A 127,583-nucleotide genomic window follows, 5' to 3' on the forward strand; every position below is an offset into this window, starting at 1 on the left:
AGTGGTTCTATGATGCCAGGATGTGCAATATGGAAGGATAAAGATGGATAAACGTACTGTGTGTTATGCTGTTGGAGGCTTTTATTGATCACACTGTTGAGAATGCATGTATATATGTGGGCTACAGGGTTCTTTGTTGATTGCATTAATTGATATGCCACTTCATATATTTATATGTATGATGTAGAGGCGGATTGGGCTGCATATTTTTGTCCGAACCTGATCCGAGCTTGAGAGCATGGTAAGCGAGCCAGACCCAAACCCGACAGCCATTCTTGTTTTTGTGTCCGAACCCCACCTGAGCCTGAGATTTTGCTTGTCCTCCATCACTAGGTTAAATTTACCACCTGAAAGAGAGTGTCATCATGTAAACGCCACTACTACATAGGACGTCGCCCAGAACAGACAGCAGGTCCACCATTCTTTGCAGATATAACAATGATGTGACTGAACCCAAGAGTATACCCTATTTTATCATCCAAAACAATTTCAAAACACAGTTCGATATATCAGTGCTTCATACTGGTTAGTCAGTTCTGCTAGTTCACAAGTCTCATGAATGCACATTCATTTACGAACAGGGTTCAGTGTTCATCATATTCACATACGTCATTTAGGAAAGTTTCTAAAGTTACAAGTGTTTGCTGAATCTGACGTGGCAGACTTGAACAAGCCCACCTCATGAAAAAAGACAAAGATGTTCTTACACAAATCCCTTTGTCTCACTTTGTTGTGTAATATGTTGCTCCTGTGCTCACTGCGTGCTGTGTAACTTCACATTGTTCTGCATAAAAGGAGGGGTAAAACCGCATGAAAAAAAACACTGTCATTGAAAACTGACAGTGTGAAATGAATGTTAAATGCTGATAGTACAGAAAAAAAGTATTTGTCATTTGTTTTCTTCTTTTCTCATCACTCTGTTGGCTCATGTCAATTGAAGACAGAGCTGAAACAAAAAGAAATGGAAACATCCTGTGCACACGGGTAATGAATGCAATCACAGAGGAAGGTGCCCTTAAAACTTTGTCAGATATGAGGTGAAGTGCTGTTTGGTTTGAGAAGAGACAGATAGAAAATGAATTGTGTCTTAACTCTGCTCTACATCAATCAGCAGTAAAGCTGAAGTGGGATTTTGCCAATGCACTTTTTATATTCAAAGAGCCTTTACACTGCATGTTTGTGCAATGAGGTTTGTTGAACTTGAGTGTAAGTGTACAAAGGCAATGAATATCCTATCCCTTTTGCATTTGAAACAGAGGTTTTCATTTTGGCAACAAACATGGTTGTATGATCGTATGAGCAACAACAGGCTGCTCAGATCTCTGATTTGACCTCTGATTCTGTGCACAGAAAGTAACTGGATCTGGGGCAGAAAAATTTATGCTCAAGCAATGCTGGCACTTTGGGCGATTTACTGCCTAGTTGATCAATAACATGGCTGGATGGCTGCAGGAACTAAAAGAAATGATTGTACCAGCGACATTTACCATATTTATAGTTTTAAGTGCTGATAATTGGTGATAACTGTGAAGTGAAAGTAGCTGCAAAAAGAAACTTTTAGAAATCACAAGCATAATCGTTAGCCTCCATGTGGCATACCATGTTGGAGCAAAATACACAGAGCTACCTAGGGCAATAGCCATCTAGTGGAAAAGTCACACCATGCCACTGGTGGCTATTATGAACAAGCAGCGGTTGTATTAGTGGAATTCTTTTGCAAGCTAGCTGCAATAATACAAAGTGTCATTGTTTTGTTACACAATTCACTGCCACAGTATTTTCACTCACTTCATTCACCTAACTAGGGTAAAGGATGAATGTCAGTTTGTGTATGTCACACTGGAGAACAGCTGGGATGAAATAATCTGGTTCAGACCCCAAGACCACCAAGAACAACAACAACAACAACAACAACAAAAAGCAGAAGCAAATACAATAATTCTCATGATAGCCTTCTCATACCACAGGAAGAGGCATCACCTGTATGCAAGGTGATTGTTGAACTGAGGCAAACGGTCAACTGTTGTCAACTCAAGGTGGGTGAGAATGGCAACCAGTCAAAGCTAGGCTAATGGAGTCTTTGTGCAATTCAAGCAGGCAAATCTACATATATTAATGGAAGTATGTATTCTCTTCTTTGGAGGTCTAAAATGGCCCAGTTATGAAAAGATATCACAATGATCGTCTGCATTGCTACATGAGCTGGTGACCATGGCGTCTCTCCTCACAGTGTAAAGACGATCAAATCAGGTTAAAATATCTCCAAGTGTGTTCTAGATCACTAAAACTAGATTAAATATATTACTAAATGTATAATTTTTTCATTATTAATGTCCAGTAAAACAAGGTCATCCCGTCATTAAACTATTTGGATACAGGTTTCAATGTGCTGCCCTTCTTCACCAAGCTTTTTTTTTTGTTTGTTTGTTTATTGTTAATGTGACAAAATTGCTTTTTTATTTGATATGCAATCCTACTGCAGGTCTAATCAGCACACGTCTGTGTGTGGCTGAGGGAGAGAGGTGTGTGCAGGTTGTTGACTATTGACTTGGCTGGTGGAAGCATAAACTGACAGCTGTGATATTCAGTAATATGCATGGCAACCTACGCCTCAATTTAGAAAAGCAGCACTTATGTAATCCAAGGCCTTGGCTTATTTGTTTCAAGCAATTGTGGTTTGTGCTTAATTTTTTTGTGCATGGTATTGCGGTACATTATGTTCTGCCTATAAACATAATTGACATAAGGCCCCTACCTCACCTTTTCAGAAACCAACCAAATATGAATAAAGTAGCACAACCACAGAGACATGATCCAGGAATGACCAGTGAAATTATTTAGTGAAATTCAAAGTAATTCAGTCACTTTTTACACTTGCATGAAACTGAAATACATCTGAAACTCTTGTTTCACACCGTTTGATAAGGTGGTCTCAAATTTTCACACCATATAGTTCATTCAAATCGTAACACATGTGCTCCTAATATACAGTCTAGTCTTATCACAGTGCCCAGACGAAGACGAGCATTAAGAGAACAACATGGTCGACGCAGTTGACATTAAGAGCTGAAAATGTCGTCATTCAGCCCTATTTCATTCATGTTTACTCTTGTCTAATCCAATGCATACTGGATTAGTTGCGGATTACTTGGTATAAGGAAAGTACAAAACATACGGTCCATACTCTGAAATATGTGAGAGACCAAAGTCCCTGAGCCTGGAACTGATGCATTTGCATTTGACACACTTCACTGCTCTGCATCCTTTCAGTACAAACAAGACATTTCTAACCTTGCAATTAAACTGACCTGCTGATGGACATTTTATGGCTACTGATAGCTATAGTTTCTGGCTTGTGTGTGGTGTCACCCAATAGTAAAAGGTGCAATAATTTTAACATGCTCCTTACAGTGATTACATGGCACTGCATATGACCATACAAAATGTACTATATGAATCAAGTTTGCTTTGCTTTGGTAAAGAGAGGTGCTTTATAAGAAATGCGTCCCACATGTGCCGCCTAGTCGCTATTCAACTAATGTGGTTTTGCTTAACTTTTGCTTTGGCTCCCTGTTGTCATTAGCCTTCACAAAGCTCCCCTATTTCCTTGGACTTTGTTGGATAAGTCCACACCAGGGGTTCCCAGCGAGGCCAACTATACAAAGAATAGCTTTATAGATTAAAATATTCCAGTGAGTAATCATGCACATGAAAAAGGAGTGCTATAACTCTAGCATACCATAACACACAACAATCATCACACTGTGCAGGAGCATTAATATATAAATGATCTCTGTAGTCAAGTAGAGACTGAAATGTAGCTGCCTCTTTCTCTGAAACAAAATTTAACTTGATTTCATTAAAATGCCTAAGTACTTGCAGCAGGATATGACTGCTGTATCTTTTACTAGACTGTGAGAAGCTTGGGGGAGTTGTAGGTCAGCAGCTCTTTTTTGAGTTAATGAGAAAAACAGTCTTTGATTGTGTGACTGCAGAAATCACAAATTTGTCTTGTAAGACCACAAGGTTGTAGCTACCAATCAAGTTCAGTGTATCTATTTAAGCGAAAGGCAGACACAGTCACAAAGTAAAACTTCCAATTTAAATCAAGCAAAGCAACACGAGTTGTGCTTGTGTTGCCTCGCTGTGGTTTGTCCCTCATAAATGATTCCACTCCCTTGTCACAGAAAGTCAAAAGTCCAGAGATAACAGTGTCAGTCAAAGTCATTGTGTGTTGTTATGTTCCAAGATCAAAGTTCAGAGTGCCAGACCTGTGGTGTTGGGAGACAGGGCATATGTGTGTGAGGGAAGATGGTGATGTGTGTGTATTCAGGGGTTTTGGGGAGTGAAAAACTGGCAGGAGAGGCGAGGGAAGTGGGAGCAGCAGGCAGGCAGAGAGGAGATCCACCAGGCTCAAACAAACACAGAGCAGGGCCGGAAAATAAATACCATAGCCACAGCAGTGATTCTGCAGACTGATGGACTCATAGACCTCTCAAGGCCCGCAGTACGAATAACAAATTCAAATAAAACACTTGCCACAGATAAAACAGAAATGGCTGCCATCATTATAGATTGAGGCATGTGTAGTAATAGATGAGAATATAAGCTTTATCATTCTGGGCAAGTTCTACAACACAAAGATAGAACATTTCAATAATGTCCCGCAACTGCAGGTTAAATAGTGCCTGAATTTGCCTTTTCAATTTCCTCTCTCTAACCCTAACCCTCTTCTACCTTTTAATTATGGCCTGATTATTCCTAGTAATGGAGTAAAATAATAATCTATTTAATTTCTCTATTTTAATTTTCTTTTTGAACTTTTACTTTTAATTATCACCAAATAAATCTTCCATAGACTTATTGCCCTTGGGGAAAAAAAATGCTAATTTTAGTTTTCTGGTAAAGCAACAGAGCACAATCAAATGTGTTCAAGTCCAGTTTTGAGTACATACAAACATTTGTATGACGTTTGGTTGCTGAAATGTTTAAGTGTAAATAAATTCATCTCTTCCCTTTTTGCCTGTCTTTGCTTTCCCGCTTCTTCGCTGCGTACTGGCCAAACAGGGTAGAGGTTAATTCCAGCTGAGGCTGAGACTGATAAAATGGTGAGATGTTGCATTTCAACATATTTTTTTCTCTGAATTGCCAATAATCCTACAAACTCAAACCAAAACTATAGAAGCCTAAATAATGCAAACACACATCTAGCTTGAATAAACCAACCATGCAACTGACTTTCTCCAAAATGTCATGATTTTTGTCAGTAATCATTGGTGAATATTAAAACTCACATTTTTCACAAATGCAGCATTTAATGTGTCAGCTCAAGAAAATGGACACTCTTTTCTATTGTATTTCCCATGGAGGAAACTGACATTGCTTTCTCCTGATGTTACATTGTGAACGACATGTTATCACCGTGGTTATAAATTTGCAAGAGGGATATCGTGCCGTTGGACGCCCCATGAAAGCAGCTTACCGTCACACAGTCGCCGCTATCGGTGTGAGGGAAAACCGGACACCTGCAACACCTTGACAAGCTCCAGTTAATTTTCCACCTTATTTTAGTGTTTTTTATCTATTTTATCCTACTTACAACAGCCAGGCTGTTGTTGTTAATGACATATTGAAACCAACTTGGTACTGAATGACACTTCCTTTGTCCGATAATAAGTAGTAGCAAGGCATGTAAGGTGCCATAAGGCAACAAATTTTGATATCCAGCTCCAATAAAAACATGTTTGAGACTGTGTGTGCCTGGGCAAACGAAAGCGCTGGTCACATGGCGACGGTGACCACAAATGGGGGGCAGGGGTGATGTGAAACTAATGTTGCTAATGGGAAACCATGAATGGGTCGATACTTGGGTGGCTGTTAATGTACCTGGGCGGTGTGGAAAACACTGAACTAATTACTCATCAGAGGCTGCTGCTGCTGCTCTCTTGGTTGTAGTGGTGAGAGAATGCTGTAGGCTGTGTGGAGGGGTATGCAAATGTCATTTCATCACGCTGCTGTATTGTTTATCTGTCATGATGAGTTTTTTTGTGTTTTTGGACTTTGGAACACTTTGTCTTTTGAGACAAAGTGTTTTCAGACTCTGTTCATGGATTTTGTTTCAGTTCTATTGCTCCCAGTGTTTTTCATGTGAGGTTTCCTTTGTCCTGCTGTGTCACTCATTAGTGTTTCCACCTGTGTCTTGTTTGCCCCTCCCAGTTCCACACCTGTCCTGAGTTGTGGATCAGCCCTGATTGGTCTGTTCCCTCTGGAGTGTTTCCCTCAGCCGATCGTCTGTCTTCTCCAGTCTTGTGTTCCAGTCCTTTCCCCAGGTGTGTATTGTTTCCCCAATTAGATCTGAGTTTATTTAAGTCCTGCTTCAGTTCTGGCCCTTGTCCGGTTATTGTCTTTGCTGTGTGCTATGTTGTTGTTCCCTAGTTTTCTTGAGTTGTTCAAATCTTTCTGTATTCTTCAAGCATGTTGCCTGCCTGCTGCTGCATTTAGGTCCTACCTACTTTGCCACATGACATGATATGACACCTTTTTTGTGTTCAAATGTATACCCATATTATCATGAATGATATGGTATGGCACAGCCCTGCAGAGCATTTTTGGTGAACAATACAAAATGAAGGAAAGCACAGTCAACAAAAAAGTTACACTATTTGTGATCTGGTCCTCATGTATGCTGTTGTCTGGGTTGAAGGCAGATTCCCAATGTAGCCCTGCATTACCCATGGTGATTCTTTTACAAATGTCATGCAATGACAATACACCACAATAAGACTATCTAAGCCAGCGGACCAGTGAATGAACCAGAAAATGGTATTCAATTTCATTTCTCTTGTGCCACTCCTTCAGAGGGGTAGCAGTGTTGCATATGCACGAAGTTGATTATTTAGTAGATGGGTCATGAAATAATTAACCAAAGATAATAACAGGTTGAAAATAATAATCATTCAACTGAAAGAAATTCATTTTCAGCAAAGGAAAACCGGCATGTTAACCAAATTGTTCACATTATCTGAGAGAATTAACGTCTTTTTGTGAAGAAGAAAAATGACATGACCTCCTTGGGTACAACATGAAACAATGTATTTACATGTTTTAATAATTACAGCAGCAAACAAATTGTATGAAATTTGGTTTATAATGGCTCAGATTTAGATTTCATAACTATATATTTGCTTACAAAGATTTATTTATTTATTTATATATTTTTTTTTTATTATTTATTTATTTTTTTCCCCTTGTGTCATGAGCAGGGGAACCTCCTGAGACTCAAACTTGATGCTCCTGGGCACAAAAAGGCCAAACAGATTAAAAACCATTGTGTGCTATGGATTTCTGCCATAGAGCCTCAGTGAAGAAAAAAAAAAAAATCTACTTTAGGGTTTAATATTGACCAAAATGTAAGTTGCACATCATAACCCGATTTTTGCCTCAGTGAGGGAAATTTGCAGCCTACTTAATGTATTTAATCGGTCGAAGCATCAATGCTTCCTCTCATAGCTTTTTATGAGTGCATCAGTGGCATACAGTTATGAGTATCGCAAATCTTTGAAGGATGCATAATGCCACGAGGGAATTACGCATCCCGACCTGTATGTGTGCCTTTAGTGCGAACTTCTTTTGTGTCACGGCTGTTAGAAATATCAAAATTCTGCGATACAAAGATACTGTACACAGATGGAGACTGATTCAGTGTTGAGGTAGAAATAAACAAACCAACCAAACAAATTAAATTGCCATAACCTGCTAATCTGTAGAAGTGACTGTGAAAGTTAATCTGTGGAACGTGAAAAGGCTTGCTTAATTGCGGTCGGCTAAACAGAGCAGAAAGAGCTTTGCTTTAGCCGTTTAGCACCAAAGATGGCCTGTTTAGTCACTGAAATGTTGAGTGTGATGTCTTTTCATTTTGAGTTTTCAAGTCTTTCTGGGTTTATTTCCTCCATTTTTGGTGTTTTTGTGCTGCTAGTCTTAGGCTAATGATAATCATTGTTGCCGGATGGATATGGATAGAACCTTCTGTCCATACTCTGCATTCATTTCATTCATATTTCTGCACGTTTTCATGAAGTGTACGGATATGGATGAAATGGAGCAGAACTGCCACATATCCCAGGGTCAGTGGAGCTAAGAGTTTAAGTGAGATGCGAAGACGTCAATCTCTCATTGTTAATATCAGGAAAAAAATCTCCGTCCTCCTGTCGCAATATGTTCAGTGACCTCACAGACAACCACCGTCTATAACGCCACCTCCATTTCTGCCTCTTACCGCAATGTTTTTGTTGTCAAACCTTTGACTCTCAGCTGCCCTCTTGTGGATTTGTTGCTTAACATCCATGCCAGGGTAAAGAACGCATGGAAGCATGTGGGCAGAGACGTTTACAACGTTTCAAATGGGTGTATTTATATTTTTGTATGTACAGGGAGTATAAACTAGCCTTTTTTTTTTTTTATAGATGTTGGGGACGTCTGTGCATTATGTCACTCTGGCAGAGGTTAAATTACGTATTTTAAAGTATTCTAAACAGGACACATTTATGACATTGAATTTTATTGTAACCAGACTGTCTTTTATCTTGGACAGTTATTAATGACCTAACATCTTGGCAACAATCACTTTTAAATGTCATTTCAAATGATCATAAATCTTCAACCACTTAGTCAAGATCTTGAGGCTGCTGCATCATTCAGATGACACCTCTCACCAGGACGACAAAGTCTGTGACTTTTCTCTTTATTTTTTGTTTTCTTTTAGGTGAAAATGTGCCATCACATCTCTAATACCATGTAACACAGATTTTTCTTGCAGCAAAAACATAGACAAACATGAGCACCAAATAGTAGTATGCAGCTTTGACTGCAATGGCTGAACGGTGGATGGATTGGTGATACGGTGGACTGTGAGGGTCACAATAGTCTCAGCTGATACACATTAAAAAAAAAAAAAAAAAAAAAGTGATGTAAGCCTGGCCCTACACTGTAAACTAAATTAACACCATTATTTACCGGCCACCTGACTGGTGACCCCAATTTATTTTTCTGCCAAACCTCAAATTTAAATGGTTTAAATTTTGAACCCTGTCACCTAATTGATGACTGACATTGAAATTATTATTCGCTCACATGCCCATATTTAGTTTTATTAGACATCACCAAAATTACAGTGCAGAGGATACAGTGCTGCTGATGGTCTCTTCATGACACATGCTAAACTCATTTATCATTTTGGATGGGACTGTATCTCTGTCCATCCATCAAATATGTTGTTGCACATTATATCTCAATCTAAGCTCGTCTGATTTTAACAATATTTGAATACTAATTTTACCAGTAGTTTGACTGACATGAAGTTGAACAGATAATGGCTTTTTTTTTTTTTTTTAAATTTTGGGATGGACTGTTCCTTTTTTAAGAATTAGTCCACCTGAAATTTTTTTTTCCCTATGTTGGATTGAATGACACCATAGGGAAGGTGAAAGAAGGAAAAGTCCTGGTACCGTTGGGCTGAGGCGAAAATCTTGAGTAATTGATAGTCTTGCAGTGTAAATGGGTCATTGCTTGAAATGGATGATCAATGAATTGAAATAAAGGCCATCTGTTTCTGTCAGGTGGATATTAAACATACTGAGGAAAAACGAAATCAGTTTAATAAATATTTGAAATTTCTGGCTCCTCAGCATGACCTTGAGGGTATAGCATTACATTTGCAGATCCGACACTAATGAATACTGGATAGTTCAGCGAGGGCACTCATTTGAAGAAGGCACCGCTGAGAGTAAATTGCTGTTGGGACGATGAGTATCTCACTGCTCTCCATTGTCAACAACGTGCATACCTAGCTAAGGAACATTTTGATTAAAATCATTTTTGTATAGCTTTTCTCGCTCTCAAAATACAAATAAGCATGCATAAAAGCCAGCCAAACAAACATTGTGTGTGTGTGTGTGTGTGTGTGTGTGTGTGTGTGTGTGTGTGTGTGTGTGTGTGTGTGTGTGTGTGTGTGTGTGTGTGTGTGTGTGTGTGTGTGTGTGTGTGTGTGTGTGTGTGTGTGTGTGTGTGTAAGAGAGAATCGTGGGGTGGGGCTCTAGAGGTTGGGGTGGGGAGGGGGGAGAGGGGGTGTTTTTAACATGTAAAGCACTTTGTGCTACATTTCATGTATGAAAAGTGCTCTACAAATAAAGTTTGATTTGATAAAAGACAAAACATAATTTCAAGTATAAGAGGCTTCAGCACAGTGCATAAAGTACATTTTATATCTTATCATACAATATGGAAAACATACACTCAGGGATGGACAAGGGCTCATTTTCAGCCTTAGAGTTTCATGCTGCAGATCAGCTCATTAACCTTAATAATGCAGACTAAGACAGTGTTCCATTATCTCAAACTTACCATCTCAAACGAAAATGCACATGAAAATGAAATGCATACGAAAATGTAAAATGCATAAATAAAAATATGCATTTTATTCTCTCATCCCCTTATCTGCTTATTCCCTCTGTGAGTCATAGGGGGCTGGGACCGTCCTGGCAAGCACTGGACAGAGGGCAGAGGTTGCCCATCCATCACAGTGAAATATAATAAATATATAGGCCTGCTTAGTGTTAAAAATTTGTAATGCCAATGCACTGTTGCATGCCACTGGGTAGCAACGTTACAGCTGTTTTGGACTTTAAAATGATATGATTCTATGCACCAATCTAACACTACAACACTAATAACACATGCATAAGATTTGGCCCAATCCCTCTCTGCTGCTTGCAAGCTTGCGCAGGTACCATGTAGGTCAGTTCAGCTCGATTTGCTGCATCCTTTTGCAATGCTTCTTTTTTGCTTTACTTTTTTTCTCTTTATATCTTCCACTTTAGTTAGAATTTCACCTGAGGCTGCTTAATTCGAGAACATGTCATTATGACATGACCAATCCCAATCTAAAACGAGCCTGAGCTTGACTAATTCTGGAGAGGGATGTGCTAATCTCCCCTACGATCAGCCTTAAGGTGGATTTCTTGTATTTTTGGACGGGGCGTGTCAGTAGCAGTGTGCATATGTGGAGGAGCATGTTAGAAGCTGTGTGTACATGCGCTAATACCACTGTGACACACAGAGAAGGAGAGAGAAAGCTGGCGAAACCTGCCGCACAGAGTGTCACCAATCAGTTCACACAGCAAGTCAAGATGGTCAATTTCACACATCCAAACAGCATACATGCCAATCCTGATTCTTCTGACTTTCCCCAATGAATAGGGATTATAAGACATGTGGATGAGAATGTACTGTGTTTTTCAGTACAGTGCATTCTTATTTATCTAGTGACCTCTGTACCAGATTGTAATGAAATTTAAATGTCTTAATGACTTCTGCCCCCTGTCTAGAGTGCCTAATTTTTTGAGCAGAGTGCCTAATTTTATGTCCCACTTACTTGATAGAAGAGACAAATATGGCTCCATGTAAGTCTTTTGAGTAATGTAGACTGTGTAGTGTAATGAACTGAACTTCAATATATATAAGGCTACATAATACTCTTAATATGCATGCATAAGGACACACAATTAGTTGGATTAGTTGGAGCATACAGCCAGTGCAAAACTAAGGTGGAAACACACCTGAAGAATTTGGTTTTATGACCCATGATGACCAACAAATTAGATGCTTCAATTTACAAGAGACATACTGAATTGGCTTCGCTGATGAAACATAAGGTGCAGAGGAATCATGCAGTCCCTCTCTGTCTACGGGTACTCGCACATCTCGGTTTTCTGGCAACGGGTGTATTCAAAAGTGTGCTTTCTGACAGGCTATTCCAGTCCACCCTGAGCCATGTCTTGCTCATGGTGCAAAATGTCAGAATTCATTTAAGTTGAAGATGCATCAGGTTGCCCTTCACTGCTGTGGAATAGGCCATCAAAATGCAATTTGCAGCATGTCCGGTTTCCTAAATGTAATCGGCACAATCGACTGCGCTCATACTGCGATAGAGGCACCCCAGGAGAATGAATTTGTTTATGTTAATCAAAAACATTTTCACTCTGTCAGTGTCCATATCATTTGTGATGTGCACACGGCTCTGAGATATGTTGTTGCCAGTTGGCCTGGTTCAAGCCATGATTCTTTCATTCATCTGTTTCAAAGCCATATGGGGAAGCGACTTCAAGCTGAAGATGGACAAGATGAGCCACGGGAACCCAGGTGCCAGATACAGTTAGTAAATGAAGACATTTTGAAAAATATCAGTCGTCATGATGGCACTATGGTTGAAAATAACCAGACTTTTACTAAACCCCAGTTCAGTTAAAAAAAAAAAAAAAAAAGCCCTAACATGGCCACCAGCTAGTTGTCAGTGCAGCCCAGTGTACACAAAGGACAGAGGACTGAAAAAAACTGATTGATTTAAATTTTTTTTTAATAATCAAAATATATAAAATACTCATCCTTCCCATTGCTAATTATCCTTTTTTTCATGAAGAGGGAGTTTTATTTTTTGGGGAAAAAATCCCATGTGACCAGGCTGACCAATGAAACATGGCTGAAGGGGCAGGGCTAAGCGCATTGCACAACCTTCATGTGTTTACCATATATTGCCCACCAACCAGCTTGCATCCAAGCCCACATGAATTCTCTCTGAACCACATTTAGAGAAGACTTGAGTCTCAGAAAAAAAGAAGCATCCCACACCACATTATTTCACATTAAAATGAGGGTTCGGTGTTCAGTGACTGTAATAAAATTAATTGAATGTGCATTTGTTTTTAACAAGGTTATGACTTTTGGATTTGTTTTACAATAGTTATTACTTTATCCTCTTGTTTTCCTGGTTGTTTGATAATTTTCAAGCCCTGGTTTAGTTAGAGCGCTTAATTACTGTTATAGTCTCCAAAAAGCTTTACAGGCTCTCATTTTTAGGGAAAGCAAAAAATCAACACCCCTTAATCGAAACATCCATAGCGGGCAAGGAATCAAGGAAATCAGCAAATCATCCAGCAGATAACTCTAAATGTATTCCATTGTACAAATGGTAAAATGTCCTATGATACAATTTGAGTTAATGACACATTGATAAATCTGATGGTATTTGTAACAAAGTAAAAATGCTATTTACAGCCTCATTCATGCCGCTTGCTAAATGACACAATATAATGCATTATTATGAATGCATAATAGTTCACTTGTTCAAAAGTATGGACAGGTATGTCACTTTTAATTATTGACTGTGTTTTAATATAGGCACAGCTCATGTAATGGCAATGAGGCCTCTTATGAAATCTCCAAATTGTCTCATGCAGTCCAGCGCTACAAGTCGGGCATGCTCTCCAGTTATCTTTTACTTTTGGGTGTTAACCCTGCTCTTATTTCTCCAAAGCAGCTCCACACAGCACAGCACAGGGCTGTCTGGCTGCTTCCTGGCCAACCACAAATGTTAGCTATCTTGGGAAACTCTAATTACAGGATAAAGAGACACACAATAACACTGTTACACTCCATATATCTAGTCTATCATTATCTGAATAGACTGAATGGAAGAAGAAAGAACGATGGTAACTTTTAAATGTTGGCTCTCTGTTCAGTTTGAATAGGAACAAACTCTGACTGACTGGCTGATACAATGCATTTCCTTTGGCTCAACTAATTATGATCACTGTATTTCACTTACATGCTTCAGTGGCTGAAAACATTAAATCTTTGTATTTTTTAATAAACTGCACTGACCACAAGTGCCAGGTTTTAGGACCAGCACAACAGTCCTGACAACAAATCTACAGTCCACGATTGTAACTGACCATGACATTACCTGCATTTTGAAGCATTATTATGGAGCTATGTGTCAACCAATCATCTCACTATAGAAAATGAAATGATACAATACAATTGAATTCTGTATTTCTAAATCTAATCACTGGCCATGGCAGTTTTGGTAACATTGCTATGAAATGTGACATGGTTAGTAGTTTCGCCAAGCTCTGCAAGTGTCATATCAACAAGCATGATAGCTTCACAGTTGCAATACTAGACATCTGGGATGTTTATCTTTATTAAAATACAAATTAATATGCAAAATGACTGGCAACAAAATCACAGCTGAAAAATAATGGCTTAAGTAAGGTTTTTACTGTAAGCTGCAAACCAAGTTGCCGTCAGCAGTCAGAAGCTACAGTAACAATAACAAAACAACAGAAAATGAAACTTGTTAGCTTACTAATGTTACAGCTTCTCATAACCAAAAACTTTGATGCTAATATTCAGCCCCGGGGTTGCATTCACGTGTGTCCTGCTTCAACTTGAAAGACCGACAGACTGTTCAAGACTGAAGCTCGTTCATTCAAATGGAGGAAAATGGTGATACCGGTGAGACAACAACCAGACTTAATGTTTCACAATTTTTCAGCGAACTATTTTTTTTTTTTTTTTAAACTTTGTCACAACAAACAGATTAAAACATAGCACTGTGTTATCACTACATCCTGTCACTGCAGTGGTGCAGGCAGCATAGCAACAAACATGGCAGGACTGTTACTTCTATTTACAGCACAGAAATGAGATGTTAAATACGAGTTAGTTAGTCTTGTCAGATGGTAGTCTTACAGAAATTGATATGCAAATTGCATTTAGCTGTCTAGGAGAAGATTGGAATGGTGGCTCAGCACTTTGGTGTCACAACAAGACGTTCCTGGGTTTGAATTTAAGTCTTTTTTATTTTTAAGTGGAAACTAAATTGGCCATAGATGTGAATGGAAAATGTGAAAAACCTGTGTTTATATCGCTATGCAGTGCCGTCGTATAAGGGGGAAAGGTGATGACAATTCTAAGGGCCCACAGCCCACTAGGGCCCACACACAGTTAAAAAAGTGGCAATGAATGGGGTAGAGGGGCCCACACCGATATTCTTTCAGGGGGCCCAGAATTCCTAGGAACTGCCCTGTCGCCATGATTTGTTTTGATTGTCAGATTGTATGTAAGGAAAAAAAAAAGGCAGTTTGTAGTGATTTGGTTGTTATGGGAAAAGTTTGATGCCCATATGCACAACAGACACGGCAACCCATGTCAATTAAATTAAGGTAATGGATAATATATAGAGTTGGAGCACTCTGTGCAAAACAGGTAGAGTGTCACAGCAATGTGACGCAGATGGCAACAAAAAACGCTCTGATGCTTCTCTGTTAAAGTGCCTAAGAGACTGCATGTGTTGTTTGGCAGCGTGTAGCAATTATCACTTTGTACCTGCTGCCTTTGAGGAAGCAGTGGTGAAATGCAGTCTGGCAGGGCAATGAAATATCCTCGAGCCATTAATAATTTAGGAGTTACAAAATATCACTAAAGTGTGCATGCTCAAACACTAAATGGACAAATGTGTTGCGACACACCTCTTAATCACTGGATTCAGATGTTTGATTCAGTTCCATTGCCACAGCTGTATAAGCTCCAGCAGCTAGCCATGCAGTCTGCCTTTACAAACATTTGTGAAAGAATGGGTCGTTCTAAAGAGCTCACTGAATTCCAGCATGGCACTGTAATAGTAATGTAATAGGATGCCACCGCTGCAACAAGTCAGTTGAAATACAATGAAATAGATTCAACTATCAACTGCAAGTGGTATTATTGCAAAGTGGAGGTGTTCAGGAACCACAGCAACTCAGCCGCCAAGTGGCAAATCACGTAAAGTTACAGAGCGGGGTCACCGAGCGCTGAGGCACATAGTGTGTAAAAGTGGCCGACGCTCTGCTGACTCAATAACTGCAGAGCTCCAAAACTCCCCTGGCATTAACATCAGCACAAAAACTGTGCGCAGGGAGCTTCATGGCATGGGTTTCCATGGCCGAGCAGCTGCATGCAAGCCGTACATCACCGAGCACAATGCCAAGCATTAGATGGAGCGATGTAAAGCACGCCGCCGCCGGACTCTGGAGCAATGGAAACGTGTCCTGTGGAGCGACCAGTCACGCTTCTCTATTTGGCAGTCTGATGTAGGGGTCTGGGTTTGGTGAATGCCAGGAGAACGTTCCCTGCCTGACCGCATTGTGCCAACTGTAAAGTTTGGTGGAGGGAAGGGTAATGCTATGGGCTTGTTTTTCTGGGGTCGGTCTCAGCCTCTTAGTTCCAGTGAAGGGAAATCTTAATGCTTCAGCTCACCAAGACATTTTGAATAATTCTGTTTCCAACTTTGTGGGAACAGTTTGGGGAATGCCCTTTTCTGTCCCAGCATGACTGAGCCCCAGTGCACAAAGCAAGCTCCATACAGGCATGGCTGGGTGAGTTTGGTGTGGAAGAACTTGACTGGCTTGCACAGACCCCTGACCTCAACCCCATCCAACACCCTTGGGATGATCTAGAACAGATTGCGAGCCAGCCCCTCTCATCCAACATCAGTGTCTGACCTCACAAATACTCTTCTGGATGGATGGGCAAAAATTCCCACAAACACTCACTTGTAGAAAGCTTTCCCATAAGAGTGGGAGCTGTTATAGCTGATAAGGGGGACAAATGTTAATGCCGATTGATTTAGAATGGGATGTCATAATAGCCCCTGCAGGTGTAATGTGGCCCAATACTTTTGTCCATATAGTGTATACTCAAAAATAGAATAATAACTCCTTTTTAAAAGGAAATCCACTTGGGTTTCTAACTCTATGGATTCATTAAAAGTAAAATTTGTGGCTTAAACACAACAAGTTTCAAACTTTTGGTATGTGCAAGTTATATTTTAGTACAGAACTGACGTGATGTGATTGTGCTTTTGCTCCACTTGTTCAGCTCAATGGCAAATATATACAAATTTCAAAAAGATTTATGACATGAGAGCAATCCTATGAAAATGTACAAAAAATATATAATATAATAAAATAAAATAAACACCATAAAGTGCCATAATATTACATTTAACACAAAGCTATTCAACTTTATATTATAAGCGGACTACAAAATATTTATTACATTTTATAACTATGTGTGATGTTAATGCCTATTGATTTAGAATGAAGCTACAAGCTTCATACAAAAGTGAGAATTCAAACTGTATACTTAAATTCACTCACTTGATGCACCAGTTTCCCTGTTAGTAGTCTGCTAATGAACACGTAAATTACATTTTATTTAGCGCTATAACAAAACTTGACAGGAACTCTTACATTCCACACCATCTTATAAAACGGTGAGCCAACTGCAACTGGCAGGCGCACATTTGAAGGTCAAGTCTTAAGAGGCAAAATCCTCCTAACTGTGCCAATTCATTAATCTAAGGCTCAATGCAGGAACAAAATGTATTGGGATGATGAATGTCCAGATCAAAGGCTTGGGCACCCCTAAAGGCATGAAATTAAATTGAAGGAACCTCCCGGTCTCGTGAATGTAATGCATGCTACAGTATTGGAATGTGACTTTTAAGTTTTCAAATCATTATGGCCACTGTTCTAAAAATGTCTTGAAACCAACAGGAGTTTGTGGCAACCTTGGTTAAAATTGCTTAAACTGTATGTAGAATGTCTCCAAGAGATATGCCAGTGATAAATAGTGTTAAGTAAGAGCATGATGCAACCTGCTGCCAGGATAAAATAGTCACCCTGTCTGCAAAATATACACACACTGACCAGTTTTTAAGGGACAAAACTCGTCTTATTTTTAGTACCATAACCATAACATAGACCTGAAATCTTTGAGCTATGTGTTCAACAATAGCATCAAACAGTTTCTGTGGCTATTTAGTGCTCTTGCCTCCTTCAGTACCCATACCTGAAGTAGAGTACCCCTGAGCAAGGCACCTAACCTCCATTCCATGGTCAGCGGAGTCAGATTATGGTTGTACTGGGCAACTGGAAAACAAGCAATCCTACCTTTTTCACAGCAAACCTACCTTTTTTATTTAAGGTTTGATGCTGAGATGCCTTTGTGCATGCCACTGTTGGTGTGTTTTTTACCTATGTGTGGCCTGATTATTTGCGTGAGTCCTGTCATTCTCCTCTGTCCTCGTGAACTTGTAGGACTGCTGCTGAATTGATCTTTTTTTTTTTTTTTTTTTTTTTTTTTTTTTACTTTACTCTTCCTCAGTAAAATATAATGTGTTGAGTGACTGTCAGCTTTGTGATGGACTGAACTGGTTGTGGTGACACTCAGGAACACACTCTGGTGCCATCCAGAGTGTGTTTGGCCCAGTGTATGCTTGGATAGGCTTGGATAGCCCAGGATAAAGAGGGTAGTGCAAATGAATCATTTTGTGTCTATAATTTGTCCTCATGAATGTGCAGTCACTTAACACTGTTTGTTTCCTTATTTAGCTCCAGACTTTACTCATTTGAGCCCTGCAATCTTCCCTTTCCATTTTAGTCCTCTGTTGAGGGACTGCCTTTCATCCCTCACCCTCCTGCTAAGACCACGAATGCCCCTCCACATTTCCCCTGGAGGGGCATTCACAGACTGATACCAGTCTGCTTTTCCCTCTGCTTAACTTTTCACAAGAGTGCTGGATGTCTGAGTCTTTAAGGCTCTGTCTCTAAGCTTTATTCTGCTTTTAATCCTACCTGAGCAAGTGGCAAGGTATTCACACAGGCCACATTGTCACATTGTCAGCCTTTGTGACAAGTATAAAATCTAGCCTCTAATCTTAAAACCCAACTAGTCTGATCTTTCTTGTCATCGAATACATGGAATATATAGGTTTCAGGGAATACAGTAATATCTCCTTTATTAATTTGAAATGCAAGACTTCATTAGGCAAATGCAGCCTGCATTGCGTCTGCCCTTTTTGCTTCAGCACAAATCATTATATATTCATAGCATTAAATTATCCTTTGTTGGCTCTGACCACATACTACAACTTCTAACATGGGAAATTGTCCTGATTTTGATTTGCAATATACATTACACACACACACACACACACACATACACAGGCGCGCACACACACACACTTTTTTCCAGTGAAAAGTGCATGAATCAGTTATGAACCTCTGCACTGCTTGTAAGCCTAAACCCATTAAAGCAATGTTTGCCTCCCACACAAACAAGAGAACAAACCTACATTATTTTAATGTATTTCCATTTGTACTTGCATAATATTCAACATGAGAGGGTCCTTAACTCTAACGCTGTCTGCTTTCACAAAATGCACATTGAATATATCACAAAATGTATCACACTAAGTACTGATAATAAAAACAAAATAAAAAGTGCCTTCACACAATGAATCACTGCACAGCAAACACTAATCAACAGCTCCTTGCGTTCATTAATGCCTCTTTTCAGGTTTGTAGGAATTCATTCTGGCTCAAGATTTTGATTGGTGCTGAAACAGTCGGGCCGGGCTTGATTAAAAAGCCTGTCTCTGTTCACATGCTTCATGACAACATGGATAATTATTCACATTGTGTGGAAGTGAATTCAGTGATTGATGGGATACATCTATTACGATATTATTAATCGCTGAGGATGGGTTGCAGTTTTGAAAACATGTCACATTCTGTTTACCCACAGAACTCATTACTTTACTCACTGTTAACCAGAACTTTCCAACTTCACAGAATGAAGTGTCAAATCAGACAACTCATGAAGAGGTTGCAGCATTGCAAGTATGCACAGACATGCAGACATAAAATACAGTCTGTTATTTGAAAATATTATTTTAATTTGATCAAAGCAGTAATCCAATTAAGACGGAGTCTGTACTGGGTTAGATTACAGGCTGATTCTCAGCAGTATTTGCCTTCCACAACTGCTTGTAGGAAGTATGACAACCTTCAATTACATTTGATTAAATTCCTATCTAGCCACTGAAGGGCAGCAGGACAGATATTCTGGTGGTTTTTTTACTGTGGTAGAGAGAGGCTCATGGCTGCAACAAAAAATATGGTTCGATAGAGTGTAAGAGTGTGTGTTTTAGACAACTCGACTTTCCAAAGTTCTCTCTCTGGAAATCAGGATAAACAGTTTACTTCAGTCAGGATTTTTTCTGGGAAGCCGCCAGTTTATACAATAGTGTAAGTGGCTAGTGTAAGTACTACCTCTGAATGCAGTCTTTTTTTATTCACTTAAAAGGTACACTATGCAAAATTGCAGATGATTTATCTAAATGAGGCTGTTTAGAGTAAACTGACCAAAAAAAGCATGGGGAAATCACATAAACTGAAGGCTAGGTATGTATGGTTCTCACCATCCCATCATTATAACTAGGCACTTACTCAATATTTTTGTGAGATGAGTCTAAAGAGTCCTTACTTGAAGTATCCCTTTGCAGTTTTACACTGTTAAAGAAAACGATAAATGAATACATTATGTTCTATTACTTGTGCAGGTTACTGTTGTATATCCGAGAAGAGGCTTGGGAATCAGCCAGCTATCTTCCAAAAATGACCCAGGCCAGATGTACTACAGGTGCTACCGACAGGAAGGCTAATGAAATACTACACTATGCACGTGTCAGTGGCATGTGACGGAAAGACTTTCAGTAATGCTGATAACATTAATAATTAGAACCATGAATGCAGGTGCTAAATGCAGATACTTTCTCATGGGCTGGGAAATCTGTGCCTTGTGTCTATGTGTGTACAAAAGCAGAGGTAGTCTCATGCTGAGAGCTTAGACTCCATGGTATTGTCCAAGGAAAACTAATTAGCTGATGCATTCCATTCCATCAGGATCTGGGGAACCATCCATCACATTGAGGGGAACAAACAAAATACAGTACTCATGTAAATTAAAGTCCTGGAGTGCCTCTGGCTCAGGATATATCATTTTCATTCATTTATTAATATATTTTCTCACAACTCTTTATTGGTGCGCCCCATTCATCTGACAGCTCAACTACAATAAGCTGAAGGGGAAACGCTGAGGCAGTGTCTCTGATTGAAAAAGCAGAATGGGGCTTCTTTTTAAATTCCCCTGGAAACAATACTGTGATGCAAACTTTGTAGTATATAGCTCTGTGGAGATACATGGATTCATTCATGGACGGTCATTATCATTAATTAGCTGTTGCAAGGACTGTGTTGTGCTGAAACTTTATCTGATTGGGAGGGACTATTGCATGCACATATATAACTCATTTACCTCAATCCAACACAGAGTCTGTATTCCACTGGAGATGGCAGCCAGTAGTTCTGTACTCCTTAGAAATTAGAAACTTAATCCGTCCATGTTTACAAGATACACACATCACCCTGGTTGTTTCTTCAAACAGTCAAAAACAGGATTTGCATGTTTTAGGGAGCAGAGAGGAAAATCTGGATTAAATCAAGCTAAGCTTATTAATGTTGGAAGCTATAGATGTGTAATAAGATTGATGGGCTAAGCCTTAGCTTCGGCCTGTTTCTGTATGGGCTCCAACCCAGAGATTTGAAAGGCAATCTAAACAAGATACCTCAGGTGATTAGGATCATAATGTGTGTATCTATTCACACAAAACATCTTGAAACCATATACAATCCTACAGTACTTGACTGTGGTTAAAGGAAAATATGATGCCAGTTATTGTGACATCTCAGTGGGCATTTTCATTTTGGTTCTGGACATTTGTATTGTTAGGCCCCTCTTCTCATTGCTGTTCATAATCATAATGTTATAGTATGTAAAACATCTGATGTCAGTCTTTTCCACAATACTTTTGACGTTCAGTTGGACTGAAGACTTTTCAAGATTGTTTTGTGACAAAGCTGCTGATACAAGGTCAGTCTGTGACAGTTAAACATTAGTGTTTAGTAAAAAAAAAAAAATATGATTATGATTGAAAAATTATTTGTCTTGATTTGTGGTGTTGTATGGTATCAAAAAGGCTTGCAGGTTTATCTTTTAATTTACTACAGAGTTTCACACTGAAAAATAGTTGCTAACAACAATACACTCACCAGCAATACAACTAAGCTGATTGGCTGTCCCTCAAGTGCCCACCTGCTGGAGAAATAAACTTCTGCAAGGTTGTACAGTAAAGTGCATCGGGAGTATTGAGGCAAAAAGGTCTTGCCTCAATACACACAATGCAAATGCCGGCAGGCTTGGTTCCAGAAAAAAATGACTTGGGATGCACAGGGGTTAATTAGCAGGGGTGCACCGGAAGGGGTTACATGTCCCGAGTGTGGTTCCCAAAGAACAGATTATTTAGGAAAAAGTTGGAAACAGTAGTAAGTGAATACACTGTGACATTCCTTTTCAGCAGGAGTTTCCTTTGAGTCAAGATGTGTGAAGTAAGTCCATGCAGCCACTCACACACAGGCTTCATGACAAATAGGTCTTAGTAAGCCTAAAACATATTCTTCTAATGTAACTAACACACATCTAATCTCACTTCAGCAGTCACTGCATTTATTAAATGGTTTGATTTGCTTATTGCTCAATTTTCTTTAAATCAAACACTGACTGTGGAGAAAAAAAAAAAAAAAAGATTAGTCCCTTGCATGGTAAAAAGAGAGAATATATGGGAGTATGAAGAGATGCACTGGGCTGGGACAACTTAAAAGATTTTATTTGCAACTCAGTTTCTTTATGACGAATATAAATCAGTTGTAATAACTATTAAAAAAGGTACACTGGCCCATTTACCTAATTGATAACTTAACCTTAAAATATGTGCAATACAAACCAATGAGATAACTTCAAATGTGCCAACAACAGGTGGCCAAAAATTAAAATTAATGTCAACTAAATGGATACCTTATCCGCCCCACAAAGCTGCCAAGCACTCCAAAAATGGCAGACATTTGGATCAGATTTATTATGCATATTTCAGATATTTCCATGTGTTAAGTAACATAGGATTGCCATTCAAGGAACATGTAGGACCGCTAAGCATCAAGCCAGACAGAATAAAAAATATCACTTCTCCGGTTCCAGTTCTGTTTTTTGAAATAAATGCGGTTAGATACCTTTTGATATGATTAAGGGATTTTATCAATTTCAACTGTAATATCAGTCTGTTCAGTGATTCCAGTCGACATTTTGACAGATTACTGTGTACAGCTTGACTTTAGATTATTGGTGTTCTCAAGTGACACATTTTTAATTTACTTTGAGAGGCATGTCCTCAAATTTTTGGTCTTGTTCTGGCTAATGTTGTGAGAGACAGTAGTAGTGATAGAGAGCAAAACTAACATTTTATATGAAAAGGTTGAGCATTAAAATCTGTTCACTACTTCCTCAACTAGTACAATTACATCCCCTCCTTCAAGGCATCACTGAAAATCCACCTTTTCCAAACAGCTTTCAACATCTGACTCTCCCTCCATGCTTTTAACTGCCTGTCGTTTTGCCAAATTGTAATATTCTCAGCTTTGCTTTAGTACAACTATTGTTTTAATGGTCTTTTATTGTGAAGTGTCCCTGAGGACCATGAGAAGCACTACAAATAAAATGTATACTTCATCTTTTTTTCTTCCCCTACTCATTATGATAATACAAGCTTGCAGAATGGACCTACCATAACCAATGTCCACTTTCACACTTTTGAAGACAGAGCAGTTCTTTTTTTGGTTATTTTTATTTGCTTATTTATTTAGTTGGCTTTATCTGACAAAGCACAACTGGATCAGCAGCTGTTCAGGTTGCAGTAAATTGCTCAAGCAGATTGTGCTGGATTTGGATATTCACAGAAAAACACTCTTTCCTTCAGGTAAGCCCCACCCATTAATCAGATGACAAAAAGTATGCTATGTGGCATGCTTACTGTTGTCCAGAATGCCATAATATAGATTTTTTTCTGAAACTGTGAAAGTTCACAAATCATTACATCCTATCCCTTTTTATAATGGACTTGTATTACAATTAAAATCAATCATTATACCACTGTAGTGATGCAATGCTTACACCCATATCTGGTTTATCTATTTAACACTCTATTTTCAAATAGTTTTAAGCTTAATTTTCATTCATTTAAAGTTTTGGAAGGTAAACATGCACCAAAGACAACAATTCTGATTTCAGTGCATTGTCTTTGTTAAAGTAAGCAGGGTGTTTGTCTGCTTTGATCAAGTCCCTTGATGCCTTTTATGTACTTTGCGTCCTCCTCTCTTTGAAAGCACTAGTTTGGTCCACAGAGACAGAGGGAAAGAGATTGAGATTGAGAGAGAGAGAGTGTAATATCCTTCTCTTATTCCCTGGGAGGACAAAGTAAACAACAGACGCTTGAGATTCATTGTAATTAATGAGGTGTATTTGTAAACAACCCTTAGCTAAAATAAAATACTGAGGTGAGATTGCACCTCAAGAGATAATATTGCCCCTTTTCATGATATGTATGTATGTAAATATGTAAAATACAACATCAATGTGAGGTATAGCTGCCAGTACAGAATTATGCAGCATCACAACACATGCAGCAACACATACAAAAGTATCAGTACCAGGGGTGTGTGGTGCATTAAGGGTGCTCGTTGCCCCTCCTGCAATTCCACTTGTGAAATACATGTTTAATGCAAAAACGTCTTTGCTACTGTTACATAAATCATACATTATTATAGAAATATGCACTAATTAATGAAAAAGTGCTACCTACAGTCTTTGTCTGTGTGCTGAAGGGCATACTTTTATCTGCCTGACGGTGGTATGTGTGTAATATGTTTATGTGCTTTTTCTGGTGGCCCCTGATTGCTTGACACTGCTTGATGAAAATAACTGGATGTGGGGCTTCACTTATGAAACTGTGCGTGTATTCTACCCGAAAACAGTACGTATCCACAGAACAGGAAAGGTACGTACACTGAAAAATATTCAGATTTATAAAACCATGCATATGCACACCTGTATGCAATTCCCTTTCATAAGTCACAAATCTACCTGAAGTGTTGTGCATGTGCACGAGCCTCAACATCCACACTGTGAATGCCCACAATTAGCCCTACTACATTTGCAAACTAAAGAGTTTGTCCATTCATCTCATTTTGAGGAGAAAATGGCACTATTAGAGCACAAGGCAAGACAAGGCAGCTTTATTTATATAGGCAATATAAATGAATACAGGCAATTCAAACTGCATTACCTAATAATAAAAATACAGTAAAACGAACAAATCTGAAAGAAAAATGGAACTAAATTATAATTTCTAATATTTACAAAAGTCTTTTTTTGAAAAGAGGAACTTACTTCAGTAAAATTTCTTCAAACATAGTACTGCACCTAACTCAAGCAAAATTAGTCTAAGTTACTGCCGTAAGCTCACATGAGAAAAAGATGCCACCAAGTAAAGCTTTATTGGGCATGGTCAGAGTGTGGGTGCCAGTGTGGGGCTGGGGACGGACACGAGTGTCTGGCTACAATAATTACTGTCCACATTGTTGGAGCCATGCCAGATAAAGGAGATGTTTGGCTGGTAACACTGCTACAGGTGAAGCAGGTCAGCTGCAGGTCGACTGCTGATGCTCTGTCCTGCATGTCTTTAAAACTATAAAAGCTGCTGACTGAGTTACTTGCAATAGGGTTGTCACTGGGTGGTTCCTTGGTGATAATTACTGCTTCCAAGGGTGGTGGAAGTAGGTGGAAGGGTTTTGCTAAGAATGCTTTGCTACTTGCTAATAGCTAATTGCGAAGAGGTTGTGTGGAAATCAGAGCATTTAGTTCTGCCTCAATTTGCTCGTGAGGACAGCCTCAGGCCATGTTCAGAGTTTGTTTGTTTTTTTCCTCAGGTGCCACCATTTTTTTTTTGTCATCCTTCTTCTCATGCATTTGTCACATCTCAGCTTGAGAGTTACAATGTTCTGTACTCTGGTCAGCCTGCATCTACAAGCATACAGCTTGTCCTGAATGCTACAGAATTGTGTCCAAAACAAGGAAATGTGATCCTGTCACGTCTGCTCTGTCCTGCCTTCACTGGCTTCTTCTGTGCCAGGGCAGATTTTTAAGATGCTTTCATTCTATTAATGTGCATTATGAGATTTTGCAAGATTTTACATTCTACAGATGAGCTTACTTACTAGATGTTTTTGTACTGTAACAGGCTCTGTACGACGTCTGTTCCATAGAGTCAAGAAGTCCGCTGGTTGCCTTTTTCTTATTGTACCTCCTGATTCTGGAACTGTCTACAGACATCAGGGAGACAAATTCCCCTTTGAGACTGGAACAGGGATTAAAGGATTTATCTCTGTCTCTAAACAGCAACAGTCACATTTTCAATGCACAGGTGATGTTACAAATGGTGTTACCATATGGTCAAACTTTTCCTCATTTTTCAGTTTGATTTATGCAACATTGTTATGGCAGCTTTCGCTATAACACCATAAATTATGACAGTGAGACATTTCATGTATTTATTTGTTTTTATTTTGAGAGCGGGTGGGGGAGGAGGGGGTAAAACTAAGTTTAGTTTGCATTACATTTGACTTGCATGACTCACACCTTTATGAAGGCGTAACATCCTGTTGGAGAATTAGAATTGTGGGGGTGCTAATGTTAGATCCATGGATGGAAGAAAACCAGGAGAGGAAAAGAAAGCAGCATTTCATGAAAAAGTAGTGAGTGAAATGCCCCACCTAAAAGAAATTCAGTTTCTCTACAGATCTGGATGACTCCCCTCACTCCAGAGAGCCCTCAATGGAGCAATGGAGTGTGCAACCTGTAGCATAACCTTCTTTTTGAGATTTTAAAAGACATACACACACACCCACCCCAGAAAGCAAAAATCCATTGAATCAACATTGATATGGTCATTGCTTAAGATTGAATCAATGTTGATGTCAGACGTTGAAAATAACATTGAAAGCGCTCATTATGATCAACATTGAAATAATGTTGAATTTTCAATCAGTCTCAACATTGATTCAATATTTATTCAACTACATTATGTTCAACATTGAAATAATGTAGAATTGTCAATCAATCTGAACATTGAATCAATATTGATTCACCTATAAATGCATTGAAATTACATTGATTCTACATTGCAACAATGTTATTATTTAAGGACCATTACATCACTTTTCAACCTTCATCTGTAGGTTTTAAATATGTCTCATTCAAGCCCAAAATAATCACTTTACTCTTTTGGGTGTTATATAGTTCTGCAGGGGTTGCTCAAAACTTGTGTACCATTGACATCACTACGGTTCAAACATATGGCAGTTATTAGAATTAGTGAGCTTGATTTCACTGGTCGACAAGTTTGGAGCAACCCCTACAGAACTAACAACAACCAAAAAAATAAAGTGATTGTTTTTGGCTTGGATGAGGCATATTAAAAACATACAGATGAAGGTTGAAATGTGCTGAAATGGGCCTTTAAGTATGATTTACTGCAGTGGTTCTCAACCTTTTTATACCAGGACCCCAAGACCATTTTCTGGGGGGCCCCACATTTGCAACTGGCACCTCTCTGTGACCACATTTGGTTTGCTGAACATCAGGTTGAGAACCGCTGCTTTACTGCATTCTCGATGAATGAAAAGAAGAGACCATTCTTTTTATTACTATTTATTTAGTACTTTAATTTGAAAGTCATTTTTGCTGCCTCACCAAACAGCTACAAATACTGGGCTCTCTGCAATTTCTCAACAAGAAATGTTACGAAATGTTCCAAATTTACCAAACAAAAAACAGTTCTAAAGCAATAGTCCAGTGCCTAAATGAAAACTGACATGGGCTGAACAAGCCAAATATCTTTCAAGGTAACAGTTTTTATAGTCCCTCTTTTTGTTACTATACTTCCACTGCAGCTCAACAGGTAATCCTTAGGAACTATATGACCCAGTTCAACATGAACAAAACAGATAGGAAAACAACTAATTATTTTCTTTCCTTGGTACTCCACCACTCCTCTCTGGTGGATAATGTAGCCACGTCTTCACAGTCTCGCTGTATGGGAATTCCAGCAACTTTTGGTCAAATTGGCGAACAGCTGCTAAAAAAAAAGAGAGATTTGTTATAAAGGTGTGTGTGTCTATCTATCTAGAGAGAGAGAGCGAGAGAGAGGGAGGCAGTGTAGTTTTTTACTGTACTAGATTTTCACTCGGCCTTAAGAATGGATGCATCTCCCTCACCATGGAATGACTCTTATCTATGTAGATTATGTTTAATTTCATGGTGAGGAAAACACATCCAATCTTGTTTAATTGTGATAATCAAATTTAAAATACACATAAATTAACTTCAATAGTTTTTTGAGATGCAGGCTCACCAAACATGCAGTCCTGCATTAGCGTGCCTTTGAAGGCCCTCTTCTGTCCCTTTCCCGCCCAGTTGAAGATGCTGGCTAGACTGTTTGTCACGGTAGAGGATAGCATTCGCTGGATCATCATGTCCGAGTTGGACCCTCCGACTAATGCCAGGCAGGTAATCTGAATAGATAATGGAGAAAGTGGTTAGTGTGCTAAAGTGTAAAGTGTACCATGTCAAATGGACAAGGTATCAGCTCATTTTTAATTACAAATTTAATGAAGTTTAAGACCTTTTTATTTCATCTAAATAAATGAAATGAATGAGTTAGAGGCTAATCACATTACAAAGTTTGTACCGCACCCAAGCGTTCATGCTCGAGCACATGCACGGTCACTTACTCAGCGCGAACGTGGATACGGTGTAAATCATGCAACTTTCCTCTTGCCTCCGCAAAATCGTTTAATGCACGCAGTGCGATTACCTGCGAATCGCCACATTGCGCAATTAATAATCAACCATATTGTCTGTGTTGTCAGCTGTCCTGCTGCAACCGTGTATAAACAAAAGTCGGTTTATAATGAAAGTAGCCTAAGGCAGTCTGTGTGCGCGGCGCACCTGTCAGATTCAGCAGACCTGATGCCGGCCGGCACCGGCTGGCACCGCACAGTGCACGGCCACACGGTCAGGTGCCGCTCCGGCTGTCAGTTGGACCTTTCTGAAGGAGGAAGTTACCTCCGAAACTTAAGGTAAATAAACATCCCATGTCTGATTACAAGGTAGCCTACAAAAACGTCTTTTAGTTAAAAGGAAGACATGATGAATGTATTTGAACTAGGCCTATATTGATTAATGATGACATCGGGCCATGCATGTGTCGTATTTCAACGTGATGACACACATACCGGGGGCAATCGCGCTTGAGCGCGTTGTAATGTGTAATGTGAGCCCCGCACTCCGAACCTGGACGAATTATGAAGATTAAGAACACGCTGTCGTCTGCTCGCCTCAAACACACTACATCGTGGGATTTCCAGATCGCTATCTTGTCAAAACGACCGACGAAGTTGAGCGAGCTGCCGTACACATACACATTAGCTAGCATGTTCGCGTTAGCTAGCATGCTAGCGCTAGCTAACGCTAACAAGATACAACCTCACGGTAATAATTCACAAAGTTAACAACAGTCACACGATGACATGCTGGAAACTCCAGGGGAAATACATTATGTTTTCATAAGGACTTACCAGTTTGTCTTCTTTTTCTCACTCAGAGGTAATATAAGCCTCCGACCGCCTTCAACCGTTAACCGTTTGGTTTGAACTGAAGTCTCAGGAGAGAGCAGGTCTCGCGAGCTTCCCACGCCTACCCCTGCGGGGGTGGGGGGGGTGGGGTGCATAGACGCACAGCATACCATACATTGAAACCATGTCTTTTTAATGTTGACATTTCAACACTGAAAAACCAGCATCTATACAATGCTGATTCAACAACATTTTTTCAAATGTTGAAATGGTTGCTGTAATTAAACATTGAATCAACATAGATTCATCAACCTCAACCAAAAATAACCAATTTGACCAAAATTCAACGTTGAATCACTGTATTTTGCTATCTGGGACACACAAAACCCCCTTCTAAACAGGACAGGACATCTCACACATGAAAATATCCTCAATCATCCAGTGCTAGCAAGACTTTTTTTCTTTTCTTTTAAGCACCCATGGAAGCTCACAAAGGACAGACTGAGGCGTTCATGGTGGTGCCGAAGCCACCTTGATACCCTGAATGTGCAGAGCCGCAGCCCCCCTTCATCTGATTGCAAACCCAAGCAGCATAGCCTTAGGCCTTCAAAATAAAATGCAAATATATCAATAAAATGTAATAAGTGACATTATAATTTATGGCCCTGTCTTATTTGTAGCTTTGATCTATCAGGTCTATTGATCTAAATAGTGTAGTAGAAAACCACTTAGCAGGGATAAAAGTGGGTCATTAAAGCACATCTTAAAAACAGACAGGTCCTTAGACATTGCCTATCTACGGGCCTGCACATATGGGTAAGGTTGTTTTGACAGAAGAACCAGTTATCTTCTCCCTCAGCACCCTCCTCAATTGGCATGCCACTTTTCAATGCCAGATTGTGTAGCATGCAACAGTGACCACACGTTTGAAGGTGAGAACAGCAAGCATCCCCCAGTCTTATCCATGCAGCGGGATACTGAAGAAAGATCTCGAATGAGCGCTCTTATCACACACAGGCACAGCATGTGCTCGGCTGGGGTTAAGCACCAGTGTCAGCAGCTAGAGGCGCAGAAAATACACACTGCCAACTAATGAAATTCAAATGTGCTACATGTTAGCATTCAATTTATCATATCTGAGGTTATTCTCTCACAGAACTAGTGTAATATCGCCTATAATGCACCTGTCCTTGGATGCCTAGTTTAGTGAATTGCTCAGTGTTGTAAGTTTGAATGGTCACCTCCCCTATTTTAGCACCTTCACAGCTCAGTGCCTCAAAATGCATATTAATAATCCCAGATGCACTAAAATATGCCCATGTGTTCCATCCGTGTGTATAAAGAGGAGGATGCTGAGGTACAGCTCAGAGCCCACGACACAATGACTGTAGTTGTGCGTAAAACAGGAGGAAAAAAACGCTTCAGAACATGCAAGTGCCTGTGAGAGACAGCTGAGATGCGAGCCTGCACAGAGCCGGTGCAGACGGCTACATAAATTAAAGTAAGAGCGTAGCTGTTGCGTGTGATGTACAAGTAAAAAACGAATTTGATACGTTTTTGGTCAAGACAAGGGATCAGTTTGCGCAAGTAAACAGGCTTTTGCAGACAGGTTGATAGATAAGCTGCAGCCAGATGTATTATTACTACCACAAATGTTTCTCAGATACTGCTGAGAGATCAGAGTGATTTTGAAATGCATGTGAAACATGAAAATGAACATGTACTCTACAAAGAAGCATCACATGCATGTAAACACAACAGATGGAGACAGCACTGATTATCGGCATTTTGGGTGTAAGAAATGTGGCTGAAATGCATCCGGTGGAGACAAGGGTTATTCTTTGTGGCGGCTTCCCAGGTTTCAAGTCCTTTGCATGTCATTTCATCTGTGTCGTGTCTCCTGTCTTCTTCTACCGTTCCTGTCAAATACAGCAAAAAAAAAAAAAAAAAATGTTGACACACCATAACAGTAAAGGAGTTGTGTATCTGTATCTGATGTACCACCAAAATGCAGACAGGAACACTTTTTTTGTCCATCTTCTTCAGAGTGGCCATGTACTTGGTTTTTAAATGTCACTTTTCATAGGGTTCCACATAAATACAGACTGTGACAGCTGAGAAAAAATACTAGGAGTGAGTCAAATAGTCAGTGGTGACAAAACAAACCAGATTATTGGATAAGATAGTGTTTTTTTGCAATACTGACTCTTGGCCGATTAGTATGGACTCATTATCCATGGTCAGAAAAAAGAACAGTTTCTTTGGATGATAGTAATGATCGATTTGTGTGTGTGTGTGAGCCTTTATGACCTCCTGGCTGCTCTGCACATGGAGACTACAAACAGCAGACTGCTGGCAGCTCTAACTAGGATATCAAGCAGACGGAATGAGTTTCAATTCAAATAAGAAACCGGATCATTTATTATGTCCCAAAGTCCTTCCAGTCCGTAGTTCCTTTTACCGATGATCTTCCAATCTTTTCCTCCCAGTATTTTTGATTGTGGCAGACTACTGGATATTAAAGCAGGACAAGTATGATAATATCCTCGGTTTCAGTTGTACTTTTCCTATCCTAGTAGTAAGAAAACTGTAATGTACTGTGCATGGAGAGCAGCTTTGGAGAGTGAGGATAAAGGTTAAGGAGGGCTTCGGTTCAATCTAACCTAAATACTTGTATTTGTATTGACTCAAATGACAGCAGCATTGACAAATCATTGTAATGTGTTATTTCCAATCACAGTATCCTGTCCTGAAGCCCTTCTCCATTCTTCTCCACCTGCTGGAATAAATCAGGGTAATGTAATGGAGATCAAATCTACCTGCACTGTTGACCCCTTCCAATACTGTCAGTGACACTGAGCATATGCAGCTTGGGCTCTTTAACATTTGATCAATCCCTAATAATAAAGTATTGCTGATTACTGACCTAATATTGGAACGTTATATTGACATGATGGGGCTGTGTGAAACCCAGATAAAGCAAAATGACCCACTACCACCAGAGCATCTCCTTTCAGTTATACCAGTTTGCATTTGCTAACCCTATCCTGGACTCAGATTTCAGTCTAACCTTTATACAGAGTTTGAATATTAAGTTCTCATCATGTAAGGTCCTCATTACCTGCCCCCCTTCACCAGCTAGAGGGAGCTTACCTATTTACCAGGGCATTTTTTGACTTTTTTTTTTCTCCATTTCAGATCTCTGATCAAGTAACTTGTTAAGATATTTAAATTATTAGTTGAATGAACATTGAATTCACTAACACCACCCATCCATATTCAAAGAAAAAGAAAATAAGGCTGGACAAGTTTGGATTCACTCTGGTTTACAAATCGAATCCTCCATTTAGTAGCTTTGACTTATCAGTCTTTAATTAGTACAAGTTTGGATTCACTCTGGTTTACAAATCGAATCCTCCATTTAGTAGCTTTGACTTATCAGTCTTTAATTAGTACTGTATTTTCATTTTTCCTTCTACATCACTTGTGGTAAATTTGAGTGCTATGTTCTGGGTAGTGGTGTTAAGTGGTTTAAAAATAGCTTTTTCCATTTTTTTCCCCCCCAGTTTTATAACTTTGATTGTACTTTGATTGAGTTTTATATTTTTTTGATAACTCCCTGGCTGTCCTGACTGGACTACTGTTGGCTAGTTTTAAGCCACTTTTCAGCCAAAGACTGTAAGCATGTCTATAATCACCTCTCCATCTATATGTGAGGAAATGACAGAATTGCAAGAAAGGATATCTTCTCTATATCATCTGAGGGAGAAGTACATGGACTCACTGGTGTCTTTTGGCCCAGTGCCTGCTGCCTCACCGGGTGAGTTGGACCGAGTTGGACCGAGTTGGACCCTGGCTTAGTCTGGGGGCTAGACCCAAGGTCCCTGTCAGCTCAACCACACAACGACTGGACTGTGAACATTGAAAGATTGCTGGCAGGTCTGGCAAGCTCGCCAAAATCCACCTCCCTCTCCTCCTGAGCCTTGGCTAGCAGGTCAGCAGTTATATCATAATCCCAACCAGGGTCTGAATCTCCTAATTAATTTTTGTTTTCATCCTGAAAGTAACTGCTGTAGTCTGCTTCAATGTCACTCCCTTGCTCAGGTCTTCAGCCATTGTCACTGTATGAAGCACAATTTTAAGAAATCTTCTTGCACTCAGTCTAGCGACTAACAGGCCAACAGCAATCGAGGAAAAAAAAAAATCAAGGAAAAAATGTATTCCATAATTTCACCTTGAGCATCTTAAATGATTACATCATCTAAAATACTGTCTCCCCAGGGAGAGGAAAACAGAAAATCAGATCTACATATGTCCCGTGTACCCCCTGAAACCGACACATGCCTCTGCTTATTAGACTAACACCAGTGATTGTCCAACCAATCAGAATTTCAGTCACACAAGTGTGTATTGACCAACCAATATACCAACCAACCTGAGGACTACTGCCCTACAGTCCAATGAGTTACACAATTGTCATCCAATTTTAAAAATGATCGTGTCTGGCTAATGTATCAGAAAAACTCAAATACTCAAGTATGAACCTACTTATCGGAGCACACCATCCCAAATCCTATTCAATCTAGGCCAATTTAGGCCTGGCCATAGCACTGTGACAGTAACAACTAGAGACATCAGTGATATTAATACCTTGAATTGCATTCAGGCTTGCCTTGCACTTGTTAATTGATCTGTCAAAGGCATTTCATTCTGTGGATAACCAAACTCTTCTTAAACAGCTAGAATATTATGTATTATTATGAAAAGTCTTTGGTGACTGAAATGATTCACACATTATATCTGAGTGAACTCAAGCAGCTGTAGCAGATGGCCACTGTTCATGTTTTTTGAGTGTGAATAAAGGAGTGCTTCAAGGTTCCTTTCTGTGGCCCCTTTTTTTATTCACTTTTTTTTCTATAAAGAGACAAGATAAAAAAAAAAAGTTGAATACATTTGTATGTGGATGACACCATTACACACACATACAGATGGATCCTAATTTCTTTTGCACTAAAGCAACTTCATAAATCTCTCTCTTAAACTGAGTGACATAGCTGAATTTCCAAACTTGCACCCATTCAATTTTACAAGTCACAACAAAGGCTGTTTTAAACTTTGCAAATACTTTTTTTTTTCTTTCAAAGAGAGTTGGAGAGAATGAAGGTGACAGGTGAAACACAATGACACAATATGTTGTGGGATAATAAGCGAAACATCAGATCCTACCACTGACTCACATTTCCTGGCACAGTGTAAGGTAGCAAGCTGCACAGGCAGAGGTTCGCTGAGAGAGGTATGGTATGTACTTTATTAGAGTATTATTAATAGTATTACCATTATTGTAATTTTTAGGCATTCTGCAAGAGAAATGGATTGTCACAATTTTTAGTGTATTAATGATCAAACTGCTTAGAGCCATACACCTAAATTCATGGTACTTTTTTCCCCTAAATGCCACTGAGTTACTATAGAAATATTACAGAAATGTTACAGGTCTGAAAGTGTGCACTGCCCACACTGAAGTGAAGGTTTCTGCTATTAATAAAACTGTAGTTGAGAGTTTATATACAAGTACCATGGATTTTGACTCGGTGATAAACTTTTAAAAACATGATGTTGAGTTGACTAAGTCACAAAGTACAAAATTGTCATTTTTCTACAGAAATAAAGCTTCTTTTTCCAGGAATTTAAGGAAAAAAAATGTTCAGGCTGCTTTTCTGTCTATTTTGGATTATTGAGCCATTCTATATGCACACATCTACATCCATGTTAAAACCTCTGGATAAGGTATATCAGTCCATCCTTAGATTTCGGATTGGGTTTGGCTACCTAACCCATCACTGCATTTTTATGTGAAAAAGTTGGGAGGCCTTCTCTGAACAGCACTGCATTTTGTGTATTTGTAAAGCTCTGCTGTACAGACTTTCTGCTCCCTGACCTGTCTTCTAGAGTTGAGCTCAACTGTGCACCCTAATAGGTCCCAAAATTACCTTGTAATTGAAGGTCACCATATAAACACTGAGGTCAGAGAGCTAGCCTTCAATTATTGTGCCCCACACAAGTGCAATAGTCTGCTGAGAAACACTGTACAAACCCGTTTGTACAGACAGGTATTATAAATCTTGCTATTTATTTGAGCTTGTTATATATATTCTTCTTGTTAGGGCATTGTTGAAAAAGAGAGCTTGTTTATATGGTAGCAAAAATGGCTTCCCCCTGTTCTCAGCTCTCTATTTACTGTGAATTATTATTTTACATTCTTTTAATCACAAAAATGCCTCTGTTAGTTTTCATCATCATGTTCATTACCTAATAATAAGGGTTCTGATTCCTTTTTTGATCAAGTATCTGGTGCCTAAGGAACAAGAGTGTTCTCCCATAGCCTGGAACAGTCAACCTACCTGATAACGCTGCCAAAGATATTAACAAACTCCTTCCAGTTGTAGCACCCCCCTTTACTCAATATATCCTTCCTCTGCCCAGGTATTGTTCTATCTACCTCAATCTGCCTGCCTTCTTCTGTAAGCTTGAAAACCCTTACCTGCATGTTGATGTTCTTAATACTTACAGACTTCCCATTATCTCTAAAGTCTTTCTTTCTAAAGTATTTGAAAAGATAGTACCTACCCCATTAACTGACTGGCTCTCCAGTGTTTTTGAACTGTTTTCTCAATCTGGCTTGAGATGTCATCGTCATCGTCGCTCTGGCAACCCTCAAGGTCCAGTGTTAGGCTCACTGCTATTGTCTGCTTACTTCACACTGTTTCCTTCGCCATGGTTGAAACTTATTTGCCAAGCTGACCAAACTTGCAAATTTAGAATTAAGTCTTTTCCACAGTTTAAAATCTTTCAACTCAGCTCTGGCATTCCACCCACACACTGAGGATTTCAGAGACAGCAACAAAAAACATCCTTTAATAAATAAGGCGGACTGCAATTTCTACACACACTTTTGTTTAATCAGGGCTCAGTAACTGTGCTGTCCTGTTTTTTGGCACCTATTACTCACTCAGCTGTCTTGGGGCATCCCTCTTTGATTATGCCCGCCCATTCCATTGCTTTCCTAATAAGGTTCTCCAGAGAGTTTTCCTTTGCCTTGCAGTGCCTTGCTATGTCCTGCTAGAATTTGCTACTGAATTTCTTGAGCTTTGTTTTGTTTTATTGCACTTGTGTTTCTGTGTGTTTGTGTTTGACCTTGTGTTTGCAGCTGAGAATCCAAGAGTTGTCTATTTTCATACTTGGTCAGCCATTAGGGCCTTCAGGTGGCTGACAACCAAGTCAATGTGTTTAGTCCCAAACTGAACTATTAAGTACAATGAATGCATGTCAGTGAGGGTCACTTTAAACTGATACTTTTCAAATAGCACAAATGGAATTACCTATGTGAAGTTATCTTCCTCCTCCACTTTTCTTTCAAAGAAAATGGTGAGATTTCATTAATGCAATTATCTACACTTTGCATTTCTAATCTAATCAGTGTTGTTAAAACTGAGCCAGCTCAGTGACATTTACATGGAAATAGCTGACAACCAACTCAAACCATACAAAACTGATTAATTGTTTTCAACTTAGTTCATAAGAGACTGACTTTTCTTCCTGCTTCGTAATTCTAAGTGTCTTCTGCTTTGTGAGCACAGAACAATTGAACTGATCTTCCAGGGGGCGTCCAATCTGGCTGGAAAAAAAAAAAAAAAGCACAGTGAAGAGGAGAGTGGGCCAATGCAAAGATAAGAGTTATCACTGGATGAAAAATTAGGACAAAACCCTTTTTTCAGTCACTGTCCCATTTGTGCCAGTTCAAGTTAAATATCTTTGTTTGTCTGCTCATCCAGAAGTACATTTGACAGCAAACTGAAATGTTGTGCATCTAGTTCCCAAAGCATTCAAAACATTCTTCCATGTTGGTCTTCATTGTGTGTGGCAGAGGTAGATCTCTGTCCTGACTGGCCCTTATCAGCCAGTTGGCACAGGCTGCTCCCCACCTAGAAGAGGAGGGAAAGCCGAGCTATGAGTCTTTTCTGTCACCTTTTTAACAATCTCTTGAACCTCACAACTGCATGAACTTTGTCCAGCCATTGTCATTGACAACACCTCTTGAACAGTTACTCTGATGTATGTCCCTCAGTTTCAGAACTGCAGCGACAAAACTGCCTCAGTTTTCACTTATCACTCTTAAGATGTCTGTGTATTGCGATCTTAAATTTACAAACAATAGCCTGTCCATAATAATGATAGATTCCTGTGAAAGGCAAATTTGCTGTAGAAACAGAAGTTCATGCCGTGACTCATTTTCCTCAGGACAGCAGAAACAGGCAGTAATGACATGAAAAGAAGACGTCACCTCCTTCTTATTACAAACGGTTAATCCAATCAAAACCTTTTCAGGAATAAGGCCAGACATCAGTGAATTTCTGCGCTCCCACAGCAATTAATTTGCCAAAGAGGTTACTTTTTCCTCCTATTTGGCATGTGAAATCTTTTGTCAAAGACCTGTATCAAAGCCTGCTTGCCCCAAGATGATCATTTCCATGATGTCTAGTTTGCTACAGTGCACAGCCTTTTGATTCATGTTTGTGTTTATGCACTGAGGAGAGGGACTCCAGTAATGTTGTTTGTTTTGTTTTATCCTCTTAGAAAGGGGCTTTTACTGATGAGGGGATCTGAAGCAGAAAACAAACATGAGTAAGTTGACCACATAACATATTTCCGCATAATCAGTCTAGCCACTCCTGCAAGAGAACAACTAAACAGTTTCATCTGAGAATGATAAAATGACAAAATGAGTTCTAGCTGTGGACAACTAGAACTAGATTTCTTCAGCACAGTTGTTAAAGAGGGCATCTGTGCTCGCCATTTTTGAATAAAGGAATGATAAAGATGAGGATAAACTCACAATAGCATAGTTGCATGTGTTATCACAATTATTGGCTATTTTGATACTTTCAATCTACTAAACTATCAAATTTTGATAGTTTTAGCGGGATGGTAAACCCAGTTACAAATGTGAATTCTCATATTTACCATAACTCTTGAGGACCGTCTTCATTGTTCATTTCAATTTCAATATTTTTTTTTTCCCCAGTAATACTTTCCCGGAGGGCTGACTAAGTGTACCTATTTCACTTCCAACAAGTGGAAAATAGCCTGCGTGTTGAAAATGAAATAAAGCTCTCCTAAAGTGGAGTTCATCATCTAAAGCTGCACCTGAAATACATTTTGAAATGCAGCTCAGCACTGTGTCATGTTCTTCTAGTCATAACTCTGTAAAAGACTTTATTTGTAGCCCCTTTTTTCAAAATGTTTAAGTTTACAGTGTATATGGGTTTAGGACATTATGATGAAGCATACATGCATGTCTGCACAGGGGACATCAGTGGATACCCAAAGAACCCACTTTCATTCAGATATCTTGAGGCGAGAGGTCAAGGGGTTCCTTTTGAAAATGGATATGCCAATTGTGGAGCAATATTTTTCCACCTTGCGGACCTAGCGTGACAGCTTGGTACCAGTGGAATCCTTAATTTTGTCTGGTTTCATATGACACCAGTAGCATCACTCCAGTTGTAAAACTGAGTCCACTACAGCGTCTGAAATACGGTATATCATATGAGAACACCAGCATAACCTTGTAGGAACAACACCAAATCTGCGTGTGATGCTGGTGCACTACTGTTAGTTACTATGGTTCAATGAGCCTAGCGGATGGATAGCAGGTGCAGATGAAGGCTGCCAAACAAGGGCACACAAGTTAGGAAGAATAAAAAATAGGACTGGATTCTCATAGGATTTCCTTGAATGTGAAAGTAACTTTTATTCCCTCCGTAGCAAATAAAGGTTACTCTCCCGCACACCATCTGCACTACAACATGTTGTTTATTTATTTATTGCAAAGTTTCGGTGCATTGACCTTCCTCCTCCGCAAAACTCTCTCTATCCAGAGCGCACCTCAGATTCTTAATTTCATTGTTTTTTACACCAAATGGTGACAATGAAAACAGTTTAAATGAGAACTTACATTTTTTTTTCTGTCGGTTTTTAGTTGCACATTTGCCACAATGTATAATATACAATAATGTCATTGCTACTAGGCATGACAAGGGTTGTTGACACTGAAATGCCAAACTGCGTTGTCAATACCCAACTTACCAATCTTTAACTGGCCTACATTTTGCAACCCTTTCCTCTGCTGTGCTGGCATCCCACTGGCTCTGTGGCTGCTTGCACTGAGATCAAAATCCTGGTGCTGGCACTGAGAGCTTGTAAGAGACCGACTCATCAGTAACTCCTGCTCAGGGTCAAGTCCTACATGCCAGCCCAGGCTCTGCACTCTATTACCAGCTGCTGCAGTATCTCTTCTTTTAACAACCTCATCGGTGCTCCATTTGGCTTTGTTCTATGTTTTGGCTCCCCAGTGGTGGACTGATCTTCCTATGAGGATAGCAGAGTCACTCCCTGTCTTACATCCTGAAATTTTTTCTTAAAAGAAAAAAAAAAAAGTTTGCCATCTGCCATTTGTCATTGACTTGCTTTGTGATTTTTTTTTTTTTCATTTTCCATCCCTTAACCACTTAATTTCTTTTTCCATAAATTTTCCCTTACATAACTTTCATTTTCTCCGTATTGTATAACAATGCCACATTCATTTCCTTTATCTGTGGGTTGCAACACTTCATTGAATATGTATCACACTTAATATACATTGTGCCACATGTTCCAACAAAAGCCACCATTGTCTTATGGATGCACCATTATATCAAGTAGAAAATATCTACGTGTCGTGAATCATTTTCAGACACGTTTCCATTTAATTCAGCAGGACACATTTGGTATTTTGAAGACCTTGGGATTTTTACCAGAAATTAGTTCTAGTTTTGCAGGTTTGAACAGAGCTTGGCCACACAGCAATTACAAACCCACCAAGGGGATCGAAGTGAGTCATATTAATTGTGACAATTTTAACACTCACAAACCATAATTAAAGATATTTCCTGTTAGAGAATGGGCCAAAGAGGTATGACAGACCTGTCAGTTGCAAATAGCACAGACAAAAATACAGGCTTTTACTTTGTGGTCAGTAATGCATCACTTTGAATGTGACCATCAATTGCTCTTTGCAAAGTTGCATCAGAGCATATTCAGGTGATGGAGAGGGTGAGGTTATTGAGGGCTTTGTATGTAAAAAGAGGAACCTTATAGCCAATGCAGAATTTTAAAAGTGACCCAGTGTAGTGCTAAAAAAGTGGGGGTGATGTGGTCAGTGAAGGGGGTCCAGGTTATCTCTTTTGCAGCAGCAAGAATCATAAGCTGGGTGGTTTGGAGTCTGTTGATGAGTTTTTTTGGACTAGCAGTGAGAACAGTAGTTTCAGTAAGGAATACTTGTCAAAGTTACTGCTTCTCTTCTTAATGTGTCTTAACCTTGGAGTAAAAGTGATGATAAATTACGTCACTCACACTTAATCAATGAGGATAAGCAATATTCATCGCAAGTGAAGCCATGGTGGAGAATCAGGGAGGGACAGCTACTTGTATTTTATACAAGCAGAATATATTGATAATTTTATTTATTTATTTATTTATTTATTTATTGCTTTTTGCATCTTAATCACAAAATCATATGTCCTTCAAGCATGAATGGTGGGGCTATAGATCTATTGCCATCCCTCCACTGATGCATTTATCAGTCATGTGTAGTATTTTAGAAACTGTTGGGTTGGTTCTGATGAAACTTGGGTCAAAGATGTATTTAGCCTTTGAGATACAACTTGTATAAAATCACAGGGTGCCCTGAGGGGTTGAACCTAAGCAATTTCCCTCCAGTGATGCTCTCTGGCCTTGGAAGTAGAAACAGTGTTAGCTTTCACTGTTGCAATGTTTTGCACTGCTCATATTTATTCATTATAATAGTTTTATGCTTTTGTGGGAAAAAAAAAAAAAAAATACAAGTATTTGTAATCCATATCTTTTATACACCTACTTTTTGCATTAATATTCCATAGATGTTTATAATTTATGGGTTTTATCTTTATGTTATATATTCTTCTTGTGTTTTTATATTCTGTCCCATTTTACTTTAACCAGGGCAGTTTTGAGAGCAGTTATCCAGGATCATTAGTGTTAGACTTTAGGTCGCTTATCTGAAAGTGACTGCAGAGCTTGCTTCATGGGGCAGGCCACCGGTGTTGTTTCTCCGATTTGCAGACAAGAGCAATGTGGCATCAACAATGCATTCTTTTTGTTGCATCAGAATACAGTCCTCCTGTCATTAGGCTGACAAACCGAGGCTTTCCACATGGCATTGTGTCCATGAGTATTAATTTTCTTTCTTGGATGTCTGGAGTCTCCTTTGCACTCTGCTGTGGTCCAGATGTATAACTACTGTTGAACAAACAGAGGACCTTAGTGGTTCACAGGAAGAGATTGCAAGCAGCCTTATCTGTCTTGGACCAGGTGGCAGGAAACCGCAGGAAGACAGATGCTGCTGATGGGAAGGGAGGTGGAGGGAAGCGTGTGAGAGAGAGAAAAAAAAAGTGACAGAAAGAGACCAGAAAACAGAGGGTTCAATTTCATTTTACAAATGCTAAAGACATTTAGGCAGGCAGTATCAGGGTCCTCCTCTGAAAGTTTTTTATGTTCACTATAAGCAATTTTGTGCATTTTTACACTGTTTGGTGTGGTGTGACACCTCTGTTATTGATGAGCTTGTAAACAGCTGGAACCCAATTTCATCCAAAACCAATTTGGCTTGCATTCATATGTTACATGATTGATTGCTGTCTACAGACAATATTCAGGTTTGCTCATGGACAATATATAACACAGAACTCAAGCACATTTAGTCAAACTTCTTTATTGAGTATTTGATTACCATGTAATTCTTGTGGACAGCTGCAGCATAATGAAATGTTTACATGGTGCGTAGAGGTTTCCGTGGTAACCACAGCTGTTGCCCCTGCATTTGTCAAGTTGTGTTTTTTGAATCCCGGTTTCAATCTGGCTTTTTAAATTTTACTTTACTGCTGGAAAATTAATATCTAGGAATAAGGAAACAGCTGGAGAAAGTAATGGGATACATCTACACTTTGGTCGGCGAGCCCCAAAAAACTGTTGGTGAGTGGAAAATCAGGGCGACAGTCATGTAATGTGAACTCGGCATTACCACACCTGCACACTTTGACATTCAGACCCACAGCTCTGATACACTCTTCTCCCCTAATGAGCAGTCAGGCCTTTGGATGCTGGTGGCCACTGACAGGTGTGTTTGGAGGTGCTTTTAGTTTTTGCCTTTTGTATATTGTAATTTTTACTTATGTCTTGAACTACTGACTGTTTGTAGGCCTTACTGATTTTAAAGAGTTGCTATTTATGTGCAGATTTTAATCAACTATTTTTACCTTATTTGTATTTTTGTTTAGGGTGTCGTTTACTCGTGTTTTTCTGTGATTGTGTGAATTTGTAGGTGTTGGAACACAAGTGTGTATTTGGTGAGGTCCCGGTCCCCATCTCTTTTTGGCACTGGCGTAAGCAGAGACTTGCCTCTGGTCTGTTAGTTTTTCCTTTCTTCCCCCAGGATTCCTTGCGGCAGTCAGTAGGTGGATTTTAGATTTATGTTGAATAAAGTTGTTTTAAAGAAATTACTCAAACATTTTGAGCAAAATACCGTTATTTCCGACTTACCCAGACTAGATGTTCGATGCTATTGTCACCTCTGTATGTCTAGTGGTTCAGTGTCAGTGGGTAGGATTTCATGTTAGCTTAGCATAAAGACTTGCAGTCTATTGGAGTCATTAACCTAGCTTCATCAAAATGAAAGAAATATCCTTAGAAGGAAGGATAAATGTGTTCAGTGGTTATAATCCTGTAATCAATTTTCTCTGTAAGACACACAAAGAACATTCAACACAGGATAAATACCAATGGAGCAGAAATGACAGATAAAGGTTGTTCTATATTACACTAGTTTATACTGGTGAATCTGTCTGCCTTTTCCTAAGTTAACTAAGCTCAGTCAACTTTGCTCAGTTTTAACCACACTTAATCTCATTCCAAACAGGATTTTCGCAAATCAAGCCAAAGTTATGTGGAGCAAGACCCAGCAACTGGATTAGCTGTTCTCAAATAAATGATAGGGTATTTTTACCTTGATCAGTCTATTTCTTGAAGAGCAACTTCTCTGCCTCCCAGCAGAGCTCCTAAGTTAACGCGCAGCAGTTGCAGGAGCCAGAGCAGGCTGCACTCATGAATGCACTGTCACCATGAATGATTTTGTGACTAGGCTGGCTCGTGTGGGCCAGGTGGAGTGGGCAGGGCCAACAAAACTACAACTGTGCATATCCATTGAGTGCCACAAGCAGCCGCCTTAGAAAAAAGCTCACTCAGCGTATACACTGACTTCTGATGCTCAAATTCACTCAAGGGATACATGAAAGAGTGAAATTATCACAGGAATTTATGACAAAATATGCACCATCGTGATTAGAGTATTTCATTGCTTTTTATTACACAAACTGTAATACAATGTACTATACTGCGATGGAATGAATTGCCATCATACTTCAGCAACTGAACACCACAGCCAGCAATCACAGTGGTTGTCTAGGCTGAGAGATACATCCAAGTCAAAGTATTAATCTAGCAGCAGGTTTCTACAGCTGGCAGCCTGTCTGAGATGACTAAATGTCCTTGTATTTCTCCCTGCAGGGTGAGCAGGCATGCAAATACACAAACACATACACACAGAAGGTTCGAGGGACACGTGTCCCTTAAACTCTGAAATTACTTCTTTAAGGGAGAATCAAAGTTACAAAAGACATTTTTTCCCCATATTGTATGACAGTGTCACATACATTCTGTATCTGCTTGTTGCAACACTGTAGCTACATCAAACTTGCCTTGAATGAAATATTCAAACGCAAGACACCACTGTTTAGCGGCTGCAACATTACATCAAAAATAAATATCTAAACGTCTTCTGTATCATTTTATACATATTTCCCTGTGATTCAATGCGTTATATTTGGTGTCTCTAGAAACCTTGGGCTCTTCACTACAATTTTACAATACAGTTTTGTGGGTTTGAACGAAGCTCGGCTGTGCAGCAGTGACAAACCTACCCGTAGTTACAGCAGAGTTGCAGAGGTTAAAGGTTGTCACATTCACATTCATTCACACCTTACACGTAGAAAACACACACAAGGTCAGTGGAGATATTGATGTGCCATGATAACCTTGAGAAACAAAAGGAAAATGAAAGGCTTTTTACAGTCATCTACTGTGAGGCATTTCACCTCATAAAAAAAAAAAAAAAAACTCTTGCCATCCTCTTATTTCTCATCCCTTCAGATTTTTTTTTTATTGTTCAAGAAAACCAGAGTTCAGGTAAGTGAATGCAGCTGTCATGACCCGGCTCATGAGCCATGACAAAACCGGGAGACATGCAGCTGTTAAACTGAAAGGTATACACATTTATTACTAAATATACAATAACTTAAAAACACTTTAAAGTTATCAGGCGTGTAAATCAATGTGTCAGCAGATGGATGAGTGGTTAGGTGGTGAATAGAGGGTATTGTATAATATAAAATCTAGACAGAACATGGCTAAAACCAACCTAACCAGAGCATGGTGCATGGTGCTGTCTCAGAGAACATGCTCTGAGACAGCCAGGCCTTGAATACCACTGGGAGACTAGCCAGCAGAGATGGAAGACAGTAAATTACATTTACTTTTGTTACTGTAACTGTGTTTTGTATAAGTGTACTTTTTAAAGTAGTTTTTTAAAATGAGTAAACTTTAATGATCAATCACAGATTGTGGAACCTTTCCAAATGAGGAGGAATCTGCTTCTACTTTGTTGGTTCTACTTTGTCATTTCCAATTTCCAATAAAAGCTGCACAATGAAAAACTGCACATGATCAGGGGAAGTGAGTGCCATTTAGACTCAGCTGGCAGAACTGAACCATGGATAAAAGGGGAATAACGTCAGTGAGCTGGCCTGATGAGAACCATGTAGACTCTACCACCATTATGTGCCTTTTCCACATTTGTCAGTTGAGTCTACAGGGTCCTCACTTTGTGGCAGTTTTGCACAATGCACCTTTTAACAAAATGTAGTTTGAAGCGTGTTTTTTCATCCCTTTATATCTTCATGGAAAACATCACACTTAACACAGTTACAGGTTTGAAAAAGTAACACCATAATTTTTATTCCAGGTACATTTTAAAAGAGCTAATTTTTACTTTTACTTCAGGAGGTATATGTTGAAGAACTGCTGTAAAAATCTAAGTAAAATATCGACAAAGTAACGGTACTTCTACTTGAGTTGCAATTTGTAGTTCTCTTTCCACTGCTGCTAGCCAGGTGTTCCCAGCTGCAGTGACTGACTGACAGACGAGAGGAAACAGACAGGAGATTGTATCAGAAACTAGGGGGATTGGCAGCAAAGTGTGGTACCGGCAGTAAACAACCCAGCCAGGTCCTGCACTGGAACCACAAAGTGTTTTAAGGCGATTTTAATAGAGAGGCCACAGTTAGTGTGACAACATCAGCTTCCATGAACCTCTCTGTTCATGCCCAGCCAGTGATGTTAAGTAGCCAACACCACATCCCAGTAGAAGACCAGGCCCAACCATCTCATCAACACACTCCCAAGACAGCATCTGGGTACACACTCACACACACACACACACACACACACACACACACACACACACACACACGCACGCACGCGCGAGCTGAGCTTGGACTGGAGCATGGCCTCCTCACCATCACAGCTGTGGATAACATAACTTTAGTGGAGCCAATAAATCCACTGGTGAGTTGTATATTTTCTAAGGTTAAGTGGAGTGGGTTTGTGTGTGTGTACATATGTATGTGAGATATACAGACAGGAAAAAGTACAACATATACAGTATACTTACATATACAAAGAAAAATAATTATGAGTAAACACATTTTATTCTATGAAAATGCATAAGTAAGAGGTGAAAAAAGCATCAATGATATAAAAAAATACAAAATGGAGAATAATCAGATAATTTCAATCAGTAATTCTAAACACCTTTAAAATCATGAAAATATGGTGTGAAAGCGATGATGGACTATCGTTTTTCCATGAAAAAACAATTAAACATAATTCTATGCATTATCTGTAAATATACATATCTTAATATCTGATGTCAAACCAGTACATGTCAGTAATGATATTCTCTTTTTCACCCTTCAAAAACAATTCTCTAAAAATTATAAGCCGGTTCAGCACCAACAGGGAGAAGCCGTCTCCTTTCTAAACTGTCTTTGCCCTTGATTTAATGTGTTTCCTGTGTTCCAAATCGCATACTTATACTTTTTACTTTTAGTATGTACTGCAGCTGCCCTTTCAAAGTATGTAGTTTAGTATGCAATATGCATGCTAATTCTTTTTTTCCCCTACTAAATAGTATGGTAGTATGAGTATTGGAACGCAGGGCAAGAGTCCATGGTGCACACCTGAGCTATGGCAGCTGCTTTGGCCCAGAATGCACGGTGCTTCCTGTAATTGGGTCGGCTCGAGGTCGGTTCACATTCACACTGCAGGCAAACCGCTCCAGAGTTCATTTGTAACTTTAACAAGACCACCTCCTCAACGGGGTCTCATTCAAGTTGTTTTTGACCAGATACGAGTGTGACTGCTTGTTACACACCTGCCCAAACAAACCGCATCAAGGGGGTAAACACACCAGAAATCGATTCGGTCTGACTAAACAAGGCAGGCGTGAAAACGCTCTTAATTAATGCCATCCATAATGCCTGTGTTTACCCTGCTGTTGGTGTCAGAATAGGTGCTCTGAAACTATTCTCATATCTACGCCATGTAGAAGTAAGGGCTGCTAGTCAAAGCCAAGGACGCATTCTTGATAGCATTGCATGACAAAAGCTATGAAGGCTTCACTTTTCAAACAGTTGACCGAGACTGGATGTTTGCATCACCAGAAAAGTATGTTGCCAGAAAGGTCTATATTTACATCTCACTATACTACTATATAATACTATGTATTTGTGCATGCCTTAGGGTCAGGGTTTCATCCTTGTACAGACGTCTCTGGCATCGTGCATATAGAAATACGTATCTGGGGTGCTATTTTACATTTTACACTAATGCTTCTCAGCCGTACTTGAAGGGTCCACCCAACTGGAGCAGTCTACCATGACGTAGCAGCCACGAAATACCGCCTATCTCGGCTGCAGCCTTGGCTTTGAGACGCAGTTGAGGTTCAGGAGGTTAGCAGGTTAAAGCAAATCCACGCTTGACTGATGAAATAATTTTTTCTTTCTATCATGTCACATTTTTCAAACTTCTACCACATTCACTGAAAATGGCAATCAAAAATCTTATCACTTTACTTGGTTTGTGAGCCCAGTGGTGACTTCTCACTGCTCTCCTGGCCCGTCTCTCTCCTGGCTGTGTGTCAAACAAACCAGCACACAGTATACACACTGCTACCGACAGCCTGCATGCACCGCTACTGACAGCCTGCACACACAGCTACTGACAGTGCCTGATAGGGGGAGAAGAGTCACTCCTCCCCTCCCCCCTTTTGGTCATGCCAAGTACGCAGATGAGCTCAGCTATAAGCCAAGTTGAGAATAAAACGAGGGAGGTTACCTGCCTTTTAGAAAGCGGTTATAGAATTTTTCAGTTTAGAACGGTGACCAGAAAACTCTCTTAATCACTGTTCAAGGTTTATTATAACCTCTGTGTGCATTTCTCATTTACCTTGACTTTGTATGTTTTCAATTGAGTTTGTATCCGCAATGCTCAGTTTCATTATGCCCTCTTCATTTGGATGTTTTGCTTAAATTGTACTTCAATGTCATTGGAAATTAGGGCAACCTCACTGATTTTTTAGCATGAATAAAAGTTGAATGAAAAAGTGAAAATAAATGAATGAATATGGAGGGCAACCAGTTGTATAACAAATACTAAACACTACACTACTCCACTGTTACACAAGATTGCATGGTTATGGTGTTTCACTGCCTCTCTCATCATCATCATCATCATCATCATCATCATCATCATCATCATCACCGCAACCATCATTATCTTCATTATTATTACTATACATCACTATTATCATTATTATACATTAGTATCTTCTGGTCCTTGTGCCGCCAGCTGACAGCTCGTTTGAACGTATCAGTAAGTTTGCCACACTTGGCCGCATCTAATGCCCTCTTTATTGTAAAACCATGTATGTCTTTCTTTTTCTTCTTTTTTTTCTTTCAATTTTGTTTATATGTGATTTCTATCTGTGTATTAAGGCCTGTCTTTAGCTGTGGACACACTTTCCGGGTGTATTTTGTCGTGGTATTGGGAAGAGGGGTGCTGTCAGCAGCAGTGTGTCCATCTATTTGCCACACAGGAAGAAGACAATGGACCTGGACAGGACATCGGGACAGATCTTTTGCCTTTTGGTGCAGATCTGAAAAACTAAAGCGCATAATTTCACACCGGGTCCAGTGTGTATAGTTTCTCATGAGTAAAAATTTGTGTGTGGATACTCTGCAGTCCGTGCTAGAGTTTTGCGCTGCCCTGGTGAAAGCGCTTTAAGTCAGGATCTGGAATAATTTATTGACTGCTGATCATGCTGAAATCTTACAGTGGGTACGGCAGATTAATCATATGACTATTTTTCTTTCACCACCCGACACCCCAGCTTAAAAGCCTCTTGCTAGTTACATCAGCAGGTGAGAGGAGAAATAGGGAAGGCAATCTGGTGCAACATTCAATCACTTTATTGTCAAATGTTTACATAGACCTTAACCATACTAATTGGCTCTAGAATAGTGATGTAGGAACAACCGTTTGAATGTATTGACCTTTTTTTTTTTTTTTTTTTTCCAGAGACTGGTATTAGCCTTCCAAGCACAAACATCTATCATAGTGTGTTGCTGTGTGTGTGTGCATTTCCCTCCCTCAAAAGTAAAAACACAAATTTTGTTTCAGGCTGGCTGCCTTTGGTCATTATTATCTTTCATGCTGTTCATAGCTTTCATCATTTATTTAGCCCCATATGATTGTGGACAGAGTTTTTGATGTTTATATTAATTGTTTAAGAAATACACTTACTAGCACACTGTATATTCAGTTTCTGTGATTTCAACATGCGACTGTACCATTTTGAATTTTGTCTGGGCGTAATTACAGCTTTTAAAGGAATGCTGCAAAATTAGTTTTCCAGGCGTTCTGAATGCAGGGTTTGACTGCACCAACACCAGTGGCCTTTATCTCTACACTTTTCACAGATCTGTGCATTTAAAAGGATTTTGTCTAGGGCAGTTATTACTGGTAGGAGCAAATGCTCGGGAGGGAGATGAAGTGGAACGGAAACCTTCGACAACATGGCCCAGAAGGAGTAAGCTGGAGGGAGAGATTTGGCTGCAGAGAAAGGCGGAGGGGGAGAGAGAGAGAGGGAGAGAGAGAGAGAGAGAGAGAGAGTTTTTTAATCACTTTATCAGCAATGCAAAGGACATTCAACAGGCACAAGCAGCAAAAAGCAGAGTTGATGTCACTGAACTGGCGTACAGTGGTAATCATTTATAGTTTTACAGAAAGAAATGCTTTTCATGTTCTGCTCAAAAGCATTCCTCGTTTCATAACCTATGTCATCTTAGAATTATTTATTTCCAACCACTCAGGGCTTAATCATTGTCACTTCTATAGACGCTGTCTGCTATCAAAGGTCACCACTAGAACTGTGTCAATCCAAAGCCTCGATAATGGAAGTTATTCATTTTAGTAATTTGAATTCAGATGGCCAAACCCATATACATGGTATTTTTTTTTTCCTCACTGCTTTGTACGTATTACACTCAGCTTTCAAATGTAATGACCATGGTCCACATATTTTCATCATTTTTTAGTTTGAAAGGGTGACATTTTTCTAGCAGGTTAAATCACTGGACGGAATATGGAAGACAAATGTGTATTGCACCAGCGATGCCTTTCCTTTGTGTCACCAGTATTTTATTGTTATTACATCAGAATCATGTTTCACAGCAGAGGGGTTTGTTTCCTCACACTATTTTCAGGGAGTCCCAAGTGTTTTCTAAGCTCCAGTCACATCCCGAGCTAACTGGTTTGAACAGATTGTGTCTTTTCTTTTCTTTCGTTTTCTTCTCTTCTTTTCTTTTTGTTGAATTTTCCAGCAAGGAGTTGCAGGTATCCCAGATACAGTATGGATGGACTGCAACCTAAACCTGCAGAGTATACTGTGTAAGCATTCTGAGGATGCAGACTGGACAGTATGCAATGCAATATATACACATCAGCTTTGTACATGTCTCTGAGGTGCAGGGTCCTCCATAGAAGTAGAGAGTACTCACCTGGGTGGGAATATAGCCATCTGAGGAGATCCAGGGCCATGCCCCCCTACAAGCTTTTAGTGCTCTCTCTAGGTTTCAAAGAAGGAAGATCAAACAATGGAATTGCCTTTAAATAGCACAGTTATTTTACTTGGTAGCAAACATCAAAACATCAGCATTATTATTCTGGTCTCAGAACTCCTTTCTCTATTTGAAGACTTCGTACATTTTACATAGCAGTAGGACTGAATGTAAAATGAACAAAATGGGGGGGAAAAAGGCTCCTTTATTTTCCGCCTTTACGGTAGAAACACATGTCTGTTTTGTTTAACATCATAATAATCACACAGTGTTAAAGCAATTCAACATGAGCAGGGGAAAATAAAGTGTTTCTGGACTCATCAAAAGCTGACTGGCACTGCACTCACATTGTGCTTTGTGCTGTAGCCGAATTGTGTGGAGATGAAATTCTATCTTATAGCACGCCACTGACAATGTGGACAAGCGACTTGGCAGGACATGCTCACACACACACGCACACGCACACGCACACACACACACACACACACACACACACACACACACACACACACACACACACACACACACACAGTGTGGGATGCAATCTGTTTAGAATGAAAGCTTAACTTTTGTGTTTGTGAAGTGGCCAGTTGCATTTCATCGGATTGGATGAAATGCAATTGAAAATACAGCAGACTGAAAAAAAAAGTAACTGGCTGGAAACACACTTGGATTCAGCTTTGTGTCCCACAGCTGCTCATCACCCGGTGATGAGCAACTCACTTGCAATAACACGATGTACTTTTAATCTTAATACCAACAATTCCCTTTTGAGTCATCTATTTATTTATATAATTCAATCTGCAGAGGGTTGCCATGGTTCGTGTCAGCTTCCTCTCGACCCTGCTTGTTCCCCTTCATGTTAAATGACAAATTGTCCAAAAAAAGTTGAAGAAGGAGGGTAAATTTGGGGGTCAGAAGGCAGAGAGCGAGACAGGACCTGATTTAGGGAGATACAATCGATTGTTGTTGATTGCCTGATTGATTAATTGATAAACATAGATGACAAGGAGGATTTATGCGCACAGTGAAGGACAACGGCTATTGATTTTGTGATGTAATTGTAATACAAATCAGCACCATGAGTGACTAAGCATCTTACCCAGTGACTGACAGAAATTAATCATGAAAGACTGTCTTTACTACTGCATCATACCCCTTTTTGATAAGTTATCTTGCCTGGGACCTGACTACCGTATTTTAAGCATTTTCTGTGTATGCAATATTTACATGCAGAATGTGATTCAGAAATACTTTAGCCAGTGATGTGAGACGACAGGAAATAATCACCTAAATTAAGTACTTCTAGACTTTTTTTTCCCCTTTTTTTCCCCCTGAAAATGTCTAACTAAAATATTACACACACACAAAGAGAACATGAGCATGCCAAACAATGTGCTGGCATTAAGCACTCGTTAATTTATCTCAGGAGCAGAAAAAGGGAGAAAATGAGGAGTTTAATGGTGCATTAGTGAGGAGCCAGTGGAACGGGCCCTGGGCTGTGTGTTTTGCAACTATTATGAAAACCAGCCTGTCACACACTTTAGCCTGAAAAAGCAGACCAGTTGGCATCCTGCACTGTAATGTGATGCTCCCTCAAGACATGGTCTTTGTGCCTTGGCTGTTTTTGAGGCAGAGACAGAGACAGAGTTGTGTAACAGAGATGATGAGGTTGGATAAACTCTCTTTTAGTAATAGTTATCTTTGGTGGCTCAAGCACATAGCTTTAAAGTATTTTAAAATAACACTAAAATGTATTGATTATTGAACAGCTCATGGCAGGATTTGTGCTGTGAAGTAGACCCTACCAAATTATGTACTTAAAAACCCACCACATGCATTATCTTATCACTACCCAGCTAAAACTTGATGAAATCTGACTACGAAATAATAACTATAGTAAACACTTATGGCTGATCTGAAATGGGCATAATGACTAGGCCAACCCCAGAAAAAAACATTCCATTGATGGTGGAATATCTAGGAGGGAAGAAATTTCACAAACTGACTTGTTACAACGGTGACATCCTATTACATTACTATTACAGCACCACAAATCATTCTTTCACAAATGTCTGTAAAGGCAGACTGCATGGCTAGCTGCTTGAATTTATACACAGGGGCGCCGTAAATGGGGGAAAAGTTAGGACAATTCCAAGGGCCCTTGCCTGACAGGGGCCCCAAAAAATAGGTAAAAACTAATATAAAATTATTAAACCATCATCGAGTAAATATATATATATATATATATATATATATATATATATATATATATATATTTTTTTTTTTTTTTTTTTTTTTTTTTTTTTCATGGGGCCCAAAATTCCTGGTGGCGCCCCTGTTTATACACCTGTAGCAACGGGACTGAATGGAATACCTGAATTCAGTGATTAAGAGGTGTGTCCTAATACTTTTGTCCACATAGTGTAAATATGTTTTATTAAAATATTGATATTTTGATAAATAAATCTAACTAACTAATTACCTCAGGTAAGAAAAAGCTGCCAGACTCCACTTTGGATGAAGTCTATTTTACGTTGAAGTTGGCTACTTTGTCTGTCATCTGGCCTCTGGGCCATCTATAATGTTGCTAGCTTACACAGCCCGAGCTGCCCAGTGAAAAGCTCAAGCTATGCAACTCTCTAAGCAGTCACTGACATGTGAAGTTACAGAAAGGGTTCATCTCTGCGCCGACACGGCCCAAACCCAAACCCAAACAAAACATCCAGAGTTGGATACAGCGTTTGGATGTGGAAATGACATGCACAATCGTCAGTTTGAGGGGACTGAGAGAAAAACAGAGGCAAGTTGAGGTAAAAGCTAGGTCTCATTTTAAAACACACAGATATAGCATGGCAAACCTATACCTATGGCAAAACCTACCTACACTTTGAATAAAAACAGCAACAGATCAAATGAGTAAGACCTTGGGCTCTAGTTTCGCAGACCAGGCGAGGCGGGGGCGTAGCGCAGATGCGCTTCGCCAACTGGGTGTGGCCAGGCGGATTTTCCAAGTTTGGCACGCCGTTCTCGGTGGCGCAAGTACTCCGCCGTCCCTCCTACCGGCGCAAGGGAGGAGAGAAGGCGTGGAGTGGGTTTGACACAGCCGATTCACATTTAACCAATCAAATGAGCCCCTGTCCTTGCCTTTAAAATGCGCTGCGTGAAGGCGTAATGAAAGTTTACACAGCTGACATGGAGGTCTACTGCCGCAGGCGGAGCGGAGCTCAGGAGACAGGCGCGGAGCAGAGACCGGCGAGCAGTGCGGACACGTCACCAAAACCTCACAGGCAGGCTTCCGGAATGTAAGGCACATGAACGATGCAATAAATACCGAAAAAACACTATTCAATGCTACGATCACAATCAGCACATACATATATCTCCATATCAACTGTCCCGTCACAGCTGATGTCAGATCAAAGAAGATTGGCACCGTTTGTGCTGATCGTGAGGTTTTGGTGATGTGTGCCAGGCAGCCAAACTTCCACTGCGCCGGCTCCGCTCCGCCTTGCGCTGAAAGTAGATGTGGTTTCAGATGGCGAGCTTTTGGCGCACCTCGGCGAAGCCTTTTGGCACGAAACTGTCACTGCGCCAAGCCGAATCTGTCGGCACCTCCCCCCGCTGCGCCGGCACTCCCATCTCGGCGAACCTCCGCCTGCGAAACTTGGAGACTGTCCGCCTCTGCCGTTTCGCCGGTCGAAACTAGCTCTGCGCGGGGTTCGCCTCACTGCGCCACCCCGCGCTGCGCCGGGAAACTAGAGCCCCAATTGTCATGGAATTGTGTGTTTATTTTGTGCTTCGATACACTGTTGATAACCTAAACAAACAGCTAGTTGTAGCATTAAGAACTAGGTAAGTAGCCAGCAGGCTGATTGCAGTAACTAGTAGTTGTATGTTAATGCATTATTTGCTTTGCTCAAACTGGCATCTGCTTAAAACACAGTGTAGCAGTTCTCCTCTAGGGAAAGTAGGCCTAGTTACTGGCAGCAGAAGAAGTCACCTACATATACTGAAAACATGTTTCTGTTCAGGTGACCTGATTGGTCGAGAGCCATGTGTTATTTACAGTAACATCACTTCATCTGTGTACTTCTGCTGCAATAGGTGTCAAACTAAAAGCTGCAGGTAACTCCACTTCTGTTAAACTAGAGCTAACTGAAACAACATCATCTGTGTGGCTATAAACTGATCTGTTTCGAAATATAACTTTTGATTTGGAGGAAGAAAATGAAAACAAGGCAAACGTTACCACTCATAAAGTTTCCAGTTGGGCTGGGCTTTCTTACTTTTTTGCTGAGTATAATTAAAAAAAAAATCAATCACCACTTTGTGTACCTTTGCCTGCTCTGCACTACACTCAAGGCCCGCATGTGTGTTATGTACCTGCAAGCAAATCACAGCCGTTACGTTATTCACTATAAAACACAATATCGTCTCTTTGCTTAATTATAGTGTTTGCACAAAGGTACTTGACTGCAGGTTGGTATTTTCTTTCTTTCTTTCTTTATTTATTTATTTTTTAGCATGCAACACATTAGCCATCATTTTAAGTGAAAGAATTGTTTACCATTTTCACTCATTTTACTGCTATTGTAGAGATATTTTTACTATTTTAACAGTAGCCCAAAAACTAAATAAGTTGCAGGGTTTTTGCTTTTGTTGAATCTATTCTTCTGTTGAATTATCATGCAAGCTACCTTCAGAAACCTCCAAGATAACATTAATACCTCTTGTTTTATGTTGCAAATAATAGGATAACTGATCCTGTAATCTGTGAAAAATAAACCAAACAATTTCATCTGTAAATGTAGGTAAGTAGGGTTTCAGTTTTCATCTGTGCTTCAACCCTAATCCTTATTTAAAGTTGACAAAGAAGTGAAAATAGCTCGCTTTGTAGAGTTAAAGAATAAATTAGTAACAATTGATTGTTTTGAGAAGTGTTGGTTAAGTGGGTGCCTTCATGAAACTGAAGAATGTGCAAGTTTCATGGCTTTTGCTCGGGAAATGTTGTGATATAATTACTGCTCATAATCAGTGCTTTTACCTGAAACTGCTAACTGCAGTGCTGTGTATCCTTAATGCACGATGGCTGAAGTGGAATTACAAGTAGATGTACTAAGCGCTCTTAATGCTGTTGCTCCTATTACTGCCTCCTAATCTAGCTCAACATGGCTGCTTTTTTTTTTTTTTTTTTTTTTTTTTTTTTTTTTTAATTGGAGGTCAGGTTTGACTGAAAACCATAAATGTTCTCAGTAACCTCGTTCATTTGAGGCAGTTCAGCTCTTCTCGAGTGTTAATTATTTTCTATTTTATTGTGCAAATACACATTTGGTGTTGACTAATAAAATTATGATTGGTACCCTTAATGATGACCAGAAAAAATCCTAAGTATTCTCTCTTTCTCTAGCTCTCACCTTTTCCATGATTTTTCATTTTCACACCACAGTAGATTCACACCAAATAAATCAAGCCTATCTTTAACGTAAAAAATGGCTTTCTTTCGTCTGTGATGTGTGTTAACACTTTGTGAAATGACACGTTTACATGACAGTCACAACCTCAGTTTACGCGGCAAGTGACTGAGCAGGATGACGGGTCAGTGGAGGTTGACAGTGGAGGAATATCACACCAGAAATATTGTAATCAGCTTGTTTGTCTTGTGCGGAAATTTGCGGCGTGACATTTTACTGATAGACATGGTTTTTAAACGGAGTAGGATAATGACTGGATGTGTGCGGATAATGAGCCCAGCACAGAAGTGTGCAACATGCTGTCCCCAAAATGTAAATGAATGATGAAAGGTGGAATACAAACTGATAATGAACCTTCAGCATGCCTTCAGGATGATTGTAAACTGATTTTAAATTGAAACGGCATCACGTTTCGGAGCAAAATGACTATTGACATTATTCAATATCATTATGTATCTGTGTAGTGACTGATTGATTGACTGGTTGGCTGGTAGATTGTTTGATTGACCTCTTATTCTTGTAGATTAGTGGCATCCAAACAAATTGCTTTTGCACATTTTCTTCTTCTGCTGCTTCTTCTGGTTCTTATGCTTCTTCATCCTCCTCTTCTCCTTCTAAAGATAAAGCTATGTGTACAGAAACAGACACTTTAAAACCTCTGCATGCTGTGTTCTTAACCTGAGGCAAATGGCTTAGTAAGGCACCTAGCACCACAATGTGCTGCGTGGACATTCCTCCCGAGCTCAAACAGCAACATTTCCATGATGAAGGTTGTAGCTTATTTTAAGAATTTCTCTGTTTAAATCTTTATTTATGGCCATAAGCAAACATTTTCGAGGGAAATCCATAGCGTGTAGTCATCGTTTTCAGCTGTTCACCATTTTCTGTTGTATAAATTAAACATTAATAGTGTTTTCCTTTTATTATTAAGCCATTTGAAGACATAAATAAATAGTTGGAGTATTTTATGGCTATTTGAAAATGCATGTAATAGCTTCCGAGGCATTGATCAAGATCCACAGTGTATTACTAAGTACTGTCATTATTCATATCACTTGTTATATCAAGATTCGCGGCAGCTCCAGCACTGCTCTGTATGCAGATGGAGGCAAGTGTAATAATAATTAAACAAAACAAAACTGTCCGTGCATGACATCATATGTTATTAATTATTCATTTGTAATGCAATGTGTAGTTACCACCTAAATCATCTGAAATTTAAAAGGTGAAAATCAAATCTCTTTTACATCCTGAAGCTGTGCGTGCAGCAGTCAAACCATTCAGATGCTAAATCTTTAACAGACTTTCTCAGCTCTTTAATAATGTTTGAACAATAATAATTATATTTTGCAATCTGTATTACCTGATTCATCTTTTCATCAATTCAGCTTAATTATCTCATGGTACACCTCCTATTTGCCTGTATGTCCTGTTCCCACACCACCCTTAGTCATGCTGTGTATGCTACGCTGCCTGAATGTACAAAATGACAGAATGCTGAATCTATATATACATGTATATGGATATGAATATGTGGAGAGACACATCCAGTGTTTTGCATTGCACCCTTGCATTGAATGTGAGCTCCTGAATCACAGTAATTATGGTATGTTATCAAGACAAATTTGTTTGCTTGCATTATAACTTGCTAAATATACTGATTAGCATTTTGTTTCCGATCCTTTTTTTGATGTGGGGCTTATTTTCCGAGTTTTTCCCATCATGATGGTTGTGTTAAACATTTCTTGCTGCCCAGTACAACCACACAAGGTAAACTGGTAAATCCAAAATGCGGTTAAACCTTGCATTCTCACACTCAAACTCAAGATTATATATTGAGTGATGGAAACTACACTTGACATTTAAACTATAATAGTCCATTTGATACATTCTTCTCTGCTGCATGCAACTCATTTTTTCAACAGTGATGAATTTAAACTCAAACTACAACATACTGAACTGTTATTTTTCATACACTTGATCACCAATAATGACGCTCTTCTACTAGAGCTAGGCGGCAGATGTGGGAGAGTCGCAGCGTTCCAGAAAACCTTGCATGACTGACTTGCGTAGCAACACTTGGAGGGTCATGTGAATAGCTGGCAGTCCATGTTTAGAGAGCATTCATGGTACATGTGCACTTGCCAGTGAGCCCGTTCTATTTGTAGTGACATAACAGAGCAATCTAGTCAGCTTTCCTGCAGTGGATTATTGAACAGGGATGTGGGAAGATTTCATTTCTGTGTGAGCGTTTCTGTGTTTGAAGGACATGTTTTAATCGCTTTTTCAATTGAGATGTCAAAGATTACGTGCATGCTTTGTACTGAATAGAAACACTTGGAGCAACCTGGAGGTTATGAAGTCTCTACAGTGAAATAGGTGATACAATTTTAAACAAAATCTATTGTCATGATGGCAAAAAATTGAAAAAATAAGGTCCAGGTTGAAAAGAAGTCAAATTATTATGATTTTTTCCCCCTGATTGCATTTGCAGCGTTATGTCTGTCTGTCTTTCTTTCTTTATTATTTTATTGATTTCAGTATTATGGATGATGCAAACGGACTGGTGAGCAAAAACAACCATCATTAATAAATTTGTCATTAAATTTACTACAGAAATAAACAATAATCGCAAAAGATGTGGGACAGTAATTCTGATCAACAGTGGCATTACAGAAAATTTACAGGTCATTGCATATTACCATTACATGTTGTACGGAATCACTTTTTCCTGTTAATTTGTAACTGCGAAATATGGCACAAGTGAAAAAATGGGGAAATAATAATCAAATAATAGTATAACATCATAACATAGTACACAGTCTGTAATCATATATTGAATTTTTAAGCGTCTCCCAATATCTATATTTCTATCAATCCTTTTGAGGCACTGGATGGAAATAACAATCAGACAATACAGAAAAACAACAATAGTTTATTTTAACCATATTTTGTGTATGAACTACAAACTCTGGTTTCTATAATCGATCTTCATATCTTTTAAAGGTCATGAAAGAATGCTTACATGAAAATCAATTTCTTATTCTTTTACAGCATGTTCCTCTTTTTCACTTTTAGAACAGGTTGTTGGCACATGTAAAATCAAAATTTAAAAAGTTTTTGTTTTTGTTTTGTTTTATTCTCAAAATGTATTTTTATAGAAATCTACCACTAGAACAGCATTCCCTCTCAGAGAAATCAAAAAGAAAATAATGTGGAAAAAAAAGAATACTGACCAAAAATATTTAGATATCTTACATACATGAGACAGCTTGACTAAAATGCAACAAATGTTACCATTAAAAATTTCCAGATGATTTACCTCAAACTAAAGGCAAAAAGGGAAGATGGTCACACTCTGTTGTTTTAACTGAGTAGAACTTTGATCCACATCCCACCACTACAAACTCAAACACAGACTAAATGACACACACCCATGTCATTATATGGTTTACAAATGTGCCAAACTCCACAGAAGTGCAATTATAGGATGAATAGTGTTCAGAGGGTACCACAGTCATAATCCAGTGGGTAATCAATTTTCTCTCTTCAATAATTAGCCCGGTTGTATTTCATTCCCCTTTCATACTCTAGTCATCACATTGAGACAAAGAGCTATGTCTATTTTTTTACATGACTTGAGAAGCGGTACGCATCAAGTATGGGTCAGGTTAAAGTCAGTGGTAACCATAGTGACTCTATAGTGAGTTTTTGACACCATATCTTTCACAGTACTTTTTTTTGTGAAGATCTATCCTCTGTATACTTTTTAATCAAATGCATACAAGATATTTTCTGTTCTGTGTAATGAAGGCAAAACTGAATTAAGCAGGACAGTGGCATGACCTTTTTATATATGTTTCTCTATGTAGGGATTCATGGGTAAGAGGAAGAAAAAAAAAACAACAACCTGCAGTTAATCTCCAAAGAAACACCAGGGGCATCTCTTTAAACCTTAGATCTGACAGACACTTGCCTAACCTCTGTATTTATGGTGACATTTTTCACTGTGGGGACTTTGAAATGGTTTCCAGGGTGTGGGTGCCTGCAAAGCTGTGTCCATCCAAAGCCCATGGGCACATCAATTAAAATGGAAATTGTGTTGTGGCTATGGGAGATGGAGAGATGCAGGTGCAACCTGAACATCTGGTTGATGCCCAGTCCCACACACTCACCCCTAAAGCCTCTCACAGCATAAAGCCTTGGCACTCTCTTGTCTGGGCCAAGTCCTGTGGTTGGCAGGGGGCATGGTGTGAATCTGGGGCTGCCATGCACTGCCCAAGTGTGAATGTGGCACGCAGATGACAGACAATGTGCTCAGACAGCTGTATAAAGGGTTTAAGCTCTTTCTTCAGCTCATCAGTCTGCCTCTGACTGCACCCAGTGCTGCAGTGCTGTAGATGAGGTAAGGGGTAACAACATGAAAAAAGGTGGCTTCATACCAGACATCTTCATGTGCACCAGTGCAAAAGCACCCTTTAAAGGTACAGGTTACTCCATGATACATGGAAAACATATTTAGGCAATGGAAATTGGTAATTTTGCCAAATGTGAGGAACATCTAAAGCTCAGAAGACTTTAGTTCTTTATAGCCCTCTGGTCTCCACATTAACTCCCCACCCCTCATCACCACCAATTTTCCCACTGCAGTCCCTGGTGATTCTATTGTAGCCAGTACTGTTGCTCCCATATCATAATGATATCATAATATCATAATAATCAAATCTGAATGTGGATAAATGACATCTTCTTTATAATCATTTCAGGACATCTCTATGAAGCTGAAAACTGAATCAAAACTTGTTGGAGATTAAGGATAAACTGATATGATGGATGGGGAATAGGAAAAGAGAGACATTATTTCCTTTCATAGACACTCAATAGAACTTAAATTAACTAATACATAGCTCTAATAGTTGGCCTTCATTTATACAACATTAACATATTCCCCTCATGTAGGTTCCATGGTCTATTGACGGCAGAGCCAAGGATGCATCTGTCTTCAATGCGTGTGTGACAGATTTAATAAAACAAAAAAAATGGAATTATTATCAAATTTCATCACTGACAGTTCTGTCGCTCATTCCCAGATAATGAACAAGCTTTTAATTCATCTCAATTACAGAAGGTCACAAAAGTTTCATCAATTAATTAATGGCTGGAGAAAATCACTAATGTGCTCTCGATTTCTTTGATACACGGGGAAAACAAGGTTACTACTTCATAACGGCTGGAATCTGCCATATACCATTAAAAATAATTTGCTTCAGGAGTTTTTCTTTGACAGATGTGTTCACACAGAGTTTGAAAGCATATTAGTAAACCAATCCTGTCAAAGGAAGAGAAAAAAAAACAATGAATTAAGTGCTGAAAAAATAATTGCAGAATACAGTTTTTTCTTGATTTAACCACAATAGTTTTTTTTCTTAAATAAATAACTTCTGTTTTGTAAAGACACTTTTTGAAACAGTAGACATACCCTAGTTCCCAAAGTCATTGAAGAAACATCCCCAACCACTGATTACCCAACCACACGTTTGCTCCACTATGACTCAGCCATTGTCCTCACAAACAAACCGTCACTAATGTCCTTAGGTAATTTCTTCAGCTTTATAATGTCTCATTATGAAAAAAGTATTAGATCTGGGTCTCTTGTACATTGTCTTTTGAGCTGGCCCGGATTAACAAAGGTTCGTGCGCTGAGCTGTGTATGGAGTTGATAGTGGAGGCGTGGTTGTATGCAGTCTTATAGGTATTATAGTGGTTGAGGTGCTCATGCTCCAGTGGGGGCAGAGTCAGGTGGCCCTCCATGCCTGGCCCTCCCGTTACACAGTCCTCATCCACATTGATGATCTCGATGGTGCGTGTGGGTGCGTGGTGGTTCTGCTGGTGGTGTTGTTTGCGCATCTTGTAGAAGATGATCAGCATGACAGCTGCCATGAGGGTGATTGCCACAAAGCAGCCGATAATGATCTTGGTAGTCTTCATTACCTCGTCCAAGCCGTTGAGGGAGCCCTCTCCACCCAGCTCTGTGACAGGGATGGTGTAAGTCTTCTCTGTGGCTCGCGTGGAGAGTGGGGTCCGGACTGTGGTGGTAGTTGTTGAGGTGGGTGAAACAGACTCCCATGAGCCAGCAGAGGGGGTGGGACCCACCTTCTGCTGCACAGTGGTGAAGCCCTCATTATGTGGTGTTTCTATGGTCTCCACTGTCACTGTGGTAAAGTAGCTGAAACTGCTGTTCTCTGTAGAGGACACATTGAGCGTGGCAGATGCCGTGGTGTTGCCTGCAGAATTACTCACCATGCAGGTATAAGTACCTGTGTCCTGCATGGTAACATTGGTGAAGTTCAGAGTGCCATCATTCAGCACAGAGATTCTGACCTTGTACGCACCATGTGTCATGATGGAACCATTAGGTGTAATCCAACTCACCGAGGTAAGGGAGCTGGCCCTGCATTTCAACTCTGCAGCACTCCCCTCGGTCACATTTAGGTCTGCCGGAGGCTCCACAATAACAGGAGCATAACAGTGAAAGTAGTTCTGATCCAGCTCACCAATGTAGCGCCCCTTATGACTAGCTGGTGAGCTGCAGCGGGCACAGCAGCTGGTGTTGGCTGGCACCATCTCCTTCAGCCACCAGCTTAGCCAGAGGATGTCACAATTACAATTCCATGGGTTGTGGTGTAAGTGCACCCTCTCCAAGTGATGTAAGGGAGTGAAGAGATCGTGGGGCAATAGGGTGAGATTGTTGTGGGCCAGATTGAGCTCCACTAGTGACTGCAGGTCATCAAAGGAGTTCCTCTCTATGGTCTGTATCTGGGCATGCATCATCCATAACTTCTGCAAGTGGATGAGCCCTTTGAATGAGCCAGGCCGGATGACAGATAGCTGGTTCCCAGACATTTCCAGTTCATCCAGCTTCACCAAGGGGATAAGGTTGGGGATTTCCTTCAGATTGCACATGCCCAGATTTAAGTAGCGCAGATTGCTCAGCCCTTCAAAGGCCCCCTCAGATATGTAGGAGAGGCGTTTGAGCTCCCCAAGGTCCAACCTCCGTAATGAGGGTACTCTGTTGAAAGCATAGGAAGGAATACTTTCAATGGGGTTATTCCTCAGCCACAGCTCCTTCAGTTTAGAGAGGTACTCAAATGCCCCGTTAGGGATGGTGGTGAGGCGGTTATCAAAAAGCTCCAAGGTATTGAGGCTCGCCAGTCCATTGAATGCCCCTAGCTCAATGTTGCGGATGTGGTTTTTACTCAGCTGCAAAATCTCCAGATGTCTCAGGTGCTTGAAGCTGTCCACCTTAATGACCTGAATAAGATTTTCTTGTAGATTCAGGTAGCGTGTGTTGGTGGAAATTCCATCTGGGACATCACGCAGGCCCCGGCGGGTGCAAATGACCTTACTGAACTGGTTACTACAGGAGCAGACAGAGGGGCACGTCTGAGCGCGCACCAGCCCTGCCACCACCAGCAGCTGGAGGGCCAGGAGCAGCACAAACAAAGGGTCGGACAAGGCCCGGTTCAACCTAGGACCTCTCATCGTCTGCTGCTGCCGAGAGGAGGTCATCTTGTTTAACATTCATAATTCATTGACTGGTCCTCCACTCTTTGGAAAGAGTATTTGGGCACACTGGAATGAAAAGACAAAACAGAAAAAAGAGGTGTGTTAGAGACTGCAGAGAGCGCAAAGGTTTAATGGTGCCTACGACACTTTAAGATCAAAATAGTTCTGTAAAAGTCATTATCGTTAAAATACTCTGAGAAGACAAAGCATATTTAACTGATATTTATAGCATCTCATGTTCCTGAATTTGTTGAACTCAGTAATGAGTGCTTAAATGTGCTTGACCTCTGTGCTTGGCCAGAGTGTGTAATTTAAATGTTTGTGCTTAAACATCTGCTTTAGCTCTCTTTGTCTGTTGTGACCAGAAAAGTTCAATAAAGGTTAAGTAATGCATAATTTGCCACCTAAATTCAATGAATAAGCACAGACACACACACACACACACACACACACACACACACACACGCAGGTACACACATGCACACACATATACACACCAATTACAGCCTTGGTGGTGTTTTTAATATCCATTCCTGTTTCTGGGTGCAGTGTCCTCCTTGCACACTCAATCTCAGCCACATAAAACAAAACTGCAATGTAGCCACCAACTTCTGTGCTATATCTCTGCAGCAAGAGGAACTGAAGCAAGAAAAGCAGCTATGACTGCTGTGTTTGTGTGATTTATATTTGAGACTGGGGGGACATAAATAATGGGGACGCTTGCCACCCACCAGTCTTTCAATCGAGTCAAGATATCTGGAAACTTCTGATTACAACTCACAGTTGCTCAAAGACACATATGTGACTGGAATATGAAACAATACTAAATGAAACAGGGCGATTTGTTCATGCGCGAGTCTGTACACATGATACACATGAAACAATGTAACACTATTCCTCATTGTGCTTCATGTTTGAAAATAGATACACAACACAATAAAAATTGTGAATTTCAAGAATGACTAGACATTAAAAAGTCCTGAAACAAATTAATTCATAGAGGCATCAATTCTTCTTCTTCTTCTTCTTCTTCTTCTTATCTTCCTGTAATCATACAGTATCGTATCATAAGTTACTGATGTGTCATTCTAAATTCAATAAGAAGCCAGCTTTTGGATGGAGTTCTTACAAGGACAGTGGAGAAGACTCAGTGGCAGGATTAAATTTATGGAGGGGTTCAAATATTGATACAAATCACCTGTCCTCCCCTGGTAACACTGATGCTGTCAGAGAGGTAATATTTCTTGCACTACCAATATGCTAACACGATTGGTTTCAGTGTTGTGGGGAGAATATGTAGAGCTGTTAAAGGTGTGTGTGATTTTGGTAGTCAAACTGATAAGTACCTGCTAATGCTGAGAACGGCTGAACGTACATATTTTCAAGATAATGATCAAGTCAGTTGTAATAATCTAAATTGTGAAATGGGGCACTATCGTATGAGTTCAAATCCCTGTAGCTGATGGAGATGGAGAGCCTTCTGATCAATTCCAGAAGAGTGTATGGTGAGTATTAGACTGTATATCATGTACCTGCAGCAAAATAAACAAGCTGTCAAGAAGGGATAGTTTCCAAGTTTGCAGCCGGTAAAAAATGCTAAAAATGGCCGCGTCCTGATGCAATGTCAGTCTCAGTATGCATTCACCGTTTCGTTGTTAGTTGCCCCAGTTCAATCATACGAGTTCAAGTTCGAGTTCAAGTTTATTTATAGTCCTTAATCACTGTTTATGTTTTCTCAAAGCGCATACATTTTCTTGGTTATTCTTTTTTCAGGGTCACGGGGAGGTGGAACCTGTTCCAGCATACATTGAGTGCAAGGCAAGCAAGCAGTGTCACAGGACCAGCACAGAAAGACAATGACGCACACTCACATAGTCACTTTAAAGCCTCCCACCTATCTGACCCGCATGTTTGTTTAATGTGGGAGGCAGCCACAGCCCCCAGAGGAACATGGGAACGACATGCAAATTCCACATGGAGCGGGCTGGGACTGGGAGCGCAATTTATTTTTGCTGGGAGACAAAAGCGCTAAACACTGATCTGTCTTGTTGCACTAGATTTCAGAATTAGCAACCAAAATTCATTAGTCATTCTAAATCGATTCATTCTTTGTCCTTGAGAGAATTTTGAACGTCACTCAAATGAGCCTGTTAATTCATGGTTAATTATTTAACAATATGGGCTTGAAGAGGCAAGGGCTTGGGAAATCTGAGATGAATTAAAGGTAGAATTTGTCATATTTACATAATTAAAAGTAATATTGTTAGTGTTGTGACCTCAGAAAACAAACTGACACAAATATAACATTGCAAAATTATAAACAGTTGTAAAAGTAAAAAAAAAAAAAAAAAAAAAAAAAATCATTCATCATAGTAATTATGTGTGCTCACAGTTATGGATGTATTTCAGCTTATGTATGATGTGATGGTAATGACAGCAATGTCCAAAGAAGAGTATCATTGCAGATTATAAGTAAAATAAATAAATAAAATAAATAAATAAATAAAGTTAAATTCACTTCAATTAAAAAAAAAAAAATGTAAAGCCCAGGTAAATTAATGTATGCTTGCATTATCAGCAGCTACCTCTTTATTTGCATTTTCATCACCTGAGCACCTTCCCTTTGTCTTATAGTTTTTTTTTTTTTTTTTTTTTTTTTTTTTTTCAATTTTGCAATCCCCATTTTGAAAAATTTCTTGACAAGCTTTAATGTGAAAGATGAGAGAAACTCTCAAACCCACAGAGCTCAGCGAAGACACCAGCTCCAGCACTGCATGTTGTTTGGGGTGGGTGGGGGGTTGCAGTGTTTTGTGCCTCTGTGCATTCAATACAGCCTTGTCTGCAACAAAAACTCTGCCCTCTTCACTTAAGAATGAGCAAGCCATTACTGTAACTACTGATTAATTGCTTGATTACTGACTCCATTAACTCTTCAATTACAAAATTCAAATTCCAAGCTCCCAAAGCCTGAGGGTGGAGATAGAACGTGTTTTCATGCTGGCGACCAGGCAAATGTGACAGGGATCACACACCAGGCTGAAAATCACATTCCATTATGGCTGTTTTAATTTGTTAGGAATTAAGACTGTGTGGAAAATAATTGACCGTGGTAACAACTTAGGGTACATTATGAGTTTTCTGCTTGCATTTTCTACCAGCCCGGCCACAATTGAATTTTCAAACTGAAATTATCTAAATTAAACTTCACTGAAATCATCATGGTTTGTCATTTTCAGACTAAAACAATACATTTTCAAGGTGAGTTTCCATGAATAATGTGACTAACTAGAAAATAGGCTGGATATTCCTTAGGCTTGATTTGTGAATAGCTACCCTGCGGATCAGGAATCTATCTCCTTCTGCTATTTACTCATCCTCCCTTTCAACTGATCAAACCTTGAAAAAGAGGTAAACAATGAATCAGCAGTACAGGATGACAGCGGCGAATATGAAGTTGATTTACAAAGCAAAACAATACATCCTCTCCCTGACAATGAAAGCAGCAAAATTGGATTTAGTGAAGTGAGGGGAATTAGATGAAAAAAAAAGATAAAGAAAATACGATTAAGAAATGAATACGTTTTTAAACTTTTGTCCTAACAGATTATGAACTGCCAGCTGGCTCTTTGGCTGGCTGAAAGTACTAAAGCATGACCGAGATTAGCAAGACGGCAGACAATTGAAGAGCAAGATCTGCAACATTTGTGAATTAATTTCTGGTACACAAAATGGAAGCATTTCAAACCAAAGCCAACAAAAGGGAGAAAATCCACACTTACATATATTTTAATAGACAGCTGTTTAAAAGTACGCCAGTTTAGACCCGTCATGTCAAAAGATACCACCGTGGCACCGGCTCTAATCAGTGCAATCTTGTAATTAGTTAGGTCTCACATCTGAATGTCAGATCTCCTCCGAGTTTATCACTGCTTAATGTAAAGTAGTTAATGTCGATGAGGAACCTTTGTGCATGAGGCTGAAAGTATAGTGATGACTCAAACAGGACTAATACACATTATTTTGTTCATATAATACTTTGCATAAAAAAATTACATAGTCTACTTTATCATTTATTAAAGGCAAGCTATGTGAATACAGTCCTCCAAAGCCAAATTTATGAAAATATCTCCTCTTTTACAATTTCTAAGAAAAAATAAGAAGGAAAGAAAAAAATATTTAAGGTTGGAGGAGTGCAGGAAAGGACTACTTAGGTCAGGACACCTATTTTGAATATTTGATTCTGATTGGTCAATGAAGAAACTCTGTGGTCAGTTATTTCTGAATATAGGGTATCATCAAGTTTTTTTAGGAGTTAGGTGTCACACAGATTACAGCTGTGATAATACATTATGTTCTGAAAGGTAATGTACTATTACTTAGTTTAAAAAAAGGAAATGAGTGGTTGGCAGCTCTCCTTCTCAGATGTTTTATGACAGTAGAGCGTTCTCTCTGTGGACAGGAACAGTCTGGTCATTTTGTTTTATTCATTAACAGCAACACTAAAGACTCGTACATCCTGCAGTCAGTGTGATACTGGTACAAAAACAGCTTGTCCAAGAGACAGAACAGGGTGCTGACTCTCTTCTCTCTATGAGGAAAAAATAAGAGATGATGCTCAAAATGTCACTCATAGTAAAGTAAGTTCATACAGGAGCGATGGTGTTTTTTTTTTTTTGTTTTGTTTATTCATGGCAACTGGGATACTCGGTGGCAGGGTATCAAAAGTTCATGTAAACACACTAATCTGAATCAGAGCTTCACTGGAGTGTGGCCAGTCGCTGGGTTCCTCTGAGCATGAACCTTGTCTTTGGTCCTAACCTTTTGGACCACCTGAGCTAAACATTTTTAGACACAGGATTAACATGTGTGACCCACTTTTTGTCCTACAAATTGCCATGAGATCAGGCTGCATACTAACAAATATATTTATTCTAATTATTCTCTGACTGTGAGGGGGAAAATAAAACAATGTAAAATAAAATAAAACATTTAATGCTACATTTAAGAGAATGATTATTTTTATGTACCATATAAAAGGCTCATACTGTATTGAGTGGGAAAAAAATTAATGCATTGCTAAACAGTTTCATGTAGCTATTAGACAAGCTTTATAACTCCATTCCATTTGTTCATTACTTAAATTACAGTGCATGATTTATTTATTTATTTATTTGACTTTTTTGGCCTTTCATTGGTCTTGTAATGTTTTTATTTTGCTTTCTATATTTTTTTGAAGCTTCTATTTTATGCATTTGCAAAAAAAAAAAAAAAATCTATTTTGTCTGTTTCACAGGGTACATCTAAAAATAGAGCTTGCTCACCGTGGGGCCATATTTAAATAATAGGAATACATTAGGACAGTTACATAATTATATCTATCTGCACTGTAAAATGGCTTTACCAGACTCATTGTTTTAGTTGTTGCACAAAGTGAACGCACACATCACAGGTAAGATTATTATGGAATGAGCTTGACGCGTCATACTAAGATTTCTTTGACGATACATGGATTAAAGGTTTGGCCTCCCCGTCTACAAACTCATCATCATCAAAACTAATGCATTGTGATGTCCATTAGAAAACATGTATGACTGATTTAGCCCAGAGTCAAAAGCAAGTAAATCTCTTTTGGGAAATTGCATAATGGTATACAAGGCGTTCTTCAGTGGCTGATTTAAGTTAGAACAACAAGGAACGTTTGAGCAACTGTTTGATCTATTTTTAAGGCTAACAAACAATAACTGAACTAGCTGATAATGCATAATCACAAATCTCTCCACGGTGAGTTATATATATGTTTGTGTTTGTGTGTTTGTACTTATGTAGTTCTCTCTATATGAGTGTGCCGTGTACATCACCCGGCGTTGTTTACTACTTTCAAACCATCTTATCCCACCAGCTCTCCCTGGGGTGCATTATTTAGAAAGTAAACACAGGAGCGGCCATCAGATCACCTGAAGTTAACCAATGGGAATAAACTTTGGCCGCCATAGAAACACGCGGCTCATCTTTTTGCATGACACAACAAATCAATATCCCCCCAGCAGAGACAGTAATACTGCACAAATACAAAAGCTGCTGTGCTGACAAAGCTCAGCTCTCCTTGCCATCCAGAGTACCTACTCATGCGTGTGCACACACACACACACACACACACACACACAGCACACACACAGCACAGTGACCACACTCACAACTCACAGCAGTTGTGTCTAAACACATAAAACAGACGAGAGTGTCTGATTCTACCCCGGGCGAGAGGCATTAAGCGAATCCTTTTCCCCTCTCTTTCCATGGCCAACAAACATTCGCTGTCTCCCTTCATCACAGACACATTCATGGCTGTGGTTGAAAAGCGAGTAAAGTGAGACGGAACCGGCTGAGGCTTTCTTCACACAGTTAATGCATGAGCGCCCAGTCATTATGAGCTTTTTTGTGAAGACTGATTGGCAGAGGTCTGGGTTTTGACACTGCTTGGCATGTGATGCGAATGGCACGGAAAGTGAAGGATGCTGGGAGACTGCAGGGTGAGGGAAGTGTTGTGGAAGAGGACGGAGGCTGGTGGTACTGACATAATGAAACTTGTATGTGTGTATGTTGCTCTAAGAGGGAGGGAGAGGGAGCGAGGGAGAGAGAGAGAGAGAGAGCGAGAAAGAGATTAATGAGATACAAATCAAATCAGGTCAGTTCTTGATAATGGCTTGCCAGCAGTTTTGCAGCAGCTCCCAATATAAATCAGAATCCTTTATGGATTCCAACGTGGGAGGGATACCCACCACGCTTGATGCACCACAAGCCTTTCCCTCTTGCTCTGCGTCCCATCGCTATCCTCCTTGAGTATACCATAAACATGCACAGAGTGAACCATGACCAATGCAATGAATAGACTGGATTAATATACTGGAGATGTTATCATGAGCATGGTCGTATTTTACATGCAGTGGTCTGACACTGTTAATCTTAAACTGGGTATTAGACGCATCTCACTGGTGAAAAGACAGGGCACAACATTGTACCCTTGAGCCAGTGTCTACAGATTAGGCCCCTGCTGAATAAACCAATGCATACCAACCAGCTGCAGTGATGCATTTCCCTAAGCTCACCGAAACGCCTCATAGATGGCACTGTGTTCCTAAAGAAGAATGGGATCGCTTTAATGTTCAGCGGTAATACATAAATAAATATATAAATAAATGAATAAATAAGTACAATCTCTTCTAGGCCTGCAGTGGCTGTTGTGACAGATGTGTTGTGATGTGACACAGTGTCACTCGCAATGACTCAACGTGCTATGTTTCACATGCGCGTGTTTCTTCTAATGCATACGTGGTAAATAATTAATCAAGAATGTGCAGTTTGCTCACCCTTGAAATTCACCAGTAAATGAAAACATGATATTATGATTATGATTTTGCATACATGTTAGGCTGTCATTAGTCATACTGACTGACATGTTTGGTTGGCTTTTGTCAGCTTAATATAAAAGGGTGAGAACAGACAGCTTTACAAAATAGTTCTGTAAGGTTAATATGCATAAAGAGACAATTTGCTTCAGAGTTCATCTGCATTCAAATATACCTGAATGGATGTTGAAACACTTTTTTTTGTAAATTACCTGCTGCTGTGCACCCCTGGTGGCAAATTATTATTTTTATTCCAGCCTTATTAAACAGTATAGTGCCTGTTTCCTGTTGCTATAATAAAGCAACAGGGAAAGACTGGGGAGAGGGGGAGTATGACACTGGACATGAGCCAATCTCGGAAAAAAGTACATTGTAAGCTCCTTCATCCACTGATCCACAGAACACACCAACCATTAATAATGCAGCTGTCAGTGCATCTGCAGATGATCTCTTGCCACCCATAAACATAAACACTCAATGCTGTCTGGGTATCCTTAGTCTCTGCTCTTGACACACTAAATATTTTTGTCCCATCCTCTGTTGTCGTGCCACCAGTCAGAGGAAATCCAACTCGCAGTGACATTATTCTCAAATATAACATCCATTTGCATTGCTACGCTGATGACACACAGCTATATATACTGATGAACCCACATGATCCAACAGAATGGCAATAAATAAAGGTTTTTCTTTACGCACCCTCTTCCCACCACTACCATCAAACCATTCTGGGTGGTCTTTATTACCTTTCAGTCTATATCAAGCACACAACTAGAAACCTGTGTATAGTCTGAATCAGGCCTTAGTTTTGACTTGCACAAAAACGGCTAAAAAAAGCTTTGCCAGAATAATATCGATTTGTGCCTCTGTTTTATCACATCTACATTACTGAAGCTTCCTCTACATCCGTCTATGCAAGAGCTTCCTCCACTGTCTGCAGGTGATGCAAAATACCGCAGCCAGACTGGGAGGGGAGACCATTTCAGGCTCTCTGCGCCAGCTTTCTGTAAATGGTATTATTTATTTTAAGATCTTATTGTTCCTGCGGCTCAGCGGGGTATACTCCAGCTTAAATCCCAGAACTTTTGACCATGTATGCGGCTGAGCCTGAACATAAGCTGAGATGTAAAAGCAGTAGATTTCTACTTGTCCCAAGATCCAGGCTTAAAACCAGACATGACCAGGCTTTCACAGTCAGAGCCATTATGATTTGGAAGTCCTTGCTTAAATCCCTATTAAAAACTTCTCTTTAGAAAAGCCTTTTAATTATGGTTTTATTTTCTGTAATGCTGCACTGTTCTTATGTCTTATGTTGTTAGTAGTTCTGTTTTTAGGTTTTTGGCACTTAGTCTTATTGTGTTATCCTGGACTTTAGTCAATAAGCTATTGGGATTTTGAAAATATTTTTACACAAATTAGGACAAGTGTGTGTGTGTGTGTGTGTGAGCGTGTGTGTGTGCGTGTGCGTGTGTGTGTGTGTTTAATATATTTTCACATAAATTCTGAATGAGACAAGTTTGGTTTCTTGTATACTTTGCATCTTATAAAATCTTAAATTTTCTATGATGCTTGTTTGATTGATTGTTTTTTCTAATGTAAGACCCTGTGTGTTGTTGAATTTTCGCTGTAATGTGTGACTGAACTGTTTGTGAATATGAAGTGTGTGTGTGTGTGTGTGTGTGTGTGTGTTGTGAGGCCTCGCTTGAACAAGAAATCTCAATGAGACTGCTAGATTAAATAATTTGTGATGTGATAAAATGTTACATCGATTAAAGGAGATGCTGATTACCGTACTTATTTCAGGTGTTACAGTTTTCTTTTGTATTCTAGAACATGGCGTGTATACTTTTGTAGGTACAGCATGCATTATACAATATGCACAGAGACATTTTAAAACTTTTCCCAGCTTGAGATGCAGGTCAACACTTTGGTATGAGTGCCACTGTGAAAATGTGTAAAGGGACGTTGAAAGAAAAAGCTAAAGATGGACATACAGTAACACTTTTTCAATGTCTTTTGTTTTAACCAGCCAAGTGAGACAGACAAGCCAAGTACTTTGGATTGGCGCGAACCAGCCAAGTGAGACCGAGTGACAGCTGCTCGCCTGCCCACACCCCGACATCCTTCTACTTACAGCCGGTCTGCCTTATCCATAACAAGATGGTGAAATGAATTTTATTCATCTAACAAAACACTGAACTAGCCAGCAAACTAGGGGAAAAAAATATTAGTAAGTTACATATAGTGACTCACTCATAAACATGAAGCAACTCCCACTCCTGCAGCTGGTTGAACAAAAACTAGTACAAAGAAAGTAAAAGTCACCTTTTTAGTTATGAAATCTATACTTCTGCGTTTGGGCTCTATACATAATTATAGATAATTAGAATCCCAGAATTCTAATTCCCAGAATTAGAATCCCATCTATGTTTTATAGACACGTGGAAAAAAAATTTCAAAGGAATAGCACACAGTCTCTGCATATTATGGTTGATAAAAAGATTAGTTTTTTTTTTTTTTTTTTTTTTCTCAGTGCCTTTTATTGAATACAATGCAAGTGTTTATCTGATCACAAAAGCTACCTACTCAAGATTTTCTTCTTAACACACTGTGTAAGTGATTTACACTCACTGCCTACCAGATTACAGCCTAAGCACCCAAATGCTGATAGGCCACTGAGGAGTGAAGAAAAGAACAGAGCAGAGGAGGAAGGTTCTTTTTGTCTGTCTAACACTAAAATCTTTCACTCTGTTTTCCTGTTCATATTGGCTGAGTTGACTAATATATCATATTGTTGCCCAACAGTAACCTGCAAAACAGATTGCTGATTATTACGCTACTGATGAGAATTTTGTAGATGAAAACTGTGAAATATAGATATCAACACTGGAAAATATTAAAAAAGAAAAAGTGCTAATCTTTATGCTAAGTAATGCTATGACAGCGACTAAGTTCATATACTCCAACAACCAGATAGCGATATGGCCGTTTACTCAAACGAATCACACAGAGATGTGCAATACATCACCACCAAAAGTTTTGCCTAAATCTTGGAAGTTATGGAATTACTGTGGTGAAACTGGCTAAACTGTCATTTTATGTAAATATTACAAATTTAGAGGAGAAAAAAATACAAGAAATATGATTGGGGAACTTGAGCTATAATTTGTTAAAAAAAAAAAAAAAATGGGCTGTGATACTGCGTAACAGCTCATCTGTATGTATGGAAGTGCAATAATTACCAGTGGAATGTGACAGCAATAAGAATCACTTTGCATCTGCATTACAACGTGTTTGTGCAGAGCAGCCTGGAGATAAACCAGAGTAGCTGTATTCAAGGTAACGGCATGTTGGAGTAAAACAGGATAAAAGGCAGGGTAATGATTTCACAATGTAAAGAGAATACAGAGGATGCATATTTCTACTGCGTGGAAGTGTGTGTGTGTGTGTGTTTGAAGGAGGGGGGCTGGTGGGTAAACGGTTCTCAATGAAAACAAGCACAGAGGAACTGAAATTACCATAAAGCAACAAATTGCAGCAATTATTCATTTCATTTGTAGTGGCTGTGAATTTGATTGATGTCATACCTAAGCCCTGTCTTTTTCTGTTTCCATAGCAACAGACAGCTGCTAGTTCACAGACAAACGTGGCTGACAGCACTCTCGTGTGTCAGGTATGGTGACGAGGCATTTCTAATATCATTTCCTGAAATCTCCTGTATCTCCTCCATCCACCACTCTGAAGTTACCGTGCCATGCACACTTTGAAACGCTCAGCTTTGCAGGTTCGGTGGTATTGATCAAAGTCGCCGACCAAACAAAAACACACTGAATGTGACAGAGAATTTTTTTTCATGCCATACCAAGAGCCCTGAGCAGGAACTGACTGCTTTGAATGCAGGACGAGCCTGCATCTTCGCATTATTGTGCCAGTCATCTGGTTCCGACTTCTCAAAAGATTTAGTTTGAATGACATATTTGTTATATAGTCTGGTATCACTTGCAGCTAGCCTATAAATAAGACATTAAAAAGACACATAGCCTGCAAAGTTCATTCTTGGTTCCCTTATTTACGACTCAGTAGACTTAATATTTGATCAAAATAAACAATCCTTGAATGTAACAAAGATTTAATATTACTATTATGTTCTTTTTGTTTTATGTGCTTGTTTCCATTATGTAAAAAGTATAAATTAAAAGAGCAATGGATGCATATGCCATTGTTTTTGTTTTTCTGCGTACTTTGTTTGACCATGACAAGGGCAGACTGTTTGTGCCAGCTTTGGTGCTGGAAACAGAGGAGATAAAGGTGGAGGATGCAGCCAGCTGCGTTAAGCACCACAAATGCCCGCCTCTTCTTTATTATGATTAATCAGCTCACAAAAATTTGATCCTCACCATGAACAGTGTCATGAAAAGTTAAAGGCAACTTCCACTTGTTTGAAAAACGGCATGGTCAGTTTAAAAAGCGTGCAATAGTTGAACGTATCGTATCATGGATGAACAGAGCTCACAGCGATTGCCCGCAGGCATTTTCATTAATTCACTTTCTGCGTGTCAACTTTGTGTGGGAGATAAAAGGAAATAACAGCATCAATCTCTATCTCCACAATAGTTGTGCTCTTTGCGTGTTGCAATACTTCGTCAAACAAACATTTTATCTCCCTGGCTCCTTTGACGCTTTCTCTATTTATGAAGGAGGCTGTTGCTGGATGGCTTACTTGTGAGTCAACGTTCCACTATCTGCTACAGACAGCATTGTGGTCACCAGAGCATGATAAGGACGGTGTATCATGACTGCAGGGCATCACACTTGCTATTCAAGTGCAGGCCACTTCTACACAGAGACAGAGCAATTGGCCTACCCCTCTGTCAGAGAATGACCCCAGAGCGACACATTTTCCTGATAAATGAGGCGAAGTAATTCCAGTTGGCCTCTTTGGACAAGAGTGCCTGACCAAAAGCTCATTTAGCACTGCTGGCCTTGAAACACATGCACACACACACACACACACGCACACACACACACACACACACACACACACACACACACACACACACACACACACACACACACACAATGTACATGCACAGTATAGTCACACACCCACACATGCATGCATGAGCCCATATATGAACACACAAACCAAAGCCTGCAGCCAAATGTTCACTAATTTTCACACACACAAATAAAAGTAAAAACAAAAAGTGAAAAAAACAACAACAAAAAAAAAAAAAAAAAAAAAAAGTGAAAACAATGCATGCATCTCTACAGAGTCTTGAGATTTTGGATTAAAATCATTTTGAATCATTCTCCACAAATCATCTTCAGTCTTGCCTGTCTCTATTGTCCCTGAGAAGAAAAATATTTACAGCGATTATGTTGTTGATTGTTTTCACTGGAAAGTGTGTATGCATGCGTTCGCTTGTGTTTTGCGTTTTTTATTGGTTGCAAATTCACAAGCTGCGTATGCGAGTACCCTTTGGTTTGACGCTGAGTAGGGTGATAGCAGTGCTTTGTGGATGATGAGAGGTATTGATAAAGTGATTCTTCACCTTGTGAACTTTTCTGAGAGGCTGTGGGCAGAAAATGGCTGCTACCCACACTTGAGTTCATGGATGTGTAAAGCACTCTATCTCTCTCCTTATTACTCCTGTCACCTCAGTGTCTGGGTCAGGGTTACAATGCATCACTGTGAGCCTGACCTAGCCATGAACAGGCCTTTCTGGGGCTGTGAACTTGGACATCCAGGCAGCATGGTTTCCCTGTGATTGAGTTTGACCTGAGAGTACCGAATGGAGAGCGAGCACACAGATGATACTGCCCACTGGGGGCAATAAGGCCCAGGTGTGGGAAAATGCATTCACAGTGAAATCTTTTAAAAAAAACACAGGATGTGTGATTACTCATTCAGTCTATGGGCGTCAGGTTTTATTATTAGGAACATAATCGCTCAGCAACATGATACAGCATATGCACAATGACTGATGAACAAAATCAATAATTTGTTATTTCATGGTAGGATGTTTGGGAGCTGCTCTGCATCACTGGGATGAGGCACCAGAGCAGCGGAGGAAGTCGTGCAGAACTGCAGCATATTAGAAAGAGCAATTCGTAGATCAAAAGGTGCATTACGCCAACGTTGTTTTGCTCATGAGTCGAAGGGGTAAGCAAGCCTGCAACATATTCATACCATGGAGCACATGGATGAAAATACCTTTAGAAAACACCTTTTTTCCTTTTTTTTTTTTTTTTTTTGCTGCAGCTCAGGGTGCAGCCTCGCTGGCCAGTGAAGTCTCCCAGTAGAGTAGCCTCGCTCCATTGGTGGTGTAACTGCACACTTACTGTACATCAGCATCACAGTTATCGCCGTGTGCTGCTGTTGATCATTCATTTCAAATAAAGCTGGGAGTAAGTGTTGGCATTGTTTGCCAATGCACTGAGCAAAAATATAATAAAATATTTATTATTTACATCTTGACTGTAGTTGTTGTTTTTTTTTTTTTTTTTATCATTTATTAATGAATGCAGTCACTTGTGATGGCCTAAAATGAAATTATTGCAAGACATATTAACTTGATAAATATTGCGGAACAATCAAAGTGAGTCCTGGGAGAAGGGGGTGTGCATTGTGTGCTGGCTTTTGTAGAATTATTTAGTAGGCATAGCCAGTTTATACTGATTTTCTTTGGTTATATGGCAGCAATTAAGAAAAAAAAAATCTTGGCATATTTACACTGTGGAAACTGTGGATACTTTTTTTTACATAATGCAGTTAATTCTGGTCATGAAATTCTTTTTTTAATCAGCTAAGACTTCACTACACAAAGCTTGCACAACCCTGACGAGATAGAAGTGTGTTACTGAAACGTGATGGCGACTTTATGGAGATAAGAAGCGTGCATTCAGCTCCCAGTGGTCTCATATGCTCCTGTTTTCCTTCTCTGTATGTAAGGGGTGATTTTAGATCTACTCACCCTTGATAAGGACACATTTTTTGTAAAATCTGCTTGACTGATGCTTAGGTACACCGGTGTCACTGATTTTAATCTGACAGCCAAAAAAACAAAACAAAAAAAAAAAAACATATCCATTAACATGTTTTTAAAAATGAGTAGTCTACAAAAAATGAGTAGACCAGAGCGAACTGTCTATAAAATAATGGTGCATGAATCTTAGGATGGAAACCATGAGAGCAGGGGGACCTCTGGTGGTTTGAAAACACCATTTTGTGAGTTAGTGTTCATCACATGGGACTGAGGTGGGCCACCAAAGATTTTGCTAGATCTTGGGTGAAAATGACGTCTTGAGTAACAAAGAACTATTTAACAATAAACACAACAAAGCTTAGATCAAAAAGTGGGCAGTTTACATTTGTATGTACTTTGCATCCACAGTATAAGTTACAAAGCTATGAGGCGGCATTTTAAGCATGATAATAATGATGATAATGGTGTGTGTGTGTGTGTGTGTGTGTGCCTAGAAGTGATAGCTAACAAGTACATATTCTGTATTATCTTGTGGATCATCTGCAGTGTTGGCATATAGACCCAGCTCTTTAACAGCTAACTTGAATGTTATCTCAGCTCTTCGGCTCTGCTGTTGCTCAGCTGTTCCTCGATGAACAACACAGTAATCGTAAGCCACTTGGCTTCCCAGTTGATGTGATGTGAATCTTTAGCAACCATAGTTTATAACATGCATGCATGCATATACTGCTGATCAGCAAAATATGGATCTAAATCACCATGCATTGTTGTATTACAGCCATCCATGCAAACAAACAGATGAAAAACGTATACAAGCATATGAAACATACAAAAAAAAAAAAAAAAAAGGACTTTGTCTCATAATAGCATGTCATGAAATTGATTTGCACACCAGAAGAGAATTATGGGATTTGTTTAAAAAAAAAAAGAAAAAAGAAAAAAAAAGCATCTATTATTGGAAGATTAACTCTTCTTGTTTTATTCATTAGATACTGTGCAATAAATATCAGTCTTGATTTGTAGACCATTATTTTCACAACACTGGTAAACACTTGATAAAGTTTGCTCATGCTCAGGCAAGGAGGAGTAAAGTGCCTGCTCTGAATGTTGAGTCTGACTTTGGCTCTAAAACACAATGGTGCAGTTAGGAATGTTTATAGCCACAATTTAAGACCAGAAAAAATAAAATAAAATAAGATAAAATAAAATAAAATAACACATCAACATCCAGCAGGCGCAGCCACTGGGCAAAGTCAGCAGAACCCAAATTGAAAATGACTCACCACATCAATGACATTCACCATGTTGACAAATAGTGAGGTTATACATCAGACTGCATGGTTTAGAAGTAATGTTAGTTAGAGTGATGAGTAATAGCTATGTCAGTGACCATGCGAAAAAGAGAGTAAATAAAATTATGCATTTCGCATCCACAGTAACTTCCTGGCAACACTTGCTGAAAATCAGCTGAATTTCACCATGAAAAGTATCCAAATGGGTCGTTACGTTGACAAAAGAAGCCCGCAAACATAAAGGAGAGGAAAATCAGTCTCATATGAGGCACGGCGAGAAGACAATCAGCTGACATTACAGCAGCACAAGCAGCTTTTTCATTTACCATGCACAGAATGATCTCCACTCATCAAAGTTATTCTTGAAGCATAATCGCAATATTTGAACCCGATATTATTCTGCAGAGCTCTGTGTCTGAATCCTGAGCTAAACAGAAAACAGGCAAATTCCCTTGTTTGCTCAAGACTTGCCAGTCATGCCATATTTTTTTTATGATACTCTTTTATGTAACACTGCCTATAATTTACTTTCATTCAAATAAGCACACTTTTTAACATTTTTCTCAAATTCCACTGAAGCAAATTCAATTGAAATAATACTTGAGAGTATAAAATTGGACAGATTTCCTAATGAGACCGCCAAGAGTCGCAGACTGTTTTCCCTTCAACCACCTGCTGCCTTATTTTCTTTTAATCTTTATTTATCCAGGAAAAGTCGACTTTCTCTTCACATTCATACCCATACGGATATTTTCGCCTGGGAAACCACAGCTTTTGACTGTTAGCCACTGAGCAGCTTCACCAAAGCGGTTGAGGTTTAGGTGCCTTGCTCAAGGGCGACTATGAAGGGAATGGAGAGCACTACTGACTTAATTTTCAACCACATTGTTACTTCCCACAGCAATGGAAAAAAAGAAATATGAAATTAATCAACTCTCTCAGTCCATAATTACTTGCTATTTTGTAATAATCTGTCAGCTTCTTCTGTATTCAAATGATGCCAAGACTAATGCCAAGAACTGTTGAGCTAAGATTTAGAAAACAGAGCGGTCCTCTGAGAGGAGGCACAGAGTGATATTTGTCCTGACTGTAAAGTGAACCCAATTCCATTTAACAACACATAACAAAACATCCAAAAAAACACATCTGGAACATTTCTGTCACCATCTGTTTTTATAAAATCCTCCAACAGAGGAAAAGGCCACATTTTGCAGACAAAAAATATTCCGTATCATTCCCATCAGGAAAGCTCCCGTCCCACTGGGATGGAGGACTGAGGTGAGCAAAGCACAAATCTAGGAGTTTTATAAAATAACAGAAATATCGCATGTAAAAGAAATTTGCAGTGACGGAATTACAATTTATGAGACACCAACACAGGCAAGTGATATCTTTAAGCTAAGTTGAATGCCAGATCAAGCAGTATCAGACATGTCACAGTGCCAACATGAGGCAAACACCCAAACTCTACAGGGGCCAATTCGATGCCCAAATTGCAGACGCATAAAAATCAGCAGCATATAAACATTTTTTTTTTTTTTTTTCCTGGATTATGTTTGTGTCTGACATATGACTTATATGTTTCAAATTAAAATATCTTGTATATCATGTCAGACAGCATTTTAGGCAATTTCATTACCTTTAGCTGCCAAAACTACTTGGTTGATGTTAGGAAAAAGTTAGGGTTTAGGCATAAAAACCGCTTGGTTATTAAAATGTAATGTAATGCAACAAACAAACACCACTGTCACTTCACGCTGGACATATTTTTAGGAGGCAGGGCTTGAAGTGTGCAAGGTACAACTGAGATTTACAGCACAGATGAAATGTCATACATTGCCATACAGTTCAGGCAACATCTTAGGAGTCCAAATATCTACAGAATGTCTAATCTCTGCATTTTGTCAGAACTCAGTACCACACACATGATATTTCAAAATCAGATACAGTGTTTATGCAGATATGGCTATCTATAGTGCATTCTTACAGTGTGTATCAGTGCAACTCTTGCATCACACATACAGAACAGAGACTTGATGCCAAAAGTTTCACTGGTGGTCTGTGAGCTGCAAACATAGCTCCCTACCACGGACAGTGTGATCACTATCATGCAGTTAGATGGGTGCTGAAAGGGAAGCAGGCAAGGCTATGCATCCACTACATGCCTTGTGTGAGCCAGAACTTAGACGATAGTTGTTAAACGGTGCAAAACAAAGAGCCTTCTTGTGGGAGTCGTCATGTGCCATGATGGCTCTGCATGATCATAAAACAGCCATGGAATATGAGGCTATTTTAAAGGATCAGGGGGCACCCTACGGTGCAAACACTGTTCTCTCATAACATCGCCATTTTCCGAAACTATGATGACTTCTAACTGCTTAACAAATTCAAGAGTGGCCTCAGGAACACCAAGATGATGTCAAATGACTCCCATGGCCTCCCTATAGTAACCAGATTTTAAATTAATTGAGGTAGGAAGTGTGAGTCTATATTGACAGGTGTTACTAATTTGTCCATACTCTGAATATTATTTAGCTAATCTGATCAATAAATGTGATTGTTTGTGAAGTGACATAATCATTTGGAAAGTATTCCATTACTTCGTCATCTGTAAAAAGTATTTTTTTTTTTTTCAATGTAAACAGTAACAGTAATACAACACAGTCCATTCAATTATTCACTGACACAGTAATCCCACAGTTCACTGACACGTAGGATTAAAGCGAGGCATCTGGAGGAAACATACATGAATACGGGAGGAACATGCAAACTCCATGTGCAGTTCAATTTTCCAGTTCAGTATATCCATCCTCGAATTCAGCGACTAGCTGTGTTTGATCACTTATTAACTTTTGTGAATTAAATGCAGTCAAAAACCCGTACAAACTGCCAGTCATTTGAGATCTAATTTGACATTTTCTGTAATCCAACACATTTGAGAATTGCATCAACACCACTCTGCAGATATAACAGGAATGAATGCACTGGTTGAAAGATCCAGACACAAATAATGCACTTAATAATAATAATAAGAATTTTAAAAGCCTCTAGGTTCCACACTGAAAAGGTAGATGAGTCACATTCTTGCACTGGTACTCTCAAAACTCATTCAAAAATGACTGGATATTATCTGGTTATACACATAAATTAAATTCTGATGTTCAACTCACGTTATGTCACATGGGTGTGGATTGATCACATGAATTACTAGCATGTATCAGGTGTGGGAATACTCTAGTTCTGCCTGGAAGCACCAGCCCAGTCCTGTATTCCTCCCTTTTCCAGCAAAGAGGAAGAAATGTACACCGGGGAGCATGGTGATCCTGGATCACAGTGTAGCTCCCAGTTCCTTCTTATTCAGTTCTTACCTGCCGAATCATTCCCAGCTCCCGGGGGATCTGGTCATCCTCATGTCCACTTGCTTTCAGCGAAAGGCTTTCCCTGAAAATACAAGAGGTAACGTTACACTTTGAATACTTCAAAATAGAGAATAACTGTGGGACCGGTGGGATGTGACTGTGAATGGTGGTTGCACGGCAACATGGCTGGTGAAGCTTTTGGGCTACAAACCGTTATTGTTTTGGAATGATTATGGTGTATCTACTCACATTACAAAAAAAACCCTCTTTTTTTATGCCCCAAGGAACGAATAACTCTAATTCTGAATTCTCTTTGTAAACTATGTTTCTAAATAATCATTGAGTCATCTTCTCAGATTTTCCTTCAACTACTTCCTCAGCCATTGTTCTCTGCTGACACTGAAGTTTTTGTGCCTTTGAGGAGCCTTTGTCTAACAAGGGGAACTTCAAGTTAAGTCAGAGGAGTTCATTCTCCAGGGACAAGGGACAGTAACTGCTAGAGAGCCTCACAAACAGACACACACACACACACACACACACACACACACACACGCGTGCGCACACATGCATGTGTGCACACAAACAGAAATACACACAGAAAACAGAGGATGGGTCCTGCTGAATAAATTATGGGGAATGAATGCATACAAAAATAAAGCTCTCCATCTCCCCATGTATTAGCACAGTGCAGGAACTGTGAGTGCAAATAAGTGGGTGTTTGATCCTTTGTAACATTATGGCGTGGGCCTATCCTGACCCTGTCCTTTGTCTTAATACCAGGGCTTTACAATCTCATTTACGCAGCACAGCAAAGTCTTTTTTTTTTCTTCCTCCTCATAATACAGTTGTATTATTACCCAGGTGGTCATAAGCTAATCGTCGTAAAACTTTGTGTAAACATACGGCACAAAAAATGCCCCCCCCCCAAAAAAACATTTCAACAAAGCCATTTCATCTCATTCTTTCATCTCATCTCATTTTTCTTAAAACAGCTGAAACAATTGTGAGTGGAGTTACATGATCTTACCTATTCCCAGTGAACGCCGAATATGTGACTTAAATGACTTCCTGCATCTCAAAATATCTATCCATCCTTCACTGCCACATAACCACAGACAGTTACCCTTGGGAAGGCATGATGGAGTGAAATAGTTCTGCTGCTATTTGACTGGACACATGATGATAAGAAAGCAACAAACAACACATTATGTTTATGATGCTGCAGCAGGTTGCACAATGTGGTGCAAAAACAGCAAGCAGTGCAGGACGGATGTGTATTGGAAATGGCATCAAAGACGCTGAAAATGCAGCAGACATGTGAAAGACAACGTGGAGTGTGAAAAGTTGAGGTAGCAGCACAGTTCAGTGCTCCAGGGATGAAACACAGCTGAAAGTGACAAATTATGCTCACAAAGTGGATGACAGCGATGATGGATTTGGGCTTCACCACTGTAATCATTATCATTGTTGTCATTATCAACAACATCAATATCATTACTGCACCAGGTTCATGCACGTCCACGCTCACACACACACACACACACACACACACACACGCACACACAAATGCACACACGCATACAGACACACACACACACACACACACACACACAGTCTCCTCACCTCCACCCACAGGCACTCCCACTCTCCCTCACAAAATAGTTTCCTAACACCTATAAAAGACTTTCTGAGGTCAGTGTCTAAAAAAAAAAACACTGTAAAGTCATAAAACGTCATTCCAGCCTGTAGACACTAGTCTGCTCTGAGAGAAAGTGTGATTATGCTCTTCACAATGTATCAGTAAGTATACATGCCATCCACTGTTATTTAATCGCAGGGTGAGAGGGGACAGCTCACTGTAACAGGACTGAAGTACTGTGGTACACAGCAAAAACTCTGCATGTTAAAAGGATGCTTCACCCACAGTGTATCATTTTTGTATCAAGTACTCCCGGTGTGCTGCCTTCAGTTTCTGTAAGTGGTAAACTTTTACCATTTTACAACTACAAAATGCTATCAAAGGTTCAATTTAATTCAGCTCTCTGGTATCCAGTTGTATGCTCAGTATCTCCCAAACACATTTTCACTCTTGCTGTGTTTCACGGGATGAGCAGCTTGGACGTACACGCTTGTGCAAGCATGCTTCATGACCATTAACACATCATTTTGTCTCACTGAGGGGTAATTTTTTCCTAAAGCAAGTGAAAAAAAAAAATCATCAGGTGGGATTATCTCATCCCAGTGACAGTCTCATATTCAGTACCAAAATATTGTTTTTATTGAAACAAGTGAAGAAATCTAAGTGACCAGAAAACTTACAAGAAAACATGGAGATTTGCTGCAGTGTATTTGTTAGCATACTGCAAAATCCAAGGTTGTTCCAGGGCAGCATCATACACTATCTTGACATTTTCTTTTTGCTCAATTTTTGTCAGCCTAGTTAACTATAACACTGATTTAAAGCTCATTGGGTCTACACAGTACTCGATGAAAGTGTTCATATAATGACACAATAAGACGTGCTGTGCATAATTTATCACATGACAGAATACAGGAAAAAAAGAAAGAAATGTGTGCCCTTTCAAATTTACACCATGAAAAGCAGCTGGGTATATTACTGCCACTGCAAATAGCATTGCTGATACCTAAACATTAACACCTAACATTACCTAACATACCTAACATCAACTATGGCTTACACCTGCATATCACCAGTTCACTGACAAACTCACTGCAGACTGCAAACTTTGCACAAATAAGGCTATGACAGTAATACCAAGGTCGATTTTGAAGATTTCCCAACATCCCCATAATTACTGCAACAGGTTGCCTGTCCTCACTTGTGTCTGAAGACTTAAATGGAACTCTTATGGACAAGTCTAACCCAGTATCTCATTAAGTGTTTATTTTTGTCAGTATGTATCATGGATTGAAAGAGCATAGAGTGTCAGAGTAGCTTTTGCAGGTCAGTTTTGTTGTGACAGCTCTGAGACTGACTGCTTATAATATATGACTTACTGCCATATATACGGTGATATCTGTGTGTGTATGTGTATGCGCGCGCGCGCGCGCGTGTGTGTGTGTGTGTGTGTGTGTGTGTGTGAGAGAGAGAGAGAGAGACACACACACACACACACAAGGTGGAGAAAAAAAGCATGGCAGATGGATGGAATGTGGTTTACATATTTCCAGTGACAAGTGTGGTGGGACTTTATCCATCATACAGGCCGAGTTGCTGTAAATATTTTGACATTATATCAATGATAGCACCTATTGTCTGTTGTGCCTGTGCAAAGTGTGTATAGCTGAGGTGATCACCTAGCATTCATACATGCAGTGCAGACTTGCAGGAATAAAACTGCACTGCTCTGTGAACAATTTTTCACATAACTGAACGCAGAGGAGATTTTACTTTGTTTCAGCCAACTTGCAGGTGGGTTTGGTGCAGGCAGAGTGACCCTTTGATCACCACTATATATTATGCCCAGCACTCATAGATAGTGGGGTAGCACTGTGCTGGATGTATTTATAAATTCATGATTTATGATGTTGTGCCATTTACAGCACAGCATCATAGAAAGAATGGGTTTAAAAATGTGGTTTAAATAATAAACCTAACCCTTAAATTTCAGAATCCAGAGACTGTCTACAACCTCGCACTTGCTTTTTCATAATCACATCATATATTAAACGTGTTTCATGTTCACCTAGTTCCCTTGGATGTCAGGCAATCTATGGCTGTGCCACAGATATTATATGAAAGGCCGAATGTTTGCGCTCGGTCATTTCCTAGTTACACTTGGTCAAATGATTATCTTTCCACTTGCTAACCTTTGAATCAATTTCCTTTCACACCATCTTCAGTATCAGTTTCAATCCAATAAACTTCCTCCAGTGCTTCTGTCTGGTCTCTAGGGACTCCTGCTCATTACACACTTTCCAGTCTCCACGGCAGGGGTGAGTCTGCAGGATACCAAAGATCTACTCAACCATTTTTTCTCTTTATCGCCCCTGAACTCCCAGAGACAAGGTGCTTCTCTCCAAGAGTGGTAGTCCAACAAATCAAGTCTCATGTCAGTGCCTTCTTCGGCCCTTCTGCTGCAGCTCCTCAGCATACTCTGACCCATGGGTCACCCTACATCACCCACTGGAAATGACCAGAAGCGCATGTCAGGCAGAATCAATTGGCTGCACAGCCACTCGTTCAATTAAGATCTTGGGTGGGGGTGGTCAGTGTGGTTTGCAGGGTGGTGAGTGCGGTCAGGAGTGCGGTCTCAAAGGAGCAGTAAGTGCTGAAATCAGCTTGGTTGCGCCTGCCATTTGTCATTATCTAATGGTAAATCCATCTGTGTCTGTTATAGGCTCTTGCCAGGCCAAATCACTGTATGACCTAACCAACAGGCAATAACAAGAAAAGGACGGAGCAAGAGAAACAGACAGACAGACAGGTAGGCAGACAGACAGATAGATACAAATAGATTGATCTGTCTATCTTATCTTAAATAGATGGATGGATGGATGGATGGGAACCCCAATATGGATTTAAATGTAATATTCTAGAGCAACCTAATGCACTCTATGTAGGCCAATACATTTATGCATTCCAACTAATCAATTAAGAACAATCTTACTCTATAATGATAAAAGTCTCTGTTCCATCTGCTTCTGCTGGTAATGACATCGAGATCATATCATGAAGTTTCAAAACATCTGTGAAATCTCAGAGGTTTGCACTGCCATGACGCAAATGCACACAGGAATTCAAAGCCATTTATTTTCTGTTAAACAAGTCTGGGAACATGATGGTGACAAGATAAAATAAATTACGGACTTTAAAGTAGGCATTAAGATGGAATACAATTATGTGGAACAAAGAATGCAATTTTGTAATTTTCTCAATTACATGATCTGTGACTTAATTAAATTTAAATGCTGCTAAATCTGAACTTGAAAATGATTTTAATTAATACACGTCTTAGCTATGTACATCATTTGTCAGAAGACAATATGAGGGCTTACAGGCTTTTCTGGCATATTTTGCTTGTTTATCTCTTTTTGTGTGTGCACGTGTGTGTGTGAGTGTGCGTGTTTTTATGTGCATGCAGACATGCATGTGTCTGCATAATGAATTTACCATCAAAGTATAATCACTACCACTGACAACCAGACATCCTTGTAACACTGACAAATATGCTGCCATAATGTTTCACATAGCCAAAGTGATTCACAAGGAGTGGACATTGTTGCCAGATATTCTTTTCAGTAATTGGCAAAGTGGTGCAAGAGGAAGTCTGTTTATTCTAATAGGATGCCCGCATGTAGTTCTTTTCAAAATGACACAAAACATAGCTGTCTACAAGTCCAGTGGAATTAGAATGACTGTTGGGCCGAAGGATAACAGCGAAAATGACACAATACAAACTGGAGCATGTACGGTACTGCTGTACCAAACGTATTATCCCTGCCATACAATTACTGTCAACACATGCCAGTGTTTTTCTATGAAGAACTGCTTTTACAGTTTGCGGTTAGTACCACAATTTAAAGCTCCGCTGCACCAAAGGGATACCACAGAAAACCTCTTTGCAGACTGGAATTAGTGCAATCAGGGGAGATACAGAATTAATATGTCTGATTAAGTGCCTGACTGAATTAGCATTTGGAGTCCAAAGAGATTTCAAGCAGGAGAAGGGGGGAGGAGGAGATATATAGAGAGAGGGGCTGACAGGCAGAGAGGGATGCAGAGATGATACAGTACGTATTGGAGAAAAAGAGGGAGAAAAGGTAGAATGATATAAAGTATTTCACAGTGAATAGAACATTTTCTTGGTTTTACTCAGGCCTGTCTTTTCCCTTTGATTAATTATTTTTTTGACAAGGAAATGTTCCCTCTACTCATCTGACTGTGAAATGAATTCTTATTCACCATCCTGCCTTAAGTTTCTACTAGTATACACACCAGCTGTCAATTTTTCATGACAGGAGAGGTAATTGGTTTGGCCCCATCAAAAATTGCAGATTCTTAGAGGATATTATGATCTGTTTTCGTGAGGACCCCGTCATTAAAGATGAGAGAACCACATGAAGGTGCTTAGCCAGGGAAGAAGACATGAAGGGTGACAGAGAGAGACAGACAGATATTCAGAGGGAGGTAAAAAGGGACACAATACCGAAACTCAAAAGGCAGAGGGAAAAGTCAGGCAAAAAGTAGTTTGAGGAGAAGCAGAGAAGATGAAAGCCATAGGCTGTGCTGCGTGGTTAGCCCCAGAGAGAGAGGAGTAAATTACCAATATGAAATCTCTCCCTCAAAAAGTCTGAGTCTTATATGAAAGCCTCAGAAGCAAACTGTGAGGATGGCATGGTACTGTAGGGTGATGCAGGAGGCACATCTGAACACACACGAAGCATACAGCCATATGGAATGCGCAATGCAAATCAATAACAAAGCTAACTTCTTCTGCACCTCCTTAAGCTAGGTGCATGCTGTGTGTGACTAAAATTGACTCTCCTACCAATTCTTACTCTTGGCAATATTAAATGTTTGCAGTTCAAGATGAGAGAGCAATAGCAGAGATGGTCACTCTTAAAGGAGTGAATGAGACGGAGCGAGGGGCGAGGAAAGGGAAAAGAATAAAAGGTAATTGGAAAGGGGTGAGGGAGGTTGAGGGATGGAAACGGAGCGGGGAGAAATGGAGAATACAAATGAAGAAGAAAAAGGAAAACTGTGCGAATGAAAACATGGGAAATATTTGAGAGAGTGAGCTGAGTGAGCAAAGCAGGTGAGAGTCATGTGGAGGGCAAAAAGCACAGGGATGAACTGAGTTGAGTTATTGTTTGTTATTTAATTTGCCTCTTGTGTGGGGCGTCATGGTGAGTCATGGGGTGTGTCTGTCACTGGAACTCCACGAAGAGATCACAGCAGTGGCTTAAATGGATAACAGGGTGCGATGATCCAGTCTGGAGGCAAACCGACAAAGGAACCAGACAGATGTTCTCTAATTTCTCCCCTCTCTCTCCTCCTCAGATGTTCTCCTTTTGCATGTTCTTCCAGGAAAGCGGACGAGCGGCGGTTCCATTTGATACAGGGGTTGACCACTTGGCATGGTCACATTAAGCTGTTTTATGATAAAATGGCTTTATCTAACTATGCTGTAAAACCAACACTGAAAATCTGGATCATTAAGAGTTTGGACAGTAATAGTGTGCAGACTAAACTGCGTAAAATATTTAACAGTTTGTTGTGTCAGCACAAACATTCTGTCACTTCAGTCCGGTTTCATTTTGGGCGTGTATGTGCGTTGTAATTTTAAAGCTGTGAGCATAGCTGCCATGTTCTTCTTCTTCTTCTTCTTCTTATTTTTTTTTTCCAATAAAGGCCATGTTTTTATTTTAATGAAACTAAGCACTGTTTTCTCAGCCAGTATGTGGGACAGTATCTCAACTGGAGTGGCACCTCGCAGCGCACGCATGTTTATTTCAACATACTGATGAAACTCGTCCACTGCGCCTTTGAAAATGCACATGGACATTTTTACCGCAATGTGCAAAAGCAGACAAAAGACTTGTTGTAAAGCTGCAGCTATAGAGCATGCAGGAGAGGGATCACACAGGAGTATAGCCATCCCCTGTTGGGCTCCATGCTAGGAATCTTAAGCGGATTTGTGATATCAGCACTAAGTAGAGTGTTCATTACAGGTGTCGAGGAGTTGAAGTTGATGGTAGAGTTAAGAAAGGAAATGCTGACATGATACTGGAGGCACGGAGTAATAATGCCACAAGTATGAAGGCCAGGTTATAATGTTGAACACTGTAATGCTAAACACAGAAAGTGAATCATAAAAAGCGTAAAGAGAGGGGTGTGTGTGTGTGTGTGTGTGTGTGTGTGTGTGTGCATGTATTGGGGGGGGGGGGGAATCTGTACATATGTGTATGAATGAGTGCACATTCTCTAGGAACCAAGAAATGCAATCCTCAGGATGTCATGTTTTTCCACTCAACAGGGCCATTTGCTTACCAAATAACATAGACATGAAGATCTGTACATATGTGTATGAATGAGTGCACATTCTCTAGGAACCAAGAAATGCAATCCTCAGGATGTCATGTTTTTCCACTCAACAGGGCCATTTGCTTACCAAATAACATAGACATGAAGATAAGGAATTTAAGCAGCGTCACAGAAAAGAAGTTTGCTGTTTACACAGGTCGTAATGTGGACATGTGAATGATAACGATCTTGGTATGCTTTTTATCAACAGCAATAGTGAAATGTCCCATTAGCATGAGGAAATTTAGAATTGATAATGCAGAATTAAATGTTTTTAGCTAGATACACTGGTTAGAAATGGGTAAAAAATAGACTGAGATAGGCAAGCAGAAGCATCAGAGACATTTTCCTCTGCTCAGCTTTTGCATGAAAGACCTGGGAGAAGCATCAGATAGCAGAGAGAACACGTCATGCACCATCGGCCATGAGTCTCTCTCCTGAGTAGGCCATCAGCCTTCCGGTGCTATCCAGAACTATCTTGCGCCAGACTAGCCTTTAGCCTCAGTGCCTGGCAGCACCAGCTGCTATGCTTTGCCAGTCGTGCCTGCACAGAGAGCAAATGCTCCATTGCAAAAGAGATAAGTAAATGTTACTTATGCCACATACAAAAGCACTATTGTACCTTTACCAAGGCTGATAACATGAGGAAGACAGTACCCAGAGGGCAGGAGCAGAACAATGCATTTAATACTTGAGTGTGTGAGGCTTTTAGAAACTGCATGGGCTGAAGTTGGCAGAGATAAAGAGAAGTTGGACAAAAGGGCGATGGAGAAGTAATATATGTGCCTGAATCTTGGTCACTGTGAACAGTGGAAAGACATGAGGTTAGTTTTGGGCCTATTTGCAGAAATACATAAATGCCTGCGAGAACATTTAAAAGCATGAATAATGGATTTTTTAAAATTTCTCTTATTTATTTATTTTATTTATTTATTTATTTATTTTTTACCAAAATACATTTTTACAAAATGCAATGGCAGGGTGACAAGTATAGCAGACTTGAATAGCAGCAATACACACATTAATATATGAGCTAATTGCATTCTACTCATTTGATGTCGTGTCTGCATCTCTGTGATATACATGAAGAAAGGAAGAATGTGTCTTTCTGTGTGCGTATGTATGTGTAAGTGAGTGGGTGTGCGCACATACGCATTTGCACTCGTATGTTTGTGTGTATACAGTTCATGTGTGTACAGTACAGGCAAAATGTTCTTCCAACTTTTAATTATAATTACATGGAACATGATTAACATACTGATGCAAACAAAAGCATCTGCTGGTAAAACCACATGTGGACAGAGTGTGCATGTGAGAAAATGTGTAAAAAGATTACATTAAAGAGGCAGAGACAGAGCGATAACTACATGGAAAGTGAATACTGCTCTTGGGAAAGCTCTCTCTCTCTCTCTCTCTCTCTCTCTCTCTCAGAGGAGAGAAAGGCCGTCTGAAGAGGTTATTTATTTTTCATCTGCAGATGGAAACTGAAGAGCAGTGGGGAGAGCCCCAGTGGAATTACTGACTGGAGATGTACCCTCCTGGGGCCACTGTCTCTCTCTTTTCTCCCTCTTTCTCCCACTCCCGCTCACTTTCCATCTCCCACCTTTCTGATCTTCACCACAGAGCTGCCACTGTCTCTCCGGGAGAAGGGAGCAGAAGAGAAGAAAAAGATGAGCTGCTCCTCCTCGATGCCATCTTTGCCTGCCTCACAGTCAGACTCTATTCATCCCACACAACCGTGGTCTGCAGAGCTCTGCTTGGCTCTGCTCAGCTGCAACTGCACCGAGCTGCGGTGAGCCGAGTTGCTCTGCTGGCTCCTCCCATGCTTGTGTGTTTCTACGTGGGAAGCATGGTCTCTTATCCCAGCCCTCCTCATTAACAGCATTCCCATCACACTCGAGAGTCATTAAAGGAGCCACTTGTCCTCCCACATCCCCTCTTGTGTTTTCCTTTCATCATTCCCTTCCTCTGTTGAGATGAGCTGGTGGTGTGGATGGCTCGGCTGACACCTTTACTCCGCCAGGACCAGAGTGAATTATTGGGAGGCAGAGAAGTGAGGCTACATAAGCTTAGTAAAGATGTCTTTGTATGGCCTGTTCTGGGCATTCTCGTGTCATCATGGGAGCCTGCGAAAGCCTGCTTTCCTGCTCCCTATTCCTCTTAATGAACAAAAGTGTCAAATGCATCCTTACATTCAGGTCATTTGGGGTACCCCACAGCTGCAAAAAAGTCAAGATACTAAAAATAAGAGTGCCACTGAAAGTATGCAAGGGAGCTTGTGTTTCCAGACCGATGCAATGCTATCCCTTCGCCTGTCTGCTTCATTCCATCTAGGGAAGGATCTAGGCCTTGTGTCAGTGGATGTTTTCAGGAGGCACATAATTAAAATGACATTGTTGCTACAGTAAAGTGCTCCTCAGCAGCCAAGCACCTCTGTAAGAAATCTCACCTGGCAAGAGCGTCTTACCCCAGGAGTTCATTCTACAATTTCCACATCACTTTCTTCCACATTCTGACACCCAATGCAACAACACAAAGCCTCTTTGCTATCCCATTTTGCAAGCTGAATAAAAACAGGACAAGGAATGATGAACCATCGCATGTTTTCACATTTCTATGGTGAGGGAGAAAGAGACAGACAGAGAGAAGGAGAGCACGAGAGAAGATGGAGACTAATAGAGGACCGGCTGCAAGGGAAGAGTAGGGTCTGTATAGAGACACACTCTTCATTATTCCTCAAATAGAAACAAGCCCAGCCTCTGCTAATCTCCCACACAACAGTAACCAGAAAATGGGCTGTGCTTTTGCTGCCTCTGAAAGCCATGGGCTGACAATGGATGTAGAAGAAATCAAATTTGCGCCCCCCACACAATAACCTCCTTATTTTCTTTCTTTTCCCTTTCCTGTCCCTCTTGTCGCTGCTCTCCCTCCCCTCTATCTTCCTCTGCACTCGATCCGCCATTTAGTTAACTTCATTGGTTGGAGGAGAAGAATGCTGAGGATGCAAGACTCAGGAGAAACCAGCATCAATTAGACTCTAAAGTGCACTTTATTTTTTGTCCCTCCCATGCCAAATTAAATTACACTATAAATAAAAAAGTGCAATGGAAAAGCAATGAACTTTAATTATCTAAGCACAGCCTCAACACGGGTCATTGCCCACTGCACTCCAGTTCACTTTGTGCTCTCCCGCTGCACACGTGCTGGTCCGGGGCCAATGTTTTGATCTAGAGGGCCACACATCCTCAACTTTAAGAAAATATTATTTTTCACTTTTTATTCTGTTATATGTAATTTATATTCCCACTGATCTGTTCAGACTAGGCATGTGCATGACAAATATTTTGATTACCGGTTATCCACTGTCTTTTTTCTTCTTCTTCTTCTTTTTTTTTTTAACATAGCAAGTGCTCACACAGTCTGTCCATTTCACATTTCTAATTCCACATAACAGACTAGCTAGCTCTTCTCTTAGCACACGTGAGCGGTCCTTGTAGTGCTTTTCAATTTGGGCAATTACCGTCCATCTTGCTGACAGGTTGCACTCTGGTTCGAGGTATTTGATAAGGCTGGCAGAAGCCCTCGTCTTCAACAGTACTTATTGGCAGCATGTCTAGCTCAATCATTTTACAGATCCTCTGTAAAAACCATGTGAGTCACATCCCCTTGCTGGTCCTGATAAAAATGAAACGAGGGTTGTTTGCTGAGTGCCCTTCACCCCGGCCTGATGAACTGGATTTTTTTTTTTTTTTTTTTTTTTTTTTAATGTGTGTTGCAACATGTTGCTGGTGTTGCCGCTGGATTTTAGTGCCGACTTCCACAGTTTACAATGAGCGTCATTGTCTTTTCTCAAAAAATGAGCCCAAACAGAGTCTGTTGCTCTCTTCATTTAGCCTCAGCTGTTCCTCGGCTGATGACTGGAAATGTTCTGCATACTAACATAGCCTATGTAATGTCATTAAGCCCTGCTCATTTTCTCAAATCTCTCGAGTTCACAGTAGTTAACATTTTTTCATATTCACCCTATAAAATGAATATCAAATTTTACATCAAAAATGCTAATTAACCTTTTTGAATATCTGATTCATTTAAAATGAGTAGTTAACCGGATACCTGCGCACGTCTGCAGTTCAGACAGCATGCCTCCTTACATCCCCCGCTCCCGCCTTCACAAGTCACCTCTCTTCCATACACACCAACAGTCACGACTTTCTAGCCTTAATGTATGTGTAACACTCCGCATTCCTGCAAAAAGCCTCTCATTATTCATGCCATGAAAAGAGTGCATGAGAGAGGTTATACCATTAATAGAGCGATATTGTAATGGGTCTGAAGGAAATTGAATAATATTAATAAGACTGGATGAGCAAATAAATCACTGGTCACAGCTGTTAGGAGTCATTTCATTGTTGCATCAGTGCTTTTTCCCATTCTCGTCTTGTATTTATTTATTTTATACATTTCTTTTTGAATTCATTAGCACGCATCGCACATGTAACAGAGCAGATCAAACCGCTTTGATAATTCAGCTGAGAACACTGGAGACACAGAGGGAAACAAATTAAACATGATAACTAAGACTGTGCTTCTCCCCATGTGGATGGATGGGGTAACGTGTGTGTGTGTGTGTGTGTGTGTGTGTGTGTGTGTGTGTGTGTGTGTGTGTGTGTGTGTGTGTGTGTGTGTGTGTGCACGTGTATGCATGCATGTGTGTCTGAGAGATTGAGAGATGGAGAGAGTCTGGTAGACAGAGAAAGAGAGAGAGAGAGAGAGAGAGAGAGAGAGAGAGAGAGAGAGAGAGAGAGAGAGAGAGAGAGAGAGAGAGATACAGTGACTCCCCTTGGATTTTCTGCGGGAGGGACGCCAGGAACTCAATATCAGATGACATGGGAAAAGGTGCAACCTGTGAAAAATGTTACTCCTATTTCCATTTTATCTTAATTTGAAAAGTGCTATTTATTTTACCATGTACAGAAAAGAAAAAAAAAAGAAAGAAAAAATGAAAACCTGGATGGACTACCACCAGCAGCCTTCCTTTTTAAATCCACTCATCTCTCAGACGACAGTAAATAGTCTGTAAAGTACTGAACAAAAAAGGGCTGAGGGCATCCTATGACTGAAAAGGGCATCATAAATAAATAAATACACATGTATATACATTAAACATGTTTTCAATTCCTTCCTCTCTCCACAGGATATATCTTTCAGCCTGCCCAGTTTGCCTAAGAAGTGAGAAAGTCATTAATGAGCCCTTAAGGAGAATCATGTAAATCTAGTATTTTATTTCCTTCTGCTTTCATTTTGTTGAGCAACACACTGCTGCATCTAATATCACAAGACGGCATGGTCATGTTGCAGGCACAGGGTTGTGGGATTGACCTACACACTGTCTGATGAATTGCATTCGGTAATACGTAGTATTGTAGAAACCAAGGACATCAAGAAAAAGAGAAAAAAAAAAAACAGGAATTAAAAAGGAGCAGAGTGAGAGACTAAAATAACGTATGCTGTAATGTTATATGATTTAGCATCATGTTACGTTACACTGAGCTAACAGATAAGCTGGCTAAAGAGGCAAAAAAAAAAAAAAAAAGCCTTGTTTGCATGCTGCTTCCTCACGGGGATACAGATGAGGTTAGCTGTGTAATTAAAACAATTCAGCAAACTTTAAATGACTTATCTGGGCTTGTTTTACAAAGGCGCGGCTTGCAGATGTCCACACAGCCTGCTGCAGTCTGCTGCACCAGTGGGGCAGATATTCACTGGGTGCATATGTCTACACACAATGTTACACTGAAACCAGTTAGTGTGATACTAAATGTTTGACCTTGTTTCGCCGCACCATGGAGACGTGGGGTAGCATCCTACCTTGGAAAACAGGCAGCAACATTAATGGTATATAATGACATGCAGTAACAATTTAGAACAATTAATCAATCAAATCAGTGGGATACTGACCAGTTTTTGTCCTGAAGTCATGATGTATGTAAGATAATGTGTTGTAAAAAAAAAAAAATCTATGTAAGATGATGTAATGTCCGCTGCATCGTAAATAGGTTTATATTCCCTCAAGTTTTGTTTGTTTTTAAATATGGCTGCTGGTTTACACTCCTCTGTTCATCTGTCTCATTCCTTCTTTCTGCTGTTTTGATCACCTGTCTGTGTCTGTTCTGTCTTCCTGCTCCTGTCAGCCTATCATTACAGTAAAAATGCTAATTCATTATAGCGCATAGACTACACATCTTCAGTACACCTATCTTTGAAGCTCCACACTGTAGACTGCAACATCCACTTGGAAATTCTGCGTGTCGTAAGACTTTTAAGACTTCACCTGGGGCGATAGCTGCTGGACAGGAGTGAACTGATACTACAACCACAAACTACGCTTTCAGTTAGAGAGGTATGATTTAGATGAAGAGAAACCTGTCAACAAACAATGACTGTTTGGCTCTGTAGTGCTGGTTTGCACATTAGAAAGCCAACAGTTCTCTTTGTTAAAACAGTGATAAGCCTTTATCGAGTCCAACATCTCCGTTTTCTCTTTATTATTGAGATGAAAAAGTTGAATGATAGCATCAGTAACTGCCAAAACTTTTTTTTTTTTTGCCTTTCTTTGATCTTCATTTTCTGGCTTGCACCGTTATTACTACACTTTTGCTAATGCTTGTGTGTGTGTGTGTGTGTGTGTGTGTCTATTCAGAAAAAAATGGCCCTAGGAACAAAGAGCAGACCCCTTTCAAACTGCTTTAGCCTGCCTCTGACAGGATTTGATCAAAAGACAAATTCTGTTTGTGAGATAGAATGCTAAACATTTACCCTTAAAATGCTTAAACTCAAAAATACATTACATGAAATGAAGAAAATATGACATAAGAGAACTTCACATTCCCTTGAAAATGAACAGTTAATCACCCATGCAACCGCACTCCACCTTCCTGCTTTACATACACACTCACACACACACGTAAGCCACCTCTGATTTCTTTGTCGAAACAGACCTGTGACACAGTTGAATAATACTGAATCATTATTTGTCGGTGTCGTCACTTGATGGTTTACATAACCGGGGTTTAATAATAGAACAAGTGCGCAAACACTCTCCCACAGTACTACTGGTGTTCCTGACCAACAAATGGAAACAACAATACTCAGGTTTGTAACACTATTTTGAGAAGGAGTCAGAGAGAGAGAGAGAGCGAGAGAGAGAGAGAGAGAGAGAGAGAGAGAGAGATCAAATTAATCCAGTTACTACATTTCCCTTGCCACTTGCCTGGCGTTCACCCGGTAGAGTCCTGGCCTGTGCGTTTTTCCTATAGATACAGCGTAGTCTCGAGGGTCTTGTGCATTTAATTTGGCATCAAAAAACACGGAACAAAGCAGCAGAGTACACAGCTTTGTTTCACATTCGCTCGAGAGAAAGACGCTGCTTCACTTCAAACTTGAACACGTATTCCATTACAGGCGATGCCGTGGAGCTGAATGCCTACAAGCATTAGCATCTCTTCTTAATTACATTCAATCTGAATTCAGGCTTTGTTAGTGAGAGGTGTGTGGCATTAAAGGACCTCAGCAGTGTTTTGAATGATTAATCCCATTTATTACAATTAAGGTACACTTTACACCTCTACCCACGCCTTTACGCGCCACACGTAAGTTTTAAGACACGCTAATGCCTTCCTCCTACTTTCTAGGCAGCCATTTGTTTCCATTCTTTTCAATTTTGTACAAAAATCACCTTGCGAACTGTCGAGGGACTCGACAGTTGCTTAAGATAGATAATCCATCACGGTGAACAATCCACACAGTTTTGTCAATGCATCCTTGTCATTGCATGGTGATTCAGTTTGATGCCTGCATGGATTTGAAAAGTCTGTATGATAACGACAAACAATAACCAAACACGGACACTGTGAAAAGGATGATTGGATTTAGTTTCTCCTTGCCATAAAAATCTTATGATAGTTAGACAGCTAATGTCAAAGTATTTTTTTTTTCTCTCAGTTTATCCAATACTACCTGAATGCAACATTCCCCTCTATTGAACTCGGAGATGCTTTCTATGTGGAGATACCCGCAACAAAATGTATGCCTCTGCCAGAAAATGCTTTCCGTGGAAGAGACTGTTATATAAAGTAAATTCAAAGGCTCTTAACTTAATAATTAACTAAATCCATTGAAATCAGGTTAAACCGGAGCAGCAGAGAGGCAGGTTTGTCATCCAACAACATGGGAAAGTCAGGTAAACAGCTGTGTGACAAGTTCAAACACCAAAAAAACATGACACCTTTTAGATCCCTGTGCAGATGGGATCGAATTATCCAAAAAAAAAAAAAAAAAAAAAAAAAAAAAGAAAGAAAAAGAATAAATAAATAAATAAATAAAAATAGATAATTAGGTACTTTTCTGTATTTGCTTTCCAAAATACAGCAACTGTAAAATTAGGCATGCGGTTGAAACCTCAAAGTATGTGTTTTAATAAATAACTATGGAACATTTTGTTATTTTCGACCCTTTTTATCGCAGTAAAATGGTGGACAAATTATGGAGCTTCAGCTGGAGATGAACAAAAGCTTGACTGAGGGACATGCTCAGCTGGCAGACATTTAACTTCAGCTGGAGACCCCGGCGATGTTTGTGTGTGTGTGTGTGTGTGTGTGTGTGTGTGTGTGTGCGTGTATGAAAGAGTGAGTGGGAGAGACAGACAACGAAAGAGAGACACTCCATGTTAGCAGTCACATCACATCACAGCTTGCAACCACATTGATAAAGAGAGTCACCATGCAGACTAATTTGGACAGAGAGCAGACCAGACTATTACTGACTACTGCTAATTTCAAGTCATATGAAAAAAAAAAAATAATGACTTTATTGGTTATTCCTCTGTACACTCTGAATTTTGTTGTCTTTGTTTGGAAAAAGGCAACCCATTTCATTTTCTCTCTGTGTGTGTAGGCATGTGTCAATGATACATGAGCACATGTGTGACTATGCCTGCATATTTGAATGTAGGCATATGTCTGCTGTTCTTTTGTATGTGTGTGTTTATGTGTGTGTGTGTGTGTGTGTGTGTATGTGTCATGGGGGCAGGGTGTTTTATTTATCTCTCTCTATTTGAGGATACGGTCCTCTGAGAGAGCCAAAGCAAATTCTATTGTAAACCTGAAGCAACTGAGGGACTGCGAGAGCCAAAGCCATCCATCAGTGCTGGACATATCCCCCATATGCAAACAAATGAATTACAGCACTCGCCTCTCACCGGGCCCACGGCACAGCAGAACAAAACAGGGTGCAAAGATGTGAGGAGAGGTGAAGGGATGCCGTATTATACGAGCAAGATTATGAAACCCTCCTGTGGCCCCACAGTGAAAAGACAGACAAACAGAGGGATAAATGAAGAATAAGGTCAAGTGATAGGGGTCCTATGAAAATGAGAGAGGGAGACCGCCACGTACTGTTGGACCTCTTCACCTTTTCGAAATGTAATGGCACCGAAGACAGGCAGGCGGCTGGATGTGCGCTTATCCTTCAGAGGGGCTGCAATCACTGCAAGTGGGTAGGTGAAAACCTGACTGCACACAGCTGTGTGTCACTTTTGCAGCTCTGTGGTGCTGTCGTCCTCTAGGAATGATTAACCCAGAAGAGCTTAATATAGAAAAAGAGAAAGAAATAGATGGAGAAAGAGGATGAGTGGGAGAGGGAGCAAGAGAGATAGAGAGAGAGAGAAAGAGGGAGAGGGAGAGACAGACAGAGAGAGGAGGGCATAGAGGACATTATTGTATTCCACAGAGGCTCTGCTCTTTACCTCTGCACATCAAACTGTGTTCACCAGCGTTTAGCAATCTGTCTGCTAATTAATCATGCGCTCTAATCAGTCAGAGACACTGAAAATCTGTCTGAGTGTGTGTGTGTGTGTGTCTGTGCTCAAGCAGGCTTCACTGTATATGTGTTAGAGCGGGTTTGTGTGCATATGTGTGGAAAGTATGCACGCCGGAAAACAGGTATACATTATTCACTGCGAGATAAAGAGGTAAAATTAGCTATTACCATTTGCATATCAGTGGGAATGCTATTCATACAATCAGACTCGGAGAGAAAACATCTGATTCTGGCTTCTCATCGTCTTTTGTCGGTGTGTGTTTTACACAAGTTTCTGTATAGATGCGTCCTCCTGCTTGGGAAATGCATTGCAGCGTTCCATTCATGTTCAATTACAATGACGCTATTTCAGGATCTATGACCTGACTTGATACCGTCTTGGTGGCTGAGTCCAGGGTAATTGCATCTGTTGTGAGCTTGTAAGCCTCAGAAATCAGAGCAGTGAACAATGGATAGTATATTTCCTCTACCCAACAAGGTTTATAATCTGCTAGTTGAAAAGGGTTGCAGTATTCATCACACTGATAATGATCCCCAAGGTAGTGATATCAGCATGATGGGAGATAGATTTACTGCATTGCCACCAGGGTAAGCAATCATGTCTGCAGCTATTCTGGCTAATTGTGACATGGTGGCAGTGGCAGCAGGGGTGGGCTAGGTTAGCCTCCGACACAGAACACCAGCCAAGCCTGCTAGCTCGCATACAGCCATCAACGCTAATCTCCCGCTATGTGCTAACAATAGCGCTGATGTGCTTGCTTTCCTGAGGAGCTTTTCTCCCCCAAGCCTGCCTTGTTTATGCGATGCCCCAGCAGCCAGCCGTCTTTAGCTTCCCCATTACCTGGGGGACAGCAGAGCTGAAATCAGCCGAGGTATTGTCGCTCCCATGGAATGGCTGTGTGATTGAAGGCACACAGGTTAGCGGATTCGGCATCACACGGGCTGGGAAACGTGGGGGTTGTGGATAAACAGTTCTCTAAACCAATTACTTAGCGTAGAGCACATTAAGATTAGTGAAAGAGAAAAAAAATATGAAGAAGGAGAAGGGAGATTGCAGAGAAAGAGGCTTAGTTTCTGTGTGTGACAGAGGGTAGATGGTCCGATAGAAAGAGTGTACAATGTATACTGCATATTGAAGTTAGTAACTGAGCTGCTGTGTGTGTGTGTGTGTGTGTGTGTGTGTGTGTGTGTGCTGGTATGTACTATGGGGCTGGGAGGGTGAGAGACAAAGATGCACACAGTGACTGTGACACAAATGGAAACAAAGAAATAATTTTAAACTCTTATTTATACACAGAAAGGCAAGTGAGCGGGAGCATGCACACAAGTACACACATTCATACCTGTTTCCAGTTACCAAAGCCCTCTAGTGTTTGTCTGACCAGCAACAGCAGAGTTGCACCTTATAACTCGATGCTCATTTGAAAAGTAAAACTATTGCTTTAGTCATTAATCTGATTTTTGTGTTACTTATTCTGTCTAACCCAATTAATGCATACATGCTGCATATGTACATATTACATGCATGCTATCCAGTATATGATCTCTTACTCTCTCCCTCTTTCTCTCTTTCCCTCCCTCTCTTTGCTGCACCCCTTAATTTCCTTCAAAATTAAGTATTTAAAAGCATAATATGTGGTCTAGCACATTTCTTAGGGTCTTTGAAGCTTGTGACAGCCCCTGGGCATTCAGTTTATAACATGGCAAATTACATTGGACCTCTGCTGCGCAAAAAAAAAAAAAAAAAAAAAAAAAAAACAGGGACAGGCTCCCTCATGGTATGTCAGAATGTAAGCCTCCATTTTAACATGCTCCCTCTAGCCGTCTCTATTTGTCTGTCTGTATTTCTCCTCACCTGCCCCTTGAGGTCATGAAGAGACTTCATAAACTCAAATAAGGGAGACATGTTTGAAATGTGGTGGCTTCTGCAAATTTCTGCAAGCTTTTCTACAAACAGCCGCCAACCACTGTTATCAACACTGTGCTAGTTACTGCAAAGTTCAGAAGCAGGCACATCGTTATGCCATAGACTTAGTTGGTAAGGTAAACAGAGAGAGAGAGAGAGAGAGAGAGAGAGAGAGAGAGAGAGAGAGAGAGAGAGAGAGAGACAGAGAGAGAGAGAGAGGGTTCCCCGTGTACTAAAGCTGAATGACAGCCAAAGATAGAGTGAGAGAAAAGTGGGACTGCCATGTCACACATGTCAGCATGGGTTAGTAGGCAGCTGGCAAGTGGTCGTTGCTGTCTGAGTTCACCAGCCAGTCTGACACAACCAAAAGCCACAACCAATACACGGGAGACCTGAGAATGCATAAAACCGCAAGGGCAAGACCTGGATAGAGATCACACAACAGTCTTTTTCGTTCTGACTTCTTTTTAAGGTGAAGGAAGCATTAATAAAAATGATAATATTATGTCAAAATCAATTGGCCTCGTGGAAAGAAAACAAAAAAAGAAAGAAATGAGATAATGATCTGACTGTGGCAATTTCTGATTGTGTGCTTTTGGGTGCCAAGTTACAGTAGGCGGATCCAGTTCCATGAGGATGCATTACGGTGCACTGCACCCACAGATAAAATTAATGCATCCTCATTTTCAAATCCGTGTTTTCCCCATCCCTGCTCATAATTGCTTGAGCATGGTCCAAGTTGTTTGATTTTCAATTCGTTTGATTAATTTCACAGTGCCCGGATTAGTATTTACCTCTAAAGCAAGTCTATCATATGATAGACTAATCTCCCTCAAAGATCAATGCAGCTTTAAGTCAGCTTGAATGATGTCATCCAAGTCCACTGGCTGTTAGTTTGCAAGTCAGCCTGGAACCAAAGCACACAATGTTGTTTACTTGAGCTGAGCAGTTTAATACTCCAGTTATATTACTCATTTTATTTTTTCACAGAAAATATTTTACAAAACCAACTGTAGTAATAGCAGAAGACAAAATATGCTAAAATAAAGGACTATACCCTATCAAATATTTGTTGCTATCAGTGCAATTTTTTGCACTGATAGCAGAGCAGTGCAAGTTTTATTTTTTTTCCACAGAACAAAGTAGTTTAAGGGTCTGCTAAGGTGCAGTTATCCAATTATAGATCCATCACTCATATTTCTGCTGATGGAAACTGCCTCCTCATTTGTTTTATTATGCATCCACACCTAACAGTCACTACTATCTTCATCATATCTGTTTGAGAAGATGGTGCTTTATGGAAACAAAGGCAGACTACAGGGCAAAGGCTACGGTAAATCTGCAACAAAGGATTTATCCCTGCATCCACACTATTTACATATTTTAATTCAATAAAAAAATATTAGTAATCTTTTTTTTTTTTCTCAGATTTTCCTATTTACTGTCATTTGAAAATCAAAGATTAACATCATCACATCTGAAAAACATTCATTCCACTTCCAAAATGTGAGCTTATCGTCATCATTGTAGCATGCATATGAATGCAGTTCTTGTTAGCATGTTCCAGCATTTCTCCATCAATTAATTTGGATAAAAGTCCCCTACACACAGGCTGCAATCGCAATGTGGCCAAGCCTTTGATGTTAAAACAAATGAGTACAAAAATGGCAGAATAGTGTTTTGAAGATTTGTCTTCCTATTTCACCACAGAGAACGCTAGATCTCCCCTAAGTCAGTGAATCTCTTTTCTCTCACAATGATGAAATCCTCCATTGTCACTTTAACTGAGAGGATGGGAGAACCTAGCTTTCGGGGGGGAAAAATCCCTCCTCTAAGCTCTCAACCGTCCGCCCAGCCATCCATTGAAGTCTATTTGCATTTTTGACACTTATGGGCGTGCTTCCTACATTTTCCGTATAATTTATATGACTTATACAGCTCATTTATAGATTGATAGCTGCCATTCCTAACTGGCTATAATGAATGCTCCATCAGTGCACACAACTTGCTGTGCTGGATCTGACACCACGCCAAAGACTTCACAGAACCACTCTCATTCTTCATTAAAGTCTAATTTGTCTTTGGAAGGCAGAAGTCTGTGTAACAACCTCCCCTCCCCACCCCCCTATTTTTTTTTTTTTTTTTTTTTTTTTAATTCACAATTTTTAGTCTGTGCAAGGAAACAGGATTTTGGCATTACGGTTTATTTTTCAAAACAGACACCGAGCATTCCAGTTAGGCAGCAGCCATGCAAAAAAAAAAAAAAAAAAAAAAAAACAGAAAGCGGGAGGCTACGCACTGTAGTAATGAGGAAATGGTAAGTCAGTGGTTAATAATGCTTGAACTAAATAGGCGGAAAGTGCACCACAGACTACAACTTGTACATCTCTGACATCCATATGACACTCCTCTGTCCTTGAAGATTTTTTTCTAGGGCCATCATTCAGTAATACCTGTCCAATATCATGCTGCCGGTACAGACTACCACAGGAGGAACTTGTGCTGGTTTCTGTGCTGCTGAGACTAAAGCTTCCTTACTGAACTGGTTTAGCCTTCTTAGCCCTAAGGGACACCTTACATTCATATGACCTCTTTTAACTACAAAACTCCACATTCCAATCCGAGAAGAAATAGCACAGCAGAATTGTGCCTCAGAGCAGAGAGATATGCAATATGATGGCCAGAACATGATAGGGCCTTTACAGAATAAAGGAACACCTAGAGATGAAGCTAATGAATACAGAAAGAATCTGGCTCTCTTTCATGCTGCGATTAGTGTTATGCAAATGTAGAGCAAACTGGAGGGTGGGGGAAGAGGAAGGACTGCAAGCCAGTGACTGTGGGGGTCCCACCTGTTTCATCAGGCAGAGAAGACCCTTTTAACCTGTCCACACTGCCCCACAAACACACATTTCCCCGGGGCTTGTGTCATCCCACTCAATGTTGCCTAACAAAGCAGCTCATTTCAGATTTCCTTTTGCAGCAGACGATTTGACATGGGCCACCTGGTCACAAGTCTGTTTTTTACATATCTCTTTTGCATAGCCCTTGTCCACCTAATGTAACACAAAGAGAGGTGATTTTCTACAACACTTGTCCACAGAGATTTAAATCAACGTGCGCATGAATTTGAAAAAGGGAGGGAAAAAAAAAAAAAAAAACATGTCACAGAAACCAGGCCATAAGCACCGCCACAGCTTTTCAGGAATACAAAAGGAGAAATTGAAATATCGCTGTATATAGTGATCAACTATTGTTCCCCGCACCCACACACTCACGCACACATGCATACGCAAACTCTCTCTCTGTCTCTCTCTCACAAACACACATACATAAACCTCTGCACCATGCAGTCCCAGAGAGCAAGGGCAATCCTCAAAACTCATGAATATGACAATGAGTTGTATCTGGGTCATTAATATGACATAGTTGTGACACAGGAGCCCAATTAGTAGTCAACATAGATCCTCTACTGTTCCCTTGTTACTATACATAATCACTATATCACAACAACAGAATCCAGAGCAGGGGATGATCAAACCACACAGACACCTACAAGGAATATTAAAGAGTCCTCTTCAAATAGCCACCACCGAGTAGATGAAGACGTCACGTCAACATCAGAGCATTACATAAACTATGTTTACTGATAGTATACCTAGCTTGCATGGCCGTCTGACTCCCACATATTTGGTTTCACACAGTATGTCTATGTTTGCATGAAAAAAAAAAAAAAAATATCTGTGATGTATCTGTGACTGGCTAAATTATATTAATTTAATCACTAAAAGGGAATGAGATATAGCAAGGCCTTGCATGTTGTGTGACTATTTTCTCCCCTTGGTGACAGACGGGCTGCAGCCAAATGCTGAAGAGTCTGGCACAGGCTGCAGGAGGCTAGCCATTGGGCAGTATGCAAACACACACACACACACACACACGCACGCACGCACGCGTGCACGCACGCACGCACACGCGCACACAAACACACAGAGCAGTTGATTACCATGCTATAGTGTCATTGGCTACCTCTCCACTGCCTCTCACTACTACGACCACTTGTCATTGACTGGGAATGTCCAATTGATGTTTTGTGCAAATCCCATTCATGTTTGCTGATTCGTTAGATAATGTGGCCCGATTATGAGCCAAGGACATTTGAAGAACCTCAACCCCATGGAGATGCATTAAACAACTACTTAGTTCTTTCAAAATAAATGGCCATTAATCTGAAAACAACTTTTTTTCCCCCCTTGATTTCTGACAAGCCGACTGAGATGAAGACTACATCTGTTCAGGATTATTTTTTTTGTTGGGTGAAAGGGAGTTTAGCCATTAAATGGGCATGCATGAACTCTTCATCTTCATTCAAGTTTTCTCCGGTTAGCATCTCTCTGAAAGCATCTCTCTCCTCCCTCACACGTGTAGTAGAAGGGAGGACTGACAGCCCCTGTCACAAGGCCTTGACCTGAGCAGTGAAACAGACTGGTACCTCAGCACACTCCATAGAGACAACTGGGATTAATTCAAGTGTAAGTCTATCCTTGTCAGATCAAAACTATCATAGTAGGGCAGCCTTGCCTACATGCAGGTGCCAGGATGAGTGACACATTAAGGTCATAGACTAAGAGGGTGAGTGGGTAGCGAGAGAAACACATGAACACTCTCTCTCTATCTATCTCTCTCTCTCTCACACACACACACACACACACACACACACACACACACAACCATGTAGACATATATGCACTTGTCAATGAAAATACACAACTGTAAGTACAAAGAATGCAAATAATATGGGTTAAGGTGTGTTTTTTTGCATGAAGGTGTCCCTTTTTTTACTGGTAAGAGTCATGTTTTTTTCCATTTTTTTTTACCAAGTGTTCCTGTTTAGGTGTGAGCGTCTGCGGTCATGGACACACAAGTCTTTCTTTCTTTTTTTTTTTTTTTTTTTTTTCTCCCCAAAGGATCAAAGATGTGAGGTCTGGAGCTCAACAGTCAGAGAATGTCTGATTGCTAGCTGGGGTGTGACCATGCTGTGTTGTATTGTGTGGCTTTGACTGCTGACCAGACTCCTGTGAAGCTGAGCTGAGCTGCCATCTGATTGCCAGGCTGATTGGGCTTATGAGTTAAAAAGCAGATCTGGGAGACAGACGGCAAAGCTAGGCCCAGATGTCCAGATCCCAGACATTCATTCTGCACCCCTGGGTCTGCAGAAGGCATAGGTCCAGGAGGATGCACACACACACACACACACACACACACACACACACACACACACACACACACTTGCACAGAATTCTTGTATAAGGAATATGTTTACACTGTGGTTTATGCTTTCTGATACCTTACTTTTTTAATGCCTAAATCCAGAAAATACTGCAGCATTTATGGCAGGGCTTAGGATTTCACATTGATGTACCTCTCAGGAGCACATTGCTGTCACATGCCAACTGCAATGAAAATCAAAATGCAATTCAAATATATCATCATAGTGAATGCTTTTTTCCTTTCTTATGAGTGCAGGTGAATGTATGACTCACTACTCGCCAATCTACATTTTAATCAGAAATGTGGCTATTTCTCATTTCACTTTTACCTTTCTCTCATCATGAACAAGACGTTTAAAGACTGCCCATGACTGGCCGAAATGACTGGCTGAAAAGTCAAGTGCACAAGCAGTGTATAAGCAGAGGGAATGATAAACCTGAGACCTCCATGAGTCACAGCGTTTTATTTGACATTAAAACCATTCATGACACACATGGGCAAAGAATGCTTTTCTTTGACTAATGATACCATATGCCCAATTTACAGCACTGCTGGTTTCTATCAATTCTGAACAGCTATCGTCAATAATGGTCACTATCATATATACCATATATACCTTTCACTGATGTTATTTTATGGTATGTCTGCTTTGTGATATGTTTTCTTTGGTAGTCTTGTCTTGAAATTCATCATTTTTATGATCTCTTGCCGATTATAAAAGATGTTGAGTAATGATTTTTTTTTTTTTTTTTTTTTTTATAAACTATCCACCAAACACATTTCCTTATTCAGACTTTGGATTGATCGATTGATATAAGGTACTAAATATATTGAAAAGCAGTCTTAAAGTGTCATTTCAATAAAAAAAAAAAAAAAAAAATCAAAACTGCATCCCATATAGCCTAACATGATAAGTTTAGAAGTTCCTCTAACTCAAGGTTGAACATTGTTTCTTTTTAATATTAATTCTTTGTCAAGGGTTCTCTAAGAATCCCTGAATTTTTTAATTTGATTTCTTGCTTTTTTTCATGCACCTTTGAGAAGCTGCGAGGTTACAACACATCCTTTTACTGCAACCTATCCACATGTTTCACAGCTGTGGCTGGGATTACACATGAAGAAATTTTAGTGGAAATGAAGTGGGTTCTGGTAAAATGCTATTTCTGTTTTGTTAGAGTGGGAGTTATACAAGCATTGCTATTTCCCCTGCAGATAAAATTTGCTTTAAGCGTGCTTTGAAATGGACAAAACACTGTTTCTGTGAAAAATTATTTCTTCACAGGCAGAAGTCCTTCGGCTCCAACAGGTCATGCAACCATTTCACAATGCGAGCCCGTTCTTTTCATCTCCTATACGATACAAGTGAGTGAAAGGTGAGAGATAGACCTTTAAGCGTGTACACATATGTGACATTTGTCACAAAGCTTTGCACAGCTCTGACGGAAATAGTGATTATTTTTAGTTGACAGATTCCGTACAGGTAAGGAAAATGTGCATTAATGACCTAAGATGAGAACCATCATCTCCAACAGCTTTGCTTTTCTGTGGATTTCAAAACATCTTGCAGTATTAAATGCAGATTCCTACTGGTTCCATCACTAAGGGCTTGTGTCTGTTGACAACCTCTATTTTAGCTAGCAGCACTCACAAGCTGCCTAGGGATGTGCTAGTCATGGCTCTGTTGCTATGCGACTACTAAAAACCTGTGTGAAGGGCATCTCTCCAGTTTAAATGTTTTTAACTTTCAGTTTTTAGAGCAATGAGTGCTGGAATGATGCTCAGCTCACTCTATAGTCCATGTTCTACCACAACAGAATCAGAGGCCAGTCCTTTAGAGGAAGGTCTCGTTTCCACTCATGGCCTCAATTTCCTCCCCTAGTTAGACTCTTTTGTCTTTTTTTTTCTTTTGAAAGGGGACCTATAGAATTTTACCTTCATTACGCACTATCCAGAAAGATGAAAGGAGGCAGGAAGAGACTGTGCACACCCTTTCCCAGCCCATTTAACCTTTTAATTTAGCAGCAGGAAATAATGGTGGCCTGGGCCAGCATCACTTTAAACAGATGCTGCCCAGGTGCCCCGGAGGCAAGACGAATGACTCCTTTGCGGCACCTATGTATACATCTGTGTGCGAGTGTGTTTGTGTGTGTACTGTACGAGACAGAGAGAGGGAGAGAGGGTTTTTGTGAGTGCCAGAGCATTTGCACTGTACACATGCAAGCTGTTATTAACCGAGCTGTCACATCAGTCATACCTCTGGTCCTGTCACTCTCATTTTAGAAGCATGTGGCATTCCAATGAGGTCAGGAAGAGAAAGACTGACAGTGGAGAGGAGGGTGAGGATTACTAAGTAGAAAAGACACCATCATCACGACTGGCAAAGGTGGGTGATGTAAGGCAAGTGGTGAGTAATGATGCATCCTGAATTCAGGTCAGTGCTCTTTGCTGAATTTTAGGGAGGGAGCCTAGGCAATAAGGAGAGAGAGGTGGAAGGAGAGTTGGAAGACTTCCCTCGTAGCCCTGAGTCACAGCAACAAAAAGATTTCAACCTATATTGTTTCAAAAACACGAAAACACTAGCCACCACTTTACGACATCACTACACTCAACATGCGTTTCTATATTCCTTTTAATCCACTCCTGTTCCCACAGTAAGAGTTGAGATGGAGAGAGAGCCAGGAAAGGGAGCAATGCTCCTTGGCCTCTGGAATGACAGAATGGCGCTTTTATGATGTCTCCTAGATTATTCCTTGAGATGGATGGGCTGAGCTGGAAGACCAATTGATTAATCCATCGACTGGCGGAATGTGCTCCGGCCTTCCCCCTGCTCAGCTGTCCTTTCGCTGGACAGAACATTCGGAAAGACATGCTGGAGAGGATGACTAATGAGTGAGGCTGCTCCAGATGCTGTTTGTGTCTGTCTGTATATGTATGTGTCCACGATGTTTGCTTGTGTCTGTTGACGGAGCAGATTTCATCACAAGTGTGTTGGTTTACAGGCATGTTGGTGCAGAACAGTATCCGGTATGAAGTCTCAGCTCATCAGCAACTGGATCATCACCACAAATCAGTGCAATGAAGCCAAAAAGTCCAAACACTTTGACAGAGAGAGCTCCAGATAGTTGTCTTTGCTTTCTATTTGAGGGTCCAAAGTCTTCAAGTGATTTTTCACCACTTGATCAGAGAATCTCCTCTTTTCAACATCTTGTCAATCAGGTTTCATTTGTTTCATATATTAAATAAAAACATAGCCGCACTGCTTGATCTTGCCTAATTATTCTCATTGTTTGACAGACAGATTTCTTTTTTCTTAATAAAGACTCTACATTACTATGGCAATGTTGTTTTGAAAATAAGCCTGGGGTGACACAACAGTGATGAATTCCTCCATATTTGTGCTGACAACAATTCCAAACAAATGATGCTTCATCCACCAGCACCGTATCAAAAGTGAGCTGAGGTTTGTTCACAGTGGCTGCCTATGATGCCGAGTTGCAGCACCATGTCAGTGGCCATAATTTTAGTGCTAAATTCCTCTAAGGTTATGAAAGCATCTTTCAGTTGTCGGTTGCTATGAGGTGACTCTCTCCTTGCCTACCTCTGCAACTAGACACATCACCGTGTGACTGACTAACAATGATGCATCCTACAAGAGGCTGTGCGCAAAACACCACTGACTGTGCCCTGACATGAAAACCCACATAGGTTCTTACTCACAAAGGAAAGATGGGGGGTGAAACTGAGATGGGATAATAATGCTGATTGGCATGAAAACCTTTGTGTCAAATAAATAGTTTTTATAGATCTGACACAGTGGTCAACGTGATGAGAGCACTGAAAATAGTAATCGATGAGGGAAGAACTATCCTAATAATAGAGACATATGTATTTGTACAAAAGCCATCACTAATTCCCAGCACACCTTCTTACTTCAAACAAAAGCCAGCTCTCCAGGCTATTGTTTGAAGAAAGGCGAAATCCACTGAATCTTTGGACATGGGTCAGGGAACAAGGTTACGGTAATTACCACAAACCATGTCGATGTATGAACAAAAACACCTTGTGAAATCGAAACAAGGCATGAAATTGTTTCAACTCCAATTTCAGTGTCTATAACCCATGATGCCATCTACCGCATCTTCATAAAAAAGCTGTTTTCACCTCCAGCATGAGGTCTACAAGCTCCAAGCTGGTCTACAAATTGGAGACCCCCCTGCACTGTTTTGCTAGCTTCCAAAACAAAAGGCAAGAGAGTAGATAGCAGATCATTCTGATGATTCCCCTTCACACTGAATGAAATCCCCTGAGAGATTTTATACCCAGAGAAGATGAAAAATGGAGGGGTAGTTCCATTATTGATAGAAGTCCCAGGCAGTCAAAGAAATGAATGCTAATGGTGTCCTAAGCCGGGCTTTACAGAGATTAATCCGATTTAAGAAATGAACATTTTATTATATGGCGCAAAGTGCTGGCCCTGATCTGAACTGAGTCACAGCCTGAGAAAGATGAAATTACAAAGAAGTGTGGGAAGGGAACATGGGTACCCAGTCTGTCACTTTGCAAGATCCTGGCACCTCATTGCACTGGTACCCTTTTCCAGCTGACAAGTTCATTAATTTTATGACAGGGCTGCTTGGACTGATTTTCATAAGATAAGTGAGACAACAACTGGACATAAAACAGATGTCTGTGGTAGCAACATCCTCAAATGAAGTCTGGATTTACGTGAACAGCAGGAAGTCCCTCTTGGTCCCTCAGCCGCACCTGCTCTGAGGCTATTTCCCACTGTTGAGGAGGACTAACTGGGATACACAAGGGGATGCCACTGTTATCATTCCTTTATAGTGAAATAAACAGAGCACCAGTATCTCCCAGTAAATCACCCCATTTTAATCTAATTTGCATCTTTGCTTGAATAGATTGTGATGTAGTCTATGATATCCCAACCATACACATAAATGAACATATACAGCAAACATTAATCTGCAGAGAAATCTCAAAAAGAGTGACAGAGTTTGTAGAGTGCTGAATGAGGAGGAGGAAAACTCTTTGTCCTTACTGGTATGAATCACTCTGCCTCAGTTGCCAACAAACAGCTGTAATCTTTGGGATGTGTAGGGAGGATTTATCATGCTAAACCCCCTGACAGGGCAAAAAACATAAAATGAGCAGTTTAATTTGTCTTCCCAAGGTGATGTCACTCCATCATATGGAGGGACTTTCTTTCAAGGGGTGAGAAATTTTCCTCACTTTCACAGGTGAGTGATATAATTAATACTATCTGTGACGAGTGGTAGCCACAACCTCTGTTCATACGTCTACTACGAACACTGGTTTACTATCAACATGACAGACATCTATTAGCACAAGCTATCATGTTTAAAATCATTGATAAGAAACTGAACATATGTATTTCTACTAATCGTGTTTAGCTGAATGCTTATCCTATATTAACATAATCCTAGTTGCTTTGAATCCTGTTAACTGGGAGGCAAGCAAATGTGAGATAGTCAATGCTAATTGACAAAAATATTCTCATAATATAAAAATGAAACACTGATACCCAACATATTATAACTGTTACAACTCTATCACTATCCAATGCTTTGGAATAAGCCTGCTATTTATTTTTTTCTTTTCTTTTTTCTTTTCTTATGATGACTTTTTTTTTTTTTTTTTTTTTTTTTGCAGTAACAGAATAGAATTGTGAATACTGTACCATATTCACTAAGCATTTTAAATATTTAAATATATTGTTTTTGCTTGTGAAAATGATGGTCTGCAATGTAACTTAACAACGCAACTCACCTTTTGTGGGTCACAAGAAAACAGTGTGTGTGCTCTATGAATGGTGTCCGTTGTTGCCTAGTAGGAAAGTGGTCTAGTCCAGCAGACTAGTGGCTCAGTTACGCTATGGAGTACAACCTCCGTATTTTATGCAGCTAAGTGCAGGTAGACTGAATAGTGGAGAGAAGACGACAGATTTTAATTTCAGCACCACCGGTGAAGGACAGCTCCCTCCTAGCCAGTTCAGACAGGCTACACTAAAGAGGCACTGAACAACTGTCCCCTGTGTTTCAACTATGCAGACATGATAGATCAATGCCTACTAGGAAAAAGTCAGAGGTGCATGATTTCTTAATATCTAGTAGCCTGCACAAAATTATCATCAATTAATTCTCAAAGAAATGTTAGCACAGTATTTTGATACTAAAACAAACATACAGAGCATGGTGGGCTCTGCACACATGGAATGAACTGAGCACATGTATGTATTTATAGGTAGATCGATTAATACACAAATATATAGAGATGTGTATGGATGGAGTGATGGATGGATGAGTGGATGGATGGATGGATGGATGGATGGACGGATGGATGGGAAATGCCTAGTCCGCAGTCAGCAGATGTTCAACATGTCTTAATGTGACTGTCCAAGTCACGCACCAAACAATACACTCAGGTGCTTCCTTTTACAGTTGTTTCTGAATGTCTAGAGGAATAAACGACTAAGTAGCTGATCTTTTACTCTTCATATTCAATGATATCTGAGCTTGGTGCCCGCGCACTTTCGCGGACGCGCACTGACACGCAAGCAGACCCACGCGAGCGCGCACATCGTCTCCTTATCTTCAAATCAGCCCATGATTAGAGATATTTTATTTAGAGGCCCCAGTATCAGCGTGAGTGAAATCTAGAAAATAAGATGCCCCGGTTTAATTTGTGCCTATGTGGTTGCAATCATCAGAAGAAAAATATATTTTTTTTAAAAAAATCACACTTGGACATCAAGACAAGACATCAAAGCAGACAAAGCTGGAGGACTAATAGTTATGTTATAGGGACAATGGTGGCAAATAGCTCAACATTTTCCTACACCACAGACACCAACTTACTTGTTCACGAAGACGTTGCGGTCTGCAGAATATCTGGTTTAGACGGAGAATGATCCCTCTTCAGCTCCCTCCCCAAAAACTGCATCGAAAATACATCCGCAATTCTCAAGCGATTTTGCAGAATCCGTGGCGATACTTTCTTGACAAACACATTGTGTTTCCATTCTCACAGCGACGTGGTGTGTAATCCATCCATTATTCTGGATGATATGCTATTACTCTTACACTGATGATATCAATGCATCCATCGTTTCCTATTTTTCAAGATAATACGGAGGCACCCACAAGTGCCATTGTTGAAACTACTCTCCCGATGCAATGCGATACCCACTGTTGTCTTAGCAAGGCATATTGGGTCCCCAATTTTCTTATACTAATGAGTGAGACTAACGCAGATGAACACTGTTTTCCCCAAATCTAAATAAGATGTGAAACAATTCATCTCTCCATAACGTGCAGAGCGCAGAACACAAGTCAATTTCCAGGTAGATAAATTCCGAAAACCCCGACATTAGATGGTACACCACCATCCATACGTAGAGGGCAGGAAAAAAGGATTATGTTAACGTCCCGCTCTCCCTCTCTCTTTTTATAATGTAACTTTTCTTCAAGTCCCTATTCCTTCATAGCCACCAAGCCCGCTGAATCTGATTAGATTTCACCTCACAACCCAGTGCGGATTTCAAGATGCTTATTTCTCTTTTCCCTCCTGGTTATGTCGATGAATGGAGTCCCGCAGTTCAGAGAATGAATGAAATCTTCGGGTGGTTATCCTATAGAGTGGTAGAACTGAAAAGTTATCGGGATTAAACTACCTGTCTTCTCTCTGGTTTCTCCGTCGATTTTTGAAAGGAAAAATGTATTTAATGTGGAAGTGATGCAACATCGAGGGAAAAAAATCCAGCAGGTATCCCCAAGAAGCCTTCAAAAACCTCCTTAGAAATACAGACAGTGGCTTAAAGTGTGAGTAGCCCTCGCAGTAGACCAAAAGCTCAATTTTTACTTTTTTTCATGCCAAGGCTTGGTCTCACCGTGTCTGGACGGGAGTTAGTTTACCAAAGGCAGTCATCACTTCTGCGCTCTTGCTCAATCTATGCATACATATAGGCAATTCAAGCCTCGGCTATCCATTGACGTGGCATAGGTTACAGAAGATTGCTTTACGGGATATTATCCACAGAGTACCGATCGTCCGAGCCCTTTCTTCTTTTCACCTTCTCCCAGCCGCAATGTGTTTAAGACGGTTCAGAAGTGATCACAAATCACGCCGTTCCACAACGCACAGGCTACATCCATCGGAGCGCTTTACCTCAGTGCGCTTGGCATTTACGCACCCAAATAAAACGCACGGCGCAGCACGGACGGACACAGAATTGATCAGTGCATGAGGGAGCCATCATGTAGGTTACCTCCCACTGACAGGCTGCTCCCTCCAAATAAGACAGTTTGTAATCCGCCAGTCACTGCTGGAGGATCGGCGCTGCCATCAGCCGCAGGAGTAAAGCAGTGAGGGGAAAATGTACATAGAAATATATTCTACGTCCCTTTCAGCGTCATTAGCGCTCTGTTTTCACTTCTGAGGCTTCCCAAATCCTCATTCCTCGCCGTGTTTAGACCGTGCACCCATCTCATCTTAAAGAGTGATATTATTCTGATTCTTTATCATCGTTCTTAATTGGTCAGTTGCGTTAGCAGGGGGTAGCAAATGCAATTTTTATTTATGCGAGGCCATGTGCTCTCTCTCTCTCTCTCTCTCTCTCTCTCTCTCTGTCTCTGTGTGTGTGTCTGTGTTGGGGGTGCGTGTGCGTGCGTGCGTGCGTGCGTGCGTGTGTGTGTGTGTGTGTGTGAGAGAGAGAGAGAGAGAGAGAGAGAGAGAGAGAGAGAGAGAGAGATTCCTCCCAAGTGTGTCTTGCAAATGGGACACGACTGCCACCTACCGGCCTCCCTCGCCTGTCTGCTGCACTGTGATAGTGGCCTCAGGCTGGCTGTCGCATAAGAGTGCTTGATGGTCTCCCATGACATTGACATGAAATAAGATTTAGTGTATATGTGGATATACATACCAGTATATTTTGCAGTCACTAAATGGACATTTATTTGACACATGACAAGGGAAAAACAATATATTATTGTGATTTTGTAACAAGCTTGACTTTGGGTATCATTTAGAAATGCTGGTCCTATGATATGAATGATTAATTACAGGGTGAAGAACTTTAGGATTGGGACTGACACAGAACACTTCAGGTTTCCACAAGCGCTTGTGAACTTGTGAGGCATATAGCTCAGGGAACTTGTTGCACCACACACATTTCGCTAAATTCATACATAATAGATGACAATCTGTATGCTATACATTAAACAGAAAAAAAGACAAATCTGCAGATGAATGAGAGAGGACATCTCTCATTTTAAGACAGTATGCATTCTTAAGATGTGAGGCAACATTCAAATGCAAAACCAGGGCTCTGTCCATCTGTAGCTGTCAACATCTGATCTCATTTCCCTCAGTGCTGAGGACACTGCATCATTCATCTGTCTTCATAACTGTCGATCTGCCTGTCTGTCTGGCATATGGTGGTAAAGAGCGCCGCCCTCTTGCTTTCCAGTCAAAGGAGACATCATTAAATGGCTCCCTCTTTCACTCCATTTTTCTCACCTCCCATTTTTCAAGAGTCTGACCACACAAGTTAATGAATCCCATTAGTGTACAAGCCCACTCCACTTAGCAGGATAGCAAGAATATCCTCAGTCTTCCCATTTTATAGTAAATCCATATAATTCACATGTATTTTTGATCTCATTTGTGAGTATACCATGTTGCTGTATGACAGCCGTACCAAATGGTTTGGATTTAAAGCTTTCATTTTACCACCAGCTGGGAATCTCTTGTGACCACTACTTGCTATTTAAGATCCTATTTTCTCTGCGGAAGCCATCACTGATGTTTATGTTACTTTTGGGGCCACAGAGTAGCTGCTGATGGAAACACCTGCTACTTCAAAGTGAAGCTTTGGAATAAAATAAGTCAGTGTGGCACCAGAATCCATCACCCTATGTGCTGTATAGACACACTCATGCTCATGGCGATATCCTTTATTGTACATCTGTGGTCACATGGACTCTTAACAGTCTTTTTATGATGTAAAAAGAGTCCTGCACACCACTGAAACATGCTAGTAAGGACCACCCTGCTCTTGGAGAGCATTAAGGAGGTCTTGGACTTCCACTGTAAACAATGTGACCTTGTTCTGTGAAAGGGCAAAATGCATACTCAAGGGGCCAGTTACTCTTGAAGTGGCACGGGCAGAAAATATCCCCTGGGTTAAGGAATGCCTCAGTATAGATTATTGGCCATGTTGCCAGCACCCTACGAGAAGGAGGATTGCCTTGCTATTGACAATGTGAGTTACTAACACACAAATGGATTAAGACTGATGGTGTAGGCTGGAAATGATCATTTTCCACCACACCATGCTCTTTATTATCCCCTTACAGAGACCATCCAGAAAATATGGTGTTTTGACAGAAGAGAGGAAGAAGCCGTAAAGTGGCATTCATAGGCGGCTTAAGGCACATAGATCTCTTCCTTTCCCTGGGAGTATTATGTTGTCAGGCCTTGAATAATACATGTGTTGGGGTGCAATTAGATAATGTAATAATCATGTTGGGTATGCCATGTAGGTCTCATCCAGTGATCAAAAGGAATGCACCACAGTGAAGACTAGGCTACTCATCATTGGTATTTGCTCTGCCAAGATCTACTTTTAGCTGAGAAAAAAAAAAAAAAATGAAAACACAAATAACTTCTTTAAATGTGCAGGAACACATATATTTATATATGTGGAACATACAGTACATATTTGCATGTTAAGTATCACTAGTGATGACATAATGCGATCGTTGTGATTTTACTTCCAGAATTTAACTTATTCTCTCTGATGTGTGGTGATCTGTTAAAATCATATTGCTAAACAACTCTTTGTAAGACTTTTTTTTTTTTTTTTTTTTTTACTTTTGTATCTCAAAAGTTGAGTCTTGGTATTTTTAGCAGTTGATCACTGTTTGTACACAGTGCATGAAAAATTCCACTATGCCTGTCTTATGTTCTCCTGAAATATAGTTAAATTTATCCGCATAGAAATGCAACCTGCACTCAATTGGGATGAAGAGGAGGTACGGTGACACGCTGTGTACAACCGCATCACCTCCAGTTGCCCCTTTTAAAGGAAGCTCTGAATACATTAGTAATGCATGTTGTTTATTTTGGAGATTTGGCATTCATTATTGATGATCTTGTTTTTGGAGGGTCGGGGACATCACTGCTGATATCCTGCAAGGCTCAGAAGCAATGAAATAATGTAGTCAGGTGTGTGAGAGGCAAGTGTCTCGGTATCTGTGTGTGAGAGTGTGTCACTTGTCTTTCCTCTCTTTTCCGCTCTGTCAGGCCTGGTGCCACCTGAGGTTGCATACTGTAGTAAGGTTGTCTTTCTCTCTCTTAGGTTTGATTCCTAACCCTCTCCTTTTCCCCCCATCTCCACTGTACCCCCAGTAATCACATAATTCAACCCGGGAATTAGTTTGCAAGAAATAGCTTGCATAGTCAATGAGAGAAACTCAACAAACACCTCAGTAGCGATGTTTCTGAGATTCAAAGCAATTCATCAAATTTCACGGATTTGATAATTAGGTGCATCAATGTGTTTGCCATCCTATTTAATCTCCACTTTGATCCACACTAATCTCTAACTGTACTTGTTATCCAAGGCTTCCTTTGGCTCAAAGGGCTTGTGATCGAAGAACAAATTCTTAGTTTCCATTCTAGGCCACTTTTAGCTTGATTTCTCCATTCAACCTCTGCATCTGGGTTAAGTTTGAATAATTCAAAGCATGTTTCACTCTAATAACGTCCTCTAAGTTATTTCAACATCACAAATTAATGGTAAAGGAGACTAGATGACTGGTTTAGTTATTGGATGTTGGCTTCAGCCCAAAGCAGTATCGAAAGATGGAAGGACTCGCACTCACTGCAGGATAAATTGAACAGATTATCATTATATAATCAGTATAAAACCTAACATATCATGGAGTGACATCTTTGACATATCCTGTAAGTGCATATATATGCTACCATTAATAATGCATGAAAATGTAAATCCTGATGCACAAATGTTATCTTTTCTAACTGGACTCCAGTATCTTCTGCCTGTCAAGCTTATGACAGATGGAGAAAAAATATATATCTTGAAGAAAAAAGTGCCCTGGATAAAATAATGCAAATTAATTAAATAATGAAATTTTCAGAAATTAGAAAATTATTATTTCCATGTGTGTTTAGGTGAAATTAACTGAACAAAACTGTATTTTACATTATCTGACAAGCACTTACAACAGTTTTCTGTATTCTGTAAGATACTAAACACGTTCTCACGGAGGCAATCTGGCATGTGCATTCAGGCATAGTTCCAATCAGGAAAAATGCACATTTGCACAGAACACTCTCCCACTGTGACAGCGACATTATAAGCTGTATTTAAATTAGCAATGAACCTTGGATCACTTGAAGTCACAGCAATTTAAAAAAAAAAAAAAAAAAAAAAAAAAAATTTAACAAACCATGCCATCTTGTATCTTGCCTCAATACTAAATGTGAAGTAGTGACTAACTTGTAAAATGCTTAACCAGCTACTCCTTGCAATGCTCAAATAAATTCTAGCTTTCCTGCAAGAAGTTTCCCTTTTATGATTGAGAGAAATATTAATTGAAAAAAAAAAAAAAAAAAACAGCAGTGCCCTATTCTTTTTAGAAATGCTTTACCACAATAGACTCAGATATTTCAAATCAAGCATGACTGACTGTTTCTTCCTTCTGCAGGTGAACAAAAGCCCACAAAACTCAGCTATGCATGACAGACCACCAATGGCTGCTACCTATTTTATGTAACTCCGATATGAGGATTTACATTCACTCACCCGTTTCATATAGAGAGTGCACTGCAGAATTTCTAACTGTTGCATTCAAACAAAACCATGCATTGAAACAACTTGTACAAATATAACTTTAAATAGAAAATGTGCTGTCAAATTGTCAACATTGTAATAATATATTTTCCAAAATATCGGTCAGTATCAACATGTTGTATTGACACTCTACACTCTCTACAATTCTCTTTTTATTACCCAACCACTAAAGGCTCACTAAGTTTGCTATAGAGAAAATCTTGACTGACAATCAAAGAATAAAGCTTTAAGCGTGATATAAACCTTGTAATCCTGTATCATAGCAGATTTAACCATGGTGTAACCTCAGATCCAGCTTGTTTATCTCCTTGGCTGTGTCTCTGTTCATGCAAAACCAGCAGCGCTCCAGGCAATGGCGTACCTATTCACATGTGAGGCAGGGAGCAGATTTTCAGCATCTGGATGTGACGGGCGATCCTCTTTCTCTAATCCTCTGTGTGGTTGTCTTTCTGCTCAGACACATAAGCAATCGAGCGGACCATCCATGCACACCAACGCTACCACAGGGCAGATAAAGAGTGCAACACGGAGTGAATTGCCACTTAATCAATATCAAACATGAAAAGGAATGGAGTTTTTGATCCCTGTGTTTACTCACTGTTAGCTGACCAAAAAATATATATATAATTCATTTTTGAGTAAAATGGTTGTGAGCTGATGTGTCAAACATTGATTAGCACTTAAACCAAGTGTCTCCTCAGGCTAGTATCATAAAAATGTGTGGGAGGGTGAAAGTCTACAATGAATTATGGTGAAGGGAGTGTGTGTGATTATCTGCAATCTGCGTCACTTGAGCTGTATGGTGTGCCTGATACATGTACCCTTGTGATATCTGAACACAACAAATATATTTCCTTAAAGGGTGTCGGCTCTTTGCAAAAGAGGTAAGATATGTTAGCAGCTATCAAGATCGAATGACAGTTGATATCTTGGAGGGGCAAAATACAAGATTAAGGAGGGATAAAGAGTCCGGCCAGGGTTTAATTTGGCCACAGTAACATATCACCCTGAAAGGGTGGGAATAATTGAACGCCAAAGAGGTTCATAACCGATTACCTTAATCATCTTTCTCTTCGCTGGAGAGTCTGGTTAACTACTGACAATAAGAAGTCAGTGGCTGTTAAGTGATGACATTCATAAGAAGAGCTGCTTGTGCTGGTGTCTAATGGGCATGGTAACACTATTTTAAAGAGATTAACTGTAAGATGAGGAATAGCATATGGGCCAGATGTGACATGGCATGACAATCTGTTACCGTTAAACGCCGAGTGACTGCAAAGTAATTCACCACCCCTACCCTGGTTGTGCTCTTTAACCATTCTAACAAATTGGAAGAAAGAGGGAATGTTATTGTTCCTAATTGAAGTCAGTGTGCATCTGTAATATGGTTGGTTTGGAATTAGCACTATGCTTTTTGTCACCGGCCATGTGGTGAAAAAGGCACAAAAATACCTCTTTCGCCTCAGGACGCTGAAAAAGTTAGGTCTGAGGTGCAGGCAGGACCAAGAGCATCCTGACTGGATGCATCATGGCATGATATGGGAGCTGCACTGCCTGCAACTGCAACGTGCTGCAGAGGGTCGAACAGAGAGCCCAGAGCATCAGTGGACGTGAGCTTCCTGCCACGCTGGATTTTTACAATGAGCGGTGTGTCAGTAAAGCCTGCAGGATTATCAGAGACCCCAGCCACCTCTGGCAAGTGGTACTGCTGCCTTAACACCAAGACCAGCAGACTCCAGGACAGGCAACCAGGCTCATGAACCAACAGACACAGACATACACACACGTGCCTAACCCTAACCTTAACCTTAACAACCAAAAATAAGCTTTTTACCAACTGGGGTCATGGCTTTTCTCCTGAATTGGACAGGCCATCCCCAGTTAACTGGTTTTTAGTCTGAAATGTCTTCCCAAAAGTATAGCTAAGTAAGCCACACACACACTGTACATATACTACATACAAGGGGCGTCGTAGTGGGGGGGAAAGTGGGACTGATTACCCAGGGCCACAATGGGGGAGGGGGCCCTCGAAAGGCCTGAAATAAAAAGGTCGGCTATACAAGGGCCCAATAAGATTTCTTTTCATGGGGCCCAAAATCCCTGGTGGCACCCCTGCTACATACACACTTATACATGTGTATTTGCACATTTACACACTTTATAAGAACATTATTTATACCATCATATTATCTTTTTTAGTACCATTTTGTATTACTCATGCCCTTACTATTTTACTTCACTAAAAACAGATCTTCCGCCCAATGAGCACTGGGATAGGCTCCAGCAACCCCCTGCGACCCTTGTGAGGATAAGCAGTTAGAAGATAGAAGAAGATAAAAACAGATCTATTATCTATTTTGTCTATGTTCCATTATATTAGTAACATTTTAATGTCTCTATTATTTTGTTGCTATTGTTGCTGCACTGTTGAGGAACCAAGACCAAAGAATTTTACTCTTATATACCTCTTATATACTATTCTTATACACACAATATACTCTTATTTTACATCCCATATAATGTGATGTAACAGCAAAGTAACCCTGAATCTCTTGAATCTTGAATCTTTTTCATGTGACAACCTAGGTACAGTTGTGATGATTTTCATATTTTAATTTCACTTGGAAGATTGCATTGCTTTATTTGGATTAGGGTGGGAAACAGAGTTTATTAGGGTTTCTGTATGCCTCTCAAAACCCAAAATGCATAGTGGTCAAGCTACAAACAAATGTTCATAATATATAATATATTTTGGGGAGAAGCAACACATGCGTGGCTTTGGACTACTAAGATTTGCTTTCATAAGATCCTACTCTTCATGATGAATTATGGGTATTCAATCAAAAAGATCACAGTGGTATAATGCTATTACTATTTTCCTTTTTTTTTTTTTTTTTTTTTTTGGTACAGTGAGAGTTTTATGGAGTATTCCAATATGTTAACTCCACCTGCTTGTTTGTAAATGGCAGATTGCAGCAATGCCCTCAATTCAGCACCTACATAACTACACCTACAGTTATTTCTGGCGAGTGACCTTTCTGTTTGTCACAGTTTACTCACTCAGTAGTTATGCTTGCATGACTGAGGGTGTAAAGATTAAAGTGATCAAGATATGGCAGATGTATGTGAATTTTTCTATTCTAATATTTATAGAAAATTCTGGAAATTCTGCAGTATGACTGCTCATATAAGATATAAGACATAAGCCTACTGAATTATATACATGTGGTGTAATGTGTTGTTTGTGGTATAATTTGCATTTATTTATTTGCTCTCTATTTATTTGCTCTCTATTTATTTGCACCCTAGGCATCAGTTTCCAATCCTGTGACTGATGTGTGGTTATCTGGAAAATAGCACTCATTATCACCACACACAGTTAGGTGTATGATCAAACTTCCCTACACATTGATTATATAGTCAAATGTGATTGCACGGATCTGTTATTATACTGTCATGTTTGCATGTCATCTCCAAGAGGCAATCAGGATCAAGCAATAATACAGCTGATGCTAGCGGTGTAAGAAAATAGATGGGGAGGCAGGGTGTGTGTGTGTTTTTCCTCAGGCCAGTGTCTGTAAAGTTTTTCTCAGTGTCCAGACTTAATCCAAACACACTCGCACGTCAAGTCTTCCAGATGAGTTTGCTTGCCATTCCGAGTATACATTTCTGTGGCAAATGTGACAATCAGCATGATAAACTGGAGCCAATCCTTATGATTATGGCTATGGCTGCAAATATGGTAGACACTTTGTCTAGTGCTCAGCATGAAATGTAAAGATTGCTTTCAGGCATTTCAGTGTTAGCAACGGTTTAAGAACTGCTCCACTGCTCCAGAAAAAGCTTCTGGCGAAAAGACACTTGATCTCTGCCCGCTTGCAGTATAAATAAAGAATCAATATTGAAATATTGCATTTCTGTGTGGAAGAGGAAGAAAGTAGGTCGGGTAAACAGAACCCCATGCCAAAATAATATTTTTCACCAGTGTGGCGCGAGGACAGACCACACAAAGTGGAAAGTGCAAGGTGAAACTTTGGTCAGCATTAATCATCATAACCATTTTTTTTATCAGAAATTTGTTGATTATTGATTAGAATGTACTTTAGTGTTTATGTGTAATAAAATGGTTGGCTACGTTGTTCCAAACAATGCTTGAAGCAACCAGGTTCGTTAAGCTTTCTACACCGATCAATAGAGGATGCTAGCCGTCATCATGTGTATCCCATCACAGTTCACTTTACACCTTCAACTCCGTCCTTTTAGTGCTTTTAGTATTTCATTTACAAGCACATGCACACACAGACCCTGGGTTTTGACTAGAAAAGTGCCCTTTTTGTTAAAATTGGCCCATGACATCAATCCTCAATCAAAAGCTTGTTTTAATGTGCAACAGCTGCATTTGAATGCTAATTCTGATAGCCCCTGCCCCTCCCTCTTCAACTTCCCTTGTCCCAGCCACCAGTTAACGCATGAAAATCAAGCGTCGTGTGGAGCAGCACAATTCATGCCGCCCTGACCTGCCTTCATAGCTGACAGCCAGGTACCAATAGTATTTACCCTCAGTACAGCCAGCCTAACTTGGGCAATAGCCCGCCATTAAGCTTAACAACAAGCGAGCTGGTCTGGTGTGAAATATTGTGAGCTGTCGCTGACCTGGCCGTGACCCTGGTCTGCATTTCCGCTCCAGGGAGAAGCATTTTAATTTTATTGTGTAATTAATCAAGTTGACTCCTGGCTGCTTATATGTTGTCATGTTTATAGTTTTATGAGTACATTGTGCAGCAGTCGGTTGTGAAACGTATAATGTAGACGAGGTTTAGCGGTCCGCCTGATTCCCATCTCCAAGAGTTGCCAAAACAGGCTCCCAGTTGTTTTCTTGGTTACTTCGGCCAGCTCACGGGCATTATGTTATTCCCACCTGTGTTCACATAATCCCCTTAATGTTCTGGTAAGCCAACGTGTTTCCTGCGTGTTTGATCAGCATATGCAGCGATAAGGTGTGGAACAATAAAATGTGCTTCATAGTGTTGCTATTGTTGTTGCTATATCCATCTGTTGCAGCGAGAATTTTAATTCAGTGATAGACTGAATAATTACGTTTGCAGTTGTGATGTTTCAGTCACAATATTATATGTGTTATATGTTCTTAATATCAATATTTTATCAATAATATTTAGCAAGATATTAAATAAATATTCATTATTCATTCTGCAGGTAAAACAAGGATAAACATGCCTTGAAAAGAAAGATGATACAAAGAAAAAAATAGAAAAGAACAGTACAAAAGGGGAATAATTAAAACATGCAGCAATTAATTGTGATACAAAGAGATTCAATTATAGAACAGAACAACAATACAAAAAAAGTCTTGTGATTCATGTTTTCTGTCATAACTAGAGTGGCTTTATTATTGATTGGCTGTAAGAGTTATTTATCAGTAATTAATGAACAGATTAATGCTACAGTAGTAAGGTGTGCCTTGTTCAGGATGGAGGGTGAGTGGTGATGGTGAGCCAGGTGAGGCGATGGAGGAGAGCCACATAATGTCAGTATAGTAGCCTGTTGTTTTGTATTGGACTCAGTATTTTGGACTGGCCTGTCGGGAAATCTTTTGCTGATATTCACTGTTAAAGTTGGAGGAGGAGGCATTACCTTCAGGCTGAATTATTGTACTCTTGCTATGTTAGGTATCTTTGAAAAAATAAACCTCAAGTAGAATATTTCAAAAACAGTTTTGTTTCACAGATGTTCCTAACTGAACAATTGTACTGGTAACTTGGGGCACAGTTACCTTGGCCTTAGTGAGTGAACAAAGGAGGCCCTCCTTTGTTCACTCTCACCCCCCACTAACTGCTCGTTAATAAACTTAATAGAGAGGGGGATGAACGAGTGTTTGAGGCAGTTATGCTTGCACAGATGAACCCTGTACCTCCTCCAATAGTACATACTCTGAAAACAGTGTATGCAAATGGTCAGATAGGATGTTTTTTGTCTGTCTGATGGTGGCCTGCTCAAACAGGTCTCACCTCAGTTGATCTACAGCTGCTCTGTGGACAGCATGGTGGTTTGCGTCTGCCCCACCAGAAACTGACCGGGAGCAGCTCTGTGCATGTACCCCAGCCGATCCTGTCCTCCAACAGCCCCGGAGAAGCCTGCAACTGGGGAATCCTGAAATAATCATAATTATAATAGAATTGAAAAATGCCAGTTGAATCCTACAGTATAGTAAGATTCTGTGTTTGACAGTTGGGTGCTACAGTTTAACAGGTTATGCTGTAGTTGGAGTGAGTTTGGAAAATCTTGATCCATGTGCCCTTTTTCAGCTGTGAGTACCTGCCCCTGTAAAGGTCTCTGCACAGTCTGATTCATTTAGTATGCTTCAGTGACTGCACAACATAGGCATATTTCCTTTATCAGATTGTGCAGCCATTAATTAGATACAGTATATCACTTTTTCATTCCTTTTTTTGCCAAGTAATTAACTCTTACAAGCAAAAAAGAACATGATATGATAGTGACAAATAAATTTAGTTCATTCTATCCAAATGTAATGCCACCTAAGCCCTTATAGATTCCCAGGATAAGCAGCATTTCATGACTTGAGCATCAGTGTCTTGCAAAACAAATGCTCATCCTTGTGTGTCTCATATCAAATTGCTCTTTTGCATTAGCATTGCATTCCAACACTAAATGACTTCCCTTCTGTCACTAATTCCACTGTGGATTTTTTGCAGAGAAATGTGACATGTGACATTATGA

General features: G+C 40.0%; 1 protein-coding gene across 1 annotated transcript; it reads right to left on the reverse strand.

The window, feature by feature from the left end:
* Positions 1 to 58,845: 58,845 nt before the first annotated feature.
* On the reverse strand, positions 58,846 to 115,232 carry lrrc4ca (leucine rich repeat containing 4C, genome duplicate a). Its single transcript, XM_030052715.1, has 3 exons — positions 114,805 to 115,232; positions 82,818 to 82,890; positions 58,846 to 63,831 (listed from the first exon to the last, which is right to left on the reverse strand). Exon 3 carries the CDS (start codon positions 63,778 to 63,780, stop codon positions 61,837 to 61,839), a length of 1,944 nt encoding a protein of 647 aa, XP_029908575.1. The 5' UTR covers positions 63,781 to 63,831; positions 82,818 to 82,890; positions 114,805 to 115,232; the 3' UTR covers positions 58,846 to 61,836.
* Positions 115,233 to 127,583: the final 12,351 nt, after the last annotated feature.

Source organism: Myripristis murdjan, chromosome 6 (assembly GCF_902150065.1).
Source record: "Myripristis murdjan chromosome 6, fMyrMur1.1, whole genome shotgun sequence".
Lineage (NCBI taxonomy): Eukaryota > Metazoa > Chordata > Actinopteri > Holocentriformes > Holocentridae > Myripristis > Myripristis murdjan.

Excerpts from the sequence above, each read along its gene's own strand:
- lrrc4ca (XM_030052715.1), bottom strand. The coding sequence starts at position 63,780 with ATGTTAAACAAGATGACCTCCTCTCGGCAGCAGCAGACGATGAGAGGT.